Source organism: Lytechinus variegatus, chromosome 19 (assembly GCF_018143015.1).
Source record: "Lytechinus variegatus isolate NC3 chromosome 19, Lvar_3.0, whole genome shotgun sequence".
NCBI lineage: Eukaryota > Metazoa > Echinodermata > Echinoidea > Temnopleuroida > Toxopneustidae > Lytechinus > Lytechinus variegatus.
This window is the reverse complement of record NC_054758.1, coordinates 10,410,032-10,554,210: the sequence shown is the minus strand read 5'-3', so window position 1 is coordinate 10,554,210 and position 144,179 is coordinate 10,410,032. Positions and strand designations below refer to the sequence as shown.

The following is a 144,179-nucleotide window of genomic DNA, read 5'->3' as shown; positions in this document are numbered from 1 at the left end:
TGAACAATAGGTTTGCCACTTGGATTTACGTCAGTGCTTTACATGAATTATATGAGAGGACCCCCCCCCCGACGACTTAGAAGCATGATCGTGGTTGTTAGTATGGCACTTCTCAATAATCGTCGATAGATGGCGCTCGTTCCCCAATACGAGCTGATCCATTTAGGTCTCGCACTCGTACTTGAAATAAGTGGGCAAAAGTATTCATTTAATTTTAAACAAGTATCTTCATATTTGTTTAATTTGATAAAACTAAATGGCAAAAGTGTTTCCATATTATTCGCCATATAATATTGATTCTAGGAAGGGCAATCGCTGATCTTCCTTTGCCTAAATGGGGAATAAATATCACTTATTTTTATTTACTTGACCGGAGTAAGGATTGGGGCTATTTAATACTGTGTACTGTTTAAGGACAAGTCCATCCCCCAAAAAAGTTGATTTGAATAAAAAGAGGAAAATCCAACAAGAAATCCAACAAACAGTGAAAATTTAATCAAAATCGGATGTAAAATAGGAAAGTTATGACATTTTTAATTTTCGATTAATTTCACAAAACAGTTATATGCACATCCTGGCTGGGATGCAAATGAGGAGACTATGACGTCATCCACTCACTATTTTTTTGTATTTTATTATGTGAAATATGAAATATTCTAATTTTCTCCTCATTGTCAAGTGATACAACGATTAATTTCTCCCTGAACATGTGGAATTAGCATTGATTAATACTATATGGTTCAGTCAAGTTGGTCCTTATAGTCAGATCTATAATAAATGAAATATTGTACAATTCAAACAATAAAAAAACAAAAGAAATAGTGAGTGATGGACATCATCGACAGATTTACCTACTTATGCATATCACTGTTTTTTTTGGTGGAAAGTAAGCGAAACTTTAAAATGTCATAACTTTCTTATTTTACATCCGATTTTGATGAAATTTTCAGCACTATGCTAGTTTGATTTTTCTATGTTTATTCAAGTCAGCATTTTCCTGGGGTTGACTTGACCTTTAAGATGATGAACGAGATTTCGTCATGAACACTATCATACATGTTATATAGATATAAAACAGGTGACGTCGTTATCAAACTATTTAAGGATCAGATATGACGTGTCATAATTTGGTTATGTTTCTTGGTAGTAAAGTCCCCTTTATTCCAAAGAGGAATGAGTGAGGAAATATCAAGGGGGGGGGGGGTGGGGTGTAGGTGGAAAACTATTTCGACACCACCCCATCCGCCCCAACTATTTTTGTTAAAGTTCCTTGAGATGGAACTATATTAAAAGCAGTATACTCGTCGTATTTTTTATTTCTTATAAATACTAACCCCTATCCCCAGCATTCCATGTTGATTCATAGCTGACATCTTTACTTGCATAAAAAAAAAAGTTTTATTTTCACGCATTTTAATACTTTGCTTACTATTATGCAACAGAACTTGTATTACAATTGTAAAGAGTTAACTTAAATTATTTTTTTATCAAACGTTAATACAAATTTAGTCTGATAACGTACAACTTTCAAAAAGTAACCAAGGTTTTGAGAATATACATGTACCTATCTAAATGATTAAGGTTACAACACACCCGCTAGTGTCTTCCTATATAGAGTTTATTCCCACAACAATGGAAACTGGTTTTTAGGGATAAATATTTTTACAATAAATTTGACACATGTGGTAAGAGTGGAATCTCGCCTTTGATTTGAGATCAACTGGGCAGAAATATAACGGCCAATGGGCGATTTCAAGTCCGGTGTCGGCCTTGGTGTTGGTGTTGGCGTTGAAATTTTGATTACTTCCCCTTGCTCCAAAACTTACTCAGAGTTTGTAAAACTGATCCAGATCATATTTTTGACATCTCAACAACTAGTGAGCGACTTTTCGGGACCAACTTCATTTTATGTTTGGTGCTATAATCGTGTAAAAATTGACCTAACACCAACACCAAAAGGTCAACACCGAACTTGAAATCACCCAATGTACTTTTGTACAGTGGGAACATTAGATGATCCAGTGACGTATAGAATTCGAACTGATGGCTTTTTAGTATTATAGTCAATATAATAGCCGTCGATAATAGGGATTCAATGAACTTTAATATTAAACTCCTCATCGTGGATACCAGTAAATTGATGTTGATAACCTTGATATAAGTTGAGGCGTGATTTTTTCGTGACTTGGGGGACATATAATCTGCCTTGATGGGGTTTAAGTCCCTTGCTTTGGGAATATGAGTGAAGAAAGAAGGCGCACATGATATTCCAAAGGCCATTGTTTGCCACTCTTAGGAAAAATAATCTTCCTATCCGGGTCTAAGTCAAACTTGCCCTCATAAAAATGAAAAGATGATGATGTGACAATTGTTTAGAAAAAAAAGCATCTCCAGCATTTTTCGTACATTTTATGATTATTTTTATTTTTGTTTCTCTACACATAACCAAGCATGGCTTAAACGAGTAATAACATTATCAAGTCTATTCCATGCGGTTCACGGCTACATAAAGCAGATATATCGAGATGTTGTAGGTGTGTTTGGATGTGTGTGTGTGGGAGTGGATGGGTGGGTGTGTGTTTTGTGGAGGTTGAGGATAGGACAAAAATACACTCAAAAAATGATTAAGTGCTAATTTAGCACTTACTGTCCTTGTATAGTGACTGCACAAATCAACACTCAAAGTGCAGTCACAACAAAGACATTTAGTGCTAAATTAGCACTTCATTTTTTTAGAGTGTACAGAGCCAGACATTACCCATTCATTTCCTCAATAATTAAATCGTCACACAATAACTTAATATACTCCTTCAAACTTTTCCGTGATCTGTTTTGTAGTGTATAATTTTCGAACTTCAAATGAAAATGAGTCGACGCACTTCATCTCTGCGATCATGTTTGAAAGCTCTAGAAATTCGAAATGCAAAGCCAGCTTTATCGTCATAGCATTAATATCAGTATAAAACTCTTTCATGCATCAGCATAATGGCAAGGTTATGGTCACGAAGTTCCTGTCCTTAGTTTCAGCTCCAGTAATAATTTTCTTGAAAGACCATCCGAATTAGTTCAGCGCATCGATATATGAAGAACGATACCTGGATAGAGTTCGTGGAATTCTGACGCAACAGGAAAAGTACTCCATGACTCCATTAACTGTACGTGGGACCATACACGTAAGAAAAACAACGCACACGTACTTTAAGTGCTTCCGGTGGCCTCAAAGGATAAATGCCAATTCGTCTACTCACCAAATAGTCTTCTTTCATTTAGTCTAATGCTATTTCGTCCATCAACATTTCGTCTTAAAACCATTTGATCCAATAATAATTTGTTTTGGTCCAATCATCACTTCGTCAAATCATCATTTTGTCTATGATCATTCCGTCTCTTAACTAGTTGGTCTACTGCCATTTCATTTTCATTCATTTTGCACAATTTAACACTCAGTCCAATTAGACCAAAAGGTACATGGAATAAATGGCTCTTGGACCAACTGGTTATCAGACGAAATGGCATTAGACTAAATGAAAGACCATGTGGTGAGTGGACGAACTGATGGTAGACCAAATGACAGTCGACTAGTTGGCAATTAGACGAATTGTCATGAAATAAACCGAAGGAGGGCGTCGTTGCTCTATCAAGTTTGTTTTCTTCATTTCGATGATTCAGCTGTCACCTAGCCCAATGAGTTGAGCAGTCGTAGGGTTGGATACCGGGTAGACACGCTCTCGTGCAACGACTAGTAAATTCAATCTTTTCTGCTCCGTGTTCTTCGACTGTTCCTTGACAAAATCAGTGACGTCACGAATATTGACGATCCATTCCGTCCCGTACTTCCGCAATGTCTGTATGTTGATTGAAAAGAAATACAAGAACAAAACGGTAGATGAATTTACAGCCGAAATACTCTATATAAACAATTTGCAAAAATCCCCCTGTAAGAAATAAAAAAGAGGAGGGAAAGAAGGAAAAGATAATGAGGAACTATAAAGAAAAGGTGAAAAATTGAGAGAGGAAGAAAAAGGCACTCGTCACAACGGTCTTGCACCCTCTCCTCATAAACAAAGAAAGAAAGCGATGGGGAAAACAAAGGAAAAAGAGGAGACCGACACGCCCTCGTTTTCTCCTCTGCATCAACATAAATAGCGAGCTTTCGCAATTGCAACGGGGGTGGATTCTACGACATAGTAAATCTATTGAAAATGCCTGTCAAATCGCAATGAACAGCTGAGAGGCATTTGTAAAGCAATTGGTGAACGTCGTAAGTCCAGGAGCTGACGGAAAACTGCAAATGTGCCGTTTGTCAGGAGTCAAGGGGAGCGTTTCATGAAAAGACTTGTCGGACGTTTTATCCGACATGTCCCATTTTATCCGACAGTTACCATAGTAACAGTACCTCTCAGCCAATCAACATCAGAGAAAGATGTCAGATCTGACAACTTGTCGGATGAAAATGTTGATGAAACACTCCCCAGGACGACACTGCTGTTTTGATTCACCGATCGACTGCTTCGTCATGAAGGGCTTTTTACAATAGATTATGAACGTTCTAGGAAACGGCTGCGCAGTGATTGCAAAAACTCCCTTACGTCAGTTATAAAAAAAAAGTTGTGACAGAGAATTCAAAATCCGTTTCAGAAGCAGTAATGAAAAACACATGTTTATGAACGGAACAGAACATAGGTTTTTACCATGACTATTTCAGAACGGATCTTGAATTCTCTTTTCGGTTTGGTAACACCGTCGACACAAACGTAGAGTGTGACTTTGTATTCCCTTTTTGAGGGTTGTACTCCGTAACTGGGTTTCAAAAATACGATAAAACATATGATAAAAACAAGGGCACTGCACAAAGCCCCCCCCCCGGTCAAAACAAAAAATATTTTCACGCAGGCTAGTTTTCAATAATCTTCATTGACCACATGTCAGTAATTGAGAGATTGGTTCAATCACAGAGATGCTACAGCCCTTGAAATCAATTGGTTTCAGAATCTAAAGTAACAAAACGGCAAAAGAAAGACCGATGAAAATGAGATGGGGTTAAACAAACTTCCCACGAGCACGTTTAAGTGATTGGCTAAAGCGGGGCTAAAGCATAAAGAAGCTCCAGGAAGTTTATCTTAAAATTGTTAGTGATTAGATAATCCACATAACCACACACAGATCCCCCGGGAGATGTCCTGGTAAGCGGGTGATAGTCTGAACATAGTGTGTATCTGGACTGATGCACACCGTGTTCAGATTATCCTAAGCTTACCGGGGCATCCGTTGGAGGTCTGTAATGTATGTGGCTGTGTGATTGTTAATGTAACTTTAAATGGTGATGTTAATTTCCTGTAGCTTCTTTGTGATTGAGGCAATCACTAATACCATGGTCACATTTGTTCTACGGCGGCCGTACGGCGAGTCGAAAACAGCCGTTTTAACATTTTTGTACCAGCTAAATATAGGTGGTTTGAATAAAATTGAATAAAACGGCTGTTTTCGACTCGCCGTAAGGTCGCCGTAGAGCAAATGTGACCATGATCATTAAACATGCCCTTGAAAGACATGTGCAACAAACTGGAAGTGTGTTTGATCGCATCTCTTTTTCATTGGTCTTTCTTTTGCCAGTTTGTGACTTTGGATTCAGAAACCAATTGACACGAGGGACTATAGCCTCTCTGTGATCGACATGTGCTTAGTAAAGATCATTGAAGCTAGCAGGTGTAAAAATATTGTCCACTTTGACCGAGCGGAATTGGTGCAGTGCCCTTGTAAAGTTTGATCAGTTTCTCTTGGAACCCAGTTTATATGATTTTCATTTATGCATGGCCTAGACTAGAGTTTGGTAACTGTATGGATATTAAAATATGTAATATAGTCACCTCTCCTTTGAGACCAATTTGTATCGCTCGTCTAGCTGTCTTATCACCATTTGGTTGATGATCCGGATCCCACTGCAGTCTAACTTCAATATCCCCCTTCCCAAGTCCTGCTGCCGACTGTGCTCCAGGAGTATACGCCTTGGAAAGAATTTCATCAAAAGCTTCCCGCTTGATTCGAACAGCGAGTACCCTTTCCTGCTTAGGCTTGGAAGCCCAGCCGCACCGATACATCATCCAGAGAAAGTTGGTCTTGATCCACGACATTCGATTAAAAGAAAACTGCTCGCCACCAAACCTTAAATCATATTAAAAAAAAATACATTTTATTGTAGGATATATTTTTTTTTTCGTTAATACTTCAACAGATTTACAATGTGGGGAAAAATATGAAATACAGAAATGTAAAAGGGAACCCAATGGAAGGCACAGCTTTTTCATTTGAGTTCTCTGATATAAATAGCTTATCAAAATTATAATTTTACTTCTGACATTCAGGTAGTACATGTAACTAACAAGGTTCAACAGAACAATAATATAAAAATACTATTGGTGGACAAACTCTAAAATTTGCATTTTATCTTTATTCTACAAAGTAGCCTAAATGAGACTGTCAACTTTAGGTGGAATCACTTAAAAAAAGGTCATCTACTTAATTTAGTTTCTGTTTTATGTCAGAGTGAAGAAGTATAGCAAGTTAAAAAAGTGTTAGAGCAAGGGGTATCCCCAATGGGGGAGCGGAGTGGTCCCCTGTGTTATTTTTTGCGTGGTACAAATAAATGAGAAAAAAAGTGAGAACACATAAACGTAATATAGATTATCTGCCCCTCCCCCACCCTATCCATACCACGATGCCACCTCTCACCACCTATCACTGTATATCATGAATAAACATAATACATGTAGCTTAGGAATGACAACATTTTATGATTGTTTCTGAATGTACATAATTCCATTGAAATCATTTTATAGCAGATGTAAAATGAAACAGCCCCTTTAAAGGACAAGTCCACCCCAACAAAGAGTTGATTTGAAAAAAGGAGAAAAATCCAGCAAGCATAAATTTCATAAAAAACGGATGTAAAATAAGAACGCTATGACATCTTGAAGTTTCGCTTCATTTCACAAAACAGTTATATGCACACCTGGTCGGTATGCAAATTGGCAGATTGATGACGTCACCCACTCACTATTTACTTTGTATTTTATTATATGAAATATGAGATATTTTGATTTTTTCGTCATTGTCATGTGAAATGAAGTTTCATTCCTCCCTGAACACGTGGAATTCCATTATTTCAACATTTTTTGCTTCAGGCAAGGAGGTCCTGATCATCAAATTCGTAAAAATTGAAATATTGTATAAATCAAACAATAAAAAAACAAAAGAAATAGTGAGAGAGTAACATCATGGACTCTCTCATTTGGATGTAACTGGCTCGTTCATATAACTATTTTGTTAAAAATAAGCGAAACTTTAAAATGTCATAACTCTTATTTTACATCCGATTTTGATGAAATTTTCAGCATTGTGCTTGTCTGATTTTTCTCTGTTGACTCAAATAAACATTTTTCTTAGGTGGACTTGATCTTTAAACATTTCCGATCAATTCATTGCATTCGAGAAAAGTTTCAAGAAAAGGCGAGGTAAAGGTATAGGTTCTTTTTAATTCGAGAGCTTTAGGTCATACGTTCTATGAAATATAAGGAAACTTTGCAGCTAGTGAATGGACAGGCGTCCATGCATTGCTATCTACCCTATAAACATTGCCCCCCCAACTCCTCATGAGCAGTTTCAGAACACAGATTTTTTTTCCGTAAATGTTTCAGTCGGACATCAATAAAGACCACAAACAAAATAATAATTGATTTAAATAAACAGATAAACAGTGAAAAGGCAAAAGGCAAACGAGCAAAAGTATGGAATTTTCACAAAAATTTGCTTTTTTTAAGGCAATTGAAAGTTTCGCTGGATCTCAATCCTGATTGGTATGCAAATGAGGAAACCGATGACGTCAACCACTCCCTATTTATTTCTATAGTAATTTAAATATTTTTTCCCTCACTAATACGTGAAACAAAGTTCGATTCCTCCCTGAATATGGGACATTGCCATTGTTGTAATCTATTCTAATCATTGTCAAATATCTAACAAAATATATACCTATAAATAATCCAAACAATTGAATAAAAATAATGAGTGACATCATCGATTCATATGAATATCACTGGTTTATTGCCATGTGATGAGAAATTAACGAAATTCTAAAATATTATAACATTATTTCAAAGTAGATACGAACCAACATCCCCATCTCGGGTCCTCAACTTCTCTTACCTGGCCAGTTTCCTGACCCATAATACTAGTGTAATCTAGTAATATCCGACCCACTTGAATGATAACATGCCAATAATCTACTCAATTCATTTATACCGCAATAATTATTTTACCAAGTAGCAAAACAAATTATTACTTTTCTTCTTAAAACATTATAGATTCTTTATACAAATACAATAATAGGTCAATTTAATCTCTGTAGTAGATATCTGAAAACGTATATTTTAAGACTATGTATTCATAACACACAGTCAATGAAAGACCACACACAGTTCACTCACCCTTGAAATCTGATTTTTATGAAAATGTAAGTGGTTATGCTAGTTTCATTTATATCCTTTCACGCAGTTCAACTTTTGGTTAACCTGGACTCGACTTTTAAACAGCCCATTTATTTCAATGTAATATGGTACGAAACCCATCTAAAAGTAGAACTTACCTTTGGTGCTCAACAGCATACTCGGCAATTGCTGGACAAAACGCCTGGTACACGACTACGCTATGTTCGTCGAATTGAGCGAGAATATGCTTTCCAGCAATAGGCCAGCGTACGTTATTTTGTTCGCAGTATTTCTCCGTAGCCCACTCCATTTCTGTATTAATCTTATCTGTACAAGCTGCCATGAAGATTGTCACGATAGAGATACCACCAGCTACCTAGCTTCGAATATACACTGTATCACTCCCGACTTCCCGTGTATCGTTATATATAACGTTATATACTGTACAACGATTTGTTTCAGTGAATGGTGTAATCATTTTACCTCTGTTGTGCAATAGCCTTCTCTATGCTATTGTCATTGATCGTCGCAGAGAATACCTAGCCACATGCACACATAAACGCATCGGAAGTCAATACGAGAACCCGCGATATGTATGTGTGTAGTCTGTGGGCACAGACCCTGATTGAAACTTTAATGAACGAGTGGGTCTTCACTCTTCACAAATTACGAGCACAAAGAAAACTTTCTGTTTCGATATCAGGGGGCCTTAAGTACATATGTACACAAGTCATTATAGGCTGCTCATGCAGACCCCTTTACTAGAGTGAGGGGTCTACATACTAGTAGCACACTAGTTTACTCTCCAAGAAAAAAAAAGAAGGGGGGGGACATTCTTCTTTACAAGTCAGGTTACAGTTTGGAAGATAGAAAGGAAATATCAGTGTGTATCAAAACATACGTAATCCAAATTAAGAAGGCTGTAATGAACTAATATGAAAAACAGAACTATCGAATATTATCGTATACATGTAGGCCTACTACTTTAATAAAACATAGAATTTAATCTCATTGGCCCGTATTCTGATATCGGGTGTAATATATACCCTGACCTAAAATTTAGGGCGTAAAGGAGAATGAAACCATTGAAACAAGATAGCTTGTGTGAAAACAGAAAAATCAAAGAAACAGATCAACGAAAGTTTGAGAAAATCGGACAAATAATGAGAAAGTTATGAGCATTTGAATATTGCGATCACTATAAATGCTATGGAGATAGCAAATTGGCAATGCGATAAATATGTATGATGTCACTTGTGAACAACTCTCCCATTATTTTAGTATATATTTCACTTGAATTGCCTCTTTTATCACATCTATCCATAAATCATGTGTTCTTTTTACATGAGGGCATGTAATACATATTTTTTAAGAATACATTATGGATAAAGAGTTTGTATCATCATAAGAAAAAGCAAAAAAGAGAAATTTTGAGGGTATTTTGTAGTCCACCAAAGGGAAAGTTGTTCATCAGTGACATCACAAATCCTTGTCGCATTGCCAATGTGAGGATCTCCATAGTATTAGTGATTGCAATATTCAAATGCTCATAACTTTCTCAATATTTGTCCGATTTTTCTCAAACTTTCTTTATTCTTATTCTTTGATTTTTCTGTTTCTACACAAGCCTATTTGTTCCAAAGGTTTCATTCCCCTTTAACCCTGGATCGCTATTGTGAAAAAATATAATGGTACAGGTCAAATCTATCTGTTCAAATAATTCATGATTGTCAGGAAATATGACTGAAATAATTTTCTTCACCGTAAAAGGGGAAGTTCCAACTGGCAAAAAGTTTGTTGTAAGAATAACCGAAAAAATAATTTGGAATATTGGTTAAATTTGAGTAAAATCCGTTAAAGATTAAGAAAGTTATTATAATTTCAAGTTTTTGATTTATGAAGTCATATACGAGCAGCTGCCCCGCATGCTATGTTATAAAATACATGAATTTTAACTTTGTATTGCTTTACGATGACTATTTTTGTTTCCTTTCAAGGAGTGTGAAATTATTTCTCTGTTGACATGCTAACTTAAATGTTGCGATAAAAACCCATTTTCAATTTTTGGAGAAAGTGTTATTCCATTTTTTGTCTCACCTGCATATGTGTGAGACTATAGGCGCCGCTTTTCTGACGGCGGCGGCGTCAACACCAAATCTGAACCGAAGGTTAAGTTTTTGAAATGACAGCATAACTTAACAAGTATATAGACCTAGTTCATGAAACTTGGCCACAAGATTAATCAAGTATTATTGAACATCCTGCCGGAGTTTCATGTCACATGACCAAGGTCAAATGTCATTTAGGGTCAATGAACTTAGACCATGTTGGGGGAATCAACATCAAAATCTTAACCTAAGGTTAAGTTTTTGAAATGTCATCATAACTTAGACAATATATGGACCTAGTTCATGAAACTTGGACATAAGGTTAATCAAGTATCACTGAATATCCTGCATGAGTTTAATGCCACATGACCATGGTCAAAGGTCATGTAAGGTTAATGAAATATGGCCATGTTGGGGCTTTTTGTTGAATTACCATCATGTCTCTGTACATAAATGTATTGATCTAGTTCATAAAATGTGGACATAAGAGTTACCAAGTATCACTGAACATCTTGTGCGAGTTATAGTAGTTTTCAAATTCAGCACTGCGGCTATATTGAATCGCGTGATGCAGTTGAGGCGGCCAGAGGTCAAAGGTCATTTAGGGTCAATGAACTTTGGCCGAATTGGGGATGAATTACCATCATAACTTTGAAAGTTTATGGATCTGATTCATGAAACTTGGACATAATAGTTCAAGTATCACTCAACATCCTGCATGAGTTTCATATCACATGACCAAGGTCAAAGGTCCTTTAGGGTCAATGAACTTTGGCCGAATCGGGGGTATTTGCTGAATTACCATCATAACTTTGAAAGTATATTGGACTAGTTCATTAAACTTTGACATAATAGTAATCAGGTATCACTGAACACCTTGTGCACATTTCAGGTCACATAACCAAGGTCAAAGGGTCAATGAACTTTTGGCAAATTGGGGGTATCTGTTGAATTACCATCATAACTTTGAAAGTTTATGGATCTGATTCATGAAACTTGGACATAAGAGTAATCAAGTATCACTGAACATCCTGTGCGAGTTTCAGGTCACATGATCAAGGTCAAAGGTTATGTAAGGTCAATGAAATTTGGCCATGTTGGGGCTTTTTGTTGAATTACCATCATATCTCTGTACATAAGTGTATTGGTCTAGTTCATAAAATGTGGACATAGGAGTAACCAAGTATCACTGAACATCTTGTGCGAGTTATAGTTTTCAAAGTCAGCACTGCTGCTATATTGAATCGCGTGATGCAGGTGAGATGGCCAGAGGCATTCCACTTTTTTTGTAATTGACGATACATGTCAAGCTGCTCGCATGTGACGTCAAAAATAAAAGAAATAAAATCCTAATAACTTTTTGAATCTTTGATGGATTTTCATCAAACCTTCATCAATATTCTATATTAGTTTTGTTTTGTTCGCTATTTTTTTTACTATAAACATTTTGTCAGGATAAGCTTTTCCATTTAAAGCATGATGAAAGAGCGAAGTTCACATAAAAATACACAAATATTAAAACAAACATACTTTTGACATTTTCGGATTCCCATAAGTTTAGCGCTGACTGAGACAATGGTTTTAGTTAATCCAGTCTCTAGAATGCGAGCCAATATCTTTATAATATTATTGATGCCATGTTTGTTCGACTAACACCATATGGTCGAATAATTTACTTGCACGACTAGAAGTCCATAAAAATATATTTTTCATTATTATGAAGAGTACATCATCTTTACTTTATCTTATTCTGAGGGGAGCATACGCCTGTCCTGGAAAGAAAAATCCACAACATGAGGCCAGGAGGAGATAATCAGAAATACGTGAAATGGTCATATTATCTTCAATTATTACAGTGTATGTAAATCATGTTTGCCAATTCGAAGACCTCTATATAGAAAGTGTTGCAAGGTTTTTCAAACTTCCATAACTTTCTTCTTTCAAAACCGATTTTGATAAAACTTGTTTCAAATCGGTCCTCTCATTTTATTCTTCCCAATAAGATTGATCCCCTCCTCGGGCTTTGAAGATACTACATGGACTCGTACAATGGCGGAACCAGATGAGGGGGGGGGGGCACATCCGATCCGTGAGAGCCCTACTCGAAATTTAAATATGCCGTTTTTACCCAAGTCTGCACCTCTTATGAAAGTGAAGACCTCTCGTTTCTTCTTCTTCTTTTTTTTCTTCTTTGCATTAACATCGGGGAAAATGTGCACCATCCCCCCTTGAAAATCCTGAATCTGCCCCGGGACTCGTATACCAGTAAGTTGATTTTTGTGATCTTGACATAATTTGAAGTACGATCTTTTCTCACTTTTGGGGCTTTGGCATTGATCAGAGTTGATGGGTTCAATTGCTCCGAGTATCGAAGTGTACTAGTATACCAAGGACGACGATTTGGTACACATTGAATACCAATTAAAAAAAAGTTTAACACTTTGATAAAGTCCTGATAACTTTAATCATGTACAGTGTAATTTAGCTTTTGTTTCTTGTATCAGTTGAAATTGTGATGCAGTAGCGCAATGAGAATAGAAAAATAAGGGAGCTAGATATGGTCATCGGGCAAAATTTGTACAAACGTTGCGAGCGAGCAATTTTTTAAATAATTAAAATATCAAATTTTGTGATAGATTTTGACATAATATTCAGAAAATAACATATTTCACCTTTCCTTTCTTGTTCTTGGTCATGATTTTTTTTTTTGGGGGGACCCAAGGCCCCAAACTAATCCGATTTCGAAAAAGGTTAATATAAGTACTAATTCAAGCACTGTAAAAAATAATAAAGTGGATATGGATCGCACTTAATAAGTGATGCGAGCGCAAAGAGCGAGTTGATATATATTTCTTTTAGTTGTTATCAATTTGACCCAGGAGAAATACATTAATGGACATTTTGTTATCATGTGAAAAATGATGACTATCTTCCTATTCCTCTTCCTAAGACATGTGAGAGCGAGATGATACTTGTCGATATTCCATTCTGAAAAAAGGGAACAATTATTCAATTATTAGGAATTCATGAAAACGTAAATATCTTATTAATGTAATATTAATAAACCTAATGAGAGCGCGAAATTTGTTGATGCTGAGGTATTAAAACTGGACATTTTAACACTTTTGTGATTATGAATAGGATGCGAGCGCAAGTTGCGAGCCGAAATTTAAGGGGATTTTAAGTTTGTTTAAAATTAGAGGTGTACATTACTTACCAATCAACATGTGAGCGCGCAGCGCTAGCTGACAGGCTTTGACAATTAATCCTGTAAAGGGATATTTTGATAACTTTATGGAATACGCGAAGAGAACGGGTACTGTATCTTTGAAATAAAAATGGTTATCTTGACAACGTGATAAACGTGACGATACACTCTAAAAATGAAGTGCTAATTTATCAATATGAACTAGGATGTGCTGTCAATTCAAGCTTTGTAAGTGCTAAAAATTAGCACTTCGTTTTTTGGAGTGTATAAGAGACCTTGGGGGTCAATTAAAAGGGTTAGCTGTATACCAGTAAGTCGATGTTCATACAATTTGAAGTGTGATTTTTACAGTTTTGGAGGGATATATGATCTGCATCAATGGGTCTTAAGTCCCTTGCGGTGGGTATTGAACTAAGGATGGGTATTTGATATCATTGAGGCCTTGAGTTACTACTCTAAAGATAAAGAAATATTGCCATTATCAACAGCCATCCACCATATTACATACATGTGCAGCAAGCCTGGTGAACTTAGAAAGGATTTTTTGTTTTTTCACCTTCTGATTTTTTTTTCAGAAATGTTTTATTATCTCAGAGAAGTTTATAAATCAAGTTGGCCGGTTTGGGTGTATAATCCAGGTTAAATCTAGGTCAAAGTATTTACAAAAACTGAGAAATTGAGACAGTTTAAATAAGATAGAAATTAGGGAAATGCTCAAACATGTCAAAGATTCAACTGGATTTGCGTAGAAAGTGTTCTGTTTTTCTAATAAAGACATTAAAAATATGGAGCTTGAGTCTCCAAGTTTCACCGGGGAACATGGATCACTTATGTGTTATCATACAAGTGCGGTGCACTTATACCTTTCAAATAAATTTCTTTGAATAAACGCGTACACTTTGTTTTAATTGTTAATATCGCATTGAGTAGTATAACACGGTGTACAATTGTAAAAAAAACACGGCGTACAATTGTAATGTCAATATTATAGAACATTATTTTCATTCATTATGCATTGCAGAAATCAATAAATAATATTTTAACAAGGCAATCTATTTTGTTTACTTTGCAACGTTGTATGTTAAATAATCTATTTTGTTCTGAAATAAAACATGCAAAATCATGAACATATAATTTTTTACCTCTGTTTTGATCTGTGAGTTATTTCATTGCACCTGATCGTTGATGTTAATATCAGACAAATTTAGGAGAAAATGTCAAATATCTCTTAGCGAGTAAACTTTATTTTCATTCTCAATATTTTGGTGCTATCTCAAATCCCCGAAGGTTCCATCTTAAACCCCCCGAAGGTTAGTAAGTTATGTTCATTTCTTTAATCAGTGTTCCTTTAAAATATATCCGTATTCGTGTAAAGCTTTATCAAGGCAATTTTCAAGCCGGAAGTTACTCAAGGTCAATGTATCCTTTTTATTGTTATTGGTATCATTACCATTATCATGATTATAATCATAATTATTGTTATTATTATTATTATCATCATCATTGTTATTTTTGCAATAATTGTAGTTGTTGTTTGTATTTATTTGGCGTCACTTGTGCCTGGGAGGCGAAAGACGAACTGAATCATTTTGACCAGCAGGTCTCTTCTCCCGATATAACTGATAACTGACACTCCTCTACACGGTACCTAAAATTTAACATATCCGAGGGACGGAGTGTTTTCCATTATAATATAACCCGTATCTATGGAACAGGGGAGAGACGTTTACACACAACGCAGGCTTCAGTCATCGTATCAGGTCGAGCCCTTTGGTTCTTTCTTAATCTGACTTTCCATTCCAAATGCTACTTCTTTACTTCTAGTACATAGGGTCGTAGGATAAACCTATATGGTGACCCGGGATCAGAGTTATGAACAAAAAAATGTCTCTCACCTTTCCTAACTGTCATTCTACCGAGCCCCTGAGGTGATATTATGACAAGTTCTTACTTACTCGTTCACTTAAATTATGACACTACCTACCAGTTCTAGTCGAGGGAACGAGTTACATAGAGGAGACAAGTCGCGAGGACGAGATATAAGTCGAAGGAACAAGATTCATTCATATGTAATGATAAAAAAAATCATCGTTTATATCGCGCTTAATACATCGGAACGTGGAGTCTAACCGCTTTACAGATATATTATTACCCCGTTCATCGGATTCAATCAGTCGTTCCCGCACACAATGGACATCCTTCACTCCCTGGGAGTCTATATATATATATATATATATATATATATATGTATTGAAAATGTCCCGCCCCCATGACAAAGAACAGTTGAGATGTCTTTGTAAACCGGAATAGTGGCGTACCGTGGGTCACGGCATGGGGGGGGGGGGGCACCAGCAATAATTTTTAGTCACCAAGTGAGCGCGAGAATCGCGCTCAGTTGCTCGGTACGCTGACCTAATAGAGACAGTTTTATGGACAGTGTCATTAAAAGGATATGTATGTCACTGATCACATAATGCGAGCGCGAAGCGCGAGCAGAAAATTGTTGATATTCAGACCTAAAAAGGGACATTATAAGCAAATTTTTGTAATCATGATATGTACCTGTCTCTCTAAACAAACAACGTGAGTGCGAAGCCCGAGCTGAAATAGTTGTATACATTAAACCCAAACAGACATTTTAAGGACTATATTTTAGGAATCTATTAAGAGTATACATAGTAATCTAAATCGAGTGCCAAGTGCTTGCTGATTTTGTTAGAATTATATGCCTCCAAACACATAAAGCACTTGCAGTCATTGTAATCATGATTAACATGTGCATCTCACTAATCAAATATTGCGAGCGCGAAGCGCGAGCTGAAAATTTAGGAAATTCAGACCTGAAGAAGGACATTTTAAGGCTTAAGGAATTCACGAAGACCATACGTATTTCACTAACCAAATGAAGCGAGCGCGAAGCGCAAGCTGAAATTTTTGTATATATTATCCCCAATCATGGATATTATAAGGACTATTTTTTAAAAGAATCCATTAAGACTACACGTATCTCACAATAGTCATCTAATGCGAGTGCCAAGTGCATGCTGATTTTGTTAGAGTTACTCCTAAAAACATACTTTTTGTAGTCACTGTAGTCATGATTAGTATGCATCTCACTAGTCAAATATTGCGAGCGCGAAGCGCGAGCTGAAAAATTAGGAAATTCACACCTGAAAAGGGGCATTCTAAGGCTTGTTTGTATAAATTCACTTAGACCATGCGTACTTCACTAACCAAATGATGCGAGCGCAAGATGAAATTTTTGTTATTCAGATCAGAAAAAAGGGACATTTCTAAGGACTGATTTTAGGAAATCATGAAGAGCAGACATATCACTAACCTACTAATGCGAACGTAAGCACGGACGGAAAATGTTTTATATTAAGACCTTAAAATGAAATGTCACTACATAAAACAATAATAATTCGAAGTGCGAGGAAATATATTTGGTGTATATTGACTTGAAAACGGGAGGTTTTAGTACAACAGGATTATATATATCGTTAACAGACATTACGAGTATCAGGAACAATGAAGACATAGGCACTGAGCAAATTATGTTTCATAAAGTTATGTTCTTTAAAAAAAAATTATGTAATATAACATAACACTGCTATTTCGATTTACAAATTTTCGACTAAGACCTCCTGGTTGCTGTATATCAGGAAGGACAGTTGACGATACATATTCTGTGTTCTTATAGGTGTTCACATAATTCTGGAGTAGAGAACGATTATGACCTACGTTAGGCAAGACTTCAGAATATGGACCCAAATGTATTCATGAATAAATGAGTAAAATCATTTTGATCTCTTTCTTAAGAAAACAATCGGGTATACTTGATGCAGGTAAAATAACTATAGATGTATTCTGAGAAAGCCCCAGCAACTTAAAAAAAGTAAAATGTAATTTTTCCAACAGGAGTAAAACTCTTATTTTGCATTATCTCGAAACCAATTTCTGTGCAATGTTTTAGGCTAACACCAATGAAGTTGACTCTATGAAGTGTACTGTTAAAACCAACAATATATTTTGACATTTTGACATTCATTAGAAGAAACACGACGTATTCATCGACTATCATAATTACAAGGTCACAACTGCCTTGATTGGCTAGAGTTTGCAGTGATGGGCTGGGCTTAATCCACCTGTCCACCAATTAGAATCTAAGAAACATGATGCAGCAATCTTGTTTGCTTCCAGTCAAATTCAACCACGTTCCGTCTAGCAATTCACTGCCTGCCAGAAAGCAATTTAGGTTGCAAAGGACACAGTCGACATTCAGATGAGAGAACCGCCGCGAAGAAGGAGACGAATCAAAGGTAAAACTCCCCAAACTTTTCTTTAAGTCTTAACAATTCTTCTGGTGAATTTTTAGAGTCCATTGACAAAGGCTTTCGTTTTAAAATTCGTTCGTTGCTGTGTAACCTAACTTGATGTAATTTGTTGTTGTTCTGCAGGGTGTAAATCGATTTTTTTTTCTAAAACGAGGTAATGTTATTGCTATCTCTCTCTGTGTGGTGATAGTTGGTGATAGTTTAACCCTATATGTGTTTCGATCTCGAATAAGTTTGCTATCATAGGCCTAGTGCTCTTCACTAATACGTATTCCTTACAATCGGCATGATGGCCTATGTACAATAAACTGCGAGAGAATACATTAATAGATTGGAGAAAGTATGACAAGAACAGGAAGCAAAATGTGTTGAATTAGTCCAAGAAGACTGAGGAAGCTGGTCAGAGGAGGAGGGATGAAAAAGGGAACAATTTGAATAAGTAAATGGGATCTGAATGGGATCATATTGATGTTAAACAGTGCTTAAAATTTCCCGTTCGGATCAGTGCTAAACCAACAATTTCAAAAGTTAAGTTTTAAAATCAAAATATCTAAAAATTTCAGCTCGCTATGGCATAATGTTTCAATGAGATACACAGCTTGTTTGATTACAGATGCAGAAACTAAGTTTGTTTTAATGTAAAAACATGTAAAAATGTTTAGTTTTCAAGTCAAATTATATAAAAACAAAGATCTCAACTTCCGCTTCGCGCTGGCATTATGTTCATTGGGATACACAGCTTGCTCAATTACACATACAGAAAGTGAATTTGTTTTTAAAAAACTGTTTTACATCGCGTTCCTGGCATAAAAAAATAAATACATTTAAATCAATAATCTATTTAAAATTTGTGCTTAAATTGATACATTGCAATACAAAAACAATATGTTATATAAAGAAATAAAGTAAATGGAATTAATTTCAAGTAAATATGAACGAATTAAAGTTCACAATTCGGAGACAAAGTACATGAATTAATGTAAAAACGTATGGTTTTCAAGTCAAAATATCCAATATCTTCAGCTCGTGCTTCGCGCTCGCATTAATGTTTTTTGAGATACACAATTACAGATGGAGAAACTATTTTTTTTAATGTATAAACATGTAAAAACGTTTAGTTTTCAAGTCGAATATCCCAAAAATCACAGATGCAGAAACCCTGTTTGTTTTAATGTAGAAACATGTAAGAACGTTTAGTTTTTAAGTCAAAATATTCAAAAATGTTCAGCTCACGCCTCGCATTAATGTAGACTGAGATCTTGTTCAAATAAAGATGCAGAAACTGAGTTTGTTTTAATTCCAAACCTACAAAAATATTTAGTTTTCAAATAAAAATTTTCAGCTCGCGCTTCGCGTTCGCATCATTCAATGATACCCTTCCTTTTTGTGATTACAACAACTTCATGAAAGGTCTGAATTCAAATTTCAGTTGAAAATGTCAAATTTTTAGGCTTTATAATAAAAAAAAATGGCCGTTCATGCTCGCAATAGTTGCTTCTATACCGACATTCTTCATTGTTTTATTGGTATGAATGTTTTTCGTTCTTAATCTGAAGAAAACTTCAGCTTGCGCTTCACGCTTGTTTACTGTGTTCTCTATTAAAAACTAGTGAAGTTTTCAGGTCTAATATCTCAAAAGATTTCAGCTCGCGCTTTGCGCTCGGTCTATTTGATTAGTGAGAAATATATTATTATCATGAGTCACTGCAAAGAGCTGATAAACATTTCCTTTTCAGAACGATTGATTAAAAGTTTTAGCTCGCGCTCACATGAATTACTATATATGCATAATATTCATGCAAAAGCTTACAATGTCCATTTTTCTGGTCGAAATACAAAATTTAGCTCGCGCTTCGGATCATTTGTTTAGACTATTTATCCACCATCTTCATGGTTACGATCAAGTTTTCAGGTAGAAATATAAAATTATTTAGCTCGCGCTCTGCGCTCGCATTTTGGGATTTGAGAGAAATGTATTTTTCATGGATCACTGCGAACAGGTCTTTTGTTTGCTGGCCAGTATATTGCAAATTTTAACTCGCGCTTTGCGCTTGCATGGATCGTTTAGTTAGATACGCCTCATGACAATTACAAAATTTGTTCACAATGTTCAATTTTCAAGGCTAAATATATAAAATATCCAAAATTTTGAGCTCGCGGTCGCGTGGTAATTCATATTCAGGCCACATGGAATACCTTTTGTTGCTTCTAAAATGAAAGTTTAGTTAGGACTGACCCCTTTAAAAAAAGAAAAGAAGAAAATCAGATTTCGGCGGCTGCGACGGGAAAATGTTAATGAAAATATCCCCCCTCCCCCATCGATAAAAGCTGAAACTGATCCTGGGTATGACAAAAAAATGTGTTTAGGGAGAATGTAGAACACTTTCAAAATTCATGGTTACCGGACGTCGGTAATCGCTACCGATATTTGTCGGTAATCAGGGCATCTACAACCCCTTACTGGAAAAAGGCCTCACGACGCCCCTGGGCACAGGACATTGAAAATTTGAGTTTTTCCTACAATAAATAATTGATTAACAGAAAACGCATTAACTTTTGGCTCTCTCTTGCAATCATTGATACCAATACGTGAATACTTTGATAATTGCTCAGCAGGTAATATTCAGGAGTATATTTGAATTCTAAGATGGTCGACCGCGTTAAGAGAGCCATCCTGCTGGTGATGGTGACGATGGTAGCTGTGCATGCGCAGCTCCCAACACCAAGCGGTATCAACTTCATCGGTATCGGGTACGACATCATTGACGGTAACCCTGAGGGAAGCTTCGGAATCGGAGGGGTAGACCCAGGCCTCTTGGTCACTCGACGGATCTTCAAAATGACCTACGACCTTTCGAGAACGTCAAACGATAACCTGTATTCGGTTCCCGACGAGGTTGAGTTCATCCATCGCAGCAGCGCGGTTACATCGTCAACTCATACGACGTTTTATGGGGAGTCAAGTTACGCCTCCAAGCTCTCCGCTCAAGTTGCCGTCTCTGGTAAGTTAACAAATCTGTTGGTATGGTTCCACAATCTAAGATTTTATATCCGAACTGGGGCCCGTTGCAGAAAAAGTTGCAATCAATCGCAACTCTAAAAATCACGCGCAACTTGATTTTCAACCAATCAACAACGCGCATTTGGGACTTGCGATTGATTTTTTGGCTTGCGTTTAAACGCAACTCTTTCTGCAACGGGCCCCTGGATTGTCCTAAAGTTACATACAACATGGCATCATAATGATACAACATTCTATTACAATTAAAATCTTAATATATTTTGAACATCTTTGTGATTTATCATGTATCTTTTTTGTTATTTAATATCTGACAGTGGCCTATATTTCTTTGCATATGTTTTGTCATCTCTAGGTTCTTACAGTAGCATCTTCGCCAGTGTATCATTTTCTGCCAGTTCACGTAAGTGTTTTGAGAGGGAACTTCACTAATTAAAGTACTTTATAGTGTCTTCAATAATGTTAATGTTAAATTTTGTAAGCATTAAAGAAATATGATTAGAAACAATGACAAAATAATATATTGGTTATTTGAATAAGATTTCTTTGCCATTATACCAAAAAAAATCAGAGTTTTTCTCTGGTAAATGATACTACTCATGGTAATTTACTCTTTCAACATCTTTGAAAAGCGGTAAAATGTGGACAAAATTGATGAGAACTTTCTATTAAAAACAAAGAAATCGAGAATATCTTATTTTTAGATTGCTTAGACCATCTACAGTGTTGATTTTTCACATTACGTGATCAACATTCCAGTTAATTATAAGATTTTATGAAAATCTGTGCCCTTTAACGGTAATGAAATGAAAATAATAGAATAAAACTGTTTTATTGCGTAAATTTACCACTGTTACACCAGAACAAAATATCTTTGTATTTTCTGCTTTGTTTATGGAACCTATATTATCAAGCATGACATTGGCTAACAAATTTAGAAAATATTTTGTAAGAAGCTTTCCTCTGTATATCAAATTACTAAATTTGTTAATTAAGTGCCCATATGACTATTGTTCATAAAAAATAATACAAATAATACATATATCTCAAAATGCATAATAATGCATATATCTCAAAATGTATAATATACATATATCTCAAAACAATATATATCTCAAAAGAAGTTGTATTGCATTGGTAATGCTTAATTTATCCAAAAGCTATTAAATAAAATAGATTAAGTTTGCACAAATTTTTATTACAAATATTTTAGGAAAGTATATAGACATATTGTAGTGTGTGTACTGTATAATAAATATTGAGTACATACTAAGGAAAGGTATTGATTCATATATATTCGCGTCTAAGCACGTGAACTTATGTATGTAATCACACTCGCAGTCACACGCACTCACACATACGCGCAGACACCCAACAAATCCTACTCCTATATAATTAGCCTTGGTAGTGCTAGTGATTACACAAAGTATCATATAAGGTAGAGGTAAGAACAATATATGTGGTTCTGCGATAAATAAGTGATGTATACAATAAAAATTATAAATATCTGATTTCTTACCCTGAAGATTTACTGTAAGTGCTTAAAGGTAACCAAAACCCAAGGAGAGAAGCAACTTTATTGGAAAGAGTAAAATGAGAGGAACAAATAAAATAAAAGTTTCATCAAAATCGGTTATGAAATAAGCAAGTTATGGACGATTAAAAAGTCTTGTTGTACTTACTATGTGGATCCTCAAATTGGCAAACATACTTCAAAATGGCTGATTTTGTGGACAACTCTCCATTTGTTTTGTACACATATTTTCGGATTTTCCCCTTTATTTTACATATTTCACATTATCTCCTCCTGACCTTAACATATATGGTGTAGATTATATTTTCCCGTGACATAATGTTGTGCTCATCAGGAGGCAAGATGCACTTTGAAAGATAATGAAGAAAATCTGAAAATTTGTGTACAAAACAAATGGAGAGTTGTCCACAAAATCAGCCATTTTGAAGCATGTTTGCCAATTTGAGGATGCCCATAGAAAGTACAACAAGAGTTTTCAAATTCCCATAACTTGCTTATTTCTTAACCGATTTTGATGAACTTTTTGAAAATTGTTCCTCTCATGTTACTCTTTCCAATAAGATTACCTCTCTTCTTGAGTTTTGGTTTCCTTTAACCAGGTGGGTGATGTGTGTGTATATAAGTGAATGCGAAAGTGCATTGACTCTTGAAAGGGGAAACGGAAATGGGTCGTGGGGTTAGAGTCAATCAGGAGTAGGGGGGGGGGACTTTGGGTGGTCAGTGATCTATTGTTCGGCATTGATACCATGTGGTTGTAATGTTTTTAGTTTTGATATCCAAAATGACTCTCGGTGTTGTATTGCTTCACGTGACCTACTTCTGATTGACTCGATCCCGGTAATTTGGACATTTTCTAGGGAATGGGATTGAAGGTTGAAGTGCACTGTGTATGGGAGAGTCTTGTGCTGTGGTGAATGGAAGTTCCGTATTTCGGATCTCGTATTGTTAAATCGGGTGTAAAGGGTGGTTTCAGTTTTGCCAACATATTGTTTTTTGCATTTGGTACAAGTAATGAGGTATATTATCCAGGTGGATTTGCATGTGATGTGTGATGTTATTGTGTAATTTTGTTTTGTTACGGTGCTGGTGAATTTCGTGGTGTCCTTGATGTGATTATGGAGAATGCATTTGTGTGATTAACATTTCAAGAATCCCGTGGGGGTCATTGGCGCCCTGACAAGGAGGTTGTGTAGGGTGCGCCCTCTACGGTGGATGTTGTGGGCTTGTTTGGGTAGATGTTGGCTGTTGTTGCCGATTGTTGTAGGATGGGGAAATGTTTTGTTTAATCATTTTTGGTACTTTGGCTGTTACGGGTGAGAAGGTCTTGGGGAAGTAGATGTTGTTGTTTTGTTTTTGATTGGACTGATATGTGAGGAGTTGTTCTTTGGGTTTTTCTTTTGCCTTTTCTATTTGCTTTTTTTAACAATTTGTGGGTTGTAGTCCCGGTCTTCAAAGCTGGCCGAGATGGTGGTCTTCTCGGCTAGCTTCGGAACAAATTCGTCTTACTCTTAGTGCTTGGCTGTATGGTATGCTGTTGATGGAGTGTTTGGGGTGGCATGAATAGGGTAGGAGGTAGGCGTGTGAATCGGTGGGTTTCGTATAAAGTTCTGTTTCTATTTGGTCATTGTGTATTGTGAGTGATATGTCTAGGAAGTGTGTCTGGAAGTGGGATGATTCGAAAGTGAATTTAATGGAATGATGCTGCTTGTTCTTTCCCCCTGGAACCTTTCGAGTGTGCGCGGCGAGCCATTCCACATGAAGAAAATGTCATGAATATACCGTTTCCATGATTTTGTGAAAGTGGGTGAATTCATTTGGTTTATTATTTCTTCAATTTGACCCATAAAGAGGTTGGCATATGGAGGGGCGACAGGGGTACCCATTGCTGTACCTTCAACTTGGAGGTAGTGTTTGACGTTGATTTGGAAGTTGTTGAGTTTGAGTATTATTTCGAACAGTATGATGAATAGGTGTGTGGGTTGGTTTTGATTTTGTCTTGAGTTTAGTGCTTTTTGACAAGCTTCCATTCCTTCATTGTGGGGTATGTTTGTATATAGGGATGTTACGTCAGCTATTACAAGGATTGTTCTGGAGGAAATTGTGTCGGGTCTCTGTTGATTTGTTTGATGTGTTTCAAGAAGTTACTGGTGTCTTTAATGTGGAAGGGTAGTTTTTCCGTGAGAGGGCGTAGATAGAAATCAAGGTATTTTGATATTTGGACTGTTGGACAAGAGCAACCTGATACAATGTGCCGGCCTGGAATGTTGGGGTTGTGAATTTTGGGGAGGAAGTAGAGATTAGGACATGTCGGGTTCTTCGGGATAAGGCATTGTTGAGTTTCTAGATCAATGTCGAGTTTTTGATTGGATTTGATTTGATTTAATTATTTCCACATTCCAATAAAATCATATACAAGTGAAATCATTTTTTTCTTAGCATAACATACAAAGTAAATGATATAATTAATAAGATATACATATACACAATCTAATAATCTAATTGAAATATATTTATACCTGATATTTTTATTTAATTGTTACAAAAAATAGCAGAAAAATCATATATATATTGTAAGAAATGGATGAAGAGAACAATGGTAGGCGTAGCTTAAATCAAGGTTCCCAGAGCTACCCTTTGGAAAAATTGGTGATGCCGAAAAAATGTCTCTGCCGGGAATCGAACCCGGGCCCCCAGCTTTGAACGCCGGTGCCTTAACCACTAGACCACAGAGACGGTTAGTAGCTAGGGCGAGCCCGATCCGATTGACCGTCAGATAGACAGATTTTCGACACTATACCAATTATATATTCCTTTGTCGGGTGAAGGTGAGTTTTGAACAATGACAAGCCGCCATGCCTCAGCTGGATCAAAGCTATTGCTTCGATACAGTACACATTCCCGGCAGAGACATTTTTTCGGCATCACCAATTTTTCCAAAGGGTAGCTCTGGGGAACCTTGATTTAAGCTACGCCTACCATTGTTCTCTTCATCCATTTCTTACAATATTTAAATAAAAAAAGAGTTGCCAAAAGCTGTTGTACATGTATAACTTTACACACATATATATATATATATATATATATATATGGCGTAGTTTCCTTCAGCAAGAAATTTATCCACATTGTGCTGCTCTCAACCCAGGTCTGGTGAATGGGTACCTGGCAGGAATTTATTCCTTGAAATGCTGAGTGCTGGAAAGGCTGCTTGAGCTACAGCGGGGTAATAATATCAAAGTCCTTTGGAAGCACATAGAGACGTTATTCATGTGTCATGCGCTATACATGACATGAAATGACCATTATTATCATCATCATAGTAGTGTATGCAGTTTCCTTTCTTTTTAAGGGGGGGGGGGGGGTACCAAAACTAAATACAGGCCTTATTCGTCATTATATCCTAAACTGTTTAAATCCTGTATCAAAATTGGATCAAATAGAATAATGAGACGTGAAGTATCCCTTACGAAAATTTAATATGCCGTGACGCCAATGATAAAATGGAGCACAACAGATCTGTACCGGGCAAGTCCAGTGATGCAACCCCGCGGACACTAATCAAATTCCGCAGGCTGTGCCCAGTGGCTAAACGGAAAGTATCGAAGTCAAAATACGAAGTTACACTTTAAATGAGCTATGCAGCGTAGCGCGTAGATTTTTGCCAGGGGGGGTTGGGGTGGTGTGTGCCGCGGTTGAGACCCCCATTTTTCGCCTAAATTTCCGTTGCAGAGCATCACCAATTAGGAAAGCCATAGAAATTTCTATTTTCCCAATTCCAAAGACCCTAAAATTTGTGATTCAGATTCATCGTTCTTACATCAAAAGTATAGGATATGTAAACAAAAAATATACGAGGCGTTCAAAAGTGTATCGGGAATCAATAAGCCTCGGTTGGACTGAAAATACCACTTTTTATTTTTCTTGGAGCTTGGCCCCTCGGTAAAAATGGTAATTAGGCCTACCAGTCAAGCCGAGAGCTAATAATTCCTTCTCCAAACATTGTATCTTTGTATGCTATGTCATTTCTCTGCAGGCTACGAGCAGATTACCAATCGCATGTCTACTGAACAATCAGTGTTCTATGGCACCCAGACGATTACTAATACCGGTAATGCCCGTTACAAAACTGAGCTTGCTTCACCTGACGCATACGCCCTCAACAATGGCTTTGTTGCAGATGCTTGCAATCTTCCAAGCACATACGATTATAATTCATACATGTCATTCCTTGATTCGTGGGGAACGGTAAGTAAACATCGTTTTTTTTATTCTAACACCAAATAATGAAAAAATGAAAATTTGCAATACTTTGTACAAAGAAATTTTACAAAAGCAGTCCATTGATTTTACGCTGACCTGAATAAGCCGAAATTTTGGATTGTAACTCTTTTGATACATCTATGATCTTTGGTTCGTTACCTTGTTACCTGACCAAAACGTCCAGAAATGTTATCATTACAGAGTCATCCAACTCTCTTGTGAAATATAATAAACGATAAAACGGTCTAATATCTTGCTTTTCTATAGTTACAAATTTTCGCAATGTTCCAAATGCACAAGTAACTAGCAAGATGACACTCTAATCCATTTTTCCTGGGACCATAAAATTTTGTCCTTTTAAAAAAAAATTAGGAAAATTTCGAATTATCGGATAATAGTTACATGTTTGCATAATCTGTTAAAAAGTGCTCTTCGACTAAGGCGATTATGTGACTTTTGTAACACTCTTAGAAGACGGTTCTTAGAGAGTTCGCTGCTTGTCCTTTATTTGGGATCCTTAATGGCTCCCTATTTGCCCGTCTTAAAGAACCACTTTAAACATGTTTGGTCCTTTGTAAAACCTTTTACGATTCTTGAGCACGTAGAATAAGTCTTTTGTGGACCATTATTCTCGTCGATTCCGAATTTAGAATAAACATGAACAAAAGGGTTCCAAAAAATGGGTACGAATTGACTTTCCAATTTTTCTGAGAGTGAAGGTTTACTAATGCTGATGTTTATTTTTCATCCATTAACAGCACGTTGTAATTGAAGTGGATCTTGGAGTGAGGACAGGAACCAACTACGAGGAGTCAAGATCTACTTTTGTAGAATACGCTTCGGAACATGTAACTTTCTCTTTCATTTTTGTAACTATAATGTAACATAAAATGTGGCCAGCCTCCCCACAACCATTAATTAATGACTAAGGAAGTTCCATGAAAATAGGAAAAATAGTAAGTTTCTCTTCATAAAAGTGAATAATAAAAAACAATATAGCGAATTCGTTGATCTTGAAAAATTGTTCTTGCTGGTGATGTCAAAAATTGTAAGTTGTAAAAGCAAACAAACGACGAAATAAAAGTTTCTTTGCACCACTTTTTTATTCAAATTTTATGCTACATGCAAGGGCGCTGTTACCAAGTTACGACATTCGCGATTTTGTAACCAATTTTACACTATTTCCAATTGAAATACAAGTTAAAGCTACTACAATAACGGACATCAAAAACAAAAGCATAAAAAATAAGATTACTCTCTAAATGCGAAAAGCTGTTCTAGTCCTTAATCGCACCTAAGAGTGATACTAGGGACCAATCCCTTTGGAGTGAGCTGTGCCTCCCTTGAAGAGTGGATCATGACTTCTTTTGGAGTGAACTGCAAGAAGATGCACATGCAATTCACTCCAAAAGGAGTAATAATGCACTCTAAAAACGAAGTACATTTCATCCCCAAGGGATTTGGTGCCTACTATCACTCCAAGAGGATTGTGAGAAGGAGCAAGATTAGCTCTTTTGCATTTAGAGATTATGATACGAGAAAGAAAGGGGATTGTTTTAACTGACTGAAACTAGGAAATACCTCTCTACACAGGTTGGAGCAAGTCTCAGCGCTTCGGGGTCGTACAAAGGATTCAGCGCCTCTCTGACTGTCAACATGGACACCTTCAACAGTGGGCTGCAGAGCGGGGACAGTTTCGGAAGTTCTTACACATCCTACACGGTCGGAAGTACGTCCATGAATGGTAAGAGATCTTGTATTTTTGTTCCTTTGAAAAAAAGAAGAAGTTAACATTGTCAAATAAAAGATTATTATGATGGAATTCATAATTAAAACAAAGGATGTGAAGCGAGCTGTGGGAGTACTTACACATCGTACACGGTTGGCTTTGAGGGCATGCATGGATGATAAGATATGCAAAAGTGTATTACTTCACTAGCTAAACCCATCTACTCTTAATTACAGGCAGGCCTAATTTTCGTTTGCTTTATTTTCTGCGCATGATCAAAAGATTCTACGCATGATCAGAGGAAGGTCATTTGTACTAAAGTGACATGGTGGTTTAAAATCTTAAGGCATGGTCACACCGGCCGAGCGTTGTTGGAACGGTCGTAGAGCGGAGAGATTTCGATTGTTGTTTTTTTGTTTTCGATTTTTTCCCCAATTTTGAGAGCGAAATTCTACCCTCTTTCCCTACCGCTCCACAACCGCTCCAACAACGCTCGGGCGGTGTGACCAGGTCTTAATGAGATAAGCACCAACTTTGATGTCTTGATTATTCATATATTCTTTTGAATTGTGGTTTTCTTTTGCATCCACAAAAAAAAACAATGCGTCCACGAACGACTGGTATTTCACAGTTTGCCAAGTACATTGTGCAACATGATATATGCATTCAAAGTAGGAATGCAACAAATACCTTCATAAAGTGTTCGTTGGTGTGCTATTCTAGTCACCTGGTCTATTCAATTTCTTCATCCTGCTATGTAAGGCAAGCTTGCGTAATATCTTGCTTTGAAATCTGCCTATCATAATGAAAGAAATGAAAGGTCATTTGACCAAAATTGTCCATGAAGTAACTACGAACTGGTCTATTTCTTTATGGTTTACATTAGTTTAAAGAGGACGTCTCAGGTAAACTGTTGGACATGTTTTGATTTATTTCATTCACCCACTCTATATATGACCATTTAGGCAGAAATGTATTTCTTGATTCTGATCATTGGCATTGGATTCAGTTTTCTAAAGCCAACTTCATGGCTATTGTATATTTCCTCTTGAGTGCATATCAATGGAACCCATGGCTAATCACTGGCGAGCTGTAATCCTTGGCATCATTTTGATTATGGCTTTGCACTCCTATTCAAGAGAGGAACTCTTTGACATAAGAGACAATGCCTTAAAACGTCTCTACCAAGGGATGTTTACCAGGACCATAGTAGATTATCGTATCAGTACTACCAGGCCAACAAAGATAGGACATCATTCTTCCATAAGGCGCCATCATATACATGCTAGGTTTTTATAAGAAGGCCTATACCCCAAAACTAAAGGCAAAGGCTATACGCCTATAAACATAAATCGGTAACTAACCGGTTAGATGTAAATGTATTGCAAAAGACAGTATGAACTGTTTAATTACGATGGCCTGTATAAATGCAAAAGAAACTGGATAACTGTTATAAAAACCCTCACCATTTTAACATTCATTTAACATGAAAATCGCCGTTAATTTACATGCACAGCAATCAACGAAAACACGATAGTTCGTTGGTATTTTTCATTACAAAGATTATTATATTTTACATGTATTTTACATTAAACTTGTAATTATACGTTACATATAACTGAATAAATACGTTTGGTTTGTTAAATCATTGTGTCGTCTGTTTTTAAAAGGTAAATATGGTGTAAATTTACGATTTTCTTTGTAAAATTACTAGTATTTTTTAACAGTGTATCGAAATGATAAGTGATATGGATAATCGTAGCGTAACGTACCGTAAGGAGACAACTATGGAAATAAAATATGTGCATCCATCTGATTATCTTCACAGAACCCATCAAACTTACACTGATGGGAATGCACGAGATATTCGACGATAGTTACTGGGCACTTCTGTCGACCTACATCAACGCCGGGTACTGCAGCAGCTCTTTCCATATAACCAGCGTACGAAACAACTTGGTGACGGCTATGCAGAGCTATGCCAACTACAAGAGTGTGGTTGCAAGAACAGCTGGTATACCCATACATATATTTCAAGCATTGATAACATATTCTCCCTGGAGGAGGAGGGGGGGGGGTCATCGATCCTATTTTTAGTCCAACAAGTTTCACTGACTTTGATTGGCCGAGAGGTATAGTTACAATGGTAATTGGTGGATGAAATATAAAATCAACTCCACAGCGCAGTGTATACTTACACATTCCGTATCCTTGACAAATGAGACGCTTCCCCCTCTTTCGGTATATTGCACATTTTGAATGGCTTCTTTTCGATAGACCGGGACAGCAGCGGAATCTCTTGGCTCTTGATGGACAATGGGATAATTATTTGCAACTGTTCGTCCGGTGCAAATCTTCGGATGTTCTGCTGTCCCGGTCCACCAACTTTCGACAAAGGAATCGTTGCGTTGTAGAGGGCGGGTCCGTAGTAAATGCGAAAACTCTCTATTGATCTCGAGGCAGATGCCCATTCGGTTCACTTTCGGCGAATGTGTGGAAGCTTAAAAGTGCCACCGAGATGTTGAGATAATTATCTCGGGAAGTCGATATCTTGATAGCAAAAGATAAGATGACGAGATCCCAGATCTCATCATGTCGACATCTTTTAGAAGAGATGATGAGATGACAAGATCCCGGATCTCATCATGTTAACATCTTGTAGAAGAGATGATGAGATGACAAGATCCCGGATCTCATCATGTTGACATCTTGTAGAAGAGATGATGAGGTGACAAGATCCCGGATCTCATCATGTTGACATCTTGTAGAAGAGATGATGAGATGACAAGATCCCGGATCTCATCATGTTGACATCTTGTAGAAGAGATGATGAGATGACAAGATCTTGGATCTCGTCATGTCTACATCTTTAAGAAGAGATGATTAGATGACATGATCATGGATCGAATATCTTGTCATCTGATCATCTCTTCTACAAGATGTTGACATGATGAGATCCTGGATCTTGTCATCTCATCATCTCTTCTACACGATGTTGACATGATGAGATCCTGGATCTTGTCATCTCATCATCTCTTCTACAAGATGTTGACATGATGAGATCCGGGATCTTGTCATCTCATCATCTCTTCTAAAAGATGACGACATGACGAGATCCGGGATCTTGTCATCTCATCATCTCTTCTAAAAGATGTTGACATGATGAGATCCGGGATCTTGTCATCTCAACATCTCTTCTAAAAGATGTTGACATGATGAGATCCGGGATCTTGTCATCTCAACATCTCTTCTAAAAGATGTCAACATGATGAAATAAGGGATCTTGTCATCTCATCATCTCTTCCAGAAGATGTTGACATGATGAGATCTGGGATCTTGTCATCTCATCATCTCTTCTAAAAGATGTCGACATGATGAGATCTGGGATCTCGTCATCTTATCTTTTGCTATCAGGATGTCGACTTCCCGAGATAATTATCTCAACATCTCGGTGGCACTTTTAAGCTTCCATACGAATGTGTATCACCACTCGAATTACAGGCGTGAAGGCAGCCTCAAAGCCGGCGTCAGAGGCGGCCGCAGACGCACGTGTATCAAGGCCCTGAGATGTAGGGTTAGGGTTGCAATAGGGTAAAATAATGCAAGGTTGCTGTTATTCATTCGGTTAGTGCGTGCAATTTATTTTCGCAATGGTAAATTTCATGGTACCGGAATCGCAATGACAAAAAAAAAACATTCACAAAAACTGATTCCTAATAACGTTATGACCATACAGCAAAACACATGCGTCAAATATACCTACTGAACAACTATTCAATGTTTATGAGTGCGACTGTTTCGAATATTGCATGAGCGTGCAAGTTGAAAGAGTATATTCAACGACTCGCAGCGAAGTGAAAGAGACTGCTTCAACTTGCACCGAACATGCCGAATGTAATATCCGAATGGTCGCACGAATAACAAAACATTGAATATATGTTTTATACAACACTTGTAGGCACAGTCAAACATAGGCCAAATAAACAAAATAGAGGGAAATGAAGAAAAGGACTAGATCTTCATAGATCTGCTCGGGTCATTCTCTCGTCTTTTATTTATTCATTTTATTTTTTTGCTTTATCTTAGTGTGGTGTCTGCAGCGCAGTGATGCGGGTACGCGCATGCAGGTAGGTGCAGATCACAACGCGCGTTGAGTTGTAATCTATTGCACTGTCTCAGTCTCCCCCTTGCTCGAACATGCAATAGTCGACTATTGCACGGGTGTCATTCCTCTGAATGTCATGTGACACATTCCCCCAATCAGCTGTAAATCTATGTATGTGTTGTACAAAATACATTAAAGGTTCACCGTCCCCGGATTCAGTTTGACGGTTATGCACTCGCCGTCATTTTCATTACGAAGATCATCGACGCAATTTGCATGCAGCTGTCAATCATCAGCCAGTCGCGCAGCAAGTGCTGACATTCATAGTACACAAACGCTACGCTGTTTTTGGTTACATCAGCATGGGTCCAAAATATCTGCTGACGTCGATTTCACGCAGCAGAAGGAGGTGGAGCCAACCTGCCAAGATCTCCGAACAGCGGGCGAAGCATATGCGAACTAAGAATTGTCAAAGCTCGGGCATTCGGAACATGGAATTGGCGTACGCGACGTATAACTATGATAACATTGGTGCGAATGGGCAGCTGGTGCAGTCCGCAGTTCGCACGTATGATGTCAAGCAGCGACCTTTAAATCCAGGGAGCATTGACGGTGAACCTTTAACAGTTACTACCAACGGAATAACTAAAAGCTCACAGTTGAATCTCAGGATAAAATCAATTTATTAAGTCTCTTTCTTCTGCTTTTGTGCCCAGACGACGCAGTCAAGATCCCTCTCGTTTGGCCTGATGGAACCTACGGACTCCCGAAGCCAACAACCGGGTGCCCTCAGGGATGGCATGACGGGTATCGTTATCACGATACAGAAGACGACAATAGCAACAATTACTGGTCTAACCCGTTCCATCTAGAAGGTTCGAGAGGATCCAACAACATGAGGAATTATTTCTGCATGAAAACCACAAGCGCTGCTCCATCTGGTTTAGGATGGGCATGGCCAGCGGGCAGCTACTGTATTTACAAGAAGGGCTCTTGTCCATCAGGTACGTAAAAGTCTGTTTATTTTAGTTTTTATGGAAGGGGCTGAGAATTCTAAACTTCAGTTTTTTTTTATTCTAAATTTTCATTTGTGATTTAAAAAAAAGTTTTTTTACTCATTAATATTATTTTACTTTTAGTTGTTAATTTTCATCTTTATAACTTTTAATCATATTTCTTTCTGTTGTATATTTTAGATTTAGATTTTTCTGTTTATTCCTCTTCTTTATTTTGATTTTAATTTCGATTGTAATGACTAATCAATTACTGAATTAATCACTATTTGTTAGGGGGAGTTTGTTCAGAGAGCAAACCCTTTTTCTTAGCATTTTTTGTCATTTTCTTCTCTCAGTACAAAATATGCTATTGAAGACTTTGAATAAGGCTGGAAATCTTGGACTCGTCCAAATCCAATAGAGAATTTTTTTCCAAATGAATTTCATGCCCATACATAGTATACTCACTTTACTGCATCACAAGCGCAATGGTTTTCCTCATTACGCCACTATGGCGAGTTGATCAAATCCGTGCAAATTCCGTTTTTGTCTCATTTGCAGAGCAGAGAGGGACCATATACTCCTCTTTTTCAGACGGCGGCGGTGGCGTCAACAATAAAATATTTAACCAATATTAAGTTTTTGACATTTCATCCTATCATATAGACCTACATGTAGTTTTGAGACTTGGACAAAAGTTTAATCGAGTATATCACTTATCATCTTGGATGAGATTTAGATCATAACCAAGGTCTAAGATCATTTAGAGACAATGAAGTTTGATCATGTTTTCAGTATCAACATTGGAATCTTTACCAAGATTTTTTTTGTTGTAATTTCATGGTAGCTTAAAAAGTATATGGACCTAGATTGTGAAACATGGACAGGAGGGTAATCAAGTATCACGGATCGTGATGCGTGAGTTTCAAGTCACGTGATTCAGATCAAATGTCATGGATGAGCAATGAACAACATTGAAATCTTAACCAAGGGCTAAATTTTTGGAAAGATATAACTTTGAAATAAATAAACTTGGACATGGGGGTAATCAGGTATCACTGATTATTTTACAAGAGTTTCAGGTCACACGATCGAGGTCATAGGTCATTCACGGTCAATAGACTGTGGATCACTTGTGTTTTTGTGAATAATTATTTAGTCATCTCTGTTGCTATATTCATTACGTGATGAAGGCGAGACTGTCAGAGGCCTTCCACTTGTTATGAACATTAATGTGTAGTCTGGCAGAGTAATCCCTATTATGACGTATTATTTTTGATATGCCGTCGTATTTCCGTCATACCTTTCTTCTCAGTTTGTCATCCTTATCTTAAATTTATGATATGAGTTAGGTCTTCAGTGTGTTCTGCAGGTCATTTCTTGAATGTCAAGGAAGGCCGAACACATCCGTGCATGCGAGGATTCTCTATACAAATCTCGCCGCAGATCACGCGGTTTTGAGGCGCGAGACGAGTTGTGACCAAGACAAGACATTCCATAGATGAGAGGAAGAAATAAAACTGTCTTGAATAATGAAAATAATATATTTTTTTTTATATATTGCTCTATCAATATACGACTGCTCAAAGCGCTTCACAATTATTGTTACCCGGTCACTGCATTCATAGCTGTTTAGCAGCCTGTTAGGCACACGCTTGCTAAGCCAACCACAGTGCCGGTTTATTCCTAACGGTACCCAATAAACACTTAGGTGACAGTAGCAAAGTGTGGATTGACGCCTTGCCAAATGACGACTTGCCATGATGGGATTCAAACACATGACCCTCTGATTACAAGGCGAGAGTCAGAACCGTTACACCATGGCATCGTATCAATGTGGATCAAATCGCCAATTCACATTTATTAACCGGTTCGTTTGTGTGTGTTTTTTTCTCGATCCTTTCAAAAACAGGATTCACAGAGGGTAACATCTACTGGGATGATGAGGATGATAACAATCGTAACAGCGTTTCGGGGGTACTCCCGGATGGGGACTATGGTAGCAATACAAGGATGTACTTCTGTTGCCGAACCGATGGTTATACCCACCATCCCATCTTTCTTCCAACTGATGACAATTTCATGCTATTCCCCCTCTATTCAACCTGCCAATCGGTAAGTCATGAATGCCAATAAACGAGAGAACAGAAGGAGAGGGGAGGGGGGGGGGTGACAACATATAATATCCCCCATCCTCACCATTGTTTATCAGAAGTATGTGCATGACTTGCATGACTCTGCTCTGCTCTTGGCAAGAAAAAAAGGAGAGGAGTTTGTTCTAGACAAAACGTCCTCCAAAATTTAATATGCACCAATAGCATTATTGCTAGCAGGAAGTCCACAAAGCGTCATATCGTGGGAGGGGGCAAGTCTTGGCCGTTAACAGCGCACAAGCATTTCATCAAGGAATGCTTTTCTTTCAGGCATCCATTTACATCGCCTGGGTCGAGTGTAGCATGATCTGGATCCATATCTTGCCGAAGGAAATTACGTCATTGCTGTGATTCGAACCCAAGACCCTTTCAAAGCCCGAAGACTGATGCATCGACCACATCGCTCCAGAAATAAAAATATAACTATAGAAAGTTTAAGATAACTTGTGAAAAAAAACTCCTCTCACTCAATCATTTCCTTTTCCCCGATATTCAAACTTAAACTCAAATATTTCAAATCTTAATAACTTGTATACAATACCTCAATGACAACTTTGTACAATGGGAAATTTAAAAAGTCATGCAGATCAACAAAATACATAAAGCAATGATGTTGAGGCAGTAGCAGAAAGTCGTTGGCCTACTACAGCAAAACTTCCAATGGATGTTTGACATTGCAACAACTTTTAAAAAACAACCCCAAACAATATCAAATAACAATGTTTAGTAGACCTTAATTACTTTATAATGATGTTCCGTCTTTTTTCTTTGCATTTCAAGGTTAATGGGATGTCGGTCTCCCAGGAATATTTCCGCTGGGATAACGAGGATGATAATAATCGCGATAGTCAGACGGCAACACATCCCTATGAAGGCTTGCAAGGAGGCAATCATAACGTTGTGCTTCACTTCTGCTACTACTACAATTAAATGCGGATAAATAGGATATAGGCCCCGTCTTACAGAGCTTTACGATTGATCCGATTAATATCAAGTATATGGAAATCCATCAATGTCATCAATTTTTCTTTAGGAAATTTACTCAATGTCCTTTGAAAACAAAACAGGCATACTGAATTTTTATGAAAACATTGAATGTGTGAATATACATCATTTCTAGCATCCCATCATACTCCCATGATTTTTTTCCCTCTTTATTAACTTGCCTCATCATTAATGAGGTTGGAAAATCACACATTAAATAATCTTCATAGTCTTCATGTTATTAACAATTTTACTATATTTAATCTAAATAGGTTTAAAATACATTCTAAGAATGACACAAGACTTGTGTAATTCCTGTTCATTTTACATTGTGATTACTTTCCATAAGTTTGAGATTCTAAATTTTTAGAACATTGCATATAATTTACATAGTATTTTGTGTCTCGCAGTCGTTATCAGGAATTGTTTTAAACTTCATTTTGTATTTTTTGATGACGTGTAGTCATTACATCGTCTTGAATATTTTTGTGTGTTATCAATTAAAATTGGGTTTAGCGGTTTTAAACGAGTCGTTTCTTGTCCTTTGTTTTATAAATGAATTGGGTTACAATAGTCGATACCTTTCTATGTTTTTTTCAGGATTTTCACTGTCCTCATAATCATTTAGTCTGCACTGTTATGCATTTGTTTTATGCACTTGATGAATTTAGATGGAGTGGCTTTAGAATGATTTTGTATTAAAGTTCTTTTTAGGAACATTTTGTATTTAATTATTCTTCATTATAATTGTTCTTTTTATGAACGTTTTTGAGTAAGTTACTCTTCTTAAAAGTAGATAACGGTCAAAACATGAGCGTTTATATTCATTGTCAACATGCATGGTTATGCATTTGCTTCATGCCCTTGATAAATTTATGTTAATTGCATGGATTTAGACAAAGTCTCTATTGTTCTCTTTGATAAATGCATACAATTGCAGTGTGAAATAGTCATTGACGAAGTGGTGATTAGACGAAAAGCTGATTGGACCCAATTGTTGTTAGAAGAAATGTTGATGGAGGGAGTGGCATTAGACGAAATGAAAGTAGACCATGTGGTGAGTGGGCGAGTTGGCAGTAGACAAATTGGCAATTTACCATGAATTTAGTTTTAGAAAAAAATACTATTGTTCTTTTTGATGAATGCTTTCAATATATTCGTCATAAAGTTGATAAGATGTAAAATAGTTTTAAGGTTCTAAATTCACTGTTTTTTCGTATTTCCATTGTCCTCATAATTCAGTAAACATAGTTATGCATTGATTTCAGGCCCTTTTAAATTTAGGTTTAGTGGTTGTAGGAGAAATTCTAAGTATTCTTGTTTTTGATGAATGTTTTCGATTTCTTTATTAGCTTTAAAGTTGATAATAAAATGTGTAAAACGCTCTAAGGTTTCTTAATCATGTTAATACACTGTTTGTTTTAAAGTCATCTTCATTGTCCTCGTATTAGGTATACATGCTTATGCATTTGTTATATGCCCTTAATAAACTTAGGTTCAGCGATTAAAAAAAATAAATCCTTATCATTGTTCTTTTTTATGAATGCTTCCAGTTTCATCATTAGTCTGATAAGGTGTAACAGAGTTTTAACTAATAATCATCGTAATTACCATTTGCCCATGAGCAGATGATTGCCATTGGCCGCGGACCTGAATATGGCTTTTTATATCACTGAAAAAAGTATGAATATTCATAATGTTATTCAAATGTCCTCATGTTCAGACGTATTTGGTGTCTGGCATCAATAATTTTTTAGTGCCTTCCACCGACGGTGGTCTAGTGGTTATGAATATCGTCTTTCAATCTAAAGGACGTGGGTTCGATTCGAAGTCAGTACGTGTCATCCTTCAGCGAGAAATTCACCCAACATTGTGCCTCACCCAACCCAGGTGAGGTAAAAGGGTACCGGGACTGAATTTATTTCGTAAAACGCAGTGCGTGTAACAGCTACTCGGCTAATTAGGCCAGGGGAATTATGCTACATTAATGTAGAGCGCTTAAAGACTTCTGATACATGTATCAAGTATTGCGTGCTTATCGCTATATAAGCAAATATAATTGTTATTTTATTGAAAAAGGGAAAGGTCATGTCTGAAAGTTGCTCTTTTTAGTAACTCGTTAGTTTTTGGTCTGCTCCAGGCTCGCACTAAAATAGTCCGCCCCACAATCGTTCAGTATCTACATTCAAACGTAAACTCAAACTTATCCTGTGGGGTGTTTCACAAAGATTTAAGTATGACTTAGAGTCGCACTTAAAGGGGAATTAAACCTTTGGAACAAATAGGCTTGTATAAGAACAGAAAAATCAAAGAATAAGAATAAAGAAAGTTTGAGAAAAATCGGACAAATAGTGAGAAAGTTATGAGCATTTGAATATTGCAATCACTAATGCTATGGAGATCCTCACATTGGCAATGCGACAAGGATGTGTGATGTCACTGATGAACAACTTTCCCTTTGGTGGACTATAAAATACCCTCAAAATGTCTCTTTTTGCTGTTTGTTATGATGATACAAACTCTTTATCCATGATGTATTCTTAAAAAATATGTATTACATGCCCTCATGTTGACAGAACACATGATTTATGGATAGATGTGATAAAAGAGGCAATTCTAGTGAAATATATACTAAAGTAATGGGGAGAGTTGTTCACAAGTGACATCACACATCTTTGTCGCATTGCCAATTCGCTATCTCCATAGCATTAGTGATCGCAATATTCAAATGCTCATAACTTTCTCATTATTTGTCCGATTTTTCTCAAACTTTCGTTGATCTGTTTCTTTGATTTTTCTGTTTTCACATAGGCTATCTTGTTCCAAAGGTTTCATTCTCCTTTAAATACTGACTTGCGTATGGTATGAAAGGCTTGACCGCACTGGTCAGATCGTGTCATGAGGACGTGCATTAATGCGTATCTATCAATAAGATCGCGCGTTGCATATCATGTACGCGTCGGCATTTAAGTGCGACTTAAGTCATGCTTAAATCTTTGTGAAACACCCCCCTGCTTAATTCCTATAATTCTTCGCAACGGAATAAACACTTCACTATCTTGATTATAATCCTTACAATTTTCACTTTTATTATTTTATCTTTTTTCATCTGATATTGTCCAGTTATATCTTTTGTTATTTCACAAGATCAAGCTGGTTCGTGGTCAGCCCTTTCCCATTCTTAGTTTTCCTCCTTTCTTAAAAAAATAGTTATTATCTTGTCTTGTACTGTCCTGTCTCTTGTTTTGTCTTGTCATCTACATGTATGTCTTGTCATTCCCTCTCTCTTTCTGTTTCTCCCCTCTGTCTTGCGCAACATATCCTTTGCAACGAAGACCTCTTTGTGTGGAAAGCTTTGCATTTGTTCAGTAATCAATCAATATGCATCAATATTTTTTTGTTCCTACTCTTTTTGCGTTCCTGTAATTTATACATGTACGCATATAAGAGTAAGTTGACTATATTTTCCTCATTTCCAAGGGGGATCCACACTTAACAAGCTTTGCTTTTCGGTGGACCCCTTCATTTCTATTCATGCTCTATATTTTACTTTTTTGTTTTACGAAGTAAGAATACCCTTCTGTAAAATTGTACTTGATTGTATTAATTTATATTACTTTGTATTATGTTTTGAATGGAAATGAAATAAAGAATTGACTTGAAAAAAATAGCAGAGCTTTTACGATCACCCATTCAAATAATAATGGTGGCACTGGTTCGGCGCTGCTAATGTATATCAGCGTCAAAATAGCACCGGCCTGGCGCGAGCTATTTAATACCCCTTTCATAAACCCAATTAAGCGGATATCCGCATAATTCGGTCGTAAAATCGGAGCAGGACCAGAGTTATCCGCATTATTTTGATGCTGCAATTATCCGCATAATAGCAGCATCGGGACCAGACTTTGACTTCATGAACGCATTTCCAAAGTAATGCGGATAATTGCCATGGTGCGGTCACAAGGTCACCCTTTTTCAACACAACCCCATCGGAGGGGGTGTAGTGCAGTTGCCATGACAATTATCCGCCTTTTTCAGGTCGGGCGCTCGTAAAAAAAAGTGCGGATTATTTTCGGAGTTTGTGAATGTCATTTTTATTGAATTATCCGATAATTGGAAGATGGGTTTATGAAAGGGCTGCCCGCGGCATTCATTCATAAATTAAAAATTTTACGACTTAGCCCGGAGCTGGTCTGGACCAGCGAGTCACTGAAAGCGGTATCAGGTAACCCTCGACTTAAAACATTACCTCGAGAAAGTACATCATCCAGTGTAAATATTGAAACTTTACACTTTCAAGAAATTCTTATTCATAGTGTTGCATGTATCAAGTGGAACGTTGCACACAGTACAATTTTTTTTTAAAATTCACAAAGAAACATTGTAAACGATGGGTCAATTCATGATCATGTGGCAAAGTATAATTTCAATAGGAAAACGCATCGCTGCAAATAGCTCCATATAATTTTCTTCACTAGTTCCGTATACTTTTGGGTATACATATATAGGGGGAACTGCGCATGCTCAAATAAATAGGCCTAAATAAAATAAAATACAAGCCCTCGCTCGAATTATTACCGACAATCTAAAAAGTCACTGTGGAATTGGGTCTAGATTATCTTGCAGAAAATTTAATTCCATGACCATGATGACGGCCATGAGTATATTTACAAACACGTCCCTCAAACCTGACCTCACTTCGCACGTAACCTTACAATAAATGTATCTAAAAATCCCCTATTAAATCAAGCGAACGCGAAGCGCGAGCTGAATTTTAAAGAAAATGGCATGAAAAAGGACCATATTAAAGAGTGTTTGGCAGTGTCATGAAGACAATACATATCTCAACTAAATGCGAGCGCGAAGTGTAAGCTGAAATTTTAGATATTTGAACCGAAAACAGGACATTTTAAGCACTTTTTCTACACATGAACTGGATAGGTATAGTAACTAGCAATTGGTTCGATTGCGAAGCGTGACCTGAATCTTTTTTTCTAAAGATTTTGATCGACAAACGGAACACTGTCTTCATATTTCGTGATCATGAATAGGATAGATTGTTTCCTAAATTAACTATACGAGTGCGAAGCGCCGGCTGAAAAATTCTGACATTCCGACCCAAAAAGTGGACATTCTTCATAATTTTTTTGTAAATATGAATAGGATAGGTAACTAACATTTGAAGTGAAGCGCGAACCTAAGATTCGTCAGATTTAGAACTACAAACGGAACACTCTATTCATTATTTAATCATAAAGAGAATAGGTTTCTATATGGGAGCGCGAAGTGTTATCTGAAATTTGTTGATATTCTGAGTTGAAACTGGACATTCAAGCACATTTTAAATAGATTAAGAACAAGCTGTGTTTCTTAAACAATGTGAGCGCGAAGGGCGAGCTTTTTTGTGTGTAGATTTAGACCTACAAACTGTAATTTCAAACACATTTAGCTACCATCAAAAGGATTGGAATCTTCCTAATTATCTTATCCGAGCGCGAAGCGCGACCATTTTTTTAGAATTCGATCTGAAAAGGGACAAATTAAGGGCTATTCATAGAAATCCATGAAAAAGAACATGTGCCTCATAATGCCTAAAATTTATTATATTCAGGTCGGAAAATGTGAAATTTTAGGCACTTTTGAAATAATGAACAGGATGCATGGGTTTAATTATTCATAATAAACCGAGTGCGAAGCGCGAGCCGATTTTTTTTTATAAACTGTCGTGACAAAATTAGTTTGTTAGAATTCGTATAGAAGTATAGGCCTACATGTCTCACTAATCAAAAAGCATGCGCACAGCGCTAGCTAGAAGACTTCCATCTAATAAAGTTTTTAAATTTGACCTGAAAAGAGGAAAGGTACTTCAAAAAATGAAAACAATGCGACAGCGTTCGCGAGCTAAAAAAATGGTATTCAAGACCATAAAACGAGACATTTTACAATTTACTTTTCAAATCAATTTCGATAAAAAATGACGAAAGTCCGAAGTCCAATATGAAACACGTTTGTAACTTGACTTAAAAACTGGATATTTTCAAATTAATTTTTATCCTAATGAGCAGGAGAATATGTACATCTTTGAACAGACAATGATAGCGCGAAGCTCGAGCGAAAATTATATATGTATATGAAGAGTTTGGTTGCAAAAGGGGTTATGTCCACTTTGGACCATTCCGAGAAAAACCATGTTTTTTATTCACACTTATTGCAATATCCCTATGCGAAACTAAATTGTCATGATGTACTACCCTATCACGTAAACATAAAATTGGGTATAAAAGAAATCTACCTGTCTTCTATTTTTTCTATATATTAAAAAATATATCATTGTGGACCTAACCCCTTTTGCGAGTAAACTGAAATGAATCCAATCTCTTTGATTAAAAAAGTGATTTTTCTTTGCCACATTCATTCACGTTTTCATTTGAATTTCAAATTGTCTCTGGTATCATCAGAGTGACTAAAGATTGAGAGCTTTAGAGACAGAAAGCAATACAATTCATGAAAATGGACCTAGCCCCTATTGACAAATGAGTTCTTCAGGAGAGTTTAGTTGCAAAAGGGGTTAGGTTCACTCCAGGAAGATCATTTTGTTTTATTCTCCCATATTGCAATATTCTTATGCGAAACTGAATTTTTATGATGCCCTACCATAAGAACATAAAATTTGGTAAAAGAGAAATCTACCTGTCTTCATATGTTTTTTAGATATTCTTTTCCAAACAATTCTGTGTGGACCAAGTCCCTTTTGCAACTAAACTGAAATGAACCTAACTCCTTTTGAAAAAGGAGTGATTTTTCTTTGCCATTTTAGTTCACTTTGTAACAGGAATTTCAACTTTTCTTTGGTATCATCTTGAAGAGCTCTTAAATATCTATACATTAAGACATAAAAATCAAATTTGATGAAAAATGGACCTAACCCCTTTTGCAAGTGAGCTCTTCATATAGTTACCTGAAAGATTTTTTTTTTAATCTTGAAAGTCATCACCTAACCTTACTTTACTTCCCGTCTTCCCTCTCTTACTTTTCCCTCTTCTTTTTTCTCCTCCCTTTTTTCTTTCTTTCTTTCCCATATTTCTTTTTTTTGCCCCGACATTAGCCCCCACTAGAGTTTTTGTTGTTACTACTGTATATATATTTTTTTGTCAATTTTCCTGTTGTTGATATACTGAAATAAACTGCTGAATAGGTAATACATAATCCTATTGTTACATATTAATGACAAATGGAAGAAACGAAAAGCTAGCTATCTCTTATATTCTCTGCAAAAAAAAACACATTAAAATACAGTTTCACCCAGCAAAAACTTGACTTGAATAAAAAGAAAACAAATCTCAGAAGCATGACAATAAAAATACATCAAAATCGGAAATGAACTAAGGTAATTACTTTTTAATTTTTCACATAATTTCACGAAACAGTTTGAAATGTAAATTTAAGTTTGAATCCTAGTCGGCATGCATATGAGAAGACTAGTGACATTATCCACTCAATATTTCTATTGTTTTTCATTATAGGAAATCTGATTTTTTCTATTCTTTTCTTCATAACTATGTGAATCAAAGTTTTATTCATCACTGAACAAGTGGAATGTCTAATTAAAAAAAATCAAATCAAAAGAAATGAGTGAGGGTCGTCATCAACTCTCATTCATATGTTTTGCATTTAACTGTTTTGTGAAAAATAAGAGCATCTTTAAAATGTTATAAATTTTTTGTTTTATATCTGATTTCGAAGAAATTTTCAGCGTCATGCTTCTTTTATTTTTTTTTATCAATCCAAATATTTCTTTTTTTCTAAATGAATTTATTCATATCCCTTGTGTAAATGACGGAACTTGCGATGATGGTATACACTGGAATGACCTGCTTTAAGATAAATTCTGGTAACGATCTTAAAATGACTTTTTACAGAATCTAATAAAATGACCACCCAAGTGTCTGTTTGTATGAATAAAAAATATGTTCCAAAGGATTCTGGAAGAAATTGTGTAATTGCTGATAAAAAAGCAAAACAAGCGCGGATTCCGTCACTTCCGTCGGGTATTTATTCCACCAATAATAATGCACTGTCCCACGTGTGCCTATCTGTGTTGGCGATCTTTAGTGTGATCGTATTTCAGCTGAGATTTTATGATTTCACAAAGTTCAGTTTATGTAACTGTACCAGATCTACATCCACGATGATATAGTCATACGTAACCTTGGTTTTACAGACTTTCTCTCGAAATTAGTGTTTTACTGCATCTACTACCATATAGCTTTAACGGGTGACAGACTTAATCACTTATTTATGAGCAATAAAATGAATATAAAGCTAACATTTTCCTATTCAATCAATGTTATTGATATCATTGCAGATATTGACGATTGTGATCCTTCCCCTTGTGTGAATGGAGGAACGTGCGATGGTGGTATCAACTCTCATACTTGTAACTGTGCTCCAGGCTATACTGGAATTACCTGCTTAACAGGTAACAGACTTAATAGGATGCCCCGGGCTGAAAATATTTATATCTGGATAAAGAGAGTAAAATTCACAGAGCAAAATGCCGAAGATCTCGTCAAGATCGGAAAACAAATAATAAAGTTATAGAATTTTAAATCATAGCAATATCTGGTAAAAACAGATATGAGCACGTCGTCGTGACTATTCATTAGGTGGGCTGATGATGTCACATCCCCACTTTTCCTTTTCTTATGTTATTACATAAAATCGTACTTTTCTTGTAATTATTTCATACATGTGTGAATAATATGTCTCGTTTATAATGAAATAAGTTGCCGCAATTAATATCTAATGCACTAGACCTGTTGTCAATCGAATCTTTTTAGTTCTTGGAGGAAAAGTTTGAATAAACCTAACTTCATGTAATAAAATACAAAAGAACAAAGATCATTCACTTCAGCCTGGAGTACCCCTTTAATCACTTTTTTATGAGCAATGAAATGGACATAAAGCTAGCATTTTCCTATTCAATCATCAATGTTATTGATATCATTGCAGATATTGACGATTGTGATCCTTCCCCTTATGTTAATGGAGGAACTTGCGATGATGGTATCAACTCTTGTACTTGTAACTGTACTCCTGGCTATACTGGAATGACCTTCTTAACGGGTGACAAACTTAATCACTTACTTATGAGCAATAAAATGAATTTAAAGTAATATTCTTTTATTCGATCATAAATGTTATTGATATCATTGCAGATATTGACGATTGTGATCCTTCCCCTTGTGTTAATGGAGGAACTTGCGGTGATGGTATCAACTCTTGTACTTGTAACTGTGCTCCTGGCTAAACTGGAATGACCTGCTTAACGGTAAGCAGACTTAATCACTGGATGATGACGCATCTCCCGGCTTCAAGTGTCGCTACGCGGTGGACAACATTGGGTTCTCGGAAGAAAACCGAACCGTTGGTTACCACCCGGCCCTTCCAACATGGCGCCACGGACAGGAGCGAACAGCGTCAAGGCTGCAATGGAAAACTAGGCACGTACTTCTGACCGGGATCCAAGGACACTACTTACATGACTTACTCCACATCTTCAACGACTTGTCGTCTAGTCATACGACGTATGGATACACGATGAGTGAATAAAGTGTATATACACGTGAATTAGGCGCATTTATAGCTCATGCGGTAGGCGATGGTAATCCTTTCGGAGCAGACGCAACGCCCTGTCGATATAGACCAATGATTTGGACAGTTTTTAACTGTGTGTTTGTGTTTGTGAGTGTGTGTGGGGAGAATCATGTGCTGACAATAGCAAAACACTGGCCTCATCGCATAATCCATTGGGATATACTTTTGTTCTTTGGAATCTCCTACCACCACCTCCCACCCTCAATGATGGTTAATAATTTACAGTTCTGAAGAGGGTACATCTACATCATGTTTAGTGACATGATGCATGAGTATAAATCACTTCACCAGAGGACCTGACCGACTTACAAACAGGTTATGTTGTTCACATTAGAAAAAAAAAATCAAATGCAATGAATGAATTATCGAAATCGAACAGGAAATTTTCAGTTTATGTTTGTAAAATGAAACGTATACGCTATTTGTAATGTGAACATATGACCATTCCAATTGGGCATGCACCCCCCCCCACACACACACCCACGTTCCACTATGTTAAATGATCTTTGTCAAATGATATATTTTGTTACTTTGGTTATGCTGCGTTCCTTTTATTAAATATATTGTTTAATGTTACGAAGATTTATATACTAAGGCCTGTGTTCTTCAGTAATGTTTAACTTAGACTATGGTCTACACGGTCTAACTCTGTGCTAAAATTATGGGAAGCCAAATGTCAAAATTTGTATTAAGTGCTATTTTTCTTATGTTTATTGTGCTCTTTCCTGATTCATCAATGGTGAGGACAATTTATACTTCCTAGACAATTTTATGCTTCCTAGAGTTTTATACTTCCTAGACAATTATTAATGATTTGATACCTATACCACAACTTTAAACCTGAGTTAAGTTAAACCCGACTTCAGAGTACGGGCCTATGTTTATGCACAATAAAAACGTCCGTCGATATGTACGTGGTTAGAACATTTGTTTTGAACAATACTAAATTAAGGACTATGTCTTTCGTAAGGTGCTCAAATGATAAATATTGTATTACTTTAGTACTAATTAATTTGTCTAATTACTGAGTCAGGTGTAATGATTTTGACTGTATGTATGTTTCATTTTTGTAAGGCAATAATGAGTATCGGAATAAAAGTATGGGTATATATATATATATATATATATATATATATATATATATATATATATATATACATATATATGTCTGTGTGTGCATGTATGTATCATACTATATACATTGTTCTCTTCATCCATTTCTTTCATAAAATATTAAAATAAAAGAGTTGCCAAAGCTGTTGGACATGTATAGCTTCATACACACACACACACACATATATTAATATATATATATAAATATATTAATATTTCTTTACACAATATTTAAAATGAAACAGTTGCCAAAGCTGTTGTACATGTATAGCTTCACACACACATAGGCACACACACACACACACACACACATATATATATATATATATATATATATACCGTTGTTCTCTTAATTAATTTCTTTCACAAAATATTATATATATATATATATATTGTAAAGAAATGGATGAGGAGAACAATGGTAGGCGTAGCTTTAATCAAGGTTCCCCAGAGTTATCTACCCTTTGGAAAAATTGGTGATGCCGAAAAAATGTCTCTGCCGAGAATCGAACCGGGGCCCCCAGCTTTGAACGCCGGTGCCTTAACCACTAGACCACAGAGACGGGTTAGTGGCTCGGCGACCCTGATCCAATTGACGGTCAGATAGACAGATTTTCGACACCATACCAATTATAATTTCCTTTGTCGGGTGAAGTTGGGTTTTGAACAATGACAAGCCGCCATGCCTCAGCTGGATCAAAGCTATTGATTTGATACAAAAGAGTTTTCTTACCGGATCCAGATTCGTACTGTTATTCGCGCAAATAAAGAAAAAAAATACAAGCTCTCGCACAAATATGTATATATATATATATATATATATGTATATATATATATATATATATATATATATACATATTTGTGCGAGAGCTTGTATTTTTTTCTTTATTTGCGCGAATAACGGTACGAATCTGGATCCGGTAAGAAAACTCTTTTGCACCTTATCAGACTAATGCTGAAACTGGAAACATTCATAAAAGATACGAATGACAAGGATATTTTTTTTAACCGCTTAACCCAAGTTTATTGAGGACATAGAAACAAATACATAACCATGTATACCTAATATGAGGACAATGAAGATGATAAAAAACTGTTTTACACTTTATATTTAATTGTAAGGCTAATAACGAAATTGAAAACATACATGAAAAAGATCAAAATTTCTTCTAAAACCACCAACCTAAATTTATCAAGGGCATGAAATAAAGCATAACCATGCTTGCTGAATTATGAGGAAAATGGAAATGCGTAAAAGCAGTGAATTTAGAACCCTAAAACTGTTTTACACCTTATCAACTTTATGACGAATATATCGAAGGCATTCGTCAAAAAGAACAATAGTATTTTTGTTTCAAACCTTATTTCATGGTAAATTGCCAATTCGTATACTGCCAACTCGTCCACTCGCTACGTGGTCTACTTTCATTTAGTCTAATGCCATTCCGTCTATCAACATTTCGTCTGAAAGCCATTTGGTCAAATAACCATTGGGTACAATCAGCACTTCGTCTATGACCATTTCGTCTATAACCATTTGGTCTAATATCCATTTCATTTTCATACATTTTCCACAATTAACACTTAGCCCAGCTAGACAAGTATATGGACTAAATTGCCATTGGACCAACTGGTTATTAGAAAAATGGTGAGTGGACGAATTGGCAATTAGACCGTGTGGATAGTGGACGAAGTGGTGGTAGATCAAATGATACATGTAGTAGACTAGTTGGACGAATTAGCATTGGACGAATTGGAAATAAACCAAAATCACCTTGGCATGAAACAAAATACTATTCATGGACAATGAAGACTGTGAAGAAGCAGTGAATTTAGGGACTTAAAAGTGTACTTATCCTTATCAACTTTAAGACGAATTATGAAATTGTATGCATTTATCTAAGAGAACAATATAAATTTCGTCTAAAACCATGCAATTAACATAAATTTATCAAGAGCATGAAGCAAATGAATATCCATGTATATCGACAATGTATATAGACGCTCATGCTCTAAACCTTATGAACTATAAGAATAACTAACTCAAAAACGTTCATAAAAAGAACAATAACCAAAAGTTCCTAAAAAATTAATTCTAAGACCTCTCAATCTAAATTCATCAAGTGAATAAAACAAATGCATAACAATGCAGACTAAATAACAGTAACAATTCGTTTAAAACCACTAAACCCGATTTCAATTGATAACACACAAACATTCAAGACGATGTAATGACTACACAATTCCTGAAAACGACCGAGAACCACAACCCATTATGTAAAACATGTGCAATATCCTAAAGATTTCGAATCTCTTACTTAAATTTAGCTTGGAAGTTATCACAATGTAAAATGAACAGGAATTACACAAGAATGTATTTTAAACCAATGTAAATTAAATATAGTAAAAGGGTAATAATATAAAGACCATGAAAATTATTTAATGTGTGATTTTCCAACCTAATTAATGACGAGACAAGTTTATAAAGATGACAAAAAAATATGGGGAGTATGATGGAATGCGTGGAGTTATTTTTATAATTCCATGAATAACCTCTATTCACCAAAAATGCTTATGTTGGCAGAATGTAAATCGAAACCAAAGTAACATTAAAGTATTATAACAGAACTTTACTGCACGAATTGTAAAATAATAATAATAGTCGAACATGAAAAAAAACAGAGCTTTTGCTTGTGAAAACTATGGTATCCACTCCACAGCTGTTTTCACAAATTGTCGCACGCACCACGAACCGTCCTCTCTGCGCACTTCGATGCGATAGTTAGTTTTGCAGAGAACGCATTTAAAAAAAGGTTGTTTTTTTTTAAAACCAGCAATAAAGGAGAGCAAATTATTTACTGGTGTCTTAGTTCGATAGTTCAGGTTCCAAAGGTTCATCCCGTATCTTTACATTTTCTTGAAGTGAATTATTTACGCCACAGTGGGCATTGTAACAGAGAGGACGGTTCGTGGTGAAATCGCGAGGCGCGATAGCGCCCTGTATCCGCGCAGAGAGGACGGTTCGCAAATCTATATACGTTGCCCCTCTGTCTAAAATTACAACTAAAATCTGTTATTTTGTTTATTCTGTTTAGGGTAACTTCCGTATTAACTCTACAGGATTGCCTTTGCTGGTAAACGGCAAGCTGGTATATAACCAATTACCCAGGAAACATTTCACGTCTTGGTTAATCAGTCATAGTGGCTGACCCTATAGAAGTCAAATATTACTCTCTGGGCCTTTTTTTAAGTGGAGACAGTGGCAGAGTGGGTTTGACCTTACAATCTTGTGATCTATCTATATATTTGTCCATCTATCTATCTATTTTTTTATATCTACTTTTTTCCCAACATATCCATTATTCTTCTATAAATAGTTTTTAACCACATATTTATCCTTGTATAACCTTAGTACAACCTATTTTTTTTTTATTTATCAACCAGTTGAGCTAGAATCAAGTTTCGCCTTAAACAAACAAATAACGTTTTGTTTCAATACTGAGGGACCGTATAACAAGCCTGGCTTCCAAAGGTCTCCTCCTCGTCTTCCTTGTTTTTATATTACTTTCCGTTAATTATCGATATTTGTTACTTTTAATCGTTTTCGACATATGCGTTAGCATATAACTGTACATGTATCTTGTTATGTTTCTTTTTCAAGGAGGATCAATAAAGTTCATTCAAAGTTCATTCATTCATTCATTCATTCATTATGAATTCAATGCTCTAACTACTAGATCACCCCCCCCCCCTAAAGTTGGACACAGCCTGTTCATACACGACGCACACATTGACTGCATATTTTGTATTTCATATTAGCAGTCCCATATTCCGCATTTCTCCAGTTTTATGTTGCTATTCGTTTTACGTAATAGGTAGTATTCCCTGACATCAAGTTGGTTAAACTCAGAATAATTTGAAAGCTGTATACCTTCGGAAAGGTTTGGTTAAAAAAAATCATCAAATAACAGCAAAGTTGGATTTGTGACGTCACATGGGATCGACTTCCCATAATTCGTTAGGATAGAATTTCCTAGTTTTTCTTAACAATAAATCTTATCTTGGCATCCAATTAAGAATGCGCGCTAATTCATACAAACTCCAATATTTTTTTTTTCGGTTTCTAATGTTCCACCTAATGTAAACAAACACTACCCTTTTCAAACATGCAAAATAAAGAAACAAATAAGTTTGTTTGCTTTCACTATGGGCCCGTCTTACAAAGAGTTGCGATTAATCACAACTATGGAAGGCCAGTATTGTCAACATCTAAAGTACATGTTTGTTCAAAATAATATTCTAGAAATGATGTATATTCAAGCATTCGGTGTTTTCTTGAAAATTCAGTATGCTTCTTTTTGTTTTCAAAGGACATTGAGCAAAGGTTCTAACTAAAAATTCATGATATTGATGGATTTTCAGATACTTGAGATTGATCGGATCAATCGTAACTCTTGGTAAGACGGGGCCCTTATCTTTTTTTATCCGCATCTAATTGGAGTAGTAGCAGAAGTGAAGCTTGATGTTGTGATTGCCTCCATACACGCCTTCATATGGATGCATTCCCGTCTGACTATCCTGATTATTACCATCCTCGTTATCCCAGTGGAAATATTCATTGGAGACCGACATCCCATTAACCTTGAAATGCAAATAAAAAAGACGGAACATCTTTAGAAAGTAATGAGGGTCTACTTAACATTGTTTTGTTGATAATGTTTTTTTTACACTTGTTGCAATCTGAAATATCGATTGGAAGATTTGCCGTAGTAGGCCAACGATTTTCTGCTACTCCCTCAACATCCTTGCTTTAGGTATTTTGTTGATTTGCATGACTTTTATCATTGCCCATTGTACAAAGTTATGATTGAGGTATTGTAAACAAGTTATCAAGATACTATTTCAAAATAAATGTTTTTGAGTTTGAATATCGGGGATAAGAAAATGATCGAGTGAGTGGGGTTTTTTTGCACACGTTACCTTAAACTTTCTAAAGTTATAGTTTTCATTTCTGGAGCGATTTGGTCGGTGAATCAGTCTTCTGAAATTGGAAGGGTCTTGGGTTCGAATCACAGCAATGACATAATTTCCTTCGGCAAGATATTGATCCAGATCATGCTACACTCGACCCAGGCGAGGTAACTGGATGCCTGACAGCAAAGTATTACTTGATGAAATGCTTGTGAGCTGCTAACGGCCAAGACTTGCCCCTCCCATGATATGACGCTTTGTGTACTTCCTGCTAGCAATAATGCTATTGTTGCATAATATTTTAAGGACCTTTTATCTACTCCAAAACGCCTCTTTTTTCTTGTAAGGAGCGGGGCAGAGCCACGCAGATAGTTTTATGAAAGGACTTGTCAGACGTTTTATCCGACAAGTAGTGTCTTATCCGACAGTTACCATGGTTACAGTGACTCTTGGCCAATCATTCTCAAGGAAAGTTGTCAGACTTGACAACTTGTCGGATGAAAATGTTCATGAAACGCTCCCCTGGTCTCTCGTCTATTGACATTCATGACTTACCAATTGGCAGCTTGAATAGAGGGGGAATAGCATGAAATTGTTATCAGTTGGAAGAAAGATGGGATGGTGGGTATAACCATCGCTTCGGCAACAGAAGTAGATCCTTGTATTGCTATTATAGTCCCCATCCGGGCGTACCCCCGAAACGCTGTTTTCGTTGTCATCATCCTCATCATCCCAGTAGATGCTACCCTCTGTGAATCCTGTTTTTGAAAGGATCGAGAAAAAAACACACACAAACGAACCGGTTAATAAATATGACTTGACGATTTCATCCACATTGAAACGATGGCGTTTGAAAGCGCCATGGTGTAACGGTTCTGACTCTCGCCTTGTAATCAGAGGGTCATGTGTTCGAATCCCACAATGGCAAGGCGTCACTCCAAACTTTGCCATTCTCACCCATGCGATGATTGACTACAGGTAGGAAACTACCGCCACCGTGGTTGGTTTAGCAAGTGTGCACCCAACAAGCTGCTAAAAGGCTGTGAATACAGTGACCGGGTAATAATAATTGTGAAGCGCTTTGAGCAGTGATATCTTGATAAAGCAGTGTATAAAAAACGATTATCATTATCATTATTCAAGACTGTCTTATTTCTTCCCCTCATCTATGGAATGTCTTGTCTTGGTCACAACTCGTCTTGCATGTCCGTTCTGCCTGATCTGCGGCGAGATTTGTAGAGAATCCTTAGTTACGTCGCATGCACAGATGTGTCCGACATTCCTTGATATTCAAGAAATGACCTGCAGAACAGACTGACGACCTAAATTCATATCATGAATTGAAGATAAGAATCGCGAATTTAGAATAAACGTGTGATGGAAATACGATGGCATATCAAAAGTAATACGTCATAATAGTGATTACTCTGGCAGACTACACATTAATATTCATAACAGATGGAAGGCCTCTGGCAGTCTCGCCTTCATTACGTAATGAATAGCAGCAGAGATGATTGAATAATTATTCACAAAAACACAATTCATATGACAATAAAATACTCCGTCCGTTTACCGTAAATGACCTATGATAACAAGTAAATATTCAGTGATACCTGATTACCCCGATGTCCAAGTTTATTCATTTCAAAATTAAGATAACATTTCAAAAATTTAGTCTTGGGTAAGATTTCAATGTTGAGAAGTTCATTGCTCCTCCAAGACATTTGACCTGAATCATGTGACTTGAAACTCAGGCAAGACGATCAGTGATACCAAGGAGCTTCCTTGGGGTTACTCGATTACCCTTATGTCCATGTTTCATGAACTAGGTCCATATACTTTTTAAGTTGTCATGAACTTGGTAAAAGAATAGCCTTACCTTGTTTAAGATTTAAAAGTTGATACTGAAAACATGGTCAAAGTTCATTGACTCTACGTGACCTAAGACCTTGGTAATATGACCTAAAACTTGACCTAGATAATTAGTGATACTTGATTCAACTTTTATTTTAATAGGTCTCATAAACTAGGACAATGGAATTTTTAAGTTATGGTAAAATATAAAAAACTTAATATTGGTTATAAGATTTCAATTCTAACGCCACCGCCGCCGTCGGAAAAGCGGGACATATGGTATCGCTCTGCTATGCCGACGAGACAAAAACGGAATTTGCACGGATCTGATCAACTCGCCATGGTGACGTAATGAGGAATACCTTTGCGCTTGTAATACAGTATACCGTGAATGGGCATGAAATTCACTTTTAGATTAGAACGGGACTTTGAAAATATACAAGTTCAAGATTTCCAGCCTTATTCAAAGTCTTCAAAACACGCTATATTTTGTACAGAGAGGAAAAATGGCAAGAAATGCGAAATAAAAGAAGGTTTGGTCTCCGAACAACTCCCCCTCAAAAACAAATATGATAATCGAAATTAAATCAAAATTAAGAATAGGAATAAAAAGTCATTCAAAATCTAAAATTAAAAAATCTAAATTAACATTTGGAATACAAAAATTGAATTCAAAATTCAAACCCTCCTCCCCCACAAAAAAATAAAAAGACTTTCACATACCTCTAGGACAAGAGCCTCTTTTGTAAATACAGTAGCTGCCCGCTGGCCAAGCCCATCCTAAACCAGATGGATCAGCGCTTGTGGTTTTCATGCAGAAATAATTCCTCATGTTGTTGGATCTTCTCCAACCATACAGATGTAGGGGGCTAGACCAATAATTGTTGCTATCGTCGTCTTCTGTATCATGATAACGATACCCGTCATGCCATCCCAGCGGGCACCCGGTAACTGGCTTCGGGAGTCCGTAGGTTCCATCAGGCCAAACGAGAGGGATCTTGACTGCGTCGTCTGGGCACAAAAGCAGAAGAAAGAAATCGAATAAATTGATTTTATTATGAAATTCGATGGTTAGATTGATAGTAACTGTTACAGATTCACCGTCCCCGAATTCAGAAATCGGTGCTTGACATCATACGTACGCACTGCGCCACCTGCCCATTGACAACAATGTTATCATGGTTATGGTAATACGTCGCGTACGCAAAAGCCATGTTCCGAATGCCAGAGCTCTGACGATTCTCAGTTTGCATATACTTCGGCCGCTGTTCTAAAATCTTTGCAGGTTGACTTCGCGTCATTCTGCTTCGTGAAGTGACGTCAGCAGATATTTAGACCTATTGTGATGTAGCCAAAAGCAGCGCATCGTTTGTGTACTATGAATGTGTGCACGTGCTGCGCGACTGATTGATGATTGACAGCTGCATGCAGATTGCGTCGATGATCTTCGTAATGAAAATGGCGGCGAGTGCATAACCGTCAAACTGAATCCGGGGACGGCGAACCTTTAATGTGTTTTGTACAACACATAAATAGATCCTGGACAGTTGATTGGGTGAATGTGTGTCAATGACATTCAGAGAAATCAGCTATGGCATGCCAAAAGATGCCATCCGTGCAATAGTCGACTATTGCATGTTCGAGCAAGGGAGCCTTGCACAATGTCTACCTGCGTACTCGCACTACTGCGCTGCAAACAACACGCGAAGTTATAGCAAAAAATATATATATCAAAATAAAAGACAAAAGAAGAGCCCAAGTAGATCTATGAAGATCTACTCCTATTCTTCGTTTTCAAGCTCGTCAGGGGGGTGGGGGGGTATACGTCCTTTGCATGGGTTGTGACTCGTTAGGTGAGGGGGGCAGACTGTCCCCATGCCCTCCCCGTAGGTACGCTAGTGCCTGTTCCATGACATTTACTCCGGCGTAATATAAATTCCTTGCCACTAATCGAATGACTAAAATCAACACTGGATTACACACTTTACCCTATTGCAACCCTAACCCTAAATCTCAGGGTCTTAACACCCGTGAGTCTGAGGCCGCCTCTGCATGGCGCCGGCTTTGAGGCCGCCTTCACGCCTGTAATTCGGGTGGTGATACATATTCGCCTACAGGTGGACCGACTGGGCATCTGCCTCTAGATCAATAGAGAGTTTTTGCATTTACCACAGAGTCGCTCTCTACGACGCACCGATTTCCTTGTCATTGGTGGACCGGGACAGCAGACCATCCGAAGATTTGCAACGGAGTAATAATCGCAAATGATTATGTCGTTGTCTAGAGCCTGGAGATTCCGTTGCTGTCCCGGTCTACTGAAAAGAAGCCATTCAGAATGTGTAATATATCGAAAGATGGGTAAGCTTCTAACTTTTCAAGAATACAGAGGTCCGTATCCTGAAGTCAGGTTTAACTTAGACCATGATCTCACTCTGTACTAAAATTATGGAAAGCCAAAAGTATCATATTTTTTTTATTACATTGTATGTTTACTGTGCTCTTTCCTGATTCATCGATGGTGAAGACAATCATCTATTTATACTTCCTAGACAATTATGAATGATCTAAGAGCCAAATGAGCTGAAAATGATGTCTCTACTGTTAGTGATTTATGTAACAGTTGGCCATCCATACTTTAAACCCGACTTCAGAATACGGGCCACTATGTGTAAGTATACACTGCGCTGTGGAGTGACTTTATCTTTTATCCACCAGTTACCATAGTAACTATACCTCTCGACCAATCGAAGTCAATGAAACTTGCTGGACGAATAAAGGTCGATGAAGCCCTCCCCCCCCTTCCAGTGAGAATATCTTATCAACACTTAAAGTCTATGAATGGGTCTACCAGGTGTTCTTGCAAGCACACTCTTGTAGTCGGCATAATTCTTCATAGCCTCCACCAAGTTTACTCGTACACTGGTTGCATGGAAAGCGCTGTTGCAATGCCCGGTGCTGATGTAGGTCGACAGAAGGGTCCAGTACTTATCGTCGAATACCTCGTGCATTCCCAGCAATGTAAGCTTGATGGGTTCTGTGAAGATGATCAGATGGACGTACATATTTCATTTTCATAGTTGTCACCTTAATCGTTACGCAACGATTATCCATATCATATATCCTTACGATATACACAATGAATAAATGAAATATCACTATAGCGAAACGATATGTTAGAATTAAAGGACAAGTCCACCCCAACATGAAAACATATACAAGTACATTTCTTACCATTCATGGTCGTACTACCAACCGTGTAGGATGTGAAAGTACTTCCGAAGGTGTCCCCGCTCTGCATTCCACTGTTGAAGGTTTCCATGTCGACAGTCAGAGAGGCGCTGAATCCTTTGTACGACCCGGAAGCACTCAGACTTGCACCAACCTGTGTAGAAAGGTATTTCCTAGGTTCAGTCATTTGAAACAATTCCCCCTCTATTTCGCATTATTCTCTCTAAAAGCAAAAGAGCTAATCTAATCCCCACTCACACTCCTCGCGGAGTGATACCACAGGGACCAAAACCCTTTGGAGTGAACTGTAATATCTTTTCAAAGTGCATTATGACTCCTTTTTGGATTGAACTGCATAAGCCTCTTCTTGCAGTTCACTCTAAAAGAAGTCATAATCCACTCTAAAAGGAGGCACGGCTCACTCCAAAGGGATTGGTCCCTAGTATCACTCCAAGAGGAGTATTATTCGGGACTAGATTAGCTTTTTTTCATTTGCAGAATAATCTTCTTTTATTATGTTCTTGTTTTTATTGTTGAAGTTTTGACATGCGTTCATATTGGGAATAGTGTATTGGTGCATGGTTACAAAATTGCGAATGTCGGAACCAGGTAACAGCGCCCCGTTGCATAAAGTTAAAATAAAAAAGTGGTGCACAGAAACTTATGTATCGACGTTTATTTGCATTTACAGTTTAAAATTTTGACAACACTAATAAGAAGAATTATTTAAGATAAACGAATTTGCTTAATTGTTTGTTCACTATTTTCATGGAACTCCCTGGTGAATTATTAATGGTTTTGGGGTGGCTGGCCACATTTTATTTACAAAAATGAAAGAGAAAGTTACATGTTTCGAAGCGTATTCTACAAAAGTAGATCTTGACTCCTCGTAGTTGGTTCCTGACCTCACTCCAAGATCCACTTCAATTACAACGTGCTATTAATGGATGAAAAATAAACATCAGCATTAGTAAACCTTCACTCAGAAAAATGGATGCGAATAGAAAATTTCTGTTTGCACCCATTTTCGGAATCCTTTTGTTCTAGATTCGGAGCCTTCGAGAATAATGGTTCACCAAAAAGGTTATTTTTACCTACTTAAGAGTCTTAAAAGGTTTTAAAAAGAACCGAACATGTTTTAAAATGGTTCTTTAAGATGGGCTTAAGTTTGAACCTTTTAAGGAGCCTTTAAAGATTCCAAATACAGGACAAGCAGAGAACTGTATAAGAACCTTCTTCTAAGAGTGGTACAAAAGTCAGAAAATCGCCTCAGTTGAAGAGCATTTTTAACAGATTATGCAAACATGCTTCTATTTTTTCACAATTCGAAGGTTTTTTTTAAAGGACTAATTTTAATGGTCCCGGGAAAAAGGCTTAGAAAGATATCTTGCCGGCTACTTATGCATTTGGATCATTGCGAAAAGTTGCAACTATAGAAAAGCAGACTAATAGACCGTTTTATCGTTTATTAATTTTCACAAGAGTTGGATGACTCTGCAATAACATTTCTGGACGTTTTGAAGCGACTCTGAAAAGAGTTACTACTTTGGAGACGGTTTTATGTCGAAATATGGCCAGCCCAGACCCCCCTCCCCCCCCAAAATGAATATAACTTTTAAAAATCAACTGAACACAATGATAAATAAGACGAGAGTAGTGATGATTATAACAGTAATAAAGTAATGAAATAAAATGAATGCATGAGTAGTACAAATTAATGCAATAAATAAATAGAAACAATAATGAATAAGATAACTAATTAAAAATCTAAGATGTTACAAAAGCTTATTCAGGTCATCGTAAGATCATTTGACTGCTTTTGTAAAAAGCTCTTTGTACAAATTATTGACAATTATCATTTGTTCATTATTTTATTCTGTTTTATAAACCTGGTGTTAGAAACAAACAAGATGTTTACTTACCGTTCCCCACGAATCGAGGAATGACATGTATGTATTATAATCATATGACCTTGGAAGATTGCAAGCATCTGCAACAAAGCCATTCTCGAGTGCGTATGCGTCAGGTGAGGCAAGCTCGGTTTGGTAACGGGCATTACCGTTATTAGTAATCGTCTGGGTGCCATAGAACACTGATTGTTCAGTAGACATGCGATTGGTAATCTGCTCGTAGCCTGCAGAGAAATGACATAGTATACTAACATAGAAGGTTTGGAGAATGTCAAGAGGGAATTATTCGCTCTCGGCTTGACTGGTAGGCCTAATTACCATTTTTACCGAGGGGCTAAGCTCCAAGAAAAATAAATAGTGGTATTTTCAGTCCAACCGAGGCTGAGTAATTCCCGATACACTTTCGAACGCCTGGTATATATATATATATATATATATATATATATATATATATATATATATATATATATATATATATAATCATAAAAGGTATATATATATATATATATATTTATATATATTATTCTTTTAAGTAAGAACGTTAAATCTTGATGTTCTGATCATCGTTGATTCATCTCCAATCTGAACAAAAGTCCCCAGGGGGGGGGGTACTCGAATGACAACATCACACCTATGCGCCGTGCGCCGAAGTCGGGGGCTCTGGAACTAAATCTTGGTTTGAAAACGGGGGTCTCCAGAACGGCTCTTGGTTCATTAATTCTTGTAAAATTAAACATTAAAGACACTCTAAATAACTTTGATTAGTGAAGTTGACTTCCAAAAGACTTACGTGCACTGGCAGAAAATGCTACACTGGCGAAGGCGTTCTCGTAAGATCCTAGAGATAAGAAAAATATATGCAGAGAAATATAGGCCAATGTCAGATATAAGAAAAAAATTATACACGATGATGAATCACAAAGATGTTTGAAATATATGACAAGAGATATCAATTGAATCAGAATTGTCTGTAAAGTAATCCAGTTCGAATATAAAATCTTGGCTTGTAAAGATGAAGATCATTTGAACCATGTTCCAACACCCACTGTCGTGAAACTCTACCTAGGGGTTTGCCTGACGAAGCAACGACGATGTCTGAAGTAGAAATAGGCGGATGCCTTGAAAGGTGATTGCCAAACTACTTTTTTCTGATTGTGTAAAGAAGAACCTTAATATCTCTGGCAATTATCGCTAAATTGTAAGGATAGTTCGAAACAGACCTTATGTCAGGAATGACGTCATCGCGCAGCCATCTTAGAAGTCGGCGCCATTGCCTTGCATGCTTTCACGGGTCTGCGGCTGACCCTTCTCTGATTAACTCCGTTTAAGCTTATTCCTATAGAGGGAGGGGGTTATGGTGATTATGACGTCACTTGCATAATGGTCCAGTCAGTCGGCAAGCCCTAAAAAGTAGCTTCTTTTTTCCTAGGGATATTCATGAATAGAGGGTTTTTGCGTTGTTAATGAGCTTGGTGCGGGCAAAAACACCTCTTTTTATTCGGCCATCGCTGCTCAAAATATTGACCAAATTAAATGTTTTGTGGTATCTTTATAAAGAAGACAAATTATTCTTTTAGTTCATGTGTTTGGATTTTTAAAAAGATTTTGTAATATTGATGAAACTTTTGATCTAAAACATGAAAGAAAATAATTATTTTTCTTGCAACAAAAGTTTTTATTTTTCCACTTAATTTCTGTTTTGGCAAAAATGATTTTTAAATTATGATCACACTGAAATTCTTAGCTTTAATATGATATAAATTTTTTACAGGAAGAGGTATTTTAGATGGATCTGCAGCGAGCTTTTCATAGGCCATATACATTTAGCAGCTCAAAAACAAGATTACTGCGCTCTGATTGGTCAAAGAGACCACACACCCACGCAAATTCCAATGTTCCACACTGGGCCTCTGCAAGGTCACAATCACCATGTGGTAATCTCTTCAAATTACCCGCGCCTGTTGATTTGAAAACATTATTCAGCCTATCAGAACTATGGATTTTATGTTACTAAGGCCGTGTTTATGCTTCCACTTTTCAGGCCAGAATCAGCGTTTCCAAACGTGATTAGTCCAAAACATGGTTGCGTCCATGCTTACTTTCATTTAAACGCTGTTTCAAAACGCTGATCGTAAACTCACAAAAAGGTGCGTTTGTAAACGTCGTTTGACCAGAATCAGGCTTTCTGGGGAAGTATAAACAGAACCACGATCGTAAACGTGTTTAAATGACGTCATTTGGTACATGCTTCCGGTGAGATGAAAATCCGCGGGCAAATACAGTCGTATTGCTCCTTGTTATCTCTACGTAAAAACAACAATCAGAAAAAAAAACTTTCGAAAAAAGGCGCACCCAATTTGACCTCGCTTTACGATGCGAAGCCAGCTGGAGATCATGATTTGCTCTGAAAAGTTAAGCATAAACAGCACTCCCAGAACCACGTTTACGATCGGCGTTTTGAATCGACGTTTGAAATCGCTGATTCTGTCCTCGCAATGGAAGCATAAACACACCCTAAGAAATTGTAGAAATCTTGTCTTGCAGCTTGATGGAAAAAGTTGGCTGCTGACCCATCTAAAAGATGCCACATACATGTATCAAGAGTGACATTGTAAGAAAGTATATATTTTAGGCTTTCTGATGATATGAATAATGTTTGTGCTTAACACAAAGTGTTGCACAATTTGCAAGTGAAAGCAGAAAAAGAAAATTGTGTTTGATGCATCTTTTCAGGTAAAAAAACCCCACTCATATCTAAAAAGAAATTACCAATAAAAAGAGTAAGATTTATCCTTTTTTTTATGGTACAAAAATAATCAATATTACTCAAAAAAAGTGGTTAAATTCTTTGAGAAAGAAAGTCTCACAATTCACGAGATTTTGCAGGGACATTAATTCACCCACGAGAGGACCTGGATAAATCTTGCTCATTTGCTCATTTGCCAGTCAATCTGGGGACTTGCAGACTGACTTGGTCATTTACCAGTCAGTCTGCAAGTGACAGGACATACGCTCCTGCGACATTTTGCTCCGGCCTCAGAAGGCAGAGGGTTAGAGTTAGGAATGTAAGAGCTTTTGGTTCAGAATAAAGTACAGATAAGGATTAGAGTAAGTTTATCTAGTTCGACGTTAGAATTTAGGTTTGGCGTAACGTTCAGATTTGTTATGGGAGCAATTTTCCTCGGAGCAAATGTCATGAAATCCTACTAACAGATTTGTTAACTTACCAGCGACGTCAACTTGAGCGGAAAGCTTGGAGGCGTAACTTGACTCCCCATAAAACGTCGTATGAGTTGACGATGTAACCGCGCTGCTGCGATGGATGAACTTAACCTCATCGGGTACCGAATACATGTTATCGCTTGAAGTTTTCGAAAGGTCGTGGGTCATTTTGAAGATCCGTCGAGTGACCAAGAGGCCTGGGTCTACCCCTCCGATTCCGTAGCTGCCTTCAGGGTTACCGTCAATGATGTCGTACCCGATACCGATGAAGTTGATACCGCTTGGTGTTGGGAGCTGCGCATCTACAGCTACCATCGTCACCATCACCAGCAGGATGGCTCTCTTAACGTGGTCGACCATCTTAGAATTCAAATATATTCCCGAATATTACCTGCTGAGCAATTAGAAAAGAACGGAATGTGCGGTGAGAAATAGCATTCCCCCGCCATTCTCTCCCTCCCCTCCCCTACTCCCCCCCCCCCTCTCTCCAGTTACACGTATCATTCCCGACTTTTCGCTTTACAACACAGACGGACTTTACGACGGTATATTGATTTTGGAAGAGACTTTTTGACCCATCGTATAGCACTGTCCTGCAATGCAAGTTGTGTGACATGAGAATTTTTTTTTAAGTTTCGCATCCGTAACGGAAACATTCAAACTGCGTTTCGTGTGTATAATTATGGCTGCTTCTATTGTAACAGCGATATATCCGATTTAGGACGACTTTCCAGAGCCACATTTGGTTCCTCCAAGAGTTAAAGAGGTCGCCGGGGAGGGGGGCACTTCCATAGAAGAGTGGATAAACGGATTTCCTTTTCAAGAGTGGGCACGTTACGTATATGTAACGTTATAAAGGGTGTGAAAAACGATATTTAAAGGAGAATGAAACTCTTGGAACAAGAAAGCTCGTTTGAAAACAGAAAAATCAAAGAAACAGATCAACGAAAGTTTGAGAAAAATCGGACAAATAATGAGAAAGTTATGAGCATTTGAAAATTGCGATGACTAATGCTATGGAGATTCTCAAATTGGCTATGCGACAATGATGTGTGATGTCACTTGTGGACAACTCTCCCCATTACTTTAGCGACAATGATGTATTTCACTTAAATTGTCTCTTTTATCACATCTATCAGTAGATCATGTGTTCTTTACGTAGGAGGGCATGTAATACAGATTTTTAAAGAATACATCATGGATAAAGAGTTGGTATCACCATTAGAAAAAGCAAAAAAGAGACATTTTGAGGGTATTTTAAAGTCCATCAAAGGGAAAGTTGTTCACATGTGACATCACATATCCTTGTCGGATAGGAGGATCTCCATAGTATTAGTGATTGCAATATTCACATGCTCATAACTTTCTCTTTATTTGTCCGATTTTTCTCAAACTTTCTTTGTTCTTATTCTTTGATTTTTCTGTTTCGACACAAGCCTACCTGTTCGAAAGGTTTCATTCCCCTTTAATACACTGAAAATTGATAAATTTCTTTAGGAAAGCTACGTCTTTTTGGTCAAATTTCCAATACGCGAAATACTTGTTAAGGGGTGCATTTTCATAATCTTAAAAATACTTGCTTCCCTTGTTTAGGGTGCTTTTCAAGACCCCATGGTCGCGCCTGGTATCCAGTCGTCAAGGTAAGTGGTCCCCCCGGGAATTTGAAATCTAATCTCCCATTTCGATGGAAAGTAAAACATAATGCCCATCATAAATTATTGTGTGCAAGTTTGATGGCTTACCGTGTGTTTAGGAGGAAGCAAAAGAAAAAAACCCGCTAATTCGGATGGTTTTCAGACGTATAGGCGTATTGCATGCTGTGTACATATTAACGCTTGCGGAATGATTTCACTGGAGAGGCACATTAGATGCAATATCGATTCGATGGACTGTAATGATTGATATCTAAGCGTTAATTCAGTAAGTTTTTTCTCACTCAATTTGTACGCGATTTGTTTGAAAAAACATTTTCTTATCTAACATGTACGCTTAGCGTTTCTCATATCTTGAAAAGCACCCTAAACAAGTATTTTCCATGTTCTGAAAATGCAGCTCTTAGGGATAGGGTTTCTAAGTAGGGGAAACAAAACGGTGCCCTTGACAATATTTCTTGAATTGACACCCTAAAAAATATTGATCACGGACGTACGTCGGCTTCACCTTTACTTAGATTTGGTGTAGTACCGCCCACTTCCCACACCTCGTTCAAGTCGGACCCTTGACACGTAATGTTAAGGCAAACATACATCCTTTATATAGCATTTTAGTCTTTTTCATACCCTCGCAAATTTGACCGTAGGCATGTAGCTTTCCTAGCGATATATACTACCCTTTTCACTATTTTAGCGTTTATGACGCTGTTACCATAGTAGCAACTAGAATTTCGCTTACGAACCGCAGATTGAATGTTTCCGCTGTGGATGCAGAAGGTAAGCAAATTCCATGTTACACAGCTTGCATTGCAGGACAGTCTTTTACGACGGGCCCAGAAGTCTCTTCCAAAATCAACTACCGTCGTGAAGGTTGGTTACCGTCCTTTTGCGAAAACTCCCTAATGTCCTGTTAACTTGTTCAAGGAATCACTGTCCCACTGACAATAGGATTCATGTCTTTCAAAGTCACCATGACCTTTGTTGCACACATGGCCGTACGCAAGGGTGGCAGGGGGCAGATATTCCCCATAAGTTTTGAAAACTAGCATGTTTTACTGAAAATATCTTGTAAAAAAATCAACAAAAGTGTGCATGAAATCCTTCAAGATCAATGCAAAATAGACCCAAGAACAAGCCCAGTTGTTTCTCGAGTTACTTCCAAAAAATTGTATGCCCCCCAAGAAATTTCTGTGAACGGCCATGGTTTCAGTAATAGATTGATCTGAATAAATTAAAAGCTCTCCCCACTGATAATGCAAACCTCCTTGCTTGGGTTGATAATTGTTCTCTCTTTCTTATGAAGAAATATTCAATGCTAAAAGATAAGATATTTAAATGCAAAATTGATAATTCAAGTAAATTAATGGCTTTGTAAATGGATTTTGTAAGTATGATTAAAGATTATAGCACAGTTAGTGAAAAGGTTAAGTCTGCTGATTAGCAATGTTTATGATGATCAATATTTTCTAATTTTTCTGCCACTAGTGTCCTGCAATTCGTTTAATGAAGGCACGCTTACGATCCCATCTTCTTATTCATATTGTTTCCCTTCTCATCGCTCCTCCTCTGACCAGTTTCCTCAATTTCTCGGGTTAATTAAATTGCTTTATTTTCTTGTCATACCATCTCAGATCTATTAATGTGCTCTCTCGCCCCGCTTGCTCGCACTTTATTGTATATCAGTCGCCACGCCGATTGTAAGGTTTGATGCAAATCATATTCCATGTATACGCATTAGTGAAGATTCCTACATACCACAACAAACTTATTCGATAAACACATAGGGTTAAACAATAACCAACTATTACCACACAAAGAAAGATAGCAGTAACATTACCTCTTTTTAGAAAAAAAAATCGATTAACACCCCTGCAGAACAACAACAATAACAACAACAAATTACTTCAAGTTCGGCTACACGGCAACCCACGAATGTTAAAACGAAAACCTTTGTCAATGGTCTCTAGAAATACACCAGAAGAATTGTTAAGACCTAAAGGAAAGTATGATTTTTTTTACCTTTGTTTCTTCTTCTTCGCGGTGATCCTCTCATCTGTATGTCGACTGTGTTCTTTGCAACCTCAATTGCTTTCTGAATTGCTCGAAGGAATGTGGTTGAATTTAACCTGAAGCAAACAAGAGAGCTGCATCATGTTTCTTAAATTCTAATTGGTAGACAGGGGGATTAAATCCCGCCCATCACTGCAAACTCTAGGGCAGTGTACTTGTCCTTGTAATTGTGATCACCGATGAATAAGTGGTGTTTCTTCTGCCTGTCAAAATGGCAAAACGGTTGGTTTTAACAGAGTACAGTCAACTTACAGAAATTTGTTACAAAATAATGCAAAAACAGGAGTTTTACTCCTGTTGGAAAATATAACTACATTTTACTCTTTGTAAGTTGCTGGGCCTTTCTCAAACTTCATGAATATATATTTTACCTGCATCAAGTAAACCCGATTGGTTTTTAAGAAAGAGATCAAATAATTTTCGACTTTATTTAAGAATACATTTGGGTCCATATTCTGAAGCCTCGCCTAACTTAGGCCATAATGTTTCTCTACTCCAGAAATATGTGAACGCTTTTAAGGATTTAAAATAAGTATTGTCAACTTTCCTTCTTGGCATAGAGCAACCAAGAGGTCTTTGTCGAAAATCAATAAATCAAAATAGCAGTTTCGTCCTGGACTCTGGACAAACGACATAATTTGCAATTGTTGTCACCTAAACTTGGGACGAAGCTGATGTTCCGGTTATATATCAGCTGTTTTTGTCGGGGGGGGGGGGCATTTTCAATACATGCAATGTGTTATATATATATATATATATATATATATATACTTATATTTATATATTGTGACATAAATGGATGAAGAGAACAATGGTAGGCGTAGCTTAAATCAAGGTTCCCCAGAGCTATCTACCCTTTGGAAAACAAATGTGATGCCGAAAATATTTCTCTCCCGGGAATCGAACCCGGGCTCCCAGCTTTGGACGCCGGTGCCTTAACCACTAGACCACAGAGACAGGCTAGTGGCTAGGGCGACCCTGATTCGGTGGACCGTTAGATAGAGATAAGCTAATCTCTTGTCACAGGCACACTACCGAATTGCTTCTTGGACATTACTTGTTCAAATATCAATGCCTTGCTCTGCCGTGTCTACTGAAATTACTTAATTGCAATTCTCAATCTAGGGAAAACTGAACAATTATAGGACTTTTGCTCTGATTGTAAGCTCAGATGATGATTACATAATATTTTGCTATAAACATTTGAAATTTGGGTGCATTGTACTGTTGATTTAAAAAAGTGGATTGAACTTAATTGGTTTCACAATGATCTAGGACTTTGTTTACAACCAATTTCTGTTCTTCAGATTTTGAAAGATGTCAAACATGAGCAGACGGTCACAACAAGAATTATTTGTGTGGTTTTCAAAAACATTAGTGTTAAATACACCGCCGGTGTTCAAAGAGGATGATTACACCAAGGATTTTACACTACAGCGTGTCCCCCAAAATGTTAATGGTACTTTAATTGAGTTGCACGTTCGATGAGATACATATTTTGCTCAATAAATAGGCTGATATGGAGCTTTAAATATCATATTTTGAAGTCAATATACAAAACATCCAGCTCTTATTATTTTGTTTGATTTACAAACTTATTTTCAAGAAAGTGCTATGTAAAATGCTCGTTTTATAATTGTCTAGGTATCAGCATTTACGCATTATTTGATTTGTCAAGTATATGGAAGCTTCAAAATGCCACCCCAGGTTTTTAGAATCATCTCGTCATGTCTTCATCTCTTAGGGAAATGATCAGATGACCAGATCTCGGATCTAGTCATGTCTACATCCCGTGAGAAAGATGATCGGATGACAAGATCTTGGATCTCGTCATGTCTACATCCATGTGAGAGATGATCAGATGGCAAATCTCGACTTTTTATGATGTCTCAAAAGTAGTGTCGGGCAAACATCAACACAACATCAACAATGTCATCAGTAGCGAAATATTGGCAGGTGGTATAATACAAAACGTTGGGCCAATGCAAATATTTTAGCCTGGTACAGATAAATATTGATAGCGAATAAATAACACATTTGAAAAAGATGTTGCAAATATAATAAATTTACACGTGGAAAATTACCTTTGACTGACCATTCCTCAAATTGATTGCTTTTATAAAACAGATTATTTGAAGAATGTTTTACAGAGATAATGAACCAACGAGCAGAAAAAAATGGTTATACTTGCGAATTCATTAAAGTCCATAATATCTATTTTAAATTTTAGTGACTTCTTTAAAATCCATTTTATGCGGAAAATACATTCAAGAGACAAATGAAGAATTGTAATGGCAAATAACCGAGGCGATCGTAGCGGGAAAATCTTTATAAAAAATGAGGGGATAAAACAGAAAAGTAGAAGAAGAAGGAGGAGAAGAAAGAAGTACAAAATTGAGGAAAATGATAGACAGAAAGGAAAGGAAGGGAGAAGAGAAGGAGGAAAAACAGTGTTACGAATATTAGTTCCGTTATGAATGTTAAACTGCTAGATGACATAATCAGGTATAAAGACATAAATATAATCATGTGCAATAACACATTATATACATAATTACAACTTGTGATACAATTGCCATGTGCATTTCACTCGCTGCGCTTGCATGTAAGCATACTTTAACTTTGTAGGTTTACAAAAGTCAACTACCAATGTGTGAAGAGTAAGGACAGATTTTGAAAATGTTGTGTTTACATCGTTCCTGTTCATGTACGTTATTCCCAATATAGTTTGATTCTTTGTTGTAGCTACTTTCACTGTGGAAAATATGGACGGGGCGGTTGGCAGGGGCAGACAAACATAACATGAACAAGTAATACAGGGGATAAAAAGAGAGGAAAGAAAAGAGGAAGGGGCATTCTACCAAAATGTAATTTTTTTCAGGTTTAAAAGTCCACACTTTTGTTGGCTCGCGACTTATAAAAAATTATACCGGATATTTTTATTGTAAATATATCGTCCATACGCTAGGAAAAACCTTCATCTTTTTTGGTTATTTTTAAAATTTTATTTGTGTTTGCTTTCTTGCTTGTCAAATTTTAACGGGACCAAATGATAATGCATAAATCAAAAGCATGAATCCAATTAACGCTTATTTAAACCATTTGTTTACCAGGGTTTTTTTATAAAAGAAAGACAAAAAGAAATCAGGTTCAGTGTAATGAAAAAAAATCTTAACCGCGCCTAAACAGTAACTTTTGGAAAGTCGATTTGTTAACAGTATATTCTTCAAAACAAAAAAAAATACTCGTGCTAATGAAAGAATTAAAGAACTGTTAAACAAATCTAAATGTAATTAAACTTGTCACTACTGAAACCTGAAACGTCACTGGACGAGACACACTGATCTGAAAAGAGATCGGGTGTTCAAAAGTTTGCCTAAAACGCTGATATTGCGAACGTAGAGGGCGCCCATGCAAAAATTCTTATTGGAAAGCCAACCAGGGGATGTGAAAAGAAAAGAGCGACCGCGATCGCTTTCGCCGCAAACGGGCAGGCACGCTGGCGTTTTCAATGGCAAGAACACTCACCCGAAGTAGAGAAAAATAGACAATGGCACGCGAAGCGGGTTCGCTGTAGAATACAATGGAAACGACGCTTACAGACTTTTGACAAAACGCCTAAACACCGGCGGTGTAGTTTTGACCTTACTGTTTTTGAAAACAGCACACAAATAATTATTGTTGTGATCGTGTGCTCATGATTGACAACACTCAAAATCTGAAGGACAGATAGTGGTTGTAAACAAAGTCTTATATCATTGTGGAAACCAATTCAGTTAAGTCCGCGTTTTATAACACCAACAGTACAATGCACCCAAAATTAAAAAGTTCATAGGGAAATGTTATATCATCATTGGTGTCTGAGCTTACAATCTGAGCAAAGAGTCCTGTGAATGTTCAGTTTTCCCGAGATGGAGAATGGCGATTAAGTAATTGCAGTAGACACGGTAGAGCAAGGCATTGATATTCCAACAAGTAAGTTCAAGAAGCAATTCGGTAGTGTGCCTGTGACAAGAGATTAGCTAATCTCTTGTCATAGGCTCACTGGTATCATTTTAGAGCAATATCGAGTAATAATTGTTGACAATATACATGTACATGGTATTTTGTTAAATAGTTTTTTTCCCGTAAGAATTCAAAGATGGCCGTCATAATTGTTAATTTTGAATGGTCATCTGCAATGAAAACGTATAAATTCATTCGCTAGACATTTTAGGTTATATATTTTTTAATGGTTAGATAGAAATGATACACCGTAAACCAGCTATTTCCGACTCAACTATTTAGGAACCGTCTGTAAAAAAAATGTGAAGGTGATTATAATCCATTTTTCCGTTTATGCTTAAATGAACTTCTCTCTTGCAGTGGGTTGAAAATTTTACTTACACGACTAGGCCGTGTTTTTTGTTGTAGCAGCTAGGTTCTGTCAACCACTGGAACAATTCATGTTTCAGGTCTAAATTGTCAAAGCTCATAGCTCGCATATTATGTATACTTTTAAATTCGCCAGTGTAGCATTTTCTGCCAGTGCACGTAAGTGTTTTGGAAGGCAACTTCACTCATTAAAGTACTTTATGGTGTCTTTAATGTTTAGTTTTGTAAGCATTAATGACAGGGCTGCTAACTCTCACGCAATCTGCGTGAGTCTCACATAATTCACCCGATTCTCACGCTGATCATAGGATTTCTCACGCTGAACCCCGAAAATAGAGAGAAAAGTTTAATAGCCTATATCGGATAACCCGGCCAGGCAAAAGTTTCTCAGTTTTTTTAACCACACAAGCGCAAAGCTAAACCATCAATGCAAATTGGTTTCGGTTTGCCGCGCAAAGATATGATATTGAGTTGCGATTGGTTTACTGTATCCCGTGTGTGTGAGCTGATGACGTCGAAATTTTACTACGAAGAGGGGTTTTCGTGCAAGGCACAACGAGCGATCGAGTGTCAATGCAATGCCACGGCGATAGCCCGCCGGCCCGCACGGCTCTCTGAATACATGATAGCCCCACATATGCATTGTGTGTGTTGATACACTTGGTTTCTTTCGTATATTTCAATTGAGTCAAAAAGAAACTGATAATTTATTTATGATGATAGTTTTAGCTTTCTTCCTCTGTTTTCTTTCTATCTTTCTTTCCCTCTGTCTTTTCAATCTTTCTTTGTTTCTTCCCTCTTTTCTTTCATTTTTTTGTAAACTGCGCTATGTCTTTCTTTTTTTTAATTTTCCCATTTTTTCTTTATCTTTCGTTCTTTCTGTCCTTTATATAAAAAATATTTTTCTCTATTTCTTTTCTCTTTCTTTGTCTTTTCTTCTTTTTTATTTCTTTCTTTCTTTAATTCTTGAGTCCATCCGTCCTATATTTATGTCTTCTTTCTTTCTTTCTTTCTTTCTTTCTATACTTCCTTATTTTTACCTTTCTTTCCTTCATTCTTAGTTTCTTTGTTCTTTCTTCCTTCCATCCATCCTTTCTCCACCCTTTACTGTTTATTTCTTCCTTCTTTCAGCCTTTCCTCTCTTTCATTCATTCATTCCTTCCTTTCGTCTTTCTGTCTTTTGTTCTTTCTTTCTTTTTATCCCTTTGTTCCATCTATCCTTTTACATTTTCTTTATTTCTTTCATTCTTTTTTCTTTCTTTATTTCTTTGTTTCTTTCTTTCATTCATTCCTTCCTTTCTTTGTCTTTCGGTCTCTCTCTTTTTCTTCCTTTCATCTATTGTTTTACTTTTTATTTTTCATATTACTTGTTTCCTTTCCTTCTTTATTTCTTTCCTTCATTCTGTTTTCCTCAAGGGAGCAGCAAATAATCACAAGTTGAGGTTTAACTGCTAAGCTTATAAAGACAGTTGATTTGGAATAATGCACTTAAAATGTTGAATTTTTTGAAGGTCAGTGAACTTCATTAAAACATTCAATCAACCTACTTGAATCCTGCCATATCAATCAGAGTTAAAAGTATTTGCCAGGTTGCACCATTTAAATTGCAAAATTGTAAAAGCTCCCACCCGTAGAAGGGGGAACCCCCCCCCCATCTTCCACACTATTCCCCCCTAAGGCGCTCCGCGCCCTCGGGCTTGGTCGCTTCGCTCCCTCGCAATGTCTCACTCCAAACTCTTCTCAAAAGTTGGCAGCCCTGTAATGAAATTATAACCAATTACCGCATTATCTATTTGAATATGCTTCATATTATTTTCTTGCCCTTTTAGACGGGTCGATGTATGGTTTGACCCAGAACTAGTTGCAACAAAAGGTTTTTCAACTGTTTCTGGCAGTATTTGACATCAAGAATAACATACTACAAATCTACCCAAATCCGCATGCGGGAAAGTGGTTATTTTTAAGATGGACACAATTCATTGAAAATTGATAAAACTCATTCATTATCCATCCTAGAATGCTATTTCGGTTCATATACCATGGTCCAGGGGGTAAAAGAATTTGTTGATTCTAGTTAGAGTAAATATAAGCACTCCAGGGTACCTGGAAAATCCAAGATGGCACCCAAAATAGCTGCCGAAAGATGGCTTCCAAAAATGGGTGTCGAAAATGACTGATGTTACTTAAAAAATTGACATAGTTCACCAAGAAGATAAGATTTCGGACCCACACTTTGGTTTCATAGTTAAAATAATTCGTTTGGACTGGTTACAATGATATGCAGTTGTCCATTTTGTATAAAAATCCGAGTTTTCAAAATGGCATCTAGAACTTCTCAGTTTTGTCCAGAAGTCCAAGGTAGATTTTAGAATTTTCATGAAAATGAGTGCTGTTACCCACTCGTGAAACAATATAGATAACAATAATAATAACGATAATAATAATAATGATAATACAGGATTTGTATAGCGCACGTATCCACTAGGTGCTCAAGGCGCTCCTATATTACCCCGGCTTAGCTAGTCTACCGATTCTGGTGCGCACAGCTTTTTGAGGAATTACTTCCTGCCGGTACCCATTTACCTGACCTGGGTCGAGTGCAACACAGTGTCGATAATTTTTTTTTGCTGAAGGCAAACACGCCTTGCCTAGGGTTCTAACCGACAACCCTCTGTTTGAAAGGTGAGAGTCAGAACCACTAGACTACGACGCACCCACATGACTTTATAATATAACATAATATAACTTATCCCCATGCATTTAAGTGTAGGCACCAAAATTATTTCTCACAAGTGTATATTTCATGGAATATGTCAGCTTTTAAGGAACATCAGTCATTTTAGATCCCATTTTTGGAAGACAGATTGGATTTTAAGGGATATTGGAGAACTGCATATCATTATAACCAGCCCCAAAGTATTTTGGTCCCTTGAAATCCCAGTGTTGACACAAAAATAATATCACCCAGTTGTATTTTTAATGTTTTATATCCACTTTTTTAATATCAGCAGTCATAATACTTTTTTGGACACATTGGATTCTTAGACATTCTTAGACATTCTTAAAGAGATTGTCCAGGCTGGGGATATTTATACCTCAATAAATAGAGTAAAATTCACAAAGCAAAATGCTGAAAATTTGATCAAAATCGGATAACAAATAACGAAGTTATTGAATTTTAAAGATTTGCATTATTCCGGTGAAACAGTTTTAGGCAGGTCTTTACGAATATTCATTAGGGGGCTGATGATGTCATATCCCCACTTGTTCTTTTGCATTTTATTATATGAAAGTAGGTTTATTAAAAAAAATTCTACCGAGAACTAAAGCAATTCGACTGACATTAAGTGCATTAGTTATTTATTGCTGCATCATAATGGAGACACATCATTTACACATGTATGAAATGATGCAGCATTTATGATTTCATGTAATAACATAAGAAAAAGGAAAATGGGGATGTGATGTCATCAGCCCACCTAATGAATATTCATGACGATGTGCATATAACTGTTTTCACATGTATTGATAAACTTTAGAATTAAATAACTTTGTTATTTAATATCAGATTTTGATAAAATTTTCAACATTTTGTTCTGTGAATTTTATTCTATTTATTTAGATATAAATATTTTCAGCCCGGACCATCCCTTTGACATCTGACTGTCCTTCAATTTGACCCAATACCGTGCGTATCAAAAAAACGGGACAGTTTTGAAAAGTCTATAAAAAATTGTTTAAATTCATTATGGCTATATTTTGATGTTAAAAGATGCCCCAAGATCTTATCTTTGAAATGCCATTAAAAAAAAAATTTGTTCATGCTTGAGCAAACACGGGACGTTTTTGTTCAAAAAGAGGCTTGCGCCAAAATGGCAGAAATGGGAAATTTGATGATTAGAGTTTGGCTACTAAGCAGACTTCCTCTTAATCTTTTCCTTATCTTTGCCATAGTTTTCGAATTATGCTGTCAAATTTCATTTACAAATTTATTTATTTTCCTGAATTATATTGTTTTTCATTTAAACTTCTTTTACCTTTGAATTTTTCTTCATAAGTAAGAAAAGAAAAGACTTTTTGTCAACCCAAGTAAGAAGATTTGCATTATTAATTGGGAGAATTTGTAATTATTCATATCCTTTTATTATGTGAAAAAAATATGTTATTTTACCTTTAATAATTATTATGTGAAACAAATTATGTTATGGTACGTATAAAAGGCAGGAATCCTATTTTCAAGGGGTTATTGAATCCTTTACCAAGTTTAATTATGTGCTTGACAGGACAAACAGGAAAGGATTCATGTCTTTCAATGGCAATGGTGTATTGAGTCAATTTTGAAGGAGCAAGATATGGCAGATCGGGTAAAATGTATTAAAAAGTTGTGAAGCGAGGAAGCAAAAATTTCCACTTTTTTATTAAAATATCAAATTTTGTGATTTTGACATAATATTCAGAAAATGATACCATATTTCACTTTATATGTTTTCTGTTATTTTCCTTTCCACTTTTTTGTTTGGTCATGATTTTTTTTATTGGGGGGAGCACCCCAAGCCCCCACCCCTCAGTATGCCACTGTTCAAAGGCACAATAACCTTTGTAGCACACAATGAAAGGATTAAAAAAACATCTCCCATACTTTGGTTTAAAAAAGTTCTTGCCTAAAGAAGAAATATTCAAAGCTAAAAGAGAACATCTTAAAAAGGAACAACAGAACTATTCAAGCAAATAAGTGGATTTGGAAATGAATTTTGACCGCATAATTCGAAAATAATGGCAAAGATAATGAAAAGGTGAAGAGGAAGCTTGAAGTCCGACCATCATAATATGCCATTTTGGCCCAAGCCTCCTTTTGTACCCCAGACAAAAACATTCCGTGTTCGCTCAAGCATAAACGAAACTAAATTATTTCAATGGCATTTGAAGGATAAGACTCCAGAGCACGTATTGACATCATAATTTGAAACAATTTTTTTATAGACTTTTCAAATCTGTCCCGTTTTTTTTTTTACGTACTGTATACTACCTACCTGTAGACTAGTGTAGAAACCAGAATCACATCCCAAAGGTGTATTTTTGATAAGCTATGTATATTTTTAAACATTCGCCAATTTATACCCCATTATTAGAAAGCATCGTGGATTTTGTTCATACCAGACCACTGACGGTTCTTGGAACTTGCCGTAATGCATCACTTGACCCTTCAAACCATATTACCCATCAGATAATTTTTTTGAAGCCATCTTGGATGTTTGGACATACTAGACCACTTACTGTCCTTATGACCTGTTCTAATGTATAATGTGACCCTTAAAAACATAGTTTAGACACCAAAGTCACATCTCCAAGGCCGATATGAAATAAGCGAAGACCGCTTTAAGTATCATCAGCATTTTTAAGATCAATTTTTGGAAACCATCTTGGATTTTTTGACATACCAGACCACTGACTGTCCTTGCAATTTATCTTTATTCATTTCGACCTTGAAACCAGTGGTTTAGAACTAAACTCAGCCGCCATGACCGGGCCATGAAATGCATCTATTGCCCCATATACACATATATTGAATATGGATTTCTTAATACCCATACTTTTATTTCCATTCTCATTATTGCCCTTATAAAAATTAATGTTGTATATATATATGTATATATATATATATATATATATACAGTCAAAATCATTACACCTGACTCAGTCGATTCTTAATAACCAAACTTTTATTTGATTTTCATTATCACATTCGTTACAAAAATATAATTGTCGACTGAGTACACTATGACTCTACTTTGACTAACCAACTAATGGACAAAAAATACAATACGCTAAATAAGCATTATTTAAGCCAATCCTTCCTGGAGTGTAGGATAGTAGTTAAATACATAATTGTTTGATTATAGAAACCGAAAATTGAATCACATAACATATAACAATGTTCGATATTATACCTTAAAGTTAAATAAGAACACATGATGTATTCCTAAAGAGTCATTTCCCGGTAATATTAAAAACACTAAACAAAATGAATTATACAGATGGGCAACTGATAATAAATTTCTTGGAAAAATATTGCATGGTGGTATTATTGAGGACTTTAACTTTGCTGAGAACGTTAAAAAATCATTTCATGTCCCAAAAACCAGTTTTGGCGCACCTTTGCTCACTCCTGGCCCACTGTGCGCCGATGGAAAAGTCTCGCTCTGCTATACAGGCGAGACTCACTAGAAAGCATCGCTTGTTGATATGGGTTTGCTGCAATGTATGACTGATTAAAATACATAGAATTAAAATTGTAATTAACAAGGTTCAAATGATGATAATAAAACAAAATAACAAAGAATAACAAATGGGTCGAGATTCTTAAGCTTTTTTGTGCTTATTCACTATCTAAAGGGTAGTTTCGTTCGTGTAACTATGTTAAAAAGACCACACCTCTCGTGATTATACATATGTTTCATTTTCAGCATTCGTTTTCTTTTACGATTCATCTTCGGCAACACTGCCAACATTTCATTTTTTTTCTTCAAATAAACGTTCATTTTCTGGGACCCGGCCACGGAGGATTATCTTTCGTTACTGGGGTTGCTGTGGCAATGCTCAGCACCCCCAGTAACGAAACAATAATCCTCCCTGGATAGGGCCCTGTTCATTTCTTCCAATTTCAACAAATGCATTTTTCAATGTTATCTAGACAAAATAATTTATCACAATAGAATACACATACGTAACAAATCTTGTTAACAAAAGGCGGAGTGATACCCAAAATTAGATTCCATAATTAAAAAGTAATTAGTACTAAGCAAGAAGAATTTCCACGTATGGACAATAAATAAATACTTAAAGTTAAACAATGTTTATCATTTAAGCACCTTAAGGAAGACTTAGGGCTAAATATAGTACTGTTAAAAATAAACGCTAAAACTATGAACATATCGACGGAAGTTTAATTGTGCACTCGGAACATGGAACGTAGATGTGTGTGTGTGTGTGTGTGTGGTGGAGGGGGGGAGGGGGTTGCATGCCCAATTGGAATGTTCTATGTTCACATTAACAATAATGTACACTCTTCCTTTTCTATCATGTAAAACTGAAATTTTCCTGTTCGATTTCGACCATTCATTCATTTATACCAATGCACCTGATTTTTTTGTTGCAATGTGAACAACATGACCCGTTTGTCGGTCAAATCATAAATGGGTAAACTCCTCTTATAAGTATTTCATATATCATTTCATTATAGATAGCAAAGATGTACCCGCTTTAAGGGCATTCGGAACTGTAAATTATGGCTACCATAATTGTGTGTGTGCGTTGGGGGTGGGAGCTTCAAAAGAACAAAAGTTTATTCCTATGAGTTATACAATGAGCCCGTTGTTTTGCTATTATCAGGACATAACCTCCCCCCTCACACACACACACATATGCGCGTGCACACACACGCAACTGTCCAAATCATTGGTCTGTATCGACAGGGCGTTGCGTCTGCTCCGAAAGGATTATCATCGACTATCGCATGAGGTGTAAATGCACCTAATTCGCGGTTATATACACTATGTCCACTTGTCGTGTATCGTTGAAGATGTGGAGTAAGTGATGTCTTTGGAGCCCGGTCAGCAAATGGTCAGAAGTACGTGTCCAGTGTTCCATTGTAGCCTTTACGCTGTTCGCTCCCGTTCGTGGCGCCATGTCGGTAGGGCCCGCTTGTTAAGTAACCATGGTAACCACCGGTTCGGCTTCCGTACGAGAACCCATTGTCGTCCACCGCATAGTGATGCTTGAAGCCGGAAGATCCGTCGTCTTCCATGCCAGAATCTAATCCCATCTCAAGCTTGGCGTTCATTTCGTGCAAGAACCGAGGGTCGGTGTCCGCCGCGAACACGGGGCCGACACTCCTGCTTCGCCTCCGGCCTGCCCTTTCAGAAATGCGACGCTGAAATGATTGATAGATAGATAAAGGCGCACTGTCGTTATGCTGAAGGATCATAATAGTAATTGACACAATTATCCAGTATTTATATTCACAGCATGATGAAACAAAATTACAAGATTAAAGATAGTCACGTCAGGTGGACAAATAAGACAATTCCTCAGTTGTCTAAGGAAATTGAAAATCTATAATAGTCTTGTTTATTTTAACCATGTTATACATGAATTGATGCTGTCGTTTTCCAAGGATTAAAAGTTAGCTATTGCCAACATTTTATGTTATCCAGAAATTCTGTCAGTACAGGTGAACTTCCTCGAATGGCTTTATGTCACCTAAGGCAGTGGGAAAGCAATGTTATTGGCAGACCATTGTCAAAATCGGCCGTGGTCCGCGTCCTTGAATTGGTTGAATTCATGATTTCTTTTGTCCATCATTGTTCCTGTTTGTCGCCATCTATATCGTAAAATCGTATAGATTCTGCAGTTGTCCCATGGGACCATCGATAACCGCCCCCTCCCTGGATATAGCTCGTTGCATGCTGCCGCACACACGACCTTGACGCTACAAGATAATTACTCCATGACACACACTGTAGGTCATACCATCACATAAGAAACAACACACACAGATAGAAGCAAGAGAAAGAGTGTGAAATTTCTTGCGCCCTTGTCCTTGTAGAGAACTTTTCAGTGTTTCATGTGCCCCCCCAAACGCCTGTCGCTCTATCCGTTTTTTTTTTCTCTCTTTATATCAATGCTCAAGACCTGTACGCAGATTTGTTCACAGTGTATTTCAGTGGTGTAGGACATCCTTATAATGTAGCGTCTTGTGTGGAAATGGCATATAGCAAAGATTGAAATTTCATGAAAAAAAGGATGCTTATACACACATATGCGGTAATACTACGGCAATGATACATACTTGCATGGCACCTTCTTGCAAACTATGCAATCCTCCGTCAAGACCTACCTGTGAAAGTGTATTGTCCATGGGGTATCTTCGCGGTCGAGGACGTTCATACCCCCCTGGTGGCCGTCTGAAGTAGCCCGGTATTCCATAAGAAGAACCACCATTCGTTTGCTGCATCTCCCATCTCTTCCGGCGGACAGCAAAGCAAACGAAACACGTGGCAACGAAAAGGAAAATGGTCAGGATGGCGATTAAGGGAAGGCTGATAATGAGCACTGTGGCAGTGTCCGGTGTGTTTGTTGTGACCATATCTTGTCTTTGAAGATAAAAACGTTTATATAAACACATGGAACTATTAGAAATGGACTCTCATCGGATAGTTTATGAACTCACTAACTTGTGACCGTCATTGTGCTCTAACATTCTCTTCATATTTTTTCTACTTTCATCCATTGCACAAACTGTGTGGTGCAGAAGATGATAAATCACTTAAACTTAAATCCTGGAAAGTCGATGTGCAATTCTGGTTTACCTTTAGCAATATCAGTTCCATGTATTTTATTTGGGAAAATGTTTGTACATTTTAAGATAGAGGCAATATTGTGATTTGTAGCCTCTTATTTATAATCCTATTTTTCCAATTTTCATCATAATATCCCAGAGATACATGGCTCATATCCAATACAGATTTCAACTCTTAATGTTATTGAGGTCATTGTGTGCGTGCAGAAATGTGTGGATCAAATAATAAAATATTTTATACAACAAAATCGTCTGCTTCTTAATTTTGCTGCTTCAAATCTAAAGCATGTTGGCAGCCGTTCGATGACGATGCCTAAACATGCATATCAATAATCAACTAGATGGTAGAGAGGTCTCGCTCCGCGCCATACGACGTATTCAAGCACACAGTAAATATATTGTCAAATGTCTTTATGACAAAGATCAACTAAGAAGCTTTGTCGTAAATTGTTCATTTTTTTTTCTTTGTCAAAAATTGGTGAATCAAAACAGCTGTAGGGCTCTGGACAAACGATATATTTGCAATTTTTCGCCAGCACCGAATCTTACGACCGAAGTGCTGTTCCGACTTTATCAAGTTTCGCAAAGCCCTCCTAGCTGTACATTGTCATTTGTCGGGCATTTTCAATATATTTACTGTGTTCCTTAATTCGTTCTGCGTCGTTGCGTGACAACTCTATACTGTGATCTCAAATACACACTGAAAGCTCACATGCAGCGGACTTCTGCAGAGGTGTCGTCGACCCTCTCACATGTAGATCCATCAGCACATGGATTATCCAGGGAACAGGGGTTCGTCAGCAGCCCAAGGCCTGTTGGTGAAAAATATTTCATGTGTGAAACAAATGTGTTTATTATGGAAGATGTGTTAGCCGGGCCGCGAAATTATTTTTCCCGCCGCAGTTGTGGAAGCCAATGTGAATATCTTTACAAATTGTGGTCGTTCGCGTTGCCATGAATGAATCACCACTTTGAATTGCTGATACCCTTATAGTAGTCTTACGCTTAGATCTGTAACGTAGATCAAATTCTTTAGCACTTATTAACTTGCCATAAAAGTATGGTGGCCCTGAAGGGACATCGCATATAGACCAAGTTGCGAATATTCACGACGTCGCCAATTTCGTCGCCAATTTGAATATTGACGACAAAATTCACGACGAAATTCACGACGAATTTCGCGACATCGTGAATTTCGTCGCGAATTATTCACGACGAAATTCACGACGTCGTGAATTTGTTTTGCTTGCCTGGGCGGTATGCGCGAGTTGAAACCAATTCGCCTGCTGCTAATTCCTCCACTCACAACAGGGCTGACATTCAATTAGTCTATTCTGTCTATTTTATAACTTTTCGCCTAACAACCATGGTCCAATAACCATTTGGTCCAGTTATCACTTCGTCTTATCCCCAGTTCGTCTATGTACCATTTCGTCTGATAACTAGTTGGTCTAATATCAATTTTATTTTTCCTTAATTTCGCCCAATTAACACTTGGAATTAGACCACTTGAAAATAAACCATTTAAACGACAGCACGATGTCCACTGCTATCCATATGCATAGGCGGATCCAGGGGGAGGGAGGACAAGGCCCCCCCCCCCCCATTGGCGGAGCAAAAAAAGGAAAAAAAGGAAAGAAAGAAAAAAAGAGGAAAAAGAGAATAGAGAAAAGGAAGAGGAGACGAGTGAATAAAATAATATGAGGGAAGACATGGAAATAAAAAGAATCTTTCATGTCACTATATCAAATTTTCGCTCGCGCTCGCATTGCCCTGTTCCAGGGGCGGATCCAGCCTATTGTGTTTGGAATTAAGGCCTCCATGCATTGGCATATAATCCATTCATTCCATGTCATCATTTCCCAGTAGCAGACTTCCCTGGGTCAGCACATTCCATCCCCTACCCTATCTAATCTGTTCCCATGGTTACCCCTCACCACCGTGTAGAGAGATATATAATACGGTATGACCCTGCGTGGAACCACATGTGTCATACGTATGAATAAAGCACTTGTTCCTTGACCAGCAGAGAGAGCAGTCATGTGTGTATAGTGTGCTATCGGTGTTATAGTAATGAACGCAAAACAGCCTTCGCCAATGGGGGGGGGAATCATTTTTCAGTCATATTTTCCCCGATCGGCCGCTCGAAGATGATTTTTGTTTCTGTGAAGAGGGAGTCTTCTTGGCTTTATTCTTATAAATCAACATAAATATCATAATCCTTATTTATATAATGTGAGCGCGACGCGCGAGCTAATTGTTCTGGAAATCTTAATATGTTTTTTTCCTAAAATTTTAATATTCTTGGCAATGTTTGTTTTCCTAAAAAGCAGAAATGAACTGTTGAAAATTGAAGGTACCTGTTAAAGACTGCATGCAGTTAGTCATGAAGACGTTATATATTTTAAAAATCAAATAATGCGAGCGCGATGCGTAAGCTGATTTTTTTTTACATTTTTACCTAAAAAAATGAAAATTCTAAGGACTTTTTGTAACTTAAACAAAATAGGTATATAATAAACAATTGATGTGAGCGCGAAGCGCGAGCTAAAACTTTTGACATTTCTACATAAAGAATGGGCATTTTTAATCAATTTTTGAGATTGTAAACAGGATAGCTATGTAACTAAACAATTGATGCGAGCGCGAAGCGCGAGCGGAAAATTGGTGAGGGGTAACCATGGGAATAGATAAGATAGGGTAGGGGATGGAATGTGCTGACCCAGGGAAGTCTGCTACTGGGAAATGATGACATGGAATGAATGGAATTATTATATGCCAATGCATGGAGGCCTTAATTCCAAACACAATAGGCTGGATCCGCCCCTGGAACAAGGCAATGCGAGCGCGAGCGAAAATTTGATATAGTGACATGAAAGATTCTTTTTATTTCCATGTCTTAATCCCTCATATTATTTTATTCTCTCGTCTCCTCTTCCTTTTCTCTTTTCCCTCTTTTTTTCTTTCCTTTTTTCCTCTTTTTTGCTCCGCCAATGGGGGGGGGGTGCCTCGTCCCCCCTCCCCCTGGATCCGCCTATGCATATGGATAACAGTGGACATTGTTCTGTCGTTTAAATGGTTTATTTTCAAGTGGTCTAATGCCAAGTGTTAATTGGGCGAAATTAAGGAAAATAAAATTGATATTAGACCAACTAGTTATGAGACGAAATGGTCAAAGACGAACTGGTGATAAGACGAAGTGATGACTGGACCAAATGGTTATTGGACCATGGTTGTTCGCCATGGGCGAAAAGTTAATGGACAGATTTGCAATTCACTAAATGAATGTAGACCCTGTTGTGAGTGGACGAATTAGCAGCAGGCGAATTGGTTTCAACCCGCATACCGCCCAGGCAAGCAAAACAAATTCACGACGAAATTGGCGACGAAATTCACGACGTCGTGAATTTCGTCGTGAATAATTCGCGACGAAATTCACGATGTCGCGAATTTCGTCGTGAATTTCGTCAATATTCAAATTGGCGACTAAATTGGCGACGTCTTGAATTTCGTCGTGAATATTCGCGATTTGGTCTATATGCGATTACCCTTCAGGGCCACCATATAAATTACAGGGAAAAATTCAAGGCTAAGATATGGCTAGCCTAGGCTAGCGCAAATAACCTTATCTCATATCTGGACCTGTCTATATGCCTGCGGCTGACTAATGCCATGGTTAGCTTAGAATTGGATAATTCCAAACTTTACATTTACTTGTAAACGTTAGACCAATGAGCTCGGTCGCCTTGGATCAATAGGTCTATAGTCCGTATATGGAACTAGATATAGATTCTAGTAACACAATAGCCGATTTGGAGCTCGGGAAATTGAAAACTTAACGGTAAAGAAAATGCAGATCGATCTATTATATTTCGTTTATCAAGACGGGGATCGAGTTTACTCTGCGATTGCAATATAATGAAATGTTGCAATCAATCAATATGGCCTCATAAATACATGATTAGCCCCATTGAAGTCAGCATATTATTGGCCTGGTTCTGTAAATTAGGAACCAGACCAAATACATTTACTTCAATGGGGCTAATTATGTATTCCTGAGGTCATATCTCAGACCCCCATGGACCGATTATCACAAAATTTTGGCAGTGGAGGTAGTTTTATCATGCTTCACCAAGATATTATATCAAACATGCATAAATGCACAATTGGAAAATTGATGACGTCACACTTCGTTACTCTATCAATGGGAGTCTCTTGCGTTAATCATCCATTTCTTAACATCGTGAGACTATGACTTCTCCATCCTGCTAACAAAAATTGTTATCATGAGGAAAAACTAAATTCAAACTTACTCTGAACGGTAACACCGGAATCCTTAATAGCAGATACCAGGAGTGGTATCAACTCTAGAATTGTTACGTCACCATTAAAGGTAACATCGAGTCTAATCCTTGCTGTAATAAAACCAATGACGTCATCATTTGCCGAAATGGCAGTTCCGTTCACACTGATTACTACTGGTACGCTTTCCAAAGCACTCACAATCTGTAAAAAAATAATTTGTGATTACAGTAAGTGGTCAGTCAGCTAGGCAGGTATAATACATGCAGCACAGTGCCTATGTGAGTTACATGAGCCCTCTAATTAGGATTGATAAAGCATATTCTAAAGTTTGTAATGATTGTGCGAGACAAATAACTGAAGTGTTTAATGTTTGAGTGAAATCAGGTCCGACCAATGAACCATCAAGTTGTCTTCAGGTTCTTAATCCAGTCAAGCTAGTAGAAATTGCCCATACTCAAAGTGAAGTGTTATGCTGCCATATGGCACTTGCATGATTTTGGGGTCCCTCATTCGCACGATTCGATCGTGCCTAATCGTGACAACGCAGGCATGACCTGCGTCAATGTTCCATAGCATGATAATCCCACCTAGGCTGCGTTTATGCGACCTCAACCCAGAATCATGATTGGAATCACGATTTGAATCATGATTCAAAACAGCAACATGAATCACGATCCGACAGAATCAGCGTTTATACGACCATCTTTCTAACGCTGTTTCTCCCTGAATTCGGGCCGATCCAGTGCGCATCACAGTGCGCAGTTTGACCCAGGAAGTATAGGTCAACATTTTCGCGCGTGTTTCTAACTTCACGTCGGCTGCTAGATTTTTGCTGCCACCGGAGCTAACGCGCGATCGTTTGTGCAAGCAGTGCAACTCGGCTTCCGAAAAATAAATCTTTTACTTCCAGAATTCAGTGTATTGTACCTCGTATGGTTTTTGTTTACTTGTATTCAATCTTGTCGGTTCATCAAAAATGGTGTTCGGTAGCCGTAGTACTGGGCACGAATTCTGTTAATTTTGTCTCGACAGGCGGTGCCACATCTCCGTTGAAATCCCTCCCTTGCAAGCGCCGCTGAAAGGGACTCGTAGATCGTCTTATATTTCTGTGAATCCCGGTAAGGGATGCTTGTGCTTCAGGCTGAGCCCAAAGCACAAGCAGAGCCCTGAGTTCGTCGTCAGTCCAATTTGTGCCTTTGGAACTTGAAGACATGATTGATGAAAACAGTGAAATCAGGGTGACCAGACGTCCCGTATTTCCGGGATTGTCCCGTATTTCAGAATATTGAACAAAATGTAGTTAATACATTTGAAAGTGACGAATTTTCATTAAATAACCAACAGCTGACGAAGCAGGGACAACAATTAAATCGATAACTGTAAACTTTTTGCAAGTTCTGCGATGATTTCTTGCTAATACATTGCAAACGAACTGGCCTCCTGCCTGTGTGTGGCAGGCTACTAGCTAGGCATGGAGGATCGAAGCAAATTCTCAATGGTGCAAACACCTCACATGATAAACAGTTTTTCTACCAAAATAATCACAAAATCGGCGGGAAATTCTTATAATTATACTATGGATTCTCAGTTTAATGATTTGGAGATGTAATCGGAGGAAAATGTTATTGACTTTTCATAAATCTAGTTTCAGCTTTCGTTTTGAGTCTTGGTGTGCACGATGCCGCGATGTTTCATCTAATTTTTAAGTTTGACAATATGTTTCACTTTGAAATTTTATTCATTTCTAAAACATTTTATGTTTAAAATTTTAAAAATACATTTAATAAAGTTATGATTTTTATTAGATGATTGGATTTTTTTGTTTACTTGAAGTTTGAACTTTTCCCTTTTCTTTATTTTATATATACCCTATCCTTTCTGCTTGCCCTTTTTTGTTCCATCTATCTTTATTTCCTATCTTTCTTTCCTCGACATTTTCTTTTCTCTCTCTCTCTCTCTCTCTCTCTGTTCATTTTTCTTTCTTTCCTTCTTTATCCAATATACTTTTTTAAGTTTCCTTCAGAAATTCTTTCTTTCCTTATAATTACCTTGGCTTCCTTCTCTCTTCGTCTCCTGTTTCTTTTCGTTCTTTCCTTCCATTATTTTCTATTTTTTCGTTCTCTTCCCCTTCATTCTTCCCTTCCATTCTTTATTCCTTTCTTCATTTTTCCCTTCTCATTCTTTTCCCTTATTTTTATTTTCTTTCTATTGTTTCTTTCTTTCAAAGAATGAAGGAAACATGTTTATTTCCTTCATTCTTTCTTTCCTCCTACTTTTTCTCACCTTTCCCCCTTTAATTGTCTCCTTTATTTTGCGAGACATTTATTAATCTTCCCTTCCTTTCTTTCTATATTCATTTCAAAGAATGACGGAAACCTTTTTTATCTCTTTTATTATTTCTTTCATCCTTTTATTCTAACTTTCTGTTATTTTTTTCTGTTTTCTATCCTTCCCAATCATCTCTTTTCTTTCTCTCCTTCATTCTTTCGTTCACCTTCCCTTCTAATTCTTTATATTTTTTTCAAAAGTCTTATTATTATACTATGGATTCTCAGAAGCCCACACTTTGTGTGGGCTTCTTTGTTGATCTTCGTTTGTCAATTGTCCCGTATTTCATTTTGTGAAATCTGGTCACCCTGAGTGAAATATACAAATGACGCTACAGTACAACCCCGGGGTACAATACACAGAATGATAATTCCTAAATGCACATGACAATTGGCATATACCGGTACTAGTACACTGGCAATCTGCTACACGAAAATTAACCTGCACGAAACACAGCGCGCGCCTTTGAGTCGAACCCGGAAGAAGCACGACACAATGACGTCATAGAATCATGATTCAAATCACGATATCGTTTATACGACCCTTTTCGTTCGTGATTCTACAGAAACGTCTTTCCAAACGCCCCTTTTTCCGTGTTTCATGTTTGTGATTTGAAAGACGTTTATTTCCAATTTCGACTAAACGCAATCGTGATTCTGCAGAATCGTGATTTGAATCATGATTCTAATCATGATTCTAGGGTAAAAAAGTGTCGAATAAACGCACCCCTAGTTCACGGCACTCTTGCCGCAAAAGGCAAGACACATTCCATTTTTTTGCCGTCGATGCGTGCATTTTTGAAGGAAAAATTCATTTTCCCATACTTACCCTGTCCTGTAGGCTTTGAACAGCTGATGAACCAATAGGAATAGCTGCACGTTTACCTAAAACGTGTTCATCCATGACAAAAGCCACCATTGATGCTTTAAAAAAAGAAATGGAAATGACAAGCCTTGTTCAAATAAGTGGTGTTGTTTAAAACTAGAAACTAACGTTTATCATTTATGATTGGCGAACGTTTAAATCGTATACAATTAAGATCATTAAAGTCAAAAGATTTAAACGATAATGTAGTACGAATAAGAAAATCTTGCAGCAATATGTAAAAAAAAATTTTGAATCGTCCACAGAATTTTGATCCTGTAGATGCTGATGGCCTACGTGGTTCCTTTCTTGATGGTAACTAATGCAAATGTCATTGAAATGAGTATTGGATCACAAGAACTTTTTCGTTATAATGTTTCCCTCGTCCGTTTAATTTATTTCAACTTGAAAATTATGATCACGTCGTGCAAAGATTGTTCACGGACCCCAAAAGAAATTTCCGCCGTATAAGTCTCATTTACTACGGAGACACGTATCTCTGGATATACAACGCATCGATTTCTTTGAAAATGCAGTTCAATCACAACAGAGAGCTGAGAGGCTTTTGTCAAAAGTTGGTGGACTGGGGCAGCAGATCATCCAGAGATTTACAGCGGACGAACAATCGCAAATATGTCGTTGTCCAGAGCCAAGAGATTCCCGACCTTTCGTTTGAGGACGCGTACGCTTATTTAGAACGGTAGTTCATTTTGGGAGAGACTTTTGGGCCCGTCGTCATGGTCGTAAAACTCCGTCCTGTAATGCAAATTTTGTGACATGGGATTTTTTTTCGTTTCGCATCTGGAACGGAAACATTCAATTTGCGTTTCGTGTGCAAAATTCTGGTTGCTACTATGGTAACAGCGATATATCTGATTTAGGACGACTTTCCAAATCCAAATTTGCTTCCTCCCAGAGCTCGAGAGGCCGCCCGGGGGACCCACTTCCATTGAATGGTGGATACCAGGCGCGACCACACGTAAAAAGGGAAAGAGTGGGTATACGTATAGGCCTATGTAGCGTTATGAGGGTGTGAGAAACAATGATTAAAATACTGAAAAGGGATATATTTCCACTACTTGTAGGGTGTCACAACCCAAATACTTGTTGAGAGATGCATTTTCATAATCTGGAAAAGACCTTCCCTTGTTTAGGGTGCTTTACGAAACCCCATGGTCGCGCCTGGTATCCACTCATCAATGGAAGTGTACCCCCCGGCAAACCCCCCATTTCTGCGGAAAAGTAAAACATACTGCCCATAACATTGTGTGCTAGAGGCATATCGTTTATGTGGAAGGTGCTGGCAAAAGAAAAAAAACTCCGCAAATTTAGACGGTTCATGGCCTGTTGCATGCTGTGTACATGTCAACGCATGGGAAATGATTCGGCTTGAGAGGTGATCTGACCCATGGAATCAATTGCCAGTGATCCACAAATAATGCACATTAAATGCAATATCGATTCGATGGACTGTAATGATCTATATCTAAGCCTTAATTCGGTAAGTTTTTCCTTACTCAATATGTACTCGATTTGTTTGAAAAACCACTTTCTTATCCATGTCATAATCTACATTTCGCATGTCTCCAGCCAGCTGGAGTCATAGCCATGATACAGGTACAGTCCCGCCGCGAGCTTAGGCAGGCAAATGGCATGGCATGGCATGCTGGTATCGTATGAAAGAGCTTTGCACACGAAAAGCAAGATCTATAGGGCCTGTAACACAAAGCTTGGCAATGATCGTAAAACAATTTTCTACGTTTGATTGTATTGACTGTAATGTATAATCAATCTAGAAATTCGAGTCTATGATTAATCGTTAACTTTTGAGTTACCCGACTCTAATCTCGCGTTGTAGAGATTTGCGAAATGTGCCTATTCAGATGCTTACCGGGTCCACCAACTTTCGACAAAAGCCTCTCACCTCTTCATTGTGATTTGGCTTGCATTTTCAAAGGAAATCGGCGCGTTATAGAGAGTTTCTCCGTAGTAAATGCGAAAAGTCGCTATTTATACGTCGGAAGTTTATTTTAGTGTCTGTGTAAATCTTTCTACGCGTAGGCAATGATCATTGGAGTATACTGCTTTCTCTAACATGACAGTTGATGTCATCAGGTGCTGACAGGGCTTGTGAAAATGCTTCTGGGATGTAACCAACTTTTGGCGATGTAAAACGCTAATACAATTTTTGTAGGTAGTAAAACTCGGTCTCAGTATTTCTTTGTCGTAATGATATTACAATCAATTTTGGACGAAAATAAGTGATAAGGGGATAAACATGTACACAACAATATCTTTGAAACCGCGTTTATATCTAAAAAAAACGATTTAAACTTTCACAACAAAACACTGAGAGAATGTAGCTCATATGATACAGTGAAAGAATCATGAATGCATAAAGTGAATGTATTATAATGTAACATTATTACCTCAATTTGTAAAAGTGCATTGATTTGTGCGCATATGGAAAACTTGCGTGCATCTGCTTGACAGGCTTTCGCTACAATATGTAAATTTGCCTCACAATTTTCGGAAATCATAAGTGTATGAATATTTCTACTTTTCTCGGTTTTAAACAGATTCCTTTTATGATATTAATGATCGAAAAAGTGTCACCGACAAAGTTCATCAAAAAAAACAATTTAAAATAAACTGCTCGAAAAATCAATAAAATACATATAGGAAATTATGTTATGAGAATTAAGTAATTGAAGAAATTCACACAGGTCTATACTACAAGAGCCGATCGACAAATGCAGCAAAGGGAGCTGAAATAATCAGGATTTCCCAAAGCTGATGGGGGTCACCACAAGCAATTAGGAATTCAATATCTCTATTTAAAAAACAGCAAATAAACGAGTAGCCATACTGACACAGAGGGCTGTGGAGACAAACTGACCTCCTTTTCCTGATACCCTCAGATCCATTGAATCATCTTAAGGATATGCATATTTTAATAAAAGCAGAAAAAAATATTGGTAAAGGTTTGATGAAGATTCTTTAGAAATAACGAAGTTAAACATTTTGAATTTTCAGTTTTGATTTCGTGGGGTCACAGGCGATCACCCTTTTCGTTTATAATTATTTTCAAGGGATTTTATTTGTGCGGGTTCTACTTCACCTGACACATCATTGTATACTCTTCATGAAAAATATTTCATATTCATCATGTTCCAGTAAAAATATGTAATTTGTATTTCACGACGTAGGGGGAGCTGCTCGAACATGACATCTCGTTTATTCTCTGATGTATTTCTCTCAAGACTACAGGTATATTTTTTTTATTACAACCATTAATTGTAAGGGTGAACTTCCCCTTATTCAAATCGGGTAGTGTCTGATTTAACGAAAAACTTACCTGATTTGGGGCAAGTCGAGTAATTTTCACACTCTGAAAAAAAGTAAAGAGTGGTACAAACTTATATTATTGAAACTCGAATAAATCAAGAGTAAACCACTTGAAGGCTTATTAAGCCCCCATGGACATTTCGCGATAAATCACGATAAACTCACGATAAACCGCGATAAATTACCAGAAGCTCTTACAGCATATTAAATACACATTTCTCTATTTGACCCTTACATTTGAAAACCAGGTTTGGAGACCAAATATATGACACAAGAGTATTAGGTTTCGCTCGTGTTTTTAGATTTGTATCTGCACAGCGGACCAAAATTTGCCCCCAAAACGTGTTTTCATATACAACTTCAATTCATGGTTACTTTCAGGCAACAATCCAGAAATGTATGATTAGTATGCTGGTACCATTCCAAATCAATTAGTTTTCGGCATTTCTTTTCTCCTAATAATATCTCCTTCAATTTTGGGCGAAAACCGGAATGAAATAGACGTACATAAATTCACTCTCATTTATAAACAAAATAAAACATTGAGAGAAAATGTGATTCATATACATACAATGAATGAATTATGAATTCACAACATGGATTTAATATACAGTGACACATAACTACCTCAAATTATAAAAGTGCATTGTTTTGTGCGACAGATTAATGCGACCGTTTTTTCAATATATATATATATATATATATATATACACACAAATGTGTGAAGTTATACATGTACAACAGCTTTGGCAACACTTTTATTTAAATAGTTAGAGAACAATGGTAGGCGTATATATAAGGTTCCCCAGAGCTATCTACCCTCTATATAAATTTAATTTTAATTAAACTAATTTCTCATTAATGATAATCATAACTACTATCTCCAAAAAATAGTAAATAAATGCGGCTGAAGAATAACAGGATATGGTTAGTCAAACGACGGGACATCACCAAACAAAAACGTTCTAGGGAAAGTATGAATGAGAACCTTGCAAGACCAAGACAGCGCAAGACATAATATAACAATACAAGAACAGGTCACAACAAGGCAAGAAGAAAACGAAACAAAACTACATTAAGTAGACAGGAAGAAGAAGGATAGAAGATAATGAATCAGGAAGAATGGAAGATCCTCATATATCTTAAGTGGTGTTGTTATTAGAAGTGTTATATTTTTTCTTAGATATTTTAAAGCTACATGTATAATAAAGATTAGGATCACAGTCGTCAATATCCATCAACAGATGAATAACGTGGATGCTAAAAAGAAAAAAAATCATTTCGTTAGCTTTTTATTCCTTTCAATCCTCAGCAACTAGTGATATCAAAGAATTTCGTTGCCTGTAGAGCAGTTCATTTCAGTAAAGCCAGTAGTTCATTTACACAAAGGATATGATTACAGCCATTAATTATAATGAGGAAAATATAAGGATCAATGGGTATTTTGCCTTTCGTTCCCTACATTAACTTATAATAATGATATGATTTTTGTTAAACCTGTCGAGCAGTTCATTCCAGTATAGCGAGAAGCACAGTTACAAGTATAAGAGTTTATTCCATCATCGCAAGTTCCTCCATTCAAACAAGGGAAGGGATCACAATCGTCAATATCTGCAATAATATCAATAACATTCAAGATTAAATAGGAGAATGTTAGTTTATATTCCTTGTATTGCTCATAAATAAATGATTAAGTTTGCTACATGTTAAGCAGGTCATTCCAGTATAACCTGGGACCCGTAACACCAAGGTTAGCAATGATTGTAGGACTTTTTCCTATGATTAATCGCTAACCTTTGTGTTACGGGGCCCAGGAGCACAGTTACAAGTATAAGAGTTGATACCATCATCGTAATAGAGGAAGAATGAATGGAGGAAATGTTCCTCCATTCACACAAGGGGGAGGATCACAAACTTCGATAACTGTAAAAAGATCAATAACATTGATGATTGAATAGAATGTTAGCTTCGAATTCATTGTATTGCTCCTGAATAAGTCTCATACCTCTTAAGCAGATCTTTCCATGAGTCCTCATCGAGACTCAAAAGCTTTGGCAAACAGAACGCAGCTCTATGTATATAAAACGGAGGACAGTCAGAGTAGGTCTCTCTCATAGCCTGGGTTATTGGCACAGAAATGCAGAGCATTTTGCTTTTCGGTTATTATATCCCCAAAATTTGTCTCCCGAGATTCTCAACCCTTAAGTGAATGGATAATGGTTCTTTATTATATTTACTTACTATGACATTGAGGAAATACATCTGAGAAATTCCCGGAGCTTGTGCATGTGACAGAGGATTGGCCTGTCAGATTGTATCCAGTCGGACAAGAGAATGTGCATGCTTGGTTCAAGCCAACCTCTTCACCAGGTGTACAAGACGAATTGACGTTTTCTCCAAATTCAGAAACATCACAAGTAACTGACCAGTCGAAACAAAAATTGATGATGTCAGAAATCAAGATCTTTAAGAAATGGTCGTTTATTGTAACAAAAATTTATGTATGCAAAATTATGTATGAACAGATAGAGAAAACGTCTCATTAAGGTCTTTATTCTGAAGAAGGAAAACTAAAAACCTATATCCTTCTTCCTTTTTTATCCCTTCGCTTTTTCCTCTCATTTTCTTCTTCTTTTTTGCTTTTGAGTACTTTTTCCCTTGGCTCTGCGCCTGATAAAACTCTTTCCAACAACATTATGAAGGTACTCACGGTGAGATAATTATTTTGCTTTGTAAAGAGAATTTCTCTTTGTGTTGTATGCCTCCCGATCTCCATGTGACTTTGTACGTCTTACTTTTTTGTATAGTCTGTCTCTCCTATAAGTCATTTCTCATATGATGAAGATAAATAAAGAGTTCACTTGTCTTCGACAATATCACAAGAGTATCAAATCGATCAAAATAGATGATAACTTGACGGTATACTACATGAGTCGTGAACTGCTACACATGCATGACAGGGAGTTGAAATTGTCAGAATATCCCATATACATAGCTGATAAGGTCACGACAAGAATTGCATCATCCTAACGATATGTAGTTTTTAATTAAGCAGAAAAAATATACGGGTAAAGGTTTAATGAAAACTCATTAGAAACAAGAGTTGTGAATGTCCATACTTTTGTGATGTCACAGGCGAACCCCCCACCCCCCTTCTTTTTAAAAAAATCTATAATTATGTTGAAGGGGTTTTATTTGTGCGGGTTCTATTTCACCTGACACATCATTGTATACACTTCATGAAAAATATTTCACATTCATCATGTTCCAGTAAAAATATATGATTTGTATTTCACGATGTACGGCTTGGGGGAGCTGCTCGAACATCATGATGACGTCATATTTCAAAAAAGAGAAGAAATTTCAAATCTCGTTTATTTTTTGATGTATTTCTCTCAAGACTACAGGTATATTTTTTTATTACAATCAATAATTGTAAGGGTGAACTTCCCCTCATTCAAATCGGGTAGTGTCTGATTTAACGAAAAACTTACCTGATTTGGGGCAAGTCACGTAATTTTCACACTCTGAAAAAAAGTAAAGAGTGGTACAAACTTATATTATTGAAACTCGAATAAATCAAGAGTAAACTACTTGAAGGCTTATTAAGCCCCCATGGACATTTCGCGATAAATCACGATAAACTCACGATAAACCGCGATAAATTACCAGAAGCTCTTACAGCATATTAAATACACATTTCTCTATTTGACCCTTACATTTGAAAACCAGGTTTGGAGACCAAATATATGACACAAGAGTATTAGGTTTCGCTCGTGTTTTTAGATTTGTATCTGCACAGCGGACCAAAATTTGCCCCAAAAACGTGTTTTCATATACAACTTCAATTCATGGTTACTTTCAGGCAACAATCCAGAAATGTATGATTAGTATGCTGGTACCATTCCAAATCAATTAGTTTTCGGCATTTCTTTTCTCCTAATAATATCTCCTTCAATTTTGGGCGAAAACCGGAATGAAATAGACGTACATAAATTCACTCTCATTTATAAACAAAATAAAACATTGAGAGAAAATGTGATTCATATACATACAATGAATGAATTATGAATTCACAACATGGATTTAATATACAGTGACACATAACTACCTCAAATTATAAAAGTGCATTGTTTTGTGCGACAGATTAATGCGACCGTTTTTTCAATATATATATATATATATATATATATACACACAAATGTGTGAAGTTATACATGTACAACAGCTTTGGCAACACTTTTATTTAAATAGTTAGAGAACAATGGTAGGCGTATATATAAGGTTCCCCAGAGCTACCTTCCCTCTATATAAATTTAATTTTAATTAAACTAATTTCTCATTAATGATAATCATAACTACAATCTCCAAAAAATAGTAAATAAATGCGGCTGAAGAATAACAGGATATGGTAAGTCAAACGACGGGACATCATCAAACAAAAACGTTCTAGGGAAAGTATGTATGAGAACCTTGCAAGACCAAGACACCGCAAGACATAATATAACAATACAAGAACAGGTCACAACAAGGCAAGAAGAAAACGAAACAAAACTACACAAAGTAGACAGGAAGAAGAAGGATAGAAGATAATGAATCAGGAAGAATGGAAGATCCTCATATATCTTAAGTGGTGTTGTTATTAGAAGTGTTATATTTTTTCTTAGATATTTTAAAGCTACATGTATAATAAAGATTAGGATCACAGTCGTCAATATCCATCAACAGATGAATAACGTGGATGCTAAAAAGAAAAAAAAATCATTTCATTAGCTTTTTATTCCTTTCATTCCTCAGCAACTAGTGATATCAAAGAATTTCGTTGCCTGTCGAGCAGTTCATTTCAGTAAAGCCAGGAGTTCATTTACACAAAGGATATAATTACAGCCATTAATAATAATGAGGAAAATATAAGGATCAGTGGGTGTTTTGCCTTTCGTTCCCTACATTAACCTATAATAATGATATGATTTTTGTTAAACCTGTCGAGCAGTTCATTCCAGTATAGCTAGGAGCACAGTTACAAGTATAAGAGTTTATTCCATCATCGCAAGTTCCTCCATTCAAACAAGGGAAGGGATCACAATCGTCAATATCTGCAATAATATCAATAACATTCAAGATTAAATAGGAGAATGTTAGTTTATATTCCTTGTATTGCTCATAAATAAATGATTAAGTTATGACCTGTTAAGCAGGTAATTCCAGTATAACCTGTGACCCGTAACACCAAGGTTAGCAATGATTGTAAAACCTTTTCCTATGATTAATCGCTAACCTTTGTGTTACGGGGCCCAGAAGCAAAGTTAAAAGTATAAGACTTGATACCATCATCGAAATAGAGGAATGAATGGAGGAAATGTTCCTCCATTCACACATGGGGGAAGATCACAAACTTCTATATCTGTAAAAAGATCAATAACATTGATGATTGAATAGAATGTTAGCTTCAAATTCTTTGTATTGCTCATAAATATGTCTGTTACCTGTTAAGCAGGTCTTTCCACGAGTCCTCATCGAGATTCAAAAGCTTTGGCAAACAGAACACAGCTCTTTACTCTCACAAAAGAAGTATTTCCAAAAGAAAGTTTCGTATGTATATAAAACGGAGGACAGTCAGAGTAGGTCTCTCTCATAGCCTGGGTTATTGGCACAGAAATGCAGAGCATTTTGCTTTTCGGTTATTATATCCCCAAAATTTGTCTCCCGAGATTCTCAACCCTTAAGTGAATGGATAATGGTTCTTTATTATATTTACTTACTATGACATTGGGGAAATGGATCCGAGAAATTTCCGGAGCTTGTGCATGTGACAGAGGATTGGCCTGTCAGATTGTAACCAGTCGGACAAGAGAATGTGCATGCTTGGTTCAAGCCAACCTCTTCACCAGGTGTACAAGACGAATTGACGTTTTCTCCAAATTCAGAAACATCACAAGTAACTGACCAGTCGAAACAAAAATTGATGATGTCAGAAATCAAGATCTTTAGGAAATGGTCGTTTATTCTAACAAACATTGATCATTGGCAACTGAGCAACGCTGACGCTACCATCATGAACAGAAAAACATCAGCGGTAATATAAGGCAATTATGAAGTGACAATTATCTACATGATCTAGGTGGCTCTTACATTGCGAACTGTATTACCCGGACATTAGCTCCAGATTCTTAAAAGTACTTAAAACATTCAAGGAAATCAGGCGGGGTACCCATTAACCTCATCTGGGCTGATTGCAACACAACGAGGACCAATATCCCACTATAGGAAACAAATTAGTTGGGAATTGAACTCACGCCCATCTGTTTCAAAAGTGAGAGTCAGAAGGTCTGGACCACGTCGCTTCATGCCTATATCACTACAATCATGCCAATAGTATAAATACTTTGACTACCACGCAAGAATCACAACGTACCCCCTATATTATCCCCTATAATCACTGTAATAATATCCATCATCTTCATTGTCATCATCTTAATCACCACTATCTTGACCAATAAATTGAGGCTAATATACCAATATCTGGATAAAGACAACGTCATATCCGCTCTTTTGAATACTGAATATAATGTTCAAAAATATTACATTTTCTCACCTAGGGTGTGGAAGTCTCTTTCTTACTTAATTAGGTAATTGACAATTATTTAGCATGATACAAAGCTTTTATGTCCAACTTACCCTGACATTCGGGAAATGAGTGAGAGAAATTTCCAGAGCTTGTGCAGTTAACGGATGACGGTCCGATCAGCTCATAACCGGTTGAACAAGAAAAGGTACATTCTTCTTCATAGTTTACTTGACTGCCAGGTGTACAAGAGGAGTTTACTTTGTCTGCCAGTGAAGTAACAGCGCACATCACAACTAATTTGAAAGAAATAAATCAGTACGAGTGTCAGCAACTAACAAAAACCATCTAAGTTATGTCCCTTCCTGAAGGCAGGTAATATCGAATCACTGTCGATTGTTTAAAGACCTCAACGCATGAAACTTTCCATTTGCCTTTAATGACGGAAATAACATTTCATTTTCAGTATATCTATAAACGATTGTTTTCCAATCACGATACTCCCACAAGTTCTCATCGAGATACAAGGTCTTTGGCCAATAGAGCACAGCTCTTTACTGTCATAAAATAAGTTCTTCCAAAAGAATATTGCGTTTGCACATGTAACGGAAGACAGATAGATTACATCTTACCCCAATCCTAGGTTATCGGCAAAAAAAGCAGAACATTTCGTCTTTCATGTATTGTATTCCCAAAAATTCTTTCCGAGATTCTGGAGCTTTGAATGAATGGATAATGGTTTTTTCACTTTCTTTACTTACTCTGACATTGGGGAAATGCATCCGAGAAATTTCCGGAGCTTGTGCATGTGACAGAGGATTGGCCTGTCAGATTGTAACCAGTCGGACAAGAGAATGTGCATGCTTGGTTCAAGCCAACCTCTTCACCAGGTGTACAAGACGAATTGACGTTTTCTCCAAATTCAGAAACCTCACAAGTAACTGACCAGTCGAAACAAAAATTGATGATGTCAGAAATCAAGATCTTTAGGAAATGGTCGTTTATTCTAACAAACATTGATCATTGGCAACTGAGCAACGCTGACGCTACCATCATGAACAGAAAAACATCAGCGGTAATATAAGACAATTATCTACATAATCTAGGTGGCTCTTACATTGCGAACTGTATTACCCGGACATTAGCTCCAGATTCTTAAAAGTACTTATAGCATTCAAGGAAGTCGTCAGGCCGGGTACCCATTAACCTCATCTGGGCTGATTGCAACACAACGAGGACCGATATCCCACTATAGGAAATAATGCCGTAGTTGGGAATTGAACTCACGCCCATCTGTTTCAAAAGTGAGAGTCAGAAGGTCTGGACCACGTCGCTTCATGCCTATATCACTACAATCATGCCAATAGTATAAATACTTTGATTACCACGCAAGAATCACAACGTACCCCGATATTATCCCCTATAATCACTGTAATAATATCCATCATCTTCATTGTCATCATCTTAATCACCACTATCTTGACCAATAAATTGAGGCTAGTATACCAATATCTGGATAAAGACAACGTCATATCCGCTCTTTTAAATACTGAATATACTGTTCAAAAAATTTAAATTTTCTCACCTAGGGTGTGGAAGTCTCTTTCTTACTTAATTAGGTAATTGACAATTATTTAGCATGGTACAAAGCCTTTATGTCCAACTTACCCTGACATTCGGGAAATGAGTGAGAGAAATTTCCAGAGCTTGTGCAGTTAACGGATGACGGTCCGATCAGCTCATAACCGGTTGGACAAGAAAAGGTACATTCTTCTTCATAGTTTACTTGACTGCCAGGTGTACAAGAGGAGTTTACTTTGTCTGCCAGTGAAGTAACAGCGCACATCACAACTAATTTGAAAGAAATAAATCAGTACGAGTGTCAGCAACTAACAAAAACCATCTAAGTTATGTCCCTTCCTGAAGGCAGGTAATATCGAATCACTGTCGATTTTTTAAAGACCTCAACGCATGAAACTTTCCATTTGCCTTTAATGACGGAAATAACATTTCATTTTCAGTATATCTATAAAGATTGTTTTCCAATCACGATACTCCCACAAGTTCTCATCGAGATACAACGCCTTTGGCCAATAGAGCACAGCTCTTTACTGTCATAAAATAAGTTCTTCCAAAAGAATATTGCGTTTGCACATGTAACGGAAGACAGATAGATTAGATCTTACCCCAATCTTAGGTTATCGGCAAAAAAAGCAGAACATTTCGTCTTTCATGTATTGTATTCCCAAAAATTCTTTCCGAGATTCGGGAGCTTTGAATGAATGGATAATGGTTTTTTCACTTTCTTTACTTACTCTGACATTGGGGAATGCATCCGAGAAATTTCCGGAGCTTGTGCATGTGACAGAGGATTGGCCTGTCAGATTGTAACCAGTCGGACAAGAGAATGTGCATGCTTGGTTCAAGCCAACCTCTTCACCAGGTGTACAAGACGAATTGACGTTTTCTCCAAATTCAGAAACCTCACAAGTAACTGACCAGTCGAAACAAAAATTGATGATGTCAGAAATCAAGATCTTTAGGAAATGGTCGTTTATTCTAACAAACATTGATCATTGGCAACTGAGCAACGCTGACGCTACCATCATGAACAGAAAAACATCAGCGGTAATATAAGACAATTATCTACATAATCTAGGTGGCTCTTACATTGCGAACTGTATTACCCGGACATTAGCTCCAGATTCTTAAAAGTACTTATAGCATTCAAGGAAGTCGTCAGGCCGGGTACCCATTAACCTCATCTGGGCTGATTGCAACACAACGAGGACCGATATCCCACTATAGGAAATAATGCCGTAGTTGGGAATTGAACTCACGCCCATCTGTTTCAAAAGTGAGAGTCAGAAGGTCTGGACCACGTCGCTTCATGCCTATATCACTACAATCATGCCAATAGTATAAATACTTTGATTACCACGCAAGAATCACAACGTACCCCGATATTATCCCCTATAATCACTGTAATAATATCCATCATCTTCATTGTCATCATCTTAATCACCACTATCTTGACCAATAAATTGAGGCTAGTATACCAATATCTGGATAAAGACAACGTCATATCCGCTCTTTTAAATACTGAATATACTGTTCAAAAAATTAAATTTTCTCACCTAGGGTGTGGAAGTCTCTTTCTTACTTAATTAGGTAATTGACAATTATTTAGCATGGTACAAAGCCTTTATGTCCAACTTACCCTGACATTCGGGAAATGAGTTAGAGAAATTTCCAGAGCTTGTGCAGTTAACGGATGACGGTCCGATCAGCTCATAACCGGTTGGACAAGAAAAGGTACATTCTTCTTCATAGTTTACTTGACTGCCAGGTGTACAAGAGGAGTTTACTTTGTCTGCCAGTGAAGTAACAGCGCACATCACAACTAATTTGAAAGAAATAAATCAGTACGAGTGTCAGCAACTAACAAAAACCATCTAAGTTATGTCCCTTCCTGAAGGCAGGTAATATCGAATCACTGTCGATTTTTTAAAGACCTCAACGCATGAAACTTTCCATTTGCCTTTAATGACGGAAATAACATTTCATTTTCAGTATATCTATAAAGATTGTTTTCCAATCACGATACTCCCACAAGTTCTCATCGAGATACAACGCCTTTGGCCAATAGAGCACAGCTCTTTACTGTCATAAAATAAGTTCTTCCAAAAGAATATTGCGTTTGCACATGTAACGGAAGACAGATAGATTAGATCTTACCCCAATCTTAGGTTATCGGCAAAAAAAGCAGAACATTTCGTCTTTCATGTATTGTATTCCCAAAAATTCTTTCCGAGATTCGGGAGCTTTGAATGAATGGATAATGGTTTTTTCACTTTCTTTACTTACTCTGACATTGGGGGAATGCATCCGAGAAATTTCCGGAGCTTGTGCATGTGACAGAGGATTGGCCTGTCAGATTGTAACCAGTCGGACAAGAGAATGTGCATGCTTGGTTCAAGCCAACCTCTTCACCAGGTGTACAAGACGAATTGACGTTTTCTCCAAATTCAGAAACCTCACAAGTAACTGACCAGTCGAAACAAAAATTGATGATGTCAGAAATCAAGATCTTTAGGAAATGGTCGTTTATTCTAACAAACATTGATCATTGGCAACTGAGCAACGCTGACGCTACCATCATGAACAGAAAAACATCAGCGGTAATATAAGACAATTATCTACATAATCTAGGTGGCTCTTACATTGCGAACTGTATTACCCGGACATTAGCTCCAGATTCTTAAAAGTACTTATAGCATTCAAGGAAGTCGTCAGGCCGGGTACCCATTAACCTCATCTGGGCTGATTGCAACACAACGAGGACCGATATCCCACTATAGGAAATAATGCCGTAGTTGGGAATTGAACTCACGCCCATCTGTTTCAAAAGTGAGAGTCAGAAGGTCTGGACCACGTCGCTTCATGCCTATATCACTACAATCATGCCAATAGTATAAATACTTTGATTACCACGCAAGAATCACAACGTACCCCCTATATTATCCCCTATAATCACTGTAATAATATCCATCATCTTCATTGTCATCATCTTAATCACCACTATCTTGACCAATAAATTGAGGCTAGTATACCAATATCTGGATAAAGACAACGTCATATCCGCTCTTTTAAATACTGAATATACTGTTCAAAAAATTTAAATTTTCTCACCTAGGGTGTGGAAGTCTCTTTCTTACTTAATTAGGTAATTGACAATTATTTAGCATGGTACAAAGCCTTTATGTCCAACTTACCCTGACATTCGGGAAATGAGTTAGAGAAATTTCCAGAGCTTGTGCAGTTAACGGATGACGGTCCGATCAGCTCATAACCGGTTGGACAAGAAAAGGTACATTCTTCTTCATAGTTTACTTGACTGCCAGGTGTACAAGAGGAGTTTACTTTGTCTGCCAGTGAAGTAACAGCGCACATCACAACTAATTTGAAAGAAATAAATCAGTACGAGTGTCAGCAACTAACAAAAACCATCTAAGTTATGTCCCTTCCTGAAGGCAGGTAATATCGAATCACTGTCGATTTTTTAAAGACCTCAACGCATGAAACTTTCCATTTGCCTTTAATGACGGAAATAACATTTCATTTTCAGTATATCTATAAAGATTGTTTTCCAATCACGATACTCCCACAAGTTCTCATCGAGATACAACGTCTTTGGCCAATAGAGCACAGCTCTTTACTGTCATAAAATAAGTTCTTCCAAAAGAATATTGCGTTTGCACATGTAACGGAAGACAGATAGATTAGATCTTACCCCAATCCTAGGTTATCGGCAAAAAAACAGAACATTTCGTCTTTTATGTATTGTATTCCCAAAAATTCTTTCCGAGATTCCGGAGCTTTGAATGAATGGATAATGTTTTTTCACTTTCTTTACTTACTCTGACATTGGGGAAATGCATCCGAGAAATTTCCGGAGCTTGTGCATGTGACAGAGGATTGGCCTGTCAGATTGTAACCAGTCGGACAAGAGAATGTGCATGCTTGGTTCAAGCCAACCTCTTCACCAGGTGTACAAGACGAATTGACGTTTTCTCCAAATTCAGAAACCTCACAAGTAACTGACCAGTCGAAACAAAAATTGATGATGTCAGAAATCAAGATCTTTAAGAAATGGTCGTTTATTGTAACAAACATTGATCATTGGCAACTGAGCAACGCTGACGCTACCATCATGAACAGAAAAACATCAGCGGTAATATAAGACAATTATGAAGTGACAATTATCTACATGATCTAGGTGGCTCTTACATTGCGAACTGTATTACCCGGACATTAGCTCCAGATTCTTAAAAGTACTTATAGCATTCAAGGAAGTCGTCAGGCCGGGTACAGCATTCAAGGAAGTCGTCAGGCCGGGTACCCATTAACCTCATCTGGGCTGATTGCAACACAACGAGGACCGATATCCCACTTTAGGAAATAATGCCTTAGTTGGGAATTGAACTCACGCCCATCTGTTTCAAAAGTGAGAGTCAGAAGGTCTGGACCACGTCGCTTCATGCCTATATCACTACAATCATGCCAATAGTATAAATACTTTGACTACCACGCAAGAATCACAACGTACCCCCTATATTATCCCCTATAATCACTGTAATAATATCCATCATCTTCATTATCATCATCTTAATCACCACTATCATCACCCATAAATTGAGGCTAATATACCAATATCTGGATAAAGACAACGTCATATCCGTTCTTTTGAATTCTGAATATAATGTTCAAAATATTAAATTTTCTCACTTAGGGTGTGCAAGTCTCTTTCTTACTTAATTAGGTAATTGACAATTATTTAGCATGGTACAAAGCCTTTATGTCCAACTTACCCTGACATTCGGGAAATGAGTTAGAGAAATTTCCAGAGCTTGTGCAGTTAACGGATGACGGTCCGATCAGCTCATAACCGGTTGGACAAGAAAAGGTACATTCTTCTTCATAGTTTACTTGACTGCCAGGTGTACAAGAGGAGTTTACTTTGTCTGCCAGTGAAGTAACAGCGCACATCACAACTAATTTGAAAGAAATAAATCAGTACGAGTGTCAGCAACTAACAAAAACCATCTAAGTTATGTCCCTTCCTGAAGGCAGGTAATATCGAATCACTGTCGATTTTTTAAAGACCTCAACGCATGAAACTTTCCATTTGCCTTTAATGACGGAAATAACATTTCATTTTCAGTATATCTATAAAGATTGTTTTCCAATCACGATACTCCCACAAGTTCTCATCGAGATACAACGTCTTTGGCCAATAGAGCACAGCTCTTTACTGTCATAAAATAAGTTCTTCCAAAAGAATATTGCGTTTGCACATGTAGCGGAAGACAGATAGATTAGATCTTTCCCCAATCCTAGGTTATCGGCAAAAAACAGAACATTTCGTCTTTTATGTATTGTATTCCCAAAAATTCTTTCCGAGATTCTGGATCTTTGAATGAATGGATAATGTTTTTTCACTTTCTTTACTTACTCTGACATTGGGGAAATACATCCGAAAAATTTCCGGAGCTTGTGCATGTGACAGAGGATTGGCCTGTCAGATTGTAACCAGTCGGACAAGAGAATGTGCATGCTTGGTTCAAGCCAACCTCTTCACCAGGTGTACAAGACGAACTGACGTTTTCTCCAAATTCAGAAACCTCACAAGTAACTGACCAGTCGAAACAAAAATTGATGATGTCAGAAATCAAGATCTTTAGGAAATGGTCGTTTATTCTAACAAACATTGATCATTGGCAACTGAGCAACGCTGACGCTACCATCATGAACAGAAAAACATCAGCGGTAATATAAGACAATTATCTACATAATCTAGGTGGCTCTTACATTGCGAACTGTATTACCCGGACATTAGCTCCAGATTCTTAAAAGTACTTATAGCATTCAAGGAAGTCGTCAGGCCGGGTACCCATTAACCTCATCTGGGCTGATTGCAACACAACGAGGACCGATATCCCACTATAGGAAATAATGCCGTAGTTGGGAATTGAACTCACGCCCATCTGTTTCAAAAGTGAGAGTCAGAAGGTCTGGACCACGTCGCTTCATGCCTATATCACTACAATCATGCCAATAGTATAAATACTTTGATTACCACGCAAGAATCACAACGTACCCCCTATATTATCCCCTATAATCACTGTAATAATATCCATCATCTTCATTATCATCATCTTAATCACCACTATCATCACCACAAATTGAGGCTAATATACCAATATCTGGATAAAGACAACGTCATATCCGCTCTTTTGAATACTGAATATAATGTTCAAAATATTAAATTTTCTCACTTAGGGTGTGCAAGTCTCTTTCTTACTTAATTAAGTAATTGACAATTATTTAGCATGGTACAAAGCCTTTATGTCCAACTTACCCTGACATTCGGGAAATGAGTTAGAGAAATTTCCAGAGCTTGTGCAGTTAACGGATGACGGTCCGATCAGCTCATAACCGGTTGGACAAGAAAAGGTACATTCTTCTTCATAGTTTACTTGACTGCCAGGTGTACAAGAGGAGTTTACTTTGTCTGCCAGTGAAGTAACAGCGCACATCACAACTAATTTGAAAGAAATAAATCAGTACGAGTGTCAGCAACTAACAAAAACCATCTAAGTTATGTCCCTTCCTGAAGGCAGGTAATATCGAATCACTTTCGATTTTTTAAAGACCTCAACGCATGAAACTTTCCATTTGCCTTTAATGACGGAAATAACATTTCATTTTCAGTATATCTATAAAGATTGTTTTCCAATCACGATACTCCCACAAGTTCTCATCGAGATACAACGTCTTTGGCCAATAGAGCACAGCTCTTTACTGTCATAAAATAAGTTCTTCCAAAAGAATATTGCGTTTGCACATGTAACGGAAGACAGATAGACTAGATCTTACCCCAATCCTAGGTTATCGGCAAAAAAACAGAACATTTCGTCTTTCATGTATTGTATTCCCAAAAATTCTTTCCGAGATTCGGGAGCTTTGAATGAATGGATAATGGTTTTTTCACTTTCTTTACTTACTCTGACATTGGGGGAATGCATCCGAGAAATTTCCGGAGCTTGTGCATGTGACAGAGGATTGGCCTGTCAGATTGTAACCAGTCGGACAAGAGAATGTGCATGCTTGGTTCAAGCCAACCTCTTCACCAGGTGTACAAGACGAATTGACGTTTTCTCCAAATTCAGAAACCTCACAAGTAACTGACCAGTCGAAACAAAAATTGATGATGTCAGAAATCAAGATCTTTAAGAAATGGTCGTTTATTGTAACAAACATTGATCATTGGCAACTGAGCAACGCTGACGCTACCATCATGAACAGAAAAACATCAGCGGTAATATAAGACAATTATGAAGTGACAATTATCTACATGATCTAGGTGGCTCTTACATTGCGAACTGTATTACCCGGACATTAGCTCCAGATTCTTAAAAGTACTTATAGCATTCAAGGAAGTCGTCAGGCCGGGTACAGCATTCAAGGAAGTCGTCAGGCCGGGTACCCATTAACCTCATCTGGGCTGATTGCAACACAACGAGGACCGATATCCCACTTTAGGAAATAATGCCTTAGTTGGGAATTGAACTCACGCCCATCTGTTTCAAAAGTGAGAGTCAGAAGGTCTGGACCACGTCGCTTCATGCCTATATCACTACAATCATGCCAATAGTATAAATACTTTGACTACCACGCAAGAATCACAACGTACCCCCTATATTATCCCCTATAATCACTGTAATAATATCCATCATCTTCATTGTCATCATCTTAATCACCACTGTCATCACCCAAAAATTGAGGCTAATATACCAATATCTGGATAAAGACAACGTCATATCCGCTCTTTTGAATACTGAATATAATGTTCAAAATATTAAATTTTCTCACTTAGGGTGTGGAAGTCTCTTTCTTACTTAATTAGGTAATTGACAATTATTTAGCATGGTACAAAGCCTTTATGTCCAACTTACCCTGACATTCGGGAAATGAGTTAGAGAAATTTCCAGAGCTTGTGCAGTTAACGGATGACGGTCCGATCAGCTCATAACCGGTTGGACAAGAAAAGGTACATTCTTCTTCATAGTTTACTTGACTGCCAGGTGTACAAGAGGAGTTTACTTTGTCTGCCAGTGAAGTAACAGCGCACATCACAACTAATTTGAAAGAAATAAATCAGTACGAGTGTCAGCAACTAACAAAAACCATCTAAGTTATGTCCCTTCCTGAAGGCAGGTAATATCGAATCACTGTCGATTTTTTAAAGACCTCAACGCATGAAACTTTCCATTTGCCTTTAATGACGGAAATAACATTTCATTTTCAGTATATCTGTAAAGATTGTTTTCCAATCACGATACTCCCACAAGTTCTCATCGAGATACAACGTCTTTGGCCAATAGAGCACAGCTCTTTACTGTCATAAAATAAGTTCTTCCAAAAGAATATTGCGTTTGCACATGTAACGGAAGACAGATGGGTTAGATCTTACCCCAATCCTAGGTTATCGGCAAAAAAACAGAACATTTCGTCTTTTATGTATTGTATTCCCAAAAATTCTTTCCGAGATTCCCGAGCTTTGATTGAATGGATAATGTTTTTTCACTTTCTTTACTTACTCTGACATTGGGAAATGCATCCGAGAAATTTCCGGAGCTTGTGCATGTGACAGAGGATTGGCCTGTCAGATTGTAACCAGTCGGACAAGAGAATGTGCATGCTTGGTTCAAGCCAACCTCTTCACCAGGTGTACAAGACGAATTGACGTTTTCTCCAAATTCAGAAACCTCACAAGTAACTGACCAGTCGAAACAAAAATTGATGATGTCAGAAATCAAGATCTTTAGGAAATGGTCGTTTATTCTAACAAACATTGATCATTGGCAACTGAGCAACGCTGACGCTACCATCATGAAGAGAAAAACATCAGCGGTAATATAAGACAATTATCTACATAATCTAGGTGGCTCTTACATTGCGAACTGTATTACCCGACATTAGCTCCAGATTCTTAAAAGTACTTATAGCATTCAAGGAAGTCGTCAGGCCGGGTACCCATTAACCTCATCTGGGCTGATTGCAACACAACGAGGACCGATATCCCACTATAGGAAATAATGCCTTAGTTGGGAATTGAACTCACGCCCATCTGTTTCAAAAGTGAGAGTCAGAAGGTCTGGACCACGTCGCTTCATGCCTATATCACTACAATCATGCCAATAGTATAAATACTTTGATTACCACGCAAGAATCACAACGTACCCCCTATATTATCCCCTATAATCACTGTAATAATATCCATCATCTTCATTATCATCATCTAATCATCACTATATCACCCACAAATTGAGGCTAATATACCAATATCTGGATAAAGACAACGTCATATCCGCTCTTTTGAATACTGAATATAATGTTCAAAATATTAAATTTTCTCACTTAGGGTGTGCAAGTCTCTTTCTTACTTAATTCGTAATTGACAATTATTTAGCATGGTACAAAGCCTTTATGTCCAACTTACCCTGACATTCGGGAAATGAGTTAGAGAAATTTCCAGAGCTTGTGCAGTTAACGGATGACGGTCCGATCAGCTCATAACCGGTTGGACAAGAAAAGGTACATTCTTCTTCATAGTTTACTTGATTGCCAGGTGTACAAGAGGAGTTTACTTTGTCTGCCAGTGAAGTAACAGCGCACATCACAACTAATTTGAAAGAAATAAATCAGTACGAGTGTCAGCAACTAACAAAAACCATCTAAGTTATGTCCCTTCCTGAAGGCAGGTAATATCGAATCACTGTCGATTTTTTAAAGACCTCAACGCATGAAACTTTCCATTTGCCTTTAATGACGGAAATAACATTTCATTTTCAGTATATCTATAAAGATTGTTTTCCAATCACGATACTCCCACAAGTTCTCATCGAGATACAACGTCTTTGGCCAATAGAGCACAGCTCTTTACTGTCATAAAATAAGTTCTTCCAAAAGAATATTGCGTTTGCACATGTAACGGAAGACAGATGGGTTAGATCTTACCCCAATCCTAGGTTATCGGCAAAAAAACAGAACATTTCGTCTTTTATGTATTGTATTCCCAAAAATTCTTTCCGAGATTCCGGATCTTTGAATGAATGGATAATGTTTTTTCACTTTCTTTACTTACTCTGACATTGGGGAAATGCATCCGAGAAATTTCCGGAGCTTGTGCATGTGACAGAGGATTGGCCTGTCAGAATGTAACCAGTCGGACAAGAGAATGTGCATGCTTGGTTCAAGCCAACCTCTTCACCAGGTGTACAAGACGAATTGACGTTTTCTCCAAATTCAGAAACCTCACAAGTAACTGACCAGTCGAAACAAAAATTGATGATGTCAGAAATCAAGATCTTTAGGAAATGGTCGTTTATTCTAACAAACATTGATCATTGGCAACTGAGCAACGCTGACGCTACCATCATGAAGAGAAAAACATCAGCGGTAATATAAGACAATTATCTACATAATCTAGGTGGCTCTTACATTGCGAACTGTATTACCCGGACATTAGCTCCAGATTCTTAAAAGTACTTATAGCATTCAAGGAAGTCGTCAGGCCGGGTACCCATTAACCTCATCTGGGCTGATTGCAACACAACGAGGACCGATATCCCACTATAGGAAATAATGCCGTAGTTGGGAATTGAACTCACGCCCATCTGTTTCAAAAGTGAGAGTCAGAAGGTCTGGACCACGTCGCTTCATGCCTATATCACTACAATCATGCCAATAGTATAAATACTTTGATTACCACGCAAGAATCACAACGTACCCCCTATATTATCCCCTATAATCACTGTAATAATATCCATCATCTTCATTATCATCATCTTAATCACCACTATCATCACCCACAAATTGAGGCTAATATACCAATATCTGGATAAAGACAACGTCATATCCGCTCTTTTGAATACTGAATATAATGTTCAAAATATTAAATTTTCTCACTTAGGGTGTGCAAGTCTCTTTCTTACTTAATTAAGTAATTGACAATTATTTAGCATGGTACAAAGCCTTTATGTCCAACTTACCCTGACATTCGGGAAATGAGTTAGAGAAATTTCCAGAGCTTGTGCAGTTAACGGATGACGGTCCGATCAGCTCATAACCGGTTGGACAAGAAAAGGTACATTCTTCTTCATAGTTTACTTGATTGCCAGGTGTACAAGAGGAGTTTACTTTGTCTGCCAGTGAAGTAACAGCGCACATCACAACTAATTTGAAAGAAATAAATCAGTACGAGTGTCAGCAACTAACAAAAACCATCTAAGTTATGTCCCTTCCTGAAGGCAGGTAATATCGAATCACTGTCGATTTTTTAAAGACCTCAACGCATGAAACTTTCCATTTGCCTTTAATGACGGAAATAACATTTCATTTTCAGTATATCTATAAAGATTGTTTTCCAATCACGATACTCCCACAAGTTCTCATCGAGATACAACGTCTTTGGCCAATAGAGCACAGCTCTTTACTGTCATAAAATAAGTTCTTCCAAAAGAATATTGCGTTTGCACATGTAACGGAAGACAGATGGTTAGATCTTACCCCAATCCTAGGTTATCGGCAAAAAAACAGAACATTTCGTCTTTTATGTATTGTATTCCCAAAAATTCTTTCCGAGATTCCCGAGCTTTGATTGAATGGATAATATTTTTTCACTTTCTTTACTTACTCTGACATTGGGAAATGCATCCGAGAAATTTCCGGAGCTTGTGCATGTGACAGAGGATTGGCCTGTCAGAATGTAACCAGTCGGACAAGAGAATGTGCATGCTTGGTTCAAGCCAACCTCTTCACCAGGTGTACAAGACGAATTGACGTTTTCTCCAAATTCAGAAACCTCACAAGTAACTGACCAGTCGAAACAAAAATTGATGATGTCAGAAATCAAGATCTTTAGGAAATGGTCGTTTATTCTAACAAACATTGATCATTGGCAACTGAGCAACGCTGACGCTACCATCATGAAGAGAAAAACATCAGCGGTAATATAAGACAATTATCTACATAATCTAGGTGGCTCTTACATTGCGAACTGTATTACCCGGACATTAGCTCCAGATTCTTAAAAGTACTTATAGCATTCAAGGAAGTCGTCAGGCCGGGTACCCATTAACCTCATCTGGGCTGATTGCAACACAACGAGGACCGATATCCCACTATAGGAAATAATGCCGTAGTTGGGAATTGAACTCACGCCCATCCGTTTCAAAAGTGAGAGTCAGAAGGTCTGGACCATGTCGCTTCATGCCTATATCACTACAATCATGCCAATAGTATAAATACTTTGATTACCACGCAAGAATCACAACGTACCCCCTATATTATCCCCTATAATCACTGTAATAATATCCATCATCTTCATTATCATCATCTTAATCACCACTATCATCACCCACAAATTGAGGCTAATATACCAATATCTGGATAAAGACAACGTCATATCCGCTCTTTTGAATACTGAATATAATGTTCAAAATATTAAATTTTCTCACTTAGGGTGTGCAAGTCTCTTTCTTACTTAATTAAGTAATTGACAATTATTTAGCATGGTACAAAACCTTTATGTCCAACTTACCCTGACATTCGGGAAATGAGTTAGAGAAATTTCCAGAGCTTGTGCAGTTAACGGATGACGGTCCGATCAGCTCATAACCGGTTGGACAAGAAAAGGTACATTCTTCTTCATAGTTTACTTGATTGCCAGGTGTACAAGAGGAGTTTACTTTGTCTGCCAGTGAAGTAACAGCGCACATCACAACTAATTTGAAAGAAATAAATCAGTACGAGTGTCAGCAACTAACAAAAACCATCTAAGTTATGTCCCTTCCTGAAGGCAGGTAATATCGAATCACTGTCGATTTTTTAAAGACCTCAACGCATGAAACTTTCCATTTGCCTTTAATGACGAAAATAACATTTCATTTTCAGTATATCTATAAAGATTGTTTTCCAATCACGATACTCCCACAAGTTCTCATCGAGATACAACGTCTTTGGCCAATAGAGCACAGCTCTTTACTGTCATAAAATAAGTTCTTCCAAAAGAATATTGCGTTTGCACATGTAACGGAAGACAGATGGGTTAGATCTTACCCCAATCCTAGGTTATCGGCAAAAAAACAGAACATTTCGTCTTTTATGTATTGTATTCCCAAAAATTCTTTCCGAGATTCCCGAGCTTTGATTGAATGGATAATGTTTTTTCACTTTCTTTACTTACTCTGACATTGGGGAAATGCATCCGAGAAATTTCCGGAGCTTGTGCATGTGACAGAGGATTGGCCTGTCAGAATGTAACCAGTCGGACAAGAGAATGTGCATGCTTGGTTCAAGCCAACCTCTTCACCAGGTGTACAAGACGAATTGACGTTTTCTCCAAATTCAGAAACCTCACAAGTAACTGACCAGTCGAAACAAAAATTGATGATGTCAGAAATCAAGATCTTTAGGAAATGGTCGTTTATTCTAACAAACATTGATCATTGGCAACTGAGCAACGCTGACGCTACCATCATGAAGAGAAAAACATCAGCGGTAATATAAGACAATTATCTACATAATCTAGGTGGCTCTTACATTGCGAACTGTATTACCCGGACATTAGCTCCAGATTCTTAAAAGTACTTATAGCATTCAAGGAAGTCGTCAGGCCGGGTACCCATTAACCTCATCTGGGCTGATTGCAACACAACGAGGACCGATATCCCACTATAGGAAATAATGCCGTAGTTGGGAATTGAACTCACGCCCATCTGTTTCAAAAGTGAGAGTCAGAAGGTCTGGACCACGTCGCTTCATGCCTATATCACTACAATCATGCCAATAGTATAAATACTTTGATTACCACGCAAGAATCACAACGTACCCCCTATATTATCCCCTATAATCACTGTAATAATATCCATCATCTTCATTATCATCATCTTAATCACCACTATCATCACCCACAAATTGAGGCTAATATACCAATATCTGGATAAAGACAACGTCATATCCGTTCTTTTGAACACTGAATATAATGTTCAAAATATTAAATTTTCTCACCTAGGGTGTGCAAGTCTCTTTCTTACTTAATTAGGTAATTGACAATTATTTAGCATGGTACAAAGCCTTTATGTCCAACTTACCCTGACATTCGGGAAATGAGTTAGAGAAATTTCCAGAGCTTGTGCAGTTAACGGATGACGGTCCGATCAGCTCATAACCGTTGGACAAGAAAAGGTACATTCTTCTTCATAGTTTACTTGATTGCCAGGTGTACAAGAGGAGTTTACTTTGTCTGCCAGTGAAGTAACAGCGCACATCACAACTAATTTGAAAGAAATAAATCAGTACGAGTGTCAGCAACTAACAAAAACCATCTAAGTTATGTCCCTTCCTGAAGGCAGGTAATATCGAATCACTGTCGATTTTTTAAAGACCTCAACGCATGAAACTTTCCATTTGCCTTTAATGACGGAAATAACATTTCATTTTCAGTATATCTATAAAGATTGTTTTCCAATCACGATACTCCCACAAGTTCTCATCGAGATACAACGTCTTTGGCCAATAGAGCACAGCTCTTTACTGTCATAAAATAAGTTCTTCCAAAAGAATATTGCGTTTGCACATGTAACGGAAGACAGATAGATTAGATCTTACCCCAATCCTAGGTTATCGGCAAAAAAACAGAACATTTCGTCTTTTATGTATTGTATTCCCAAAAATTCTTTCCGAGATTCCGGATCTTTGAATGAATGGATAATGTTTTTTCACTTTCTTTACTTACTCTGACATTGGGAAATGCATCCGAGAAATTTCCGGAGCTTGTGCATGTGACAGAGGATTGGCCTGTCAGATTGTAACCAGTCGGACAAGAGAATGTGCATGCTTGGTTCAAGCCAACCTCTTCACCAGGTGTACAAGACGAATTGACGTTTTCTCCAAATTCAGAAACCTCACAAGTAACTGACCAGTCGAAACAAAAATTGATGATGTCAGAAATCAAGATCTTTAGGAAATGGTCGTTTATTCTAACAAACATTGATCATTGGCAACTGAGCAACGCTGACGCTACCATCATGAACAGAAAAACATCAGCGGTAATATAAGACAATTATCTACATAATCTAGGTGGCTCTTACATTGCGAACTGTATTACCCGGACATTAGCTCCAGATTCTTAAAAGTACTTATAGCATTCAAGGAAGTCGTCAGGCCGGGTACCCATTAACCTCATCTGGGCTGATTGCAACACAACGAGGACCGATATCCCACTATAGGAAATAATGCCGTAGTTGGGAATTGAACTCACGCCCATCTGTTTCAAAAGTGAGAGTCAGAAGGTCTGGACCACGTCGCTTCATGCCTATATCACTACAATCATGCCAATAGTATAAATACTTTGACTACCACGCAAGAATCACAACGTACCCCCTATATTATCCCCTATAATCACTGTAATAATATCCATCATCTTCATTATCATCATCTTAATCACCACTATCATCACGAATAAATTGAGGTTAATATACCAATATCTGGATAAAGACAACGTCATATCCGCTCTTTGAATACTGAATATAATGTTCAAAATATTAAATTTTCTCACTTAGGGTGTGCAAGTCTCTTTCTTACTTAATTAGGTAATTGACAATTATTTAGCATGGTACAAAGCCTTTATGTCCAACTTACCCTGACATTCGGGAAATGAGTTAGAGAAATTTCCAGAGCTTGTGCAGTTAACGGATGACGGTCCGATCAGCTCATAACCGGTTGGACAAGAAAAGGTACATTCTTCTTCATAGTTTACTTGACTGCCAGGTGTACAAGAGGAGTTTACTTTGTCTGCCAGTGAAGTAACAGCGCACATCACAACTAATTTGAAAGAAATAAATCAGTACGAGTGTCAGCAACTAACAAAAACCATCTAAGTTATGTCCCTTCCTGAAGGCAGGTAATATCGAATCACTTTCGATTTTTTAAAGACCTCAACGCATGAAACTTTCCATTTGCCTTTAATGACGGAAATAACATTTCATTTTCAGTATATCTATAAAGATTGTTTTCCAATCACGATACTCCCACAAGTTCTCATCGAGATACAACGTCTTTGGCCAATAGAGCACAGCTCTTTACTGTCATAAAATAAGTTCTTCCAAAAGAATATTGCGTTTGCACATGTAACGGAAGACAGATAGACTAGATCTTACCCCAATCCTAGGTTATCGGCAAAAAAACAGAACATTTCGTCTTTTATGTATTGTATTCCCAAAAATTCTTTCCGAGATTCCGGATCTTTGAATGAATGGATAATGTTTTTTCACTTTCTTTACTTACTCTGACATTGTGGAAATGCATCCGAGAAATTTCCGGAGCTTGTGCATGTGACAGAGGATTGGCCTGTCAGATTGTAACCAGTCGGACAAGAGAATGTGCATGCTTGGTTCAAGCCAACCTCTTCACCAGGTGTACAAGACGAATTGACGTTTTCTCCAAATTCAGAAACATCACAAGTAACTGACCAGTCGAAACAAAAATTGATGATGTCAGAAATCAAGATCTTTAGGAAATGGTCGTTTATTCTAACAAACATTGATCATTGGCAACTGAGCAACGCTGACGCTACCATCATGAACAGAAAAACATCAGCGGTAATATAAGACAATTATCTACATAATCTAGGTGGCTCTTACATTGCGAACTGTATTACCCGGACATTAGCTCCAGATTCTTAAAAGTACTTATAGCATTCAAGGAAGTCCTCAGGCCGGTACCCATTAACCTCATCTGGACTGATTGCAACACAACGAGGACCGATATCCCACTATAGGAAATAATGCCTTAGTTGGGAAATGAACTCACGCCCATCTGTTTCAAAAGTGAGAGTCAGAAGGTCTGGACCACGTCGCTTCATGCCTATATCACTACAATCATGCCAATAGTATAAATACTTTGATTACCACGCAAGAATCACAACGTACCCCCTATATTATCCCCTATAATCACTGTAATAATATCCATCATCTTCATTGTCATCATCTTAATCACCACTATCTTGACCAATAAATTGAGGCTAGTATACCAATATCTGGATAAAGACAACGTCATATCCGCTCTTTTAAATACTGAATATACTGTTCAAAAAATTTAAATTTTCTCACCTAGGGTGTGGAAGTCTCTTTCTTACTTAATTAGGTAATTGACAATTATTTAGCATGGTACAAAGCCTTTATGTCCAACTTACCCTGACATTCGGGAAATGAGTTAGAGAAATTTCCAGAGCTTGTGCAGTTAACGGATGACGGTCCGATCAGCTCATAACCGGTTGGACAAGAAAAGGTACATTCTTCTTCATAGTTTACTTGACTGCCAGGTGTACAAGAGGAGTTTACTTTGTCTGCCAGTGAAGTAACAGCGCACATCACAACTAATTTGAAAGAAATAAATCAGTACGAGTGTCAGCAACTAACAAAAACCATCTAAGTTATGTCCCTTCCTGAAGGCAGGTAATATCGAATCACTGTCGATTTTTTAAAGACCTCAACGCATGAAACTTTCCATTTGCCTTTAATGACGAAAATAATATTTCATTTTCAGTATATCTATAAAGATTGTTTTCCAATCACGATACTCCCACAAGTTCTCATCGAGATACAACGTCTTTGGCCAATAGAGCACAGCTCTTTACTGTCATAAAATAAGTTCTTCCAAAAGAATATTGCGTTTGCACATGTAACGGAAGACAGATAGATTAGATCTTACCCCAATCCTAGGTTATCGGCAAAAAAACAGAACATTTCGTCTTTTATGTATTGTATTCCCAAAAATTCTTTCCGAGATTCCGGATCTTTGAATGAATGGATAATGTTTTTTCACTTTCTTTACTTACTCTGACATTGGGGAAATGCATCCGAGAAATTTCCGGAGCTTGTGCATGTGACAGAGGATTGGCCTGTCAGATTGTAACCAGTCGGACAAGAGAATGTGCATGCTTGGTTCAAGCCAACCTCTTCACCAGGTGTACAAGACGAATTGACGTTTTCTCCAAATTCAGAAACCTCACAAGTAACTGACCAGTCGAAACAAAAATTGATGATGTCAGAAATCAAGATCTTTAGGAAATGGTCGTTTATTCTAACAAACATTGATCATTGGCAACTGAGCAACGCTGACGCTACCATCATGAAGAGAAAAACATCAGCGGTAATATAAGACAATTATCTACATAATCTAGGTGGCTCTTACATTGCGAACTGTATTACCCGGACATTAGCTCCAGATTCTTAAAAGTACTTATAGCATTCAAGGAAGTCGTCAGGCCGGGTACCCATTAACCTCATCTGGGCTGATTGCAACACAACGAGGACCGATATCCCACTATAGGAAATAATGCCGTAGTTGGGAATTGAACTCACGTCCATCTGTTTCAAAAGTGAGAGTCAGAAGGTCTGGACCACGTCGCTTCATGCCTATATCACTACAATCATGCCAATAGTATAAATACTTTGATTACCACGCAAGAATCACAACGTACCCCCTATATTATCCCCTATAATCACTGTAATAATATCCATCATCTTCATTGTCATCATCTTAATCACCACTATCTTGACCAATAAATTGAGGCTAGTATACCAATATCTGGATAAAGACAACGTCATATCCGCTCTTTTAAATACTGAATATACTGTTCAAAAAATTTAAATTTTCTCACCTAGGGTGTGGAAGTCTCTTTCTTACTTAATTAGGTAATTGACAATTATTTAGCATGGTACAAAGCCTTTATGTCCAACTTACCCTGACATTCGGGAAATGAGTTAGAGAAATTTCCAGAGCTTGTGCAGTTAACGGATGACGGTCCGATCAGCTCATAACCGGTTGGACAAGAAAAGGTACATTCTTCTTCATAGTTTACTTGACTGCCAGGTGTACAAGAGGAGTTTACTTTGTCTGCCAGTGAAGTAACAGCGCACATCACAACTAATTTGAAAGAAATAAATCAGTACGAGTGTCAGCAACTAACAAAAACCATCTAAGTTATGTCCCTTCCTGAAGGCAGGTAATATCGAATCACTGTTGATTTTTTAAAGACCTCAACGCATGAAACTTTCCATTTGCCTTTAATGACGAAAATAACATTTCATTTTCAGTATATCTATAAAGATTGTTTTCCAATCACGATACTCCCACAAGTTCTCATCGAGATACAACGTCTTTGGCCAATAGAGCACAGCTCTTTACTGTCATAAAATAAGTTCTTCCAAAAGAATATTGCGTTTGCACATGTAACGGAAGACAGATAGATTAGATCTTACCCCAATCCTAGGTTATCGGCAAAAAAACAGAACATTTCGTCTTTTATGTATTGTATTCCCAAAAATTCTTTCCGAGATTCCCGAGCTTTGATTGAATGGATAATGTTTTTTCACTTTCTTGACTTACTCTGACATTGGGGAAATGCATCCGAGAAATTTCCGGAGCTTGTGCATGTGACAGAGGATTGGCCTGTCAGATTGTAACCAGTCGGACAAGAGAATGTGCATGCTTGGTTCAAGCCAACCTCTTCACCAGGTGTACAAGACGAATTGACGTTTTCTCCAAATTCAGAAACCTCACAAGTAACTGACCAGTCGAAACAAAAATTGATGATGTCAGAAATCAAGATCTTCAGGAAATGGTCGTTTATTCTAACAAACATTGATCATTGGCAACTGAGCAACGCTGACGCTACCATCATGAACAGAAAAACATCAGCGGTAATATAAGACAATTATCTACATAATCTAGGTGGCTCTTACATTGCGAACTGTATTACCCGGACATTAGCTCCAGATTCTTAAAAGTACTTATAGCATTCAAGGAAGTCGTCAGGCCGGGTACCCATTAACCTCATCTGGGCTGATTGCAACACAACGAGGACCGATATCCCACTATAGGAAATAATGCCGTAGTTGGGAATTGAACTCACGCCCATCTGTTTCAAAAGTGAGAGTCAGAAGGTCTGGACCACGTCGCTTCATGCCTATATCACTACAATCATGCCAATAGTATAAATACTTTGATTACCACGCAAGAATCACAACGTACCCCCCTTTATTATCCCCTATAATCACTGTAATAATATCCATCATCTTCATTGTCATCATCTTAATCACCACTATCTTGACCAATAAATTGAGGCTAGTATACCAATATCTGGATAAAGACAACGTCATATCCGCTCTTTTAAATACTGAATATACTGTTAAAAAAATTTAAATTTTCTCACCTAGGGTGTGGAAGTCTCTTTCTTACTTAATTAGGTAATTGACAATTATTTAGCATGGTACAAAGCCTTTATGTCCAACTTACCCTGACATTCGGGAAATGAGTTAGAGAAATTTCCAGAGCTTGTGCAGTTAACGGATGACGGTCCGATCAGCTCATAACCGGTTGGACAAGAAAAGGTACATTCTTCTTCATAGTTTACTTGACTGCCAGGTGTACAAGAGGAGTTTACTTTGTCTGCCAGTGAAGTAACAGCGCACATCACAACTAATTTGAAAGAAATAAATCAGTACGAGTGTCAGCAACTAACAAAAACCATCTAAGTTATGTCCCTTCCTGAAGGCAGGTAATATCGAATCACTGTCGATTTTTTAAAGACCTCAACGCATGAAACTTTCCATTTGCCTTTAATGACGAAAATAACATTTCATTTTCAGTATATCTATAAAGATTGTTTTCCAATCACGATACTCCCACAAGTTCTCATCGAGATACAACGTCTTTGGCCAATAGAGCACAGCTCTTTACTGTCATAAAATAAGTTCTTCCAAAAGAATATTGCGTTTGCACATGTAACGGAAGACAGATAGGTTAGATCTTACCCCAATCCTAGGTTATCGGCAAAAAAACAGAACATTTCGTCTTTTATGTATTGTATTCCCAAAAATTCTTTCCGAGATTCGGGAGCTTTGAATGAATGGATAATGTTTTTTTCACTTTCTTTACTTACTCTGACATTGGGGAAATGCATCCGAGAAATTTCCGGAGCTTGTGCATGTGACAGAGGATTGGCCTGTCAGATTGTAACCAGTCGGACAAGAGAATGTGCATGCTTGGTTCAAGCCAACCTCTTCACCAGGTGTACAAGACGAATTGACGTTTTCTCCAAATTCAGAAACCTCACAAGTAACTGACCAGTCGAAACAAAAATTGATGATGTCAGAAATCAAGATCTTTAGGAAATGGTCGTTTATTCTAACAAACATTGATCATTGGCAACTGAGCAACGCTGACGCTACCATCATGAACAGAAAAACATCAGCGGTAATATAAGACAATTATGAAGTGACAATTATCTACATGATCTAGGTGGCTCTTACATTGCGAACTGTATTACCCGGACATTAGCTCCAGATTCTTAAAAGTACTTATAGCATTCAAGGAAGTCGTCAGGCCGGTACAGCATTCAAGGAAGTCGTCAGGCCGGGTACCCATTAACCTCATCTGGGCTGATTGCAACACAACGAGGACCGATATCCCACTTTAGGAAATAATGCCTTAGTTGGGAATTGAACTCACGCCCATCTGTTTCAAAGGTGTGAGTCAGAAGGTCTAGACCACGTCGCTTCATGCCTATATTACTACAATCATGCCAATAGTATAAATACTTTGATTACCACGCAAGAATCACAACGTACCCCCTATATTATCCCCTATAATCACTGTAATAATATCCATCATCTTCATTGTCATCATCTTAATCACCACTATCTTGACCAATAAATTGAGGCTAGTATACCAATATCTGGATAAAGACAACGTCATATCCGCTCTTTTAAATACTGAATATACTGTTCAAAAAATTTAAATTTTCTCACCTAGGGTGTGGAAGTCTCTTTCTTACTTAATTAGGTAATTGACAATTATTTAGCATGATACAAAGCTTTTAAGTCCAACTTGCCCTGACATTCGGGAAATGAGTGAGAGAAATTTCCAGAGCTTGTGCAGTTAACGGATGACGGTCCGATCAGCTCATAACCGGTTGAACAAGAAAAGGTACATTCTTCTTCATAGTTTACTTGACTGCCAGGTGTACAAGAGGAGTTTACTTTGTCTGCCAGTGAAGTAACAGCGCACATCACAACTAATTTGAAAGAAATAAATCAGTACGAGTGTCAGCAACTAACAACAAGTTGAATGCCTCTGGCCGTCTCACCTGCATCACGCGGTTCAATATAGCAGCAGTGCTGACTTTGAATACTACTCTAACTCGCAAAAGATGTTCAGTGATACATGGTTACTCTTATGTCCACTTTTTATGAACTAGACCAATAAACTTACAGAGATATGATGGTTATTCAACATGGCCAAAGTTCATTGACCTTACATGACCTTTGACCTTGATCATGTGACCTGAAACTCGAACAGGATGTTCAGTGATACTTGATTACTCTTATGTACAAGTTTCATGAATCAGATCCATAAACTTTCAAAGTTATGATGGTAATTCAACAGATACACCCAATTCGGCCAAAGTTCATTGACCTTTGACCTTGGTCATGTGACCTGAAATGCGCACAGGATGTTCAGTGATACTTGATTACTCTAATGTCCAAGTTTAATGAACTAGACCAATAAACTTTCAAAGTTATAATGGTAATTCAACAGATACCCCCGATTCGGCCAAAGTTCATTGACCCTTAATGACCTTTGACCTTAATCATGAGACCTGAAACTTGCACAAATTGTTCAGTGATGCTTGATTACTATTATGTCCAAGTTTCATGAATCAGATCCATAAACTTTCAAAGTTATGATGGGAATTCAACAGAAATCCCAAATTCGGCCAAAGTTCATTGACCGTAAATGACCTTTGACCTTGGTCATGTGACATGAAACTCATGCAGGATGTTTAGTGATACTTGATTAACCTTATGTACAAGTTTCATGAACTAGGTCCATATATTTTTTAAGTTATGATGACATTTCAAAAACTTAACCTCAGGTTAAGATTTCGATGTTGATTCCTCCAACATGGTCTAAGTTCATTGACCCTAAATGACCTTTGACCTTGGTCATGTGACATGAAACTCTGTTAGATGTTCAGTAATACTTGATTAACCTTATGGCCAAGTTTTATTAACTAGGTCCATATACTTTCTAAGTTATGACGTCATTTCAAAAACTTAACCTCAGGTTAAGATTTGATGTTGACGCCGCCGCCGCCGCCGTCGCCGTCGGAAAAGCGGCGCCTATAGTGTCACTTTGCTTCGCAGGTGAGACAAAAACCATCTAAGTTATGTCCCTTCCAGAAGGCAGGTAATATCGAATCACTGTCGATTTTTTAAAGACCTCAACGCATGAAACTTTCCATTTGCCTTTAATGACGGAAATAACATTTCATTTTCAGTATATCTATAAAGATTGTTTTCCAATCACGATACTCCCACAAGTTCTCATCGAGATACAACGTCTTTGGCCAATAGAGCACAGCTCTTTACTGTCATAAAATAAGTTCTTCCAAAAGAATATTGCGTTTGCACATGTAACGGAAGACAGATAGATTAGATCTTACCCCAATCTTAGGTTATCGGCAAAAAAAGCAGAATATTTCGTCTTTCATGTATTGTATTCCCAAAATTTCTTTCCGAGATTCCCAAGCTTTGAATGAATGGATAATGTTTTTTCACTTTCTTTACTTACTCTGACATTGGGGAAATGCATCCGAGAAATTTCCGGAGCTTGTGCATGTGACAGAGGATTGGCCTGTCAGATTGTAACCAGTCGGACAAGAGAATGTGCATGCTTGGTTCAAGCCAACCTCTTCACCAGGTGTACAAGACGAATTGACGTTTTCTCCAAATTCAGAAACCTCACAAGTAACTGACCAGTCGAAACAAAAATTGATGATGTCAGAAATCAAGATCTTTAAGAAATGGTCGTTTATTGTAACAAACATTGATCATTGGCAACTGAGCAACGCTGACGCTACCATCATGAACAGAAAAACATCAGCGGTAATATAAAACAATTATGAAGTGACAATTATCTACATGATCTAGGTGGCTCTTACATTGCGAACTGTATTACCCGGACATTAGCTCCAGATTCTTAAAAGTACTTATAGCATTCAAGGAAGTTGTCAGGCCGGGTACCCATTAACCTCATCAGGGCTGATTGCAACACAACGAGGACCGATATCCCACTATAGGAAATAATGGCTTAGTTGGGAATTGAACTCACGCCCATCTGTTTCAAAAGAGAGAGTCAGAAGGTCTGGACCACGTCGCTTCATGCCTATATCACTACAATCATGCCAATAGTATAAATACTTTGACTACCACGCAAGAATCACAACGTACCCCCTATATTATCCCCTATAATCACTGTAATAATATCCATCATCTTCATTGTCATCATCTTAATCACCACTATCTTGACCAATAAATTGAGGCTAATATACCAATATCTGGATAAAGACAACGTCATATCCGCTCTTTTGAATACTGAATATAATGTTCAAAATATTAAATTTTCTCACCTAGGGTGTGGAAGTCTCTTTCTTACTTAATTAGGTAATTGACAATTATTTAGCATGATACAAAGCTTTTATGTCCAACTTACCCTGACATTCGGGAAATGAGTGAGAGAAATTTCCAGAGCTTGTGCAGTTAACGGATGACGGTCCGATCAGCTCATAACCGGTTGGACAAGAAAAGGTACATTCTTCTTCATAGTTTACTTGACTGCCAGGTGTACAAGAGGAGTTTACTTTGTCTGCCAGTGAAGTAACAGCGCACATCACAACTAATTTGAAAGAAATAAATCAGTACGAGTGTCAGCAACTAACAAAAACCATCTAAGTTATGTCCCTTCCTGAAGGCAGGTAATATCGAATCACTGTCGATTGTTTAAAGACCTCAACGCATGAAACTTTCCATTTGCCTTTAATGACGGAAATAACATTTCATTTTCAGTATATCTATAAAGATTGTTTTCCAATCACAATACTCCCACAAGTTCTCATCGAGATACAAGGTCTTTGGCCAATAGAGCACAGCTCTTTACTGTCATAAAATAAGTTCTTCCAAAAGAATATTGCGTTTGCACATGTAGCGGAAGACAGATAGATTAGATCTTACCCCAATCCTAGGTTATCGGCAAAAAAGCAGAACATTTCGTCTTTCATGTATTGTATTCCCAAAAATTCTTTCCGAGATTCCGGAGCTTTGAATGAATGGATAATGTTTTTTCACTTTCTTTACTTACTCTGACATTGGGGAAATGCATCCGAGAAATTTCCGGAGCTTGTGCATGTGACAGAGGATTGGCCTGTCAGATTGTAACCAGTCGGACAAGAGAATGTGCATGCTTGGTTCAAGCCAACCTCTTCACCAGGTGTACAAGACGAATTGACGTTTTCTCCAAATTCAGAAACCTCACAAGTAACTGACCAGTCGAAACAAAAATTGATGATGTCAGAAATCAAGATCTTTAAGAAATGGTCGTTTATTGTAACAAACATTGATCATTGGCAACTGAGCAACGTTGACGCTACCATCATGAACAGAAAAACATCAGCGGTAATATAAGACAATTATGAAGTGACAATTATCTACATGATCTAGGTGGCTCTTACATTGCGAACTGTATTACCCGGACATTAGCTCCAGATTCTTAAAAGTACTTATAGCATTCAAGGAAGTCGTCTGGCCGGGTACCCATTAACCTCATCTGGGCTGATTGCAACACAACGAGGACCGATATCCCACTATAGGAAATAATGCCTTAGTTGGGAATTGAACTCACGCCCATCTGTTTCAAAAGTGAGAGCCAGAAGGTCTGGACCACGTCGCTTCATGCCTATATCACTACAATCATGCCAATAGTATAAATACTTTGACTACCACGCAAGAATCACAACGTACCCCCTATATTATCCCCTATGATCACTGTAATAATATCCATTATCTTCATTGTCATCATCTTAATCACCACTATCTTGACCAATAAATTGAGGCTAATATACCAATATCTGGATAAAGACAACGTCATATCCGCTCTTTTGAATACTGAATATAATGTTAAAAATATTAAATTTTCTCACCTAGGGTGTGGAAGTCTCTTTCTTACTTAATTAGGTAATTGACAATTATTTAGCATGATACAAAGCTTTTATGTCCAACTTACCCTGACATTCGGGAAATGAGTGAGAGAAATTTCCAGAGCTTGTGCAGTTAACGGATGACGGTCCGATCAGCTCATAACCGGCTGAACAAGAAAAGGTACATTCTTCTTCATAGTTTACTTGACTGCCAGGTGTACAAGAGGAGTTTACTTTGTCTGCCAGTGAAGTAACAGCGCACATCACAACTAATTTGAAAGAAATAAATCAGTACGAGTGTCAGCAACTAACAAAAAACATCTAAGTTATGTCCCTTCCTGAAGGCAGGTAATATCCAATCACTGTCGATTGTTTAAAGACCTCAAAGCATGGAACTTTCCATTTGCCTTAAATGACAGAGTTAACATTTCATTTTCGGTATATCTATAAACTCCCACAAGTTCTCATCGAGATACAAGGTCTTTGGCCACTAGAGCACAGCTCAGCTCTTTATTGTCATAAAGTAAGCCATCGTCATTACCGCTCTTTGAATACTGAATATATCTTTAAAAATATTTCATTTCCTCATCAGGAACTACTTGATGGAAGTTGTGCATTCACTTAATTTGTTTGACTAGATAGTGACATCTTGCCAACGATTGTCCTCGGGATGCACGAAAGTCAAGTTGAATTAATTCATACAGTTCATCTGACTTCATATTATTTCACTTACCCTGACATTCGGGAAAAGGTTCTGAGAAATTTCCATTGCTTGTGCACTTAACAGACGATGGCCCAATCAGTTCATAACCAGTTTGACAAGAAAAATTGCATCCTTGACTGTAGTTTACTGGAACTCCATTTACACAGGAGGAAAGTAGGGGATCTTCTATCGAAGATACGTTGCACATTACAACTTATTAAGGAAGGAAAGAAAGGACAAAAAGAAGTCATCAACAAGTATATTCTCTCAAAAGGAGTTTTTGTTGTACATTTATTTTTAGCAATATCGGTATCTAGTAGGAACTCTTATTCATAAGTGCATTTATATGTATAGTGCTCGATTTTTCCATTTCTTTGAAAGTCCCAACAGTCTCTGCGAGATCAAAGAACGTAGAAGATAGTCCAGAAGTTTTATACTTCATTCTATTTTACTTGTTCGGGCGAATACAAATCAAATATGTCATCAAATGAACTACAGATGAATAATAAAAGTTATACAACAGCAACAACATCTTGTGTGGAAATGAGGGATCCGTTAAAAGCACTGTTACGTAACTTATATTCTGTTGATATTCAGGTCTGGAGGAACTACTTGATGGAAGTTGTGCATTCACTTAACTTGTTTGACTAGATTGTTATATCTTGCCAACGATCGTCCTCGGGATGCACGAAAGCCAAGTTGAATTAATTCATACAGTTCATCTCACTTCATATTATTTCACTTACCCTGACATTTTGGAAATGGTTCAAAGAAATTTCCAGTGCTTGTGCACTTAACAGACGATGGCCCAATCAGTTCATAACCAGTTTCAATAAAGAGTATGCTCCCTCTAATTGAGCGTTTGTTGTACATTCCTTTGATTAATATTGGTATTTAGTAGGAACTCTAAATCATAAGTACATTAGGTTTAGTGTTTAATTGTTTTCTTCTTTGAAAGCCCCAACAGACCCCTGTTACACCCACAAATGTAATAATCGCCCACAAATGTAATAACACTTTACCCACAAATGTAATAATTTTTGATCGCCCACAAATGTAATAACACTTTAATCACAAATGTAATAATTTTTGATCGCCCACAAATGTAATAATGACTTTACCTACAAATGTAATAAATTTGAAGTGATTTTTGGCGAATTCGTTCTAAACTAATATCCTATAGTAATGCGTTCATATAGCACTAAAATTCAAAGTCTTTTTTTCCAGACCCGGTTAATGAAATATTACAGTACAAGTCCAAGTGTTTTTCCAGACCCGGTTTTTCAAAATTATAATATACGTCCAAAGTTTTTTTACCAGACCCGGTTGTTTCAAAATTATGATGCAAGTCCAAAGTCTTTTTTTCAGACCCGGTCGTTTCAAAAGTTATAATATACGTCGGTGAGGGGTAAAGACAACACTCTTAGCCCAAGCATTTTAAGTGGGTTTAATTTTGAAGATTTTTCTCAGCTGTCATTTTTTTTCAATATTTCTTGATCTTTTAAATAACCGGGTCAAGGCGAAAGACTAAGCATAATACTCGTGTTATTCCACAAGAATAAGAATATGAGTCTTTTGTTTTTAGGATTGTTTAAATCATTTTTAAATCACCGGGTCTGGAATAAAGACAACGCTCTAAACGTGTGCTTTTCTACATGCATGGTCTTAATTTGGAGGATTGTTGGTTCTTAGATTCGTTCTTAGATTCGTTGTTGGGGGTTGAGTTTTATTGATTTTTTATTCCTGAGTTAGGATTTATATTATAAATTTTGAAATAACTGAGTCAGGAAAAAGACTTTGGACTTATTAAAATTCTTGAAACAACCGGGTCTGGAAAAAAGACTTTGGATTTATATTATAATTTTTGAAACAACCGGGTCTGGAAAAAAGACTTTGGATTTATATTATAATTTTTGAATCAACCGGGTCTGGAAAAAAGACTTTGGATTTATATTATAATTTTTTAAACAACCGGGTCTGTAAAAGAGACTTTGGACTTATATCACAATTTTTTAAACAACCGGGTCTGGAAAAAAAGACTTTGGACTTTTATTATATTTTTTAAACAACCGGGTCTGGAAAAAAGACTTTGGATCTATATTATAATTTTTGAAACAGCCGCGTCTGGAAGAAAGACTTTGGACTTGTACGTTGATGTTTTATTAACCCGGTCTGAAAAAAAGACTTTGCACTTTTGTGCTATATGAACGCATTACTGTAGGATTTTAGTTTAGAACGGATTCGCCAAAAATCCCTTCAAATTTATTACATTTGTGGGTAGTCATTATTACATTTGTGGGCGATCAAAAATTATTACATTTGTGGGTAAAGTGTTATTACATTTGTAATTTAATGTCATTTAATAAATGTTGTTTTAATATACAACAAAATATAACAAAGTCTGACTATCGTTCTTTCGACTTTTGGGCCGATCAGAATTCCCTGATTTTGCCCTCACGAATGCATTTTCCCCTGATTTGAGGCAATTCCCTGATTTTTCCGTTTGACTGGAAAAACATTTTAAAAATCCCTGATTTCCTTGATGGGCTAGGAACCTGCCAGTCCATTTTAAGGATGAGGCGAAGAAGTAGAACAAAAAACAGAATGAGAAGATATATAAGATGAATGACTACAACAAAAGTTACAATGTAGAGCAAAACACAAAAAATATTATACAGAAATGAAAAAATGGAACCCATTGGAAAGCAAAGCTTATTAGTATAGGTTCCCTGCCATAAATAGTTAAAGTATATCTTTGATCAATGAAATTCAAATCGTAAATTAAAAAGGTTTGTACAATGAAAAAGAATACTAGTGGGGTTGAGCTTTTTATGCCTACTCATTATGTGACAATTAACAACAAAAACGTTATATCATACCCCCGCTGTATAGGACAAACCCTCAGTTCAGGAGTGTGTGAAGCAGACAATCACTTGGACAAGACAGGACAAAAACTAAAAACAAAATAAAAACTTCACACACACACAAACAAAAACAAAACAGGTAAGAACAGGACAAGACAGTGAGAAAAAATAAAGAAAACAAAACACACTACAGACATACACAAACAGGAAGATTAGAAAAGCAATGGAACTAGACATTAAGGTGATAGGAAGATAGAAAAAAAAAAAGAAATGTGAGAGGAGAAGGAGGAAGAGAAAAAGGAAGAAAATAAGAAGGAAGAAGAACGAAATAGGTGGTAGCTGCTTACACAGAAACGGTAGAGTTCTGGGGCATATACCCAAGGACAAGAATTTTCTTTAACCCTCTACTGAAACTTAGATGTGTTGGTTTGTTACGTAATGATTCTATGAGGGAGTTCCAAAGTTTGATACCTGTAAAAATAAATGTTTTATTCAAAAGGATGGTTCTAGCTCTTGGTGGATGAAAGAGCCCGGTGGACCTAGTAGGATAATGATGAATATCGACATTTTTAGTAAAAATGGAATAAAAAAATATTTGGAAGTTCATTTTCATCGAAACTATACATGGGTTTTCCGAGATTGTATCGATACAAGTCACCAATCTTCAAAATATTATATTTATAGAAAAGTTCGTCAGTGTGTGAACGAAATTCTGCATGACAAATAACATGAATAGCCCTTTTTTTGCAAAAGTAAAATTATGTTAATGAGGCTGTCAGCACAATTCCCTTATGCTATTATGCCGTAGTTTAAATGAGGCAGGATCAAAGTTGAACACAAATTTAATAGTATATGAGTGGGGAAGACAAATTTTACTTTGTTTATGATACCAATATTTCTCGAAATGATTTTACAAATGTGATCTTACGTGTTCTTTCCAGGAAACATAGTATTATCAATAGTTGCCTCAAGAAATTTAGTACTGCCAACTCTTTGTAAATTAGTATTTTCGAAAATGATATTACCTGGAAGTTCATCTATGATACTAAAGAGCATATAATTTGTTTGTTTTTTAGATTCAGTGATAATTTATTAGCTTTGATACATTCAGAAACATGTATCAGTTTGTGATTAATGGTGGCAAGCAAATGGCGTGGATCCTTATGGGACAAAAAAATATTAGAATCGTCAGCAAACAGAATAAAGGATAAAATATTAAAGGACATGCAAAAATCATTTATGTATATAACAAAAAGTAGGGGATCCAAATAAAGCCGTGCAGAACCCCACAAGTAACAATTTCTGTGTCGGAGTTTAACTTTTCGACAGAGACAAATTGTTTTCTATTGTCTAGGTAGTTCCTGAACCACTCCAAGTCTATTCCCCTGACTCCATAGTAATTAAGTTTGTGTAATAACATTTTATGATCAATGGTATCAAAAGCCTTGGAGAGGTCCAGGAACACCCCAACAGTATATTGAAACTTGTCGATTACGCTGGCAATCTTATTTTTTTTTTTGTTAAAGGACAAGTCCACCCTAACAAGAAGTTGATTTGAATAAAAAGATAAAAATCTAACAAGCATAACACTGAAAATTTCATCAAAATCGGATGTGGAATAAGAAAGTTATACTTTAAAGTTTCGCTTAATTTCACAAAATAGTTAAGCTCTCCCTGGTCAGTATGCAAATGAGGAGACTAATGACGTCATTCACTCACTATTTCTTTTGCATTTTATTACAAAAATATGAAATATTCTAATTTTCTCCTCATTGTCAAGTGAAACAACGATTAATTCCCCCAGAACATGTGGAATTAGCCTTGTTGATTACTATATGATTCAGTCAAGTTGGTTCTTATTGTCAAATCTGTAAAAAATGAAATATTGTCTAATTCAAACAATAAAAAACAAAAGAAATAGTGAGTGAGTGACATAATCGACTCTCTCATTTGCATGTCACTGGGTTGTCCATAATACTGTTTTGTGAAAAATTAAGCGAAACTTTAAAATGCCATTACTTTCTTATTTTACATCCGATTTTGATGAAATTTTCACTGTTCTGCTAGATTGATTTTTCTCTATTTATTGAAATAAACATTTTTCTTGCGTGGACTTGACCTTTAATAATGAATGTGTGGTGTTATGATGTTCACGAAAACAAAATTGCAAGGGATAAAATAAATCATTCAAATTAAAAAAAAATCGTCGTACGAACAATATAAATTATTCGAGTAATGAATGAAGTTATGTAAGAATAAGTGGACCATAGATCAAGTGTGAATTACAAGTAAACCAAATCGAAATCAGTCCAAGTAGCAAGTGATGATTAGCCCAACTGGGTATTAGACCAATTTGCGATTAGACCAAGTGGTCATAAACCATTTGGCCATAAAACGAAGTGGTCATTACACCAATTGGATATTAGACCAAGTGGAATTAGACCAAACGGTCATTAGACCATGTGACAATGAGACGAATTGAAAATTAGACCAAGTGGAAATTAGCCGAAGTGGTAATTAGACCAAGTATTGTTAGACCAACTGAAAATTAGACTAATTGGTTTTAGCCCAACTGCTCATTAGACTACTTGGATATTAGACCAAGTGGGAATTAGACGAATTGGACATTAGACGAACTGGTTGTAGACTAAATGAGTTTAGACTATGTGAAGTTGGACGAACTGATAAGTTTACCAAGAGGTATTAGACCATCCGATAATTTACCGTACGTACTCATGCGCTGGCCGGCTAGCTGCATATGCCTGTGCTGCTGAAACGTAAACAGCATACCATTTATTTTAAATGATTGATACCACAGTAAGTCTTAATTCCAACATGATGAAGTTGTTTGGTTGAGTCAGACAATCAACTCAGTGCAAAGTTCCAAAACCCAAAATTAAACTTGTCTTTAACAGATTTCATATTAACCCTTTTATTGAAAGGCAAATTTGATCAGATTTTCTTCTGCACATTGGTAACACTGGCATTTTCTTTCTTTGCTACACACATTCAACAAATAAACGTCTCCAAAAATTATTTTTGTACCGGCATATTTCCTTCAATTGACATGTTTATATTTTGTTTGACATGTATTTTACAAAACTCTATTGTACATATGTTTATTAAAGATGTAGACATGAACATAACAGAGTAAATCTGGTTTGCCGCTTCAACAGCCAATACCTTGTATCTATAACAAACATACAGGGACCTTTTTTATGCATTCTAACATGCCATCTCAAATATTATCTTTTCATCTGTACACTGTCATTGTAGTGTTGTGTTCGGGGTTGGATCGATTGCACTTTAACTTTCAACCAGACTTAAATGAAGGAGTCAATACAAAGCCTGTACAGTTCATATATACATTTATTGAAGATGATAGCTAAGGTGATGATGATGACAAATAATACAGGAACATGAGTAAGTCTGATGGTGACTATACTCCAATCTCTAATGCTGAAACATTCTCTAAAGTAATCTGCAATCTGTAACAATCTCTGAAGTAAAACCAATCTCTGAAGTAATCTCCAACAATATGATTTGGGTTCAGAAGTGAACCCCTTATATATTGGTCTGGTCTAGACTCTTTACGATCAAACAGGTGTTGGTCAACCTTGGACGCTTGACCAAAACAATCTGTACGTCATAACTTTACTCTGAATTGGGGGAGTTGACCATTTAGGGAGAACATGAAATGTAGTGAATAAGAAACTCATAAATGTGTGTGCGTCAGAAGTTTAGCTGGAAGAAGAATGAGTAATACTTTCTAATGAAAGTTGGAGCTGGTATACTTCCTGTAGAAGTATTGATTATGTATAGATATAATATTGAATATGTGAGATATGTCTTATCATCACATAACATCCCCTTTTGTTAGAAAATGTGGCTTTCCCACATTTGTTTAAAAAAATATATTGAACTAATGGTCCAAGTCCAACATAGTTAAACAATTGAATTCCATGTAAAACAAAATAATAATATTGTGAAACTTTTTAATTTATCTTCTACCTCCTCTTTCTCTCAAACTCTCACACAATGCAGTATGAAAATACATCGATAAAGGAAAACTGTTTCCAATAATGTGCAGACTTATGCACTATTCCTGAAAAACTATATCACATATTTATACTGTACAAACAATCTTACATACAATAGAATACATTTAAATCCAACAAGATCAAAAAGTTTGTAAAAACAATTATTATAGGCGACATAGCAAAATTCAACAATCATTAACACAAAATATCAAATTCACTGTTCTATCAGAAGATATATCCATAATCTTCTATCCAATCAATAAAAATCTCACAATTTATGATTTCGGAAATAAAACGAGGGCGCTCAAGATATTGGATATACTCTATGCAAATCTAGACCAATTTTACTTCATATAAAAGAAGTGTAAACACAGAATATTGTATAATCCAAACCTTACTCGTATAAGTTAACGTCATATAAGACAAATTTTCCTACGTCATAAATATCTAAACGGTTCTTCAACAAGTACCTATAAACTTGTAAACAATCATAATAAAATGATCTAAAAGCAAATTATCACATCTGCCAAATTATCAATGTCTTGATACATACTAAATATATTTGTATGTTAAACAGAGAAAAACTCTAATAATCAGACATGATATATGAACCTTTATCAATTTCACACATGAAATTACAAAAACAAATTCTGCAACATCCTCTTAGGAGTGCCTGTTACTGGTATAATTCTATCAAACAAAATCCTATGAATCAACTGTTCATGATCTGGGTACATATCTATATTCCACCAAAAATTCACTTGTCTACTAGGTTTGTTATCAACCTGTGGTTTGTCAAATGAAACCAAAATCTGCAAGTGTCCTGACTTAAATCGTCCTCTATGAAGAGTCATAGTATCACTGGTAGGGGCAGTTAACAATAAGTCAATTTGTTTCCTTAACTCGTCCTGTGTCAGTTTCTGAGGGGTAGCTATACCTTGGTTATCTATCATAGATGAAGTATAGAGACTCTCATCAATTGGTTCTGCTTGTTGATAGCACATGATTTGTTCACAATCAAACTTTGACAAAGTTTCATCATTTTCATTGATGAATTGTACTGTCTCTTTTTCAGAGCTTTCTTTGTCATTCTGTGTTTGGTTGTTTTCACCTAGTGCTTGTTTCAGCTTTTGGATGTGAGTGATATTTTTTCTTTCATTAGATGCTCTTACAAAGCAGGGTTTAAGCCTATTGAAATTGAACACATCTCTTAGGATTTCTCCCTTTAGTGTGGCCAGAATATAATGAGTTCTGTCTAGTACCTCATGGATTACCAAAGGTCCACACCATTCAGCAGCAATCTTCTTGGAGTTTGCTGTCAGGGAAGAAGAGCTTGGTTTGTACAAATAGACTAATTGTCCTACTGAGTAGATTGGGCTCTTACTTAGCTTCTGTGAAATGTTTGAGTTCTGTCTATCTTGTTGCTTCCTTTGCAACGAAAGCATGGTTCTAGAAATTTGTTGGAATTTCTTCTTAAGATGATCTACATATTCCTCATAGGTCTGGGATAATCCTTTCATAGGATTGAAAGTCAAGTTAGTCAAGTTGGGAGGTTCCCGTCCGAACACTAACTCGTATGGGCTATGATTCCCTAATTGAGCTGAGGAGAATGAATTGTAAGCATAGCATGTAGTTGAAATATATCTAACCCAATCATTTCCAAATTGGTTCAAGTTCACTTTCAAGAACTGTGAAAGTGTACGGATATGTCTTTCAACATGCAAACTACCATGATTCTCTACGCTAATTACTTTCTTCTCTATCTGAAGTGTATCACACAACAATGTCAATAACTTGCCTGTCAATGATGCGGCTGCATCAGTTACAATGCAAGAGGGTGGTCCAAATACACAGATAACTTTTTGAATCAAAGCTTCACAGATAGTCTCTGCATCTAAAGTCTTCAAAGGTGCACAAATTACAAATCTAGTTATCTCATCACATACAACCATCAAATGTTTATATCCTGTGATTGAATTTGGCATAGATTTGAAGTCTAAGCTAATCCTACCAAATGGGCAGTATGAGTCTGGAACTCGAGTATGAAAGGGTCTAACTTTGTCTGGTTTACCACGAAACTGTTGACATCTAAGACATGCTTTTACATAATTGCTTATCCTCTCAAACATATTTGGGAAATAGAAATTACGTCTGATAGTCAAGTACGTACGCATAGTTCCTTGGTGGTTACTAAGAAGGTTGTCATGATACTGTGATATGATTGTGTCTGTCAAAGATTCTGGGATAGCAAGTTGTAAGGTGTAACCATCATCATTGTCATGAAAGAATAAACGAAACAAAAGACCATCACACAAAATGTATTGCTCTGACTTGGTCTGTACAGCTCTAGCTGCTTTCTTGTCACTTGGCAATATATCATAAGCCAAATAGTCATAGACTGGCTTATAGAATGGTGAGGTTTCTTGCTCCGTCTTTAAAGTCCTCATATCAACTGGCAGATTATAGTCCCTAATACTCTTTCTTTTAATTACTTCCATGATTTTATCTACCTCTTGTTGTTTCGGAACATGTCCGGCTACTACATTATTTACTTTAGTAGTAAGGGGTCTAGGAGGTGTATACAAATCACTTGGTACATCCCTATAATTATCATCAAGAGAAGATTCTCTATTCTTATCAACTAATCTTGGTTCAACTTGAACGTTATTCTGTCTACTAGTCCTGGGTTGAACAGGTGGATCATTATTCAGTTCAGTCTGACCATATGGAATGTCATACTGAGATTGAGATCTAGGTAAATCCCTTGTAATTGGTAATGGTCCATTTGTGGTCTGCTGGGACGTTTTGCTTTGATCTGAAAGTTTCTTTGGAAACAAATCTGGGACCGAAATTCCCATCTTCTTGGCATAAGCCCTAGTAACAGTTCGCTCTGCGGGTTGTACAGGGTTAAGTGAATCATCACTTTCAAGTAAGTCTTCTTCTGAAAAGAGACTATATGCCATAGGAACTACATTGTCAATTTCTACATCATCTTCGCGTGGTGCGCGAGAAAGAAAGTCCGCCAAAACTAAATCTGATCCCTTCTTGTATCCAATTTTGAATGAATACTCTGACAATTTGAGTATTAGCTTCTGTAAGCGTTTAGTGCAAGGTTCCTCTTTTGATTTCATGATTTGTACTATTGAGCTATGATCAACAAATGCATCAAATTCACAACCTTTGAGTAGATACTTAAATGCAGTGACATTTATCAAAAGTCCAAATAATTCTAATTCAGTAACACTGTACCTCTGGCATGCATTTGGTAAGACTTTGGAATAATATCCAATGATTCTTTCCTTGCCTTGAACAGTTTGAGTCAAATAAGAACCTGTTGCTGTTCTAGAAGTATCACTATACAAGGAAAATCTACCAAATTTATGTGGCATGTGAAGTACAGGTGGGTTAGTCATCAATTCCTTAATTTTCTCAAATGCTTGTTCATGTTCATCAGTCCATACAAATTTATTATTTTTCCTGGTCAATTGGTGTAGTGGTCGTAAAGTGGACTGAATGTTTGGAAAGAAACTGGAGACATAATTTACTGCTCCCACGAGTCTCCTAACCTGTCTAGGGGTCTTGGGCTTGGGTAAATCCCTAATTGCCTTACATCTATCTGTCATTGGTTGGATGCATGGGTCACCAAACTTGTCGATTGTTATTCTATGTCCCATGTATGTGACATCATCTCTGAAAATCTTACATTTCTTGGGACTGACCTTCAGTCCGTTCTTAGTAAGTGCTTGAAGTACAAGTTCTAATTGTCGCTTATGGGTATTCTTGTCTGGGCTAAACAAAATGATATCATCATGATGGGCTATGCAAAAATTCCTAGAATTTGGTATTGTACTCAAAATATCATCTATCTTAGCTTGAAATATTCCTGGTGATACATTCAATCCTTGAGCTAGTCTCTTGTAATAGTAGTGTTTACCTCCATGGTATGATGCAATACCTGTGTATTTCTGTGCTTTCTTCGAGAGTGGGATGCAATGGAAAGCTGATTTCAAATCAATGACACTCATTACCTTGGTGTTAGCATTTCCTATTCTTTTCAATGTCTCAGATAGCAATGGAAAGGGGTGATTAATACGTCTAATACGAGAATTCAGATACCTAAAATCTGTCACTACTCTTTTCTCTGTTGTATCCTTCTTGGATATGAGAAGAACTGGGGAAGTATAAGCCTGGTGTCCTACTTCAAGTATTCCTAGTTTCACTAGTTTATTGAGTTCAAGCTCAATTCTTTTCTTGTCTTGTTCAGTAGCAAAGTAAGGGCGAATGAAAAATGGATCGTCATTAGCAAGTTCAATGTCTACTTCGAAATTTGGGCAACTGGAAAGCTCTCCATACAAAGAAAATGCTTCCCTATTTTCTTTAAGTAATTCGTACATACTATCTTGTTCATCATGAGAAAGTACACTATCTTTCAAATTAATCTGTTGCCTAATTATTTCTTCTTCTGTCATCTTACTTATTGGGTCATCAGGATTCAGGTGGGGATACTTATCTAGATTCTGGGATTGAACATCATTTGGTGTTCGTCCGTTGTCCTTTAGTGTCACAAACATGTCATCTACTGGAAGGGGTTGAGTTGTGTTAATTAGGTTCCCTAAATCTAAAGAGGCAACTGGTCTGCCTTTAGTTAGATGTATCGGCCTATCAGTGCGGTTAGTCACTAGGATCTGAGTCCTACCTTTCTGAAGTGTTACAATCATTGTATTAGGACAATGTTTACCAAGATAATTATTAGCATTGATGGTAACTTCAGAATTTCTGACATAAGCAGGCGTCTTGCCTTGCAATGTGACATGTTTTGTCTCTCCTGGGTTAATGGTTACTTTGCTCACTGGAGCCAATGCTACCTTCTTAGGTTTGATCTTAAACCTATTGTCTCGAAAGGTCAATGTACCATCTAGATCAGAAAGTGTATTCTGCCCTAAAATTAAATCAACACCTACTAGGTTTTCTACAATCAGTGCTGAGATCTCAAATTTATGTCCTTGTACAGTTACTTGAAACTTAACTACAGATCTAGCAAGCAATAATTGTCCATTTCCAATCCTGAATCTAACAGGTTTAACTTTGGACGTTGGAAGAGTGGAAAGATATCTGCAAGATTTAACATAGTTTCCAGAAATTATAGTCTTGGAAGCACCACTATCAAAAAGTATAAATATATTCTTTCCACTGGGCAAATGTCCTTTAACAAAGTTACGTCCATTAAGTTTCAAGTCTACTTCGTCTGTACCTAAGTATTTAGAATCATTAGTCATTGTTGGTCTAGATTTTCCAAAAGTCGGGGAGGACGCGAAATGAGCGCTATTCCCATTCTCCTGTTCTAAAAATCCTGTTGTCGGTTATAAGTGGTCCTACGTCTGTTTTGTCTTTCTTCCATGTCTTTTTGTCTAATTCGGCATGCTCGCCATACATGTCCGGGTCTGAGGCAGTAGTCACAAATGGTCCGTCGTTTACCATTTAACTGGTGGGCACGTTGGGAGGGGAAGTCATCCTTACGGTAGGGGCTGCGTCCTGCGCTCGTGCTGCGCTCGCGACTGCGACTGCCGCTTTGCCATGTGCGGTCTTGGCTTCGAGGTCGGCTTCGTCTGTTGTCTTTGTCGCATTGGATTTTTAGCGAGTGAATTTCATCCCGTAGTTGTGATAATTCGTCCTGTGTCGAAAAGCTCACTTCAGTCCGAGTAGCATTGCAGTCATGATTAAGATCGAGAAAACATTGCGCTTTCGCCGCAATTTCATCGCTGCCTGCTGTCTCGGGAAGAGACATGATTATCGCTGATCGGCATTTAGGTGTGAGAGAAGATAAAATCTTGTCTCTTACCTGTTTCTCCCCATAGCCGATGCGCGCCGCCGCTTGTCTTACGCGCTGCAAATACATCTCTGCGCTTTCGTCCGTCGTCATAGATAAGTCATTAAACTCTCTAACGTATGCATAGGTCGATTTTGTCCCGCTAAACCTTCCAATAAAGGAAGACTTCAGTCCTTGGTAGTCACTAAAAGTCTGGCCCTCAATCCAAAGTCTGGCTTGGCCTTGCAGGCTTCTTTTAAATGTCCGAAGAATGTCGGTGAATTGGGAAGGGTCAGTAGGGTTAAAGTCATGGGCATCCAAGTAGTCTTCAAATGTCAAAAAATGAGCTGTGCATAGGTCGCGGTCAATTTTGTCACCCGAAAATCTGTTAGGTAAAAAGTCAGTCTGTCGTAGGGGAGGAGTGGGTCTTGGATCTACAGACATATTGTGATTAATGTCTTAACAAAAAGTACAAATGAAAATCTACAAATGAATGGAGGAAAGTACAATACAGTTTAAATTAATCAGATGCATGGACTATATAACACACTCTTTCGCTCTCTCTTGTATCGAGGTAGAAAATTAAGTTTCACTTACCAAAATCAAATGAAAGAAACACGAAGCTTGAAAGATGCAAATTTAAAGTTCAATTTTAAGCTAGAGTCCAAAAGTCATTCAAATTATTCTTGCTTCTCAGACGGGCTGGAATTGTCATCAGTAGAAACAGGCGAGGTCATCTGTTAATTCTGTTGTCCGTCGGGTAAAAGAAACATTGATGTTGCTAGAGCATCCTTCTGGTCTTCCGTCTGTTCGTCCGTCTGTCCATCCGTCTTTAATGTTTGTCGTAGAAGTTGTGGGGGCTGTGTCATTGAAGGTACATCGTTCTCAAGAGTTCTATATACAGGCTTGCAGAAATCTGCAGCAGTTTCATCGGATGTGTGTGTCTCTCTAACAATATATTAAAGTTCTATCAATCGGAGTTGAAGTTCATTGCTGGCTGAAAACGGGCTTCTCCACCATGTTGTGTTCGGGGTTGGATCGATTGCACTTTAACTTTCAACCAGACTTAAAATGAAGGAGTCAATACAAAGCCTGTACAGTTCATATATACATTTATTGAAGATGATAGCTAAGGTGATGATGATGACAAATAATACAGGAACATGAGTAAGTCTGATGGTGACTATACTCCAATCTCTAATATATCTGTATGCTGAAACATTCTCTAAAGTAATCTGCAATCTGTAACAATCTCTGAAGTAAAACCAATCTCTGAAGTAATCTCCAACAATATGATTTGGGTTCAGAAGTGAACCCCTTATATATTGGTCTGGTCTAGACTCTTTACGATCAAACAGGTGTTGGTCAACCTTGGACGCTTGACCAAAACAATCTGTACGTCATAACTTTACTCTGAATTGGGGGAGTTGACCATTTAGGGAGAACATGAAATGTAGTGAATAAGAAACTCATAAATGTGTGTGCGTCAGAAGTTTAGCTGGAAGAAGAATGAGTAATACTTTCTAATGAAAGTTGGAGCTGGTATACTTCCTGTAGAAGTATTGATTATGTATAGATATAATATTGAATATGTGAGATATGTCTTATCATCACATAACAGTAGCATATCTTGCCCTTGATTAACATGATTACATTTTATACATCGTGTTTTACGTTTCTGTTAAATAAGACACAATCGAGCATACATGTCTTAATATTATTATTTATTTAAATGAAATTAAATATTGTATTCTGATCATGAAGATGCTCATATAACTTTAAAAAACACAAGAATTCCACATATACAATGTACCTTCTAAGATTTTTATCAATTATTTCAATGCATAACTATTTGACTCGCCGAAAAAAAGATATCTAAAACCCTCATAAAAAAACATTTAAAAAGTCCATGGAAGCCATATAAATCTTATATTTTTATCACAATTAACATCTAATGCCTTCTCTCTCTCTCTCTCTCGCTCTTTTGTATTCTTTGCAATTTCTCTATCTGTCTTTTCATCTCTCTCTGATTCTCCCACCGTCTCTTGCATTTATTTTCCCGACTGTCTCTTTCAATTTTCCTACTTTCTTTCTCTCTCATTCATTTTCACCGTGTGTGTCTTTTTCATTTTTTTCACTCTGTTACTCATAATGAAAGATAAATCTGCTATGAATCAGTTCTTAAAATATGTTTCATCAATAAACTGCTTGGCTTTCAGTGTGAATAGGCAGTCTAGCTAAACATACAAGAATGCCACCCCCCCCCCATACCTTGATAAAGAAAAATTACTCCTACTCCCTGTGCTGCCACGGGTAATTGCTTCTAGTACTTATAATAAGAATAATAATAATGAATAATAAATAATAGTGATAATAACTAGATCTATATAGCGCTTTTTTTTCCAGAGGATACAAAGTGATGTTGATGGCATAAGATAAAATAAGGTTTCTGGTTAAAAGTGTGTTTTGAGAAGGGTAGGATGGGTATCTATCATCAACGTTTTATGCGAGCGTGAAACGCGAGCTGAAAATGTTTGAATGTCCGACCCACACGGGACATTATAAGCACATTTTACATGTTTTATAAACATGAACAGGATGGGTATCTATCTAAACAATTGCACGAGCTAAAAAAAATGATATTCTGTCCTAAAATTTGGAAAGTCTAGAAACACTTTTAATAATCGTGCACAGGATAGCCATCTTACTCAGCAATTGATGCGAGCGCAAAGCGCGGGCTGAAAAAATTGATATTCCGACCCAAAACTGTACATTCTAAGCACATTTTGTGACCGTGAACAGGATGAGTATCGATACAAACAATTGATGCAAGCGCGAAGCGCGAGCTAAAGCTCTTAATAATCTGACCTAAAATGTGGCCATTCGACTAAACATTTTTGATGATCATGAACATGAAGAGTATTTAACAAACATTAATTTTATGTGAGCACTAAGCGCGAGCTCAAAATTGTTATTTCGACCCAAATTTTGACCTTATAAGCTCTTTTCTGACCATGAACAGGATCGTCAACTTACTAAACAAGTGATGCGAGCGCGAAGAGCGAGATGAACATTGTTTATATACGAACTTGAAATTTGAACTTTTTAAGCACTTTTGGTACTGTTGAACAGGATGAGCATCTAACTATGCATTTGATGCAAGCCCGAATTTGGCGCGCCCGCCCCCATGTGAAGCATGAATTTGCCGTCAACAAACATCAATTTGGCGCCATAAAGGTAGAACTTCCAATGTTGAACATGAATTTATCGCCCCAGGAAAAAAATCAAATCGGCGCAGCTATGTCGATCATTAATTCAGCATCCCCCTCCCCCTATGTCGAAATAAATTCCACGCCCCTAAGTCGGAGATCAATGCGGCGCCCCTAAGTCGAACATTTATTCGGCGCCCCCATTATGTCGAACATCAGTTCTGCGCCCCCCCCTATGTCGGACATCAATTCCATGCCACTGCGTCAGACATCAATTGGCGGCCCGATGTCGAACTTCAATTCGGCGCCAAGTCGAACATCATTTCGCCCCCCCCCCCTCGGCTGAGCATAATTTCATCCAAAAAAATACAAATTCAAATCAAATATATAATTTTTCTGTAGTTGATTTGATATTATATATAATATCAAATCAACTAAAGAAAAATTACAAAAGTTGTACAAAAGTAAAATTAGTTTAGCAATGGTAACACTTCTTTAAATTTACTTACTCTCGCATTCGGGAAATGGTTCTGAAAAATGTCCAGAGCTTGTGCAGACAACTGATGAGGACCCAATTAGCACAAAACCAATTTGACAAGAAAAGTTGCATTCTTGATTGCAGTTTGCTGGAATTCCATTTTCACAAGAAGAAAGTAGGGGATCTTCTATCGACGATACGTTGCACGTTACATTTGGGCCTACAAGTTATTTGAATAAAGAAACGGAAAGCATCAACTTATCATTCCTCACTGACATTTAAAAAAAAAAGTGTTGTTGTGTGGTCAAGTCCATCCCAGAAAAAATGTTGATTTGAATAAATAGAGAAAAATCGAACTAGCATAACGCTGAAAATTTCCTCATAATCGGACGTAAAATAAGAAAGTAACGACATTTACAGTTTCGCTTATTTTTTTTTACAAAACAGTGATATGCGCAACTCAGTGACATGCAAATGAAACGGTCAATAATGTCCCTCATTCATTATTTCTCTGGTTTTTTATTGTTTGAATTAAATAATATTTCACTTTTTACAGATTTGACATAAAGGACCAACTTGACTGAACCATATAGTATTAAACAAATGCTAATTCCACGTGTTCAAGGAGGAATTAATCGTTTCTCTTGATAATGAGGGGAAAATTAAAATATTTCATATATAAAATACAAATTGTAATAGTGATTGGATGGCATCATCAGTCTATCAATTTGTATACCGATCATAATGTGCATATAACTGTTTTGTGAAATTTTTTAATGGCAAAAGTTTGATGCAACGGGCCTATGGTATCCACACGTCAATGAAAGTGGACCTCCATTTTGTCCCACAAAATTTCCGGACCCCAATATGAATATTCATGACTTGCGTCCTCGGATAAGAGTACGCATGCGCATGGATTTGCACCCTCAAATTGCCTGTACCATTCTAGGCCTTATTAGGCTTAGAGCTATATCTAGAAATCAGGGGTGGATGTCCTGGGGTTGGATGTCCGGGGGTGGATGTCCGGGGGATAGATGTCCGAGGGATGGATGTCCGGGGGTAGATGTCCTTGGGGTTGATGTCCGGGGTGAATGTCCCGGGGGTAGATGTCCTAGGGGGTACTTGTCCTAGGGGGTTGATGTCCTAGAGGGTGGATATCCGGGTTGAATGTTCGGTGGATGGATGTCCAAGTGATAGATGTCTAGATACCAGTTAGGGCCACGGGAAAAAATATTTTGCAGACGGTTTCATCCTACGCCCTTGACTTTTCTTGTAGCTTCAAGTTCGTGTGTAAACCGGCTAGCATCTCTACCTCTATCCATTATTATATATATATACATATATATAAGCTACGCCTACCATTGCTCTCTTCATCCATTTCTTTCACACAATGTATATTTAATTCTATCGATGACCCTGCTTGGTACCTTTCCCCTGGGTTGAGTGCAGCTCAATGTTGGTAAATTTCTTGCCTGAGGGTAATACGCCAATTGTGTGTATCGTCTGTCGTCATTGTTATGCACATGCCATGGCTATCTCGGATTCGAACATGTGGACGTCAGACTGATAGATGAGTGTAAGAAGTTCCACTAGACCAGGAAATTCAAGTGGGACATGCAGGGATATAATAGTTTGTGTGTCGATCTGACCGCTTTCATTCAAAATGAAAATGAATTTCCAC

At 37.1% G+C, this 144,179-nt stretch overlaps 5 protein-coding genes across 7 annotated transcripts; 1 reads left to right on the top strand and 4 right to left on the bottom strand.

The window, feature by feature from the left end:
- Nucleotides 1–2,826: 2,826 nt before the first annotated feature.
- Nucleotides 2,827–9,001, bottom strand: LOC121406070. The gene is made up of 3 exons (XM_041597079.1): nt 8,642–9,001; nt 5,868–6,162; nt 2,827–3,845 (listed from the first exon to the last, which is right to left on the bottom strand). The coding sequence occupies exons 1-3, from the start codon at nt 8,824–8,826 to the stop codon at nt 3,666–3,668; spliced, it is 660 nt and encodes a 219-aa protein (XP_041453013.1). The 5' UTR covers nt 8,827–9,001; the 3' UTR covers nt 2,827–3,665.
- A 9,041-nt stretch (nt 9,002–18,042) lies between these two features.
- On the top strand, nt 18,043–36,956 carry LOC121405849. Of its 2 annotated transcripts, none has more exons than XM_041596818.1 (10): nt 18,043–18,121; nt 20,753–21,138; nt 21,511–21,558; nt 26,720–26,931; nt 27,705–27,794; nt 28,540–28,690; nt 30,504–30,689; nt 33,497–33,784; nt 35,688–35,890; nt 36,709–36,956. In XM_041596818.1, the coding sequence occupies exons 2-10, from the start codon at nt 20,784–20,786 to the stop codon at nt 36,856–36,858; spliced, it is 1,683 nt and encodes a 560-aa protein (XP_041452752.1). In that variant the 5' UTR covers nt 18,043–18,121; nt 20,753–20,783; the 3' UTR covers nt 36,859–36,956. The 2 variants fall into 2 exon arrangements, with proteins under 2 accessions (XP_041452752.1, XP_041452753.1); XM_041596819.1 differs by having other exon boundaries at nt 20,750–21,138.
- A 13,682-nt stretch (nt 36,957–50,638) lies between these two features.
- On the bottom strand, nt 50,639–66,913 carry LOC121405848. Of its 2 annotated transcripts, none has more exons than XM_041596816.1 (10): nt 66,539–66,913; nt 62,873–63,261; nt 60,436–60,483; nt 59,658–59,869; nt 58,583–58,672; nt 57,739–57,889; nt 57,356–57,541; nt 55,231–55,518; nt 53,209–53,411; nt 50,639–52,323 (listed from the first exon to the last, which is right to left on the bottom strand). In XM_041596816.1, exons 2-10 carry the CDS (start codon nt 63,225–63,227, stop codon nt 52,174–52,176), a joined length of 1,683 nt encoding a protein of 560 aa, XP_041452750.1. In that variant the 5' UTR covers nt 63,228–63,261; nt 66,539–66,913; the 3' UTR covers nt 50,639–52,173. The 2 variants fall into 2 exon arrangements, with proteins under 2 accessions (XP_041452750.1, XP_041452751.1); XM_041596817.1 differs by having other exon boundaries at nt 62,873–63,258.
- An 11,671-nt stretch (nt 66,914–78,584) lies between these two features.
- Nucleotides 78,585–97,514, bottom strand: LOC121406275. The gene is made up of 10 exons (XM_041597293.1): nt 97,463–97,514; nt 96,149–96,262; nt 94,661–94,693; nt 92,664–92,777; nt 91,177–91,209; nt 87,783–87,877; nt 84,635–84,827; nt 81,034–81,133; nt 79,860–80,115; nt 78,585–78,893 (listed from the first exon to the last, which is right to left on the bottom strand). Exons 1-10 carry the CDS (start codon nt 97,512–97,514, stop codon nt 78,585–78,587), a joined length of 1,299 nt encoding a protein of 432 aa, XP_041453227.1.
- A 258-nt stretch (nt 97,515–97,772) lies between these two features.
- LOC121406274 (sushi, von Willebrand factor type A, EGF and pentraxin domain-containing protein 1-like) lies at nt 97,773–142,578 on the bottom strand. The gene is given in 38 exon segments (XM_041597292.1): nt 97,773–98,027; nt 98,493–98,672; nt 99,400–99,582; nt 100,047–100,056; nt 100,059–100,225; nt 100,952–101,134; nt 101,599–101,778; nt 102,507–102,689; nt 103,152–103,331; nt 104,103–104,285; nt 104,747–104,926; nt 105,653–105,835; nt 106,299–106,478; nt 107,250–107,432; nt 108,797–108,979; nt 109,442–109,621; nt 110,349–110,531; nt 110,989–111,171; nt 111,899–112,081; nt 112,544–112,723; nt 113,451–113,554; nt 113,968–113,974; nt 114,091–114,273; nt 115,000–115,182; nt 116,552–116,734; nt 117,197–117,376; nt 118,105–118,287; nt 118,750–118,929; nt 119,659–119,841; nt 120,305–120,484; nt 121,256–121,438; nt 122,998–123,177; nt 123,919–124,101; nt 124,564–124,743; nt 125,485–125,667; nt 126,132–126,314; nt 131,554–131,558; nt 142,535–142,578. Coding segments are annotated over 36 exon segments (6,141 nt in total). The 5' UTR covers nt 126,310–126,314; nt 131,554–131,558; nt 142,535–142,578; the 3' UTR covers nt 97,773–97,806.
- Between the last annotated feature and the right edge of the window lie 1,601 nt (nt 142,579–144,179).

Coding starts and splice junctions, on each gene's coding strand:
- LOC121406070 (XM_041597079.1), bottom strand. CDS start 8,826: ATGGCAGCTTGTACAGATAAGATTAATACAGAAATGGAGTGGGCTACG. Junction 6,163..8,641: donor TATGCTGTTGAGCACCAAAG/GTAAGTTCTACT, acceptor ATATGATTTAAG/GTTTGGTGGCGAGCAGTTTT. Junction 3,846..5,867: donor AAATTGGTCTCAAAGGAGAG/GTGACTATATTA, acceptor ATCAACATACAG/ACATTGCGGAAGTACGGGAC.
- LOC121405849 (XM_041596818.1), top strand. CDS start 20,784: ATGGTCGACCGCGTTAAGAGAGCCATCCTGCTGGTGATGGTGACGATG. Junction 21,559..26,719: donor ATCATTTTCTGCCAGTTCAC/GTAAGTGTTTTG, acceptor ATTTCTCTGCAG/GCTACGAGCAGATTACCAAT. Junction 27,795..28,539: donor TAGAATACGCTTCGGAACAT/GTAACTTTCTCT, acceptor CTCTCTACACAG/GTTGGAGCAAGTCTCAGCGC.
- LOC121405848 (XM_041596816.1), bottom strand. CDS start 63,227: ATGGTCGACCACGTTAAGAGAGCCATCCTGCTGGTGATGGTGACGATG. Junction 57,542..57,738: donor TGGTAGTACGACCATGAATG/GTAAGAAATGTA, acceptor TCATCTTCACAG/AACCCATCAAGCTTACATTG. Junction 53,412..55,230: donor AAGAGGCTCTTGTCCTAGAG/GTATGTGAAAGT, acceptor TTTCAAAAACAG/GATTCACAGAGGGTAGCATC.
- LOC121406275 (XM_041597293.1), bottom strand. CDS start 97,514: ATGAAGCGACGTGGTCCAGACCTTCTGACTCTCACTTTTGAAACAGAT. Junction 94,694..96,148: donor TGGAATGAACTGCTCGACAG/GTTTAACAAAAA, acceptor ACTTTTTTTCAG/AGTGTGAAAATTACGTGACT. Junction 87,878..91,176: donor CTCGACTTGCCCCAAATCAG/GTAAGTTTTTCG, acceptor CTTTTTTTAAAG/CATCAATGGTGGCTTTTGTC.